We start from the raw sequence: 144,179 nt of genomic DNA on the forward strand, positions 1-144,179 counted from the left end.
CACTAGGTCTCAATTAGAATACATACCCTTCTACCCAGGTGGCCAAGCAGTGACCTTCCCTCTTCATTATTTGCTCCTCTCCTAATTATCATGTCATCTAGATGCTTTATCTGAACAGATTTTATGCTTTCTTCAAGGTCACACAACAATACGAAACAGCATAGGGCCAACAACCAATCCCCATGTGTCCCTGCTAAAAACACACCCGGTTTGATCATGATTCTCTGTTTACAACTATGTTTTGAGACCTGCCAGATTGCCAAATTTTAATCTATTTAATGTGTGCCAGGTTGATCTTGGATAGTCCCAGTTTCTTAATCAAAATGTCATGTTGTACCAAGTTCAATATCTAAAGAGACATGCTGTTAGCTGAAATAGCATTAGGGAAACAATCCACTGGAGGGTAGCATGATCCCAGACACTGACATGTCCATACCAGCTGTGAAAGGGGTGCTGGGACACTGATTACCCTTGAATGTATTTACTTTGCTTTGGTTTTATGTGCATGATCCTGTGGTGTATCTATGAATCACCTATAATCTGGAATAAGGAACTTTAAGCAAGGAGATAAAATACAAGAAGACCTCTCTCTTACCTGATTTTGAGACAATAATTGTTGCACATTCCCACTGTGGGCAATGACAACCTCTGAGCAGTTAGGGAAAGGAAGGACTGAGCTCTAGTATTGTCAGAAAGAATGCATTTTGCAGAAGAAGAATGTCCCATGGTATTAACCCCAATCATCTCTGCTTGAATGATCTAGCAAGAAAACACTATAGCCTAAGTGGATGGGATTGATTTTGATTTAAGTCACATAACAGTGAATCAGAAGCAACCTTACTGACTTCAAGTCCACTGAAGTTGGAGCGGTTACTCCAGGGCAAATGAATGTGAGAGAAGAACTAGATCCAGTGTGGTTTTGTTCCTTGCTTTCTTTAATTGCTGAAAAGACAATACTGTTTGGAAGGTTGGGACTGAAACAACATTTATACAAATATATATTAGGACTGTGTGAAATGGCACTGTTCCATTTGTCCTTGAGTTCTGGGGTTTCGATGGAACAGCATTTCATATCGAATTTCATTTTGATTCAAAACAGCTGTTCCATTTTGCTTTGTCGAAACAGTGAGGCTGTTTTGACTCTGTTTTGATGTTTCGCTAGATCAGCCAGGGATGGGATGTGCTGAGGAGGGGAACTCAGCCCAGCTGGGCTGATTTCCTTTCCCCAGCCCAATCTAGCTGGGGATGGGAACTCTGCCCAGCTGGACTGAGTTCCCATCCCCAGCACTATGGTCAAAATGTTTTGACATTTGAAACGTATCAACTAGCCTCATTTTGTTTTATAGCTATTTCGAAGCCCTTTGTTTCATTTAGATTTTGCTGTTTCAACCTTGAAATGAGTCAAAACAGTGCTGAAACGAAATGGCTGGTGAAATTTCGCATAGCCCTATTATATACTGAAACTGTAATGGACACCTTGGCTCCGAATCAAAGGCCTGGGGGGAAAAAAAAGGAGTAGTGACGAAATAATTGACTTTGAACTTATGGGACAAAAGTCTAAAGAAACCCAAAGACTTTAGGTTGCTAAAGTCTTAAGGGCCTGAAAAGCAGGAATATGGTTAAATTTTTTTTTTGTTATGACTTTACCAATAGATTAGAATAATGGAAAGAGAGGATCGTTTGAGTTGGCTTTGTTTCTGTGCAAATGCATCACATCTGGCTTTGTGCTATTTGTGCTGAACTATATTCCATTTTTAAGGAAGGAATTTAGGAATGAGTTCTGAAACATAAGCAAGTTTGCTTTTCAGCTGGGATTCCTGCAGCATAGGGCAAAAGTTGCAAAGCCACTTGGAAGTTTTGTTTGAGATGCACCTACAGCATGAGCACACAAGGGACATTGTGTTTAGTTTCCATTCCACTTAACAATGTATTTAGTTAGACCTCCTTATTCTAGTGAATTTAATACCTAGCTTTGGGCAATAGAACTCTTGGTTTACCCACAGCCTTGCAAACTTTCTCATTGAGGTTAACATGTTCCAGGGTGAGTTAATGGGCTAAAATATGTTGGTATCTATGCTCTTTCCAAAATCTGACTCTGATGAAACTGTCAATGACTTGATGATGATGATGATTTTTACCTCTAAGGAACAACATTGATGTCACTAACTCAACTGCCATGTGTCATCAAGTGCTTGGAACTCAGTTTTTCATTCTGCATGGTTTAAAGGTGCCAATAGTTGGTGAAATTGATCCCCTGTGTATTCTCCCAGAATAATGTTGTTCCCTGGGTATTGTATAGCCAGCCACTAACCATGTAGGACGCTGGCTGCAGAATAACTTCCTAGTAGACAGATGCATTAACAATATGGGTTAGGGCAGTCTTGAGGCTCCTCTGACTTCTGCTGCCTACTAGATAAAGAATACAGAAACTAAAAAGCTCTATCTCTACCCATCTTTGTACCCTCTCTGAATCAACTCTTCCATTTTTAAAGACAATGGAGAATCAGCACCCTGATATAAATATTAGTATAGCTTTAACCTCTGCTGCTAGAGCCACAGTGAAAAATTTAATTCAATCCTCTATATAATCATACTTCAAGTATCTAAAGACTGTTATCACATTCCTTCTGTCTTCTCTTCTCAGGACTAAATAATCCTCATTCTTTAAACCTTTCCTCACACAATACAGGAGTGAATTCCTTCAGCAAAGAGGAATGGGACACGTTGCAGCAGGACTAGGAGCAATGGTTTCACATGTGCTGCAGAGGAAATTTTGGTTGGAAATTAGGAAGCATTTTCTATGAGGGTGGTTGAGCATTGGGACAGGCTATCTAAAGAAGTTGTGGATCTCCATCCCTGGAAATTTCAAAGAGTAGATTAGACAGGGACTTGACTGGGATAGTTTGGTAAGGGATCATCTTGCTTTGAGCAGGAGGCTGGAATAGATGACCTTATGAGGTCCCTTCCATCCCTATGATTCTACGATTTATTTATGCATCATTACATACAGTGATGACAAAAGGCACTGGTACTTAGTCCCCCCCACCCCAATCCACATTACATTTTGCACAGGATCTAGATATACTTTTTACAGCTCTTGAAAATGATGGGGAGAGGGACTCTCAGTCTTGTGAAAGGATTCAAAATTCTGAAGCTGTGTTCATTTCAGAAGGGTTGAATTTTCCAAATGTTGGAGCCAGAATGACTATTTTGATGAAACATTTTATTCTGGATAAAAATGTACTTTTCACTAGGAAAATCATAGAATCATAGAAGTAGGGTCAGAAGAGACCTTGTAGATCTTCAAGTCCGACCCCCTGCCTGGCCGGGAGAAAAAAACCCAAAACAACAAAAACCAAAAACTGGACTCAAATGAGTCCAGCCAGGTAGGCATCAAGCCTCTTCTTAAAGACCCCCCAGGGTAGGAGCCAGCACCACTTCCTTGAAAGTTAGTTCCAGATCCTAGCTGACCTAACTGTGAAGTAGTTCTTGTGGATGTCTAATCTAAACCTACTCTCCAATAATTTGTGTCCATTATTCCTTGTTATGCCAGGGGGCGCTAGGGGAAACAGTGTCTCCCCTAAACCCTTCTGGTCCCCCCTCGTGGGTTTATAGACAGTCACCAGGTCCCCCCTCAGCCTTCTCTTGTGATGGCTGAACAGGTTTAGGTCCCGCAGTCTTTCATTGTAGGGTCTGCCCTGTTGTCCCCGGATCATGCAAGTGGCCTCCTCTGGACCCTCTCCATGTTGTCCACCTCCCTCCTGAAATGGGGCGCACAGAACTGGACGCAGTACTCCAGCTGCGGCCTGACCAGTGTCACATAGAGGGGGAGGATCACCTCACTGGCTCTACTTGAGATGCACCTGTGGATGCACGACAAGGTGTGGTTAGCCCTGCCAACCGTGACCTCGCATTGTCGGCCCATGTTCACCTTGGAGTCAATAATGACTCCAAGATCCCTTTCTGCCTCCGTGCTCTCAAGAAGGGAGTTTCCCATTCTATAAGTGTGCTTCTGGTTTCTACTGCCTAAGTGCAGCACCCTGCACTTGTCAGTGTTGAAACGCATCCTGTTTATATTAGCCCACTCCTGTAACCTATCCAGATCTTGCTGTAACCTTTCCCTCCCTACTAGCATGCTCACGACACCCCAAATTTTGGTATCATCAGCGAATTTAAACAGGTTGCTTTTCACCCCATCATCCAAATTGCTGATGAAGAAATTGAACAGCGCAGGCCCAAGGACTGAGCCCTGGGGGACTCTGCTGCCCACTTCCCCCCAGGTCAAATATGACCCGTCCACCACCACCCTCTGAATACGACCCTTCAGCCAATCTGCAATCCATCTGACTGTGTAGGCATCAATGCCACAGTCGCCTAGTTTTTTAATGAGCATGGGGTGGGAGACGGTGTCAAAGGCCTTGCTGAAGTCTAGAAAGACTATGTCCACAGCATCACCTGCATCCATTGCCTTTGTGACCTGATCATAAAAGACAATCAGGTTGGTCTGACATGACTTGCCCCTAATGAAACCGTGCTGGTTGCCCTTGAGCATCCTCCCTGAAGCCGGCCTATCACAGATGTGCTCCTTGAGGATCTTCTCAAAGAGTTTCCCAAGGATAGAGGTAAGACTGACACGCCTATAGTTGCCCGGGTCCTCTCTCTTCCCCTTTTTGAAGATGGGGACCACGTTAGCTATCTTCTAGTCATCTGGCTCCTGGCCCGAGCACCACAAGCCCGTAAAAATGTTTTCTTTTTCAGCTGTAAAATTTCAATAGGTTTTTTCTTTAAAAAAATTGTATTTACATAGTAAAAACATGAAAAAAGACTTCTATTGTGGAGTTTTAAGTGATATCATTCTTAATTAGTATTGCAAAATAATACCTCTAGGATCACGGAAAGCCAAACATCTGAACACGAACAAATTACTTCACTTGCTCAGCCCTCCAACTATATTAAGGTTCCTTTGGATTGTGGATAAAAATGAGCTTGATATTTTCCTTTTTTAATTTCCACCCTACACTGTTCTGGGAACATACCCAAATCTCTTCAAAAATGTGATCAAATAAATGGTTTTTGCAGATTGCCTTATTGGCTATGGTATTTGGACAATTTTGGACTACAGAGGTGAGCAAAAGTAGGTGATAATAAATTAAATGTATTATTTATAATTAAAAGAGTATCAGCGAATATACAGAAGGCATTTTCAGCAAGAGACTAGAACACAAGACTCTGAAGGTCCTGGAGTAGCCCGAGGCTTGGCTGTTTGAATTTAGATTAAGTCCAAATTCAAATTGCTTTCCTCCATATTGTACCAAGCTCAGCATAAGCAGGAGGTGTCTAATGCTAGAATATTCTTCACAAGTGCTCTGTCATCATTTCTAGGGCTTTTCATTTCTTCAAAATTACTTTTAATTTCTATGTAATTACTTTTGTGCTTAATGTTAAGCAGCTCCTTATATTCTTTGCCAGAAAGGTGTCTCCATGTCTGGGTGTTTGAACACAGTACGAATCTGTTTGTAGTTGACATGTAGTTTGCTGGTTGACATGGCTGCTTCAAGAAGTGTTAGAGAGTCCTCCACAAAGCCATAACCAAATAACATGTTACTTTTCCTTTGCTGCCATCCTTTCACATCGTATTCATTTGATCCAGATGCTGCTCCCAAGGCTGCTGGTAGAGAAGCTAATATTTCTAACATGAGTGTTGGATGTGAAGTTCATTTTTTGGCAAATTAACATAAGGAAAGAAAAAAAAAGTACATGATGCTTTTGAATTTCTTCCCTCATTAAGTCTGGTTTCTCTTAGTAGGCTGTCTTTTGATTTCATTAATTAAATTATGGCTGGACTGGGGATGAGAGTGATTACAATGGCTTGCAATGTGCATACACAAAAGGGCAGAAACATCCTTTGAATTCCCTACCAGAACTAAAGAAATAGTAAGAGGTTAAGCATAAGTGCGATTTTTGTCTCTTGACTCTGTCATTAAAGGGGGTGGGCTTGGAAATATTTATTCTCAGCATGGAATTCCTGATTCATGTTTAGCAGCTTTAATGAAGCTAGTTTAACTATTTGTTATGTATATTTGTTATATTTAAAATAGCAATTTTTTATATTATATTTGTTATATTTAAATATAAAAATGTTATATTTGCTATAGTTATAGTTGTTATATATGTATATTTGTTATATATATATTTGTGGGGTGTGTGTGTATATATATATGTGTGTATGTGTATATATGTGTGTTTACATCTAAAAGAACTAAATAAAGCAGTTTATATATATTATATTATATAATATATATATACACATACACACACACATATACATATATAAACCGCTTTATTTGGTTCTTTTTGTTAGTGTATCTTTTAGAAATGAATCCTGATTTCTTTTTTGTTAATGTTTCTGTATTCTTCAGCCTATAGATTTTTTGCAGACTCTTTGTTTTATTCCTATGTGTAGTTGAACTAAGAGCTTGTTTTCGCAGTTAGCTTAAGACTCTCACGTGACTCCATTTGCAAAAGCAATGTACAATCGACCCCTACAACCAGCAGTGAATTTGCTGCAAAATGCAGGTATGCAGGTTGGGGGGAGGGGGGGTGGAGCAAAACAAATTGTGAATTCTATGAAGAGTTTTGGCTAAAATCAAAGAGGAGGAGTTTACAAATATTAACTGAGTTGACGATGTTAAATGGCAAAATATTCCATTTCAAAATGGCATTTTTTCTTTCAACATTGATATTTTTGCCTTTCTTTTAAAGGGGTTAAATAACCTTACAACTGATCAAAGTATTTTGATTCAACTTGAAAGAAACATTTGCTTAAACCCTCCTAACCACCCGGCCAAGTTGAAGAGTCTCACTTCAGGGTAAATGCCATGTCAGCAGTTTGGTGGTTGACCCTAAGTTGAATTTTAATAAAAATGGGGCAATAGTACATGAGTTATCTATCATCTGCCAAGCGTATGTACACAAGCATTTTCCCAGGAGCACCTGATCTGCTATAAAGTCCTGTGTTCTTTCACATCTCAGTAGCATCTCAGTGTGATCAATCCCTTTCGAGTCCTTGGATTAGCACAGTGGTTGGGTTGGTAGCTGATGAAGTATCAGAACTCACGCTGATGCATGCAGGACAGTGGTATTCAGCCTCCCATCTAGGGGTCTGTTCTGGCTCAAGTAGCAGTGCTATCCAGCCTGCATGGCTCCCAATGGGTCTGGGAATTTGATGGTGAAGGAGCTGCATTAATTGCCAATCCACTGCTGCCAAATTTCTGGACCTGAGGGGACATGGCCGTAAGCACAACACTAGTCCACGGTGGGTCCAGTGGAGGCCATCACTCTGTGGCTGGATCTGGCCTGCAGGGTGGGGCTGGTGAGTGGGATTGCACTGTGCAGCAACCCTGCATGATTCATCCGGCCTGTGGCACCAGAAAGTTGAGCACCACTGGTCCGAGACATTATTCACTTAAACACTTGAGCTTCAGCACACCTCCCTTGACAAGATGGGCTGACTTGACTTCAAAGAACCATGCAAATTGAGTTGTATTTTTTGGTCTGCTAGAACAGGAGATGAGCTAGAGCTAGGGACATGGCAAAGACAAGCCCTGTGTCACATAGTAGTTTCTGGTTTTTTTGTTTCCTGGCTTTTTGGGGAGTCCAAGCCTCTGAAGTTCATGGACCCTAGGCAGACCTGCCATGGAGGAATGTCCTAAGAGCTGGGGATTTCTGGCCTTTGAGACTTTCTTCCGGGGAGCCAGGAGCCTGACAGCCCTGACGGGCATGGTTCTAGTGTCTAGAATCTCAACTGTGCAACAGAGATTCTGGAAGCCCTTAATTCCAGTTTGTGCTGAGGCCTTCAGGTTTCTATCTCCTTGATGTTCCTGTTGACCAAAAAGATTAGTAGTTACAGGGTGGCACAGGTAAGCTGGGGATCTTGAAGCCAGGGTCAACTTTGTTCCACAAGTTTTAAAATGTAACCTTCTATTTATTTTATAATTCCAGTTTTATTTTTTTTAGATAGCTTCTAGCAAGTTTGAGAATTCTTCGTTTCTTTGGGCAGTAGAACAAACTATTTCAGGAATTTCAAAATTTCCCCAGAAACAGGAATTCCAGTCTTCAGTCAACTCTGCTGCGCTCCAAAGGGGCATGATTGCAAGCACATACATATACTTTCCTAAATCAGAGTCTTTGAATAGAAAAGTTTTGTAGTCAGTACCATAGCAAGGAAGGTTGGCAGCTGAGGCAAAGCCCACAGCAGCAGCCCACACTTGCCCCACGCACAGATGCCCGGGAGTGCACGCAGTGGTGGGAGCCGCCCTCTTCCCATCCCTGGGCCCCCCCAAACGAGCCGCTCACAGCTCCATCCCATGCCCCATCCCAGCTGGGCAGCACCTCTTGGCGCCCCTTCACTTCGGCACCCAGAGAAGTCAGCCCACTTGCCCCCACCCCCTTGCTACAGGACTGTTGGTAGTGTTTGCATGTGATATAGTTCACTATGCAGTTCCACACCTGAGCAAGAAGGGACTTTTATGAGTGAATTTGCAAATTTTGCCTCCCCTCCCCAAGATGAGATTCCTAGCCAGGTCTGTTTTTCAAACTTTTCCATGACTCAAGATTTCCAACTCTTGACCCTACAGTATACATGAAAATATAGGTGAAATGTGGTGATCTGCTGAGGAATACACTATAAAAATGTTATTTGCTATCTCCAAACAATAATTTATGGCCTGGTAGAAAGCTGCACGGGACCCTTTTGTAACAGAATAGTTTGGAGCATGCATTATAAACTGTTTCAATTAAAAGGAGATTTCAATGGCCTAATAAAAAGAGCAAGGATTGTAATGTATTACTGTAAATTGAATGAGAAGATAAAAAAATAATTAAAAATGAAAACATCAAGCTCTTTTTACTCAAGTCTGAAAGGACTTCAAGCCAATTGGTTCCTCCCTTGGAAGGTCTGGTTTCTATCAACCAGGGAAGAAAACCTTTTGTTTTTAGCATTCAAACCAAGACACCAGTAGGAATGGCTTTGGACTGCAATTTGTCTTTATCTGTTTCTAATATGTTATTTATTTGTGTTTACACATTGGCCAGGGCACTTCCACTGAAGTCAGCTCTTTTTGGGATGATTAAGCCAATGATCAAGTCCCTGATTAATCAAAGTCCCTCTTGACAGGGCAGCCCTTCCTTGGAGTCACCTGCTGAGTCTCTCTCTAAAACCAAACAAGCAGATGATTAAACATCAAAAAGCTGCATGTCACACAAATTTGGCCCTTTTTGAGGTACATACCTCAAGGAGAGAGAGTGTTTGGACTGCATTTGTAATGCAAACTGGAACCTTTGGCTACCAAATGCAGGATGTGGTGTATCCTATTCAAAGAGGCACATATTTCACATATTTATCTTGGCTCCTCTCAATCAAAGCATGCTGTGATTCAGCTACACTAAAAATTAACAATCTGGGTTATAGTTGTGTATTACGTTACGCTCCATAGTTTTAAAAATCTCCAGAAAGACAGCCTCTAAAAAGAAGAGGATGAGCACGTAACAGGACTCCTGCAATGCTTTTGTAATAATTATTGAACAGTAATCAAATCATGCCAGCTTGAAAAGAACGACTGAAAGAGCTGTAAATATTTTCTCACTGTTGTCCGTGTGGTATAAGGGCTTGATGAAATGCATCTGCTTCTACATTCAAAAGGAGGCAGGTTCTTCCCTTTCAGCCCTTCTTCAGTTGCATCGCACGTGATAAGGACGGAAAAAGAAGAGTGAGATGGGAGTGAGAGAACCTACAGACACGTAGGATTTCTTTGGTCATTTTTTTAATGGAGATTAGTTGGTCAGAGAAAAACATATGGAATCAGAAATCACGGAGACAAATCTCCAAGTACCAAGCCTAGTAATACAACTGAGGAGGGCACCTAGGGCATGAGCTTTGAGCTCTGATGCAGGAGGGGAGTGCAAAAATAGCAGCCCCTGAACAGCTGGTCTCACTGTTGCCATTGGTAGCCCAGCTGCAGCTGATGTCCTGTGTGCCCCTGTCGCCTGGGCTAGGGACAGACATTACGCACAAACCAGTTTAAGTAATCAGAAATGGGTTTAAACCTGTACCAGAGCAGATGTTCAGTGCACATAAACCAGGTTGAAAATGGCAGAGGGGATATCTGTTTGGTTACAAGCCAGTTTAGCTTAGCCAGGTTAGATTAACCGGTAACGACTGAATCAATTCAATTAGCAATTAGCAATTTTCAATCCATTTTTGAATATCTGTCCCAAGCCCTAGCGTGCAGAGGTGCCCATTTACATCTCTGATCAATCCTGTTGGCCAGCTGCATCTCTTGGGGTTGGCTCATATGTTCTTTTCCCTTTCTGCAGCAGACTCCTTATCCAGTTCCAGGATTTCAGGCTGTTTATTCATAAGAGCTCTTTGCACTTCCCCATTCCCCTTATATAAGGCTCTTAAAGGCTTTTTGCACACCAATGGCTGCACTGTTGCAAGGTCAACCACTTCCCAAAAATAGAGAGCAAGGTTCCTGATACACATGCATGCAGTCTTTTGAAGTGCAAAGAGAGCAATCATAAACACCACCATTGCTGCACGCAGTGCTTAAAGAAGTAGGGTTTACCCTGGTGTGCCTATAGATTTCTTTCATGTAGACCCATCTGCTTGACACATGCTCTTTCAGTCCTGATTAAGGAGCAGCAGCCATCCTGCCATCTTGGTCTCCTCCTCCATTATTATATTGATTTTCACGTCTTCTGCCCCTTGTGCTCTCTTAACATTCGCTGGCTGGGGCTGGTCATCTCATTCAAACCTCCTGCTGCCTTCCCAGAGGGTTTGAGAGGGACAGCAGTGAAGATCCTCAGCTGCTGACGTTAGTGGAATAAAGCAGGGATTTGGCTCAGTGGGTCAAATGGATATGTCTACCTATTTAATTTCCATCAGACTTTTCCAAATGTTTTTTTCCTTCTGCTCCTAGCAGGCCCCCTCATTTTGGAATACCTGGTTTGCTAAGCTTTATGCAACATATACATGACATTCTGCTCGGTTTGGCCTTTGCAATTGGGTCAAACAACGTTCCCAGCTGATCAGCAGTTGCAAGGAAAAAAAAAGGTTTCATGTCTTTGTCTCCTGCTAAACATCAGACCCTTCAGTGCCTAGAAGCTGTTGCTGTTGTTTCAACTGTTCGGCCACTCCAGGCAGTTTTGGAAGACCAAACAACTCTGAAGCAAAAAGAGTGTAAGAGAAATAATCCTCTGGGGAGAAAAGCCTCAGAACAAGTTATTTTGATTGCTTTAGTAAAGAAAACAATTTTATGGACAGGTCAGAGGCAAAGAAAGGGAGCAAAATGCCAAACATATTTTGGAGCCATCTACTCATTAAAAATAATAAGTCCCTGCTGAACTTTGATTATGGATTAAACTTCTGAACTACTGGAAATTTCTGAAAGTTATAATTATTTATGTAATCCATTTAAACTGTTTTAACTATGGCTCTTTTGCACTGGACATCTCAGGCCATAGTTAAGATCCTAAATAAGTGGCCTGATTTTCACAGATGCTGAGAAGTCAGTGGCCAATAACTTCAAGTTTAGGCTTTGTTTTAAAACACTGATCTAAACAGACTGAAACACCAAGTAATTTCCAGGTCCTCTCAGTTTTTTGCATCTGAGTGTGACACGAGGGTATATTTTCAAAGATTGCCTGGCACTTCTGAAGCGTAACTCTCATTGGCTTTAATGTGTCCTTTCAGGGCTTTTGCCTTTGGAGTAGAAATTCAGTCTAAGCTGGTAACACTATATGTTATTTCTAAGACTTTACGTTTATAAAGTACATAATGAAATTTAACTCTTAGACCCAGGTGGATTCATGAATGTTAAATTGTAGCATTTAGTTCTCTGTGAGCTGAGTCTTTTTTCAAGTCTTTGCTTTGTCCCAGATGGACCATAGAGTACATCATAAAACAACCACAAACAGTCATAATTAGGATGGAGGCTGAATCATCTCCTCTCCCAGGAGGGTGCTTCTTCCAGGTCAAGGCAGAGATTGCTGTGCTGGAAGGGTGTGGAGAGAGCTGCCTGTGACCCTACACCTGGAGCTGTTTTCTTAGGCATCTCTCAGATCATACCTATCTTTAAATGAATATGGAAAATGTTTTTGATGCTGTCAGTCCTTAGATAATAGCGATGGCAAACAACTACTCATGGTATTATGAAAAAAAACAGGAAAAAGATGTAAAAGCATCTTGGAATTTATAATAAACTATTATGCGGACATCACTTTATTACAGGAATGGGCCACCTCTGATCCAGATGTCAGTTCTGTATAGTCTAGTTAACTTGTTCCCAAACAACTCCAAATGGTTTCATAATTCAGAGTATTGGACCACAAATGTTGTTTAAAGTGACGTTTCCCCCTTGACTTTTCTACACGGTCACGTACATATTTTGGAGGGTATGTTTCCATGACAACAGTGCACTGTTTACATCAGCTAGAGCTTGTGCTATTAAATGCACAGCTCATTTAGCCCTGTTTGACCTTACCTATCCCTGTTGAATGTAGTAAGTTCAGTCTAACAGTCCACGTCTTTGGTTAAATGAAGATTAGGCCTGTGCGAAGCTTCGGTCTTTGAGTCGATTCGATGGAGATTCGGCCCGATTCGGTGGCCGAACCTCCGAATCCGAATAGACTCAGAGGACCCTTTAATCTCTCCTAATCAATTTGGAAAGATTCGGAGATAGAGACAGCTTTAAATGTTATTTCTACATACCACTCGGTAGCAGGGGCTCGTGAATACTGTGGTGCTGGGGCGCATGGAGCATCCCACAGGAGTGCAGGGGGCTTGGCAGCAGACCCAGAAGTGGACCAGAAGCACTTCCAGTCCACTTCTGGGTCTGCCGGAGAGTGCCTAGGAGGGGCTCCCTGCACCCCCGCCCCCAGCTCAGTGACTGGTGTCTCCTGGGTCTGGGGGTCCCCCCATGGCCAATCGCCAAACCGGGGAGGCACAGTACTTCTAGTCCACTTCTGGGTTCACTGCCAACCACTCTTGTGGGACTCTCCTTAAGCCCCAGCATTGCAGCGATCACAAGCCACACCTGCTACCTCAAGGTATGTAGAAAAAACTTTTAAAGCTATGTCTGTGTCCAAACTGCTGATTCTCTGAATCCGTTTCGAATCTTCGGATTTGGATTCGGCCAGATCGAATCAGGGACAGTGATCCGAATTAACGAATCAAATCACCGCCCCTGATTCAGGCCGAATCCAAATTGAATAGGGCCTGCTTCGCACACCCCTACTGAAGATTAAGTGAAGATTCAGGAATGGGATTGGTAATGCTTGAGGGGCCTCCTCACTCACTAAGTCTGCTCATCTGTCTTTTGTAGCAAAAAATGAATACAGAGAAATACACCTTCTAGGGGATGGGAAGCAGTACAGGTGCTGAAACCACAAGGTGACAGTTTGATTTAGCAAGTATCTTATCTGGGCTCTCTCATTTGCTGTTAAAGTGCATGGGAAAATAGACATCATAAAAGATTATAGCTACACTGCATCTAGCATCTGCAGTAACAGCTATGTAGCTGCCTTTACTTTTCTAATGGGTCTACTTTTCAGCTGGTTTGGCCCCTGTTTTGAGACTGAGTATGTGCAGTATGTTATGAAGGAGATGTGCACTTTGTTCTGTTAGGTAGACACTTGCTTTTAATCCAGTATAAAAGGCACAGAGATTGCAAGAATATGGTCGTTCTTTGAGCATGGGAAAACATAACAGCCTTCTGTCACCTAAGATGCCCAACTGCAGGTAAAAACAGGCACCAAACAGAATGCTATTATACAGTAAGAAAGGGAGTCAGGACTTCAGGCAAGTTTCAACACATGATCAGTATGTGCCCCGAAACGTCATGATTGATGGTGCTTATAATGCCTTGTGATCAAAGATATAAGTTCTGCAGAAGTTAGTCATCAACGCCATCCTTGAATAGCAGTCCTGAAAGCATTTCAATATTCATGTAGGTCTGGGGGCAGATGTGACCTCACCCAAGGCCAATTGCACATGTAAGTTGAGGATATGTTGGTATAAGCAGGGCTCATGCAACACCACCTTGTTAGCTGGTTTTTCCATCTGGAGTGCCACCTTTGTCTGCCCTTGGAGTTCTTGACAACCAGTTTCTATGCAGACCCACCCATGCCTGTGTAACTTGCACCATCTCTGAATATGGTCCATTTATATTTAGTTTTCATGCTAGAAAGAAAGCAAGTGCCAGAATTTTGTAAGCCTAGAGCAAAACTTAAAATAATGGGACTTTTAAGAGCTGTTTCCTTTGGAGATGTACTAGCTTGATTATATCTAACAGCACAGCAGGTGTCCACCTAGCAAACAGCCCAGCAGTCACTGCCTTGCGGCAGCCACATGCAGTCGGAAGAGGGTTTTAATTCCATCCGTCACACACAACTTTCTGCATGGGCTGCAAAAAATCACATAATCTCGTGCCCACTCACATCCCTGGAAGCAAGACCCCTTGTTTATTGTCTCTGGGCTTGGTGTGCATAGCAGCTGTGTTGGTGGCAGGATTCATGGATCAGCCCCTCCATGGGACCTCTTTAAGGGTGGCTGCAGTTAGCCAACATAATATGGCATCTTCTTGCTGCTACTATTCTCTTCCCAGCACAGCGGCGAGAGGATGGAATTGGGCACCTTCTTCCCTCACTCTGAGGATGCATTTATTCCTTCTGCATCCTAAAGGATGCCACTTCCAATCTGGCTGAACTTCAGGAAATGGGGGAGGATTTTACTGCAACCCCGTTCTCGCCTCGAGTCATATCCCACCAGTTGATAGGTACTGATTTAGTTGTGTGATGAAGGGGTGTCCTTTCACCAAATGGCTTAGCTTTGTCACTGTGATCACAGGCAGACAATTCGCTCCTCAGGGTTTTCACACACACCAGCTCTTGGGGCATAAAAGCTAACATCTGGTTTGGAATAAATTCCACAAACCCATTAGAACAATAGGTTCTCATCTCAGTAGGCTTTCTTATTGATCTCATATGGGAGGACAGAGAGCTAAGTATTGTGTGCATGTGTGTGTGTGTAGGGGGGTCTTTTCTGATGAGCAGGACAAGGGTATGGGAAATCGGGGTGATCGCCCTGGACCCTGCCCTGTGTTTTGACATCCCAGCCCTGTGGGCTGCGGCAGGGGTGCTGCCTAGTATCCACCCTGAAGTGCAGCCTGGCCTGGAGCCTCTGCAAGGTTTCTGGGCACCGGGCACTATGGCTCAGCTCAGGGCCCCCCACCGCAAAGGCATCCCCGACCCAGCCTGGCCCACCTGGTGCAGCCCCCCTGCATGGGCTGCACCAGTGGCAGTGCCTTTGGTGCCAGGGCCAGGGCTGCCGCCTCCATCCCACTCTATAGAAATGTTACGGGGGCCATGCACAGGCTGATTTGCATTGGGCCCCTCACCCCACTAGAGTCAGCCCTGCTGACAAGATCCTAAAAATCAAGTCCTTTGACCTTAGCTGACTTCCTGCCCCTGGGGCAGGGGGCTGGACTCGATCTTCCAAGAGACATCAGGGTCCCTTCCAGCCCTGATGTCTATGAAATCTATGAAAGTCCTGCACTGCTGGGGTTGGGGGAGAAGAAGGCGGAGAAATCTCATAGCAATCTGTCAAAGCTTGCTTAATATTTTCCTTCCTGTGTACTATGCTTTGGATGGTGCCTTCTGCACAAAAGGTGGCTGCATTTCACTGTCTGTTGCTCTCTTTGTGGGATGGGATAAATACAGTTCGTTCAGCCGCACCTGATATAACCCACTTACTACTGAAAGAATCCTTAAATGTCGAGTAAATATAATAATTACAATTCATATATGCTTTCGGAATCTCTTTGCTCCATACCACTCATAAGAAAAGAGTGGAGCAAAGAGTTTACGTGACCTCAATGAGCTACGTTAAAAGTAGTGATATTTTAACAGAGCAGAAAGTAAAGCTTGCTTCTTAATTATGTAGCAGAGTTTAATGGTTGCCCAACAACTTAAAGTAACTGGCCTTCAGTGATGGTACATGTAGTGAAATATTTCTGGCATATGGGCCTTTACAGTCTGTATTTTTTTAGCTAGGCGAGCCAGGAGATGTATTTAAGTTTACTGCAACGGCTGAGAGGTCTACCAGTACTAATTATTGAATATTCCTTCTCCACAGCGAAGCCAGTGTTGATATCACCTTTCACCCAAAGCCCTGAGTCACTGTCACATTCCCTGCCCTTTTCCACAGCTGGAAATGAGAGTGCTTTGGTTGGAAATCTGTGGGCACAGATGGTGCCACCTGCTGCACATCCTCCATTCTTCCTGGCTCTGGAGCAGCTGTTGATTTTGATCTTTTGAAGAACTCATCCAAGAAGAGAAGCATGCCAAAAAAACGGTTGGGCACTTATTCATTAGCTTCACTTGTTTCCTCGTGCTGAAAGATACCATTGCGCTGCAGTCGGTTGCTTCAACCTGCTGCTGTCAGGTTATGCTCTTGCAAAGTATTGCACATGTTCTGCAAGTCGCTGAGCAGCTTTCCACTCTTATTCCCCACTCCCGCGGGAAGTGGTTTCTCTTAGCCCCCTATGCAATTAAGCCCCTATTGAAGCTGCCCTATTAATTTAGCCAGCCTTTACAAGATGAATCCTCAGACTAGCTGCACAACAGATAGTCTTATATGGCATCGCATTGAAACAACCTGCCAGTATTAGTGGGTCTGCCTCCGTGGTGGTACTGATGACACTATCCCTGATGGCAAAAGGTTGGTGTCATAGTGTATGAAAAGCCAGAAAAGGTGATGAAATTCAGAATACAGATTGTAATATTTCATGTCTCCTGATTGCTATCAGGCACAGTAAAACAAATTACTTCTTCCTCCCTTTCCCCCACTTTGCTCCAGAGAAAGAAGCATTTAATATTCCATTTTGATTAAGGCTTAGGCTCATGCACCGAAGTATTTGGCTTTCCCCTATGTGTTCTCTGTTGAAATGACTGACTAAAAACATTGTCTGATGATGTCTTATATAAATATTTTGCCTTCGGTGCTGCCCAGTAAAATACAACAATAGAATATAAACCTTCAAAAAGCAGAGCCTAAGTCTCTGCCCACTTTTTTACAGCTGGGCTTATATATATACAGACATTTGAAGAGACTCTCCCACTTTAGCTGGAACAGTCAAGTTTTACCCTCCCCAAATTGATGTGAAACAGCAAGTCAAAGATGTTTTCCATGTGAAACTATAACTTGGCCCCTATTCACTTGAAACAGCTCCAGAACGTGCTTAAAACTTGGCCCACCGTGGGAAATGTGACTTCAATTTGAGTTACAAAATCCAAGAAGAGGCAAACTCTTCTAGTTGCAGGACTGGCTGCAGAAGCTCCACATCGCTCTGTTCACAGTCACACGTGTATTGCATTTTTCCTTGAGCTGAGCTCTTGATGTCAGTCGACCTTCTCAATAACATTCATAATAGCAGTTTCTGAGCCGGAGGCCTTCTTTACTAGCCCAGGACCTTGGAAAACAAGGCACTGACTAGCCTTTTGGGTGCTAAAGCAATATAAATCTGTTAAATAAGAATAGTGGTAAGAAACTTAGTTCTCAATCAAGGTTTTGGTTTCGACGTTATCTTTGCTTCTTGGCACTTTTTAAGGAAGAAAAAGCATGTCTCTATTCCCTAAAGCTTATATAGTTCATTCTTTAGGAACAGGACTTGAGAAAATTCACACCTCCTTGTGTGCTTTTCTTGGCTAAGGATAACAAAGTCATTTCCAGTTTTCAGGAACGTGTTGTTTAATTGTTAATATGTATAACATCGTCATTTCAGTTGCCTGGTTGACATGGTCAGAAATGAGCAGTGTGAATTTTCCTGGAAAAAATAAAAACCTTTGGGGCAAAATTTACTCTTTTACTGAGGGATAAGGATTCTTGTCAAAAACTGAAGATTTTTCTGTAAATAGTCTTCTATTTTGGTGAAAAGAAGCAGGGAAGGGGAAGCAGAGGAGGCACTGGCATTGTTTTCTCTATGAAAAGGCAAACATTTTTACGGGAAGTTCTGAGAAAAAAAATAAAGATTTATTTTCATAAATCCCCATGGAAAAAACCAGCAGTTTTAGATCAGCTGTAATCATTTTAAATTGTATGCCCCAATTCACCAATAACATGCTCAAAATTAAAGACATGATGAAATATTTGGCTGAATTGAGGCATTAGTACCTTAAACCACTTATATGAATATACGGTCATATGCTTCTTACATCCATGTATGCACTCTGCACAGAACGTGGTATCGTTAGGATTAGGGGCAAAAGTTACACATAAACTGGTTTAAGTGATCAGAAACTAGTTGAAACCTGTAACAGAACGTAAGTTCAGTGCACATAAACCTGTTTCAAAGTGGCTGAAGCTGGTTTAAGATAAACCTGGTTGAATGTAGTATCAGACTTAACTGATTTGGGTCAAACCGGTTTATGGTACTTCTGCCCCAGTCTCCTTCCTGGTTGAAGTTAAATCAGAGTCCACCAGCATCCCAGCGTACTTCTCAGCCCTGGGCTGGTTCAGGGTGGGCTGTCTGCTCCAGAGAGCAGGGCTGCCCTCACCCGTCTCCTCCCTAGCCAGAGCTCTGGCAGAGACTGCAGGCACAGCAGCATCTGCCTGGCTTCCCCATGCTTCACCTCTCCCCTCGTTACTCACTCCTCAAGCAGAGATACCCCCTTCCCTGCCTCTCCTCTCCCAAAGCACAGACCCCAACCAGCATCTGGTCATGGTCATGCCACCCCCATGCTAGCTGGTGTTGAGAGGTGGATGTGTCTTCAATTTCACTGGGACAAAGGCAGACACGACAGTGTCCACTTGGGGCTTTTGGAACCAATCAGCAGGTCAGCTGGTAATGTCCCTCAGTTCCTTCCTTGGAAAAAGCTGTTTAAGAGCTTGAACTAATGAGAGAGGCTTTATTATCTTGATGGGCTGATAAGCTTTGTGTTATCAGCTCCCTGCTGGCTTGCTTTTTTCAAAAGTTATAATCTGTCAGTGTTCAAGAGGGGACAGAGAGAGGTGTGAGACATGTCCTGGTTTGCAACGAATGCAGTGTCTGTCAGTTTGCTGCAGACAGTATGGAGAAGCAGGGAGAGGGAGATTGAAAAGCTCAGTATCATCAACAGATACAAGCACTGCACACAAGCAGTCCTCCCCCCGCCCCATCCTTGCCTTTGCCTCAGAAACCTAGCGGGGGAGGAGGGGCTGGGGTATGGCCACACTTCCTGCCCCTTGAGAAGTTTGCTGGGAAAAGCCTGGCAAGGGCTGCTTTCCCCACCCCAACTGGGGACTGTGTAGACCAGGGTGGGGATTTAAACCTGCTGGGGCATGGCTATGCCCCCCCACCCTCCACTCAGTACTGTGGAGGGGAAGGGTGAACTCACTCTAGCACCCCTCAGCTTCTAGCCTGAGCCACTGCAGGCATGTGCCTGCATTTCCTGAATCCAACATGAATGTTTGTCTCCTTGAAAACCAGTTCAAGCTCTGCAGGTTTAGAATAACATGCAAAGATTGAGTCAATTCAGGGTTGGGCTTTTAGAATGTCTGTCCCTATCCTATATGTTTCTTTTACCAACTCGTAGTGAGCAAACCTGCCACACAGTGAGATTTTCCCTCACACCAAGCCCTCTTACAGAGAGCAGTACTATAAAGAGTGTTGCTTTCATTTATTACTATAACATAACTGTTTTCCTCTTGTGTTTCACAACATTGAGCAACTTCCTTCTGGCACAGAACTTCACAGCTGCATTAGAGGATGGCAGGTTTACAGAACAGCATCATTATGCAGGAATTCAAAGTATTCTTATATTAGCATGTGAAAACCTGAAAACTGGGGGTCTTACATGGACAACACCTCTCAGTGTGTTCTTTTTTCCAGGTTTCTGTAGTAAAGCTGGATGGGGACTGATTTTCTCATCTTAAAAATATGTTTGAGGTTTTAAAAATGTTTCCCATTCTGCACTGGGATGAACCCAAAACAGAGAGAGAGGGACCCTTCCAGAAAGTAGCCAACAAACAACCTGCCTGTTAGAGTACTTCTCAGGTCATAAGAACATAGGAAGTGTCATACCACTAGCATAGCTAATGTCAACCTGCCCAGTATCATTTCTCCAATGGTATCAAGTACTAAATGCTTTAGAAGTACAGTATATGTAAAAGGCATGTCTAGTAGAATCCATTCCTCGTCAAACCATTTTTTGGCAACAAACTGTAATTGGTGTTGGGATGTCAGAGGATTGTCATAATAGCTATGAATGGATCGATCACCATGACCTTGTCTAATTTCTTTTCGGACCTAGTTATCCTATCTGCCTCTACAATCTCCTGTGGCAATGAGTTTCACAATTTAACTACAAGTTGTAGGCCTAAGAACAAGGCCTGTAACTTGTGACCTTTCACATCCTAAAGAAATGTCCTAATCTTTTAGCTATTTGCAGCTGGGGGGTATGGTTTATTTTTTCTTCATCTGTGAAATTCCACTGAGAACTGATAAACTCCTCTCAACAAAAGTTTCATCACATCCCTGCAAACAAATTACGTTCATTTATAAATACGGAACCTATCTAAAAATATTTAGCTGAAAACTTTCCAACCACCTCTATTCGGTAACCATTTGGTGAGTTGTAATATTTGTATTTGTTTCAGTAGCTGAGCATGCTGTAAGTGGTTTCAACTCTACTAACTTTGGTGGAACTGAAAGAGAACTGAATTTATGCGAAGGGCTGCTCATGTGCATAGATGTATCGAATGGCTTGGGGAGACATGTCTGCTGTTAATGTAATGAAATCTAGTGGTCTTGTATAATTTTGGTTCTTGGGTAGTAGAGATATGAGAACACCATCTCTCTCCTTATGGAAAGTCCTATAGACTGTAACAAAAACCAACATATATACATATATATATTTGGCGCTGAAGCTTTTTCTACAGAATTAAACAGGCAGCTGCATCGTAGAAATACTAGAATACTCAAAAATCTTTTTAAAAGGTGTTCATTCTCTATCAGTGTCTGCAGAGTTTTATAGTAATCACTACAGATCAGTATATTGCCCAGCAGGTTTCATCCCTATTGAACTCTATAGGGCTTTTCCATAAGATGTATATTGTTTTGGTCATAAAAATGTTTCTTAAGGCAAAAAACTCAGGAAGGAAGAAAGGCACAGGACTGAATTCAGTCCAATAAGGTTGTGTTCACTTGCACCCATGCTGAATTTGAAATACATATATATATATTATCCTATTCATTGTTTCTATTACAATGCCAGCTAGGAGTGCCAGTCATATTTGTAATTTTTAGATGAAGAAATGTGCCAAAACAGTCCACTCCTCAAAGAGCATGTATCAATTTTAATTAATTGCACACAACTCATTTTGGGATATATGGGTCCTGGTAAAGCCTGCTTATTAATGAGCATTGCATTTAAGCAAAATCTCTTGCAAAGGCTAATTGGCATACCCGGAAGATGAAAGATACGGTCTATGAATCCTATGTAATTCTGTTTGGCTTTTGCTAAAAATTCATTTCTTTGTATGTCATTCCTTTAAGCTTCATCTCCTGCCATGAGCCATAGCCAGTAGTGTTTATGATGTGCTATTGAGCCACCAAAAGCTCCCTCCATGGCTCATGCTAGCCAATGCAGCTGTGCTCAGGGTGATGTGTGTGTCTGTTTGAGCTGCCACTTCATCTCCTTTGGGATTAACCCTAGTTCCCACAAATTTCTTCATGCACTTTTTGCGGCTCTGACCTATGATCCAGCTAGTAGTACATTTGGGAAGCAAACAAGGTTGAATTGCTTGACCATTAGCCCTGGCTAATGACTCAATTACTTATTGGAATTGAATCTCCAAAGAGCCATATCAGAAATTAAAGCCAGTGAGCTAATCCCTAGCAGATCATATATCTTTCCTGGATCGCTGGTACACTTCACTATGTCCTGGTCTTCTGTATGCAGTTAGGTAGCTGACTGGGATAGCGTTTTATTTGTACTTCGGATTTATTTTGTCTGCTCTGAACCTGCTCAATTCTAACCCTCTTTGTCCACTGTAAAGTGACCTGGGATATAACCTTACCCCTTAATTAGGTAATCACACTGTAAGTCTCAGCTTATGCCATTTTTGCAATGGTTTATTTTTCTTTTTATGCTCTTCTGAAAGTGGACACTGCTAGTTCGTGCTGGGGTCATGCTTAGCTCCCTCCTTCTTGAGCTTAAGTAAGCTAATGTCCTATACAGAACTTCAACGTGGGGGAGGAGGAGGGAGGAGGCTTTTAGCTTGGTGATTCATAGTTTGGTGCCTTTGGCCCTCATGCCAGCACATTACTGAATGGATGAGCTGCTTGGATTGTCTCGCAGCCAGGGCTCGATCCTATCTACCTTCATGAGCCACAGAGCCATTTAAGTACATAGCTGCAGGTTTTGCATTTATACACCGTTTGGCTTTCCATTTTTACCTGTGGCAGAATAGTACATGTGTATGTGCGGCGGGTGAGGGCAACAGTAGGGGCCCTCAGCCCTTCTAGCCCCAAAGCCTCGGGGCTCAGGTCAGTGAAGTGGGAGATCCAGGTTCAAGGTCCTCCTCCCCGTGGGGTGGTTTCGGCACCTGTCACTCCCTGCCAAAGCGCTCTACTCACAAATCACTCTCCATCCCTCCTCTTGAAACGGGTGTACTGGGCAGCTGTGGGGGCAGGAGAAGCAGAGCAATGCAAAGGAAGTGTGTGGCTCAATCAGGTAGAGATTGCTCTGGAAGGGCTGGGGCCTGGGCTTTGGATCCTGCCTCAAATGGCTTTTTCTGCACTTCGCATTTAATACTCACTGGACAAAGTAGTGAGAGAGCTCCTGCCTCCTTGAGGGCAGGACCAGGACCAGAACCCAGGGCCCCTTCTTTTCCAAGGGAGTATCATTTCCACTGATTCCCTCTGGCTTGCTCCTACCCTACTTCTTCCTGGTCATGGCTTTCCCATGACTAAAACGTCTGGGCTCACCCAGCATTATGCACCTTTCTGAGTTTGCTCAGAAGGGAAGCCCCAGGCCAGTGTAGGTACTTAATGGCAAACACTTGCAGCTTTGGACCTAAGTGCTACAGACAAAGGTGAAATAGGATTTTAGCTCTTATGTTAGTCCCGGGATGGGGAAAGGGGTGTAAACTGGTGTAACTTCACTGACTTTAGTGAATGATTTGAGTTACACCATCCAAGGATCCTGTCCTTAATTAATTTGAAAAACAAAACAACAACGGGTAGTATGTCTCTAGCTATATCACAATGTAACCACTTGGTTACTGTAAGCTCCCAAGCTATTGGTGGACAGGTAGCATTGCCAGTTTCCTTCAAATGAGAATCTGGTCCGCTGCATGGTTCTTTTAAGCACTATTAAAATAAGTATGCACAGGGAGGCATGGCTAGAAATCACTGAACAGTGGGAACCTATTTTTATAACAGTGCGAGTAATTTATGACTAGGACTCTGCTGTTGTTATTGTCTTGCCTTTATTCAACGTATAGCATTATTTTATATCGCATATTTTCCCATGCCCTTTCTCCACTTACGCCGTCTGCCTAAACTCGTTGCTAACAACGTTCGTTGACAAGCTCAGTACATTTCGATAAGTCTTCTGCCAAAGCGCCTCTAATAAAAATACAAGGGATGACAAGAAGGGTAGAGTGAAAAGGAGTCCAACAGCAACAACTGAAGGTTAGAGCAGCATAAAACAGGGGAAAGCATAACAAAAACAGAATGTAAAGAGCTAAATTTGCCTTCACTAAAACCATTTAAAGGTTTTGGGTTTTTTGCTTGCTAGTTTCCTCTGTTCTGCAAACTCCCATTCCAACCACCGAGTGAACTTTCCATTGACTTCAAGAGAAGCGGGGTCAGAACTATGTATATGATGGGGCGTTTTTCAAATTGCTCATGACTTACTGTACTCTTGGTCTTCCATGAGCAGAAGCCAGGTACTGGAAGTTCCTGGCCTGGAAGTCGCACAGCAGAAAGTTGAGCATTTGCTGCCCAAGGCACAATCCTTTCAGTTTTGCAAGAGAGCCAAAAGCAACCAGGCACAGAGAGATGCTTACAGGGAAGAAGCTGTGTCTGGCATTTTTTGAGCTTTGCTGATTTATAACATCTCCCAGGAAGCCTCCACAAAGGGATTGCAATTCAAAGGAAGGTTTTATGGGCCCAGGGCTCAAGGAACAGTGACAGTGACAACACTCTTTAAGGTAAAAGCAAAAACTTCTGTCCTGGATAGTGCGGAGGCCATAAATTGCATCTTTCATCTAACCTGTTCTAGGGGTGAATAAAAACCTTCCATTAAACATAACTCTCTTGACCATTTTTTTTTTTTTTTGCTACCATTGCTACTTTTTACTTGAAGATTTGAGGTTTCCAGGTTAATCCGTTCCCCCTGCTCCAGTCTCTAGGTGAAATTTTGAATTTGTCATTGCACAAGCCCATAATGCCATAAGCACAGGATAGGACCTCCTCTCATAAACCAAATGACAGAAGAAGCCCTGCTGGCCACATAGTCACCTGTCCATCTGGGTGGTGATGCCTGTGTCTGTTCAGAATGGTGATTAAAAATCATCTGAAGATTTTAGGGGAATGGCACTCTGCATACTGAGTTCCCAATCAGCCCTTGAAGGTAGAAGCCAGAACTGTTGCCCTCTTTAGTAGGGCTGTGCAAAGCTTTGGTCCCTGATTCATTTTGGCAGAGATTTGGCCCGATTTGGTGGCTGAATCTCTGAATCCAAGTTGAGTCAGAAGACCCTTTAATCTCTCTGAATCGAATCAGCACCCTTCGAATCGATTCTGCGAGATTTGGGAAGATTCGGCGATTCGGACATAGACACAGCTTTAAATGTTTTTTCTACATACCTCTAGGTACCAGGTGGCTCATGAATCCTGCGATGCTGGAGCAGATGGACCATCCCACAGGAGCCCCTGTATGCTCGGCAGCAGACTCGGAAGTGGAGCAGAAGCACTTCTGGTCTTCTGCTGGGGAGTGCGCTGGGGGGCCCCCCTGCATCCCGCCCTGCTCGGCAACTAGTGCCTCCTGGGTCTGAGGGGGCACCTGGGGTTTCCCCATGGTGGATTGTTGAGCCGGGGGGTTCTGGGGGGCCCCCCAGCATGCTCTTTGGTGGACCCAGAAGTGAAACGGAAGTGCTTCTGGTCCACTTCTGGGTCTGCTGCTGAGTGCATTGGGAAGCCCCCTGTGCTCCCATAAGGATGCTCCATCTGCCCCACCGTCGCAGCATTCATGAGCGGCATGGTACCTAGAGGTATGTTGAAAAAACATTTAAAGCTGTGTCTATGGCTGAATCACTGATTTTCCCAATCCGCATCAAGTCTTTAGATTTGGATTTGGCTGAATTGAATCTGGGACGGTGATCTGAATCAACAGATCAGATCACTGTCCCTGATTGGGGCTGAATCTGAACCCAAATCGAATACGGCTTGTTTCACACATGCTTACCCTTTAGCACATACCTGTTAACTTGGTTCACGCATGTTTTTGCTTTTCCCATTTTATGATAATGAGAAATAGTATTTATGGACTTTATTAATGGAAGCTGTAAGGGGAAATGGGCAGGGGATACATCATTCTGGATATGCCCTGCTTAAATACTGTTCTCTTCAGTGTCCAAGCTACTAGGGTGAGAGACAGGATACTGGGCTAGATGGACCCATTATGGTCTGACTCAGTAGGACGTTCCTCACGTTCTTTGCTCCTATGACTGAGGCCCCAGTCCTTAGAGGTGTTTAGATGCTACTGAAATCACTTGAGGGATTTAGGCACCAATTAATGGGACTTGGATGCCTAAATATCTCTGGGGGTCTGTTCTTGCCCAGACAACTTTATCAGCTTCCTCAAGAGCACAGGAAGCTGCTCAATAACATTTTTGCACTAAGAATTTTAAAGTCCTTATTTTGACATTTCTCTAGCCTGAAAGCCAGTCTTTAAACCAGTCCCCCAGCTTACAGAAGCAGAGCTGAACTAACTGGCATTGGGAGGCCAGGAAGCGTAAGGGGTTTAGCAGCATTCAACAGCAGCTGCTGCAGAGATGGAGGCTCTAGCCTCACATCCATCACATTCCTTCATTTATCTACAGATCTTCATGAATTCCAACCCAATTTGAGCAGCTTGAGTGTGAACCCTCATGTAAAATCAATGTAATGCTTTTTTTTTTGGCTGGGGATGGAGGGCATGCGGAAGAGCCTCTCTGGGTTCCCCTTTCCATGCCATAGGAGATGCATACAGACATATCTGCATGGTGGGCTTACCTGCCAGACACTGGTGCCGTCAGACACACCATCCTGCTCTGAGATGGGTATGTCCCAAATCCAAATTTTCATAGTTCAGTGAAGCAGGGCCGTGGGTGGACTAACTAGCACTGCTAAGAAACAGCGGGCATGTCTATATGAGACGCTATGTCACCGTAGCATATTGCTACGGTGACATAGTGTTGGCGGGCACAAACCATGATGTCACAGCTCTGTTGCCATAGCAACAAACTCCCTCGCTATAGAGTGCTGCTATGGCGACAAAGAGGCTAAAAATAGTGCGACCATTTTAGAGGCACTAAAAATACCATCACTAAATGATGGTGCATGTGTAGACATGCCCAGTGTTAATTAACCTGGGGGCAGCACTGAGCAAATCCAATTACATAGCTTCTGATTCAAGGAAGTAACCCACCCAGGCAGGCGGGTGTGGTAAGTGCGCAATGTTTATGTGCTCTGATTCCTACTGAAATCGAGAGGATTTATTTATATCATGCAAGGAGAGGATATTAGATTTTGTTCTGTCCTGTTTAAATTTGTCTATCATGCCCATCATTAGGGTATATTGAATGCCTTCTGTTACTGCAGTAAGCTGCTGCTAGGGCTTTCAAACTGGCCTCAAGAAGTTTGATTTTGAAGGGTATTTATACATCCATCTCCTATTGTTTTTGCTGGGAGTTGGCATGTAAACACATTTAAAATACTGGCCCGCAGTTACCAATGCTTGTTGAAAGTTGGATGCTAATTCCTGTAGGTTGCTATGAAATTTCCCCAGACGCATGACAAAATTATATGCCACGTGGGTCTTCCTTTCTTTCTCTCCTCCCTTCCACAAGGGAGGTGGGAAGCCCATGTGGAATTTTTTCTTCTGGAAATACAATGCTCTGTGTTCTTCCTTTAGTGAAAGCCAGGTTGAAAATACAAGCTTTGTACTTGGACCAGAGGGCTTGGAAGCTTATAGTGTTTCTTGAAGCTTGTGGGAGTCATTCCAAAGTCTTGGGCCAAACCCTAAAAAGGCTTTGTCTTCTGCCTAGACAGACATTACCATAAAAAGCATCTAATGTTTAATAATAAAAGGATAATATAATAAAAAGGTGTCCACCATTACCTAATAAGATCCTATCCTGTTATAATTTGTAGCATAATTCTACCGTGTTGAACAGCACAAACTTCTTGGCTTCGCAGTGTCCCACAAGGAAATCCCAAGGATCGTGGACACATTTATGTGGGGCTTTTGCACAACCAAGCATTTTTCATTGATTCCACAATTTACAATACAGCCCAATAGAAATATAGTAATTGGCCGCCACTCAGAAACTGGGGTGGGTTTAACATATCTGTCATGAATTAAGGTTAGACACAAGCCAGGGAACAAGGACGTACCTATATAAACAAATTGCAGGGGGAAAGTCTATGCAGATTGAGCAAGCTTTCCTAACATTTATTGCATAAACACTGAGTTCATTTATTTTTGCACTGTGCTGGTGTTGGCTAAAACCTGAAATGGGAAGCCTTAACTATATATATTCTATGTTACCCTTAGCTCGATCTGGGTGCATGCAGGTGCGTCCTTGCCCCTGGATGTTGTGTCCATTCAGATGTGCGATTCCAGCTGGCCCGTAGCACGGGAAGATCCCGACAAACTCAGGAATTGTGTCAGGTGCAGCTTTCAAACACCCTCACCACTTCCATAATTTGGGGATGTAGATTTGGAGGTCTGGCTCAGTCCGTAAGAAGGCCTGAAATTTGCATCCACTTTTTCATCCCGTCTCGCTTCGCCCTAGGTGAGGATCTGAGGGTCCAATTTCTCAGTTTTCCTTTTCAGGATCTCTCAGGATCTTAGTGTTTCTCTTGGCAGAGGACTGATGTACCACCCGCGGGGTGGTCTGTGAAACTGGACGGGATGATCACCAGGGGCAGTTGGAGTCCGCTGAGATGGTGGCTTTGCCTACCGGAGCGTCCCCACTCCTTGTGGCTGTGGATTTAAAAACCCTCCAAGCCTAACATGACTAGACTGTGGCACCTCACAGACAAGACCTGCTTGGGTCTGCTTCAACGAGAGGTTTTGGATTTGATCCTTCTCCTGTTGAAGCCAACGGCCAATCTTTCTTTGACTCAGTCATCGCAAGGATTGCGCAAGGGAGGGAAGACTCTTAATACAAGTCCACATGTCGTGCATCCAGGTGGGGCTAGTGATGATCTCAACCTCCCTCCTGAAAGCTATGTTAAAGACTTTTCCTCTTACCAGTCTCTCTTCTCTCAATCCTTCCATTTACAGAGAATTAGCTCTATATTAGCCATCTGCTGATGTGTAGAAGAAATGAAGACATCCCTCCCAATAACTTGAAAATCCTATTGTGTACTAGGATGCCAACAGTGGAAAGCTATAGCATCTCCCAAACCACACTACAGTAATACCTTTGGAGCTATATGGCCTGGAAGGCTTTTATAGTCTAAATGTCATGCCTGAGACTGTGGAACAGGACAGTAAATATTCAGCTACTTGGCAGGTAACAAATGTTCATGCTTCTGAGGTAGATGTTGTCATAGTTTGGCTTTGTGGCACCGACACCTGGGCTTCTGGAGGGTTTTTATGTCTGGCTTTTTGGAAGGACTTGACAACTGATCTTGATCATTCCCCATCGCAAGCCAGTGGACTGTACGTCATTGTCCACCTGCAGAACTGTATCTGTATTTATTTATACTGTGTCTCAGCCCCTGGAAGCAGTGAGCCAGCCAGTGCAGCACGAAAGTCTCTTTATCCCATTTATTGTCTTTGTGTTCTTCTGATCCCTTGCTGAAATCAGATGCATGCAAGCGGTGAGAGCGGAGATGCCAAGCAAAGAATCAGATGTCTGGTTGTCTGCTAACTAGCTGGAACAATGTCCCAAAGGAGGCAAATGGGAAACGCATATAAAGACAAAATCCTACTTGTCATTAATGCCCAATCTGAGTAAAGGTAGCAGAGCTAGTAAACACAGTCCCTGGAATGAGTAGTTAGATTATTAATCTGTACACCGCTTACTTGAAGTATACTAATGTGCCCACAGCTTTCATATTAGTTAGAAGGAAGGGAATGTATGTACGAGGGTGTTTCAGAAAGTAATGACAGTTCTCAAATGAAACCATTTTGTGTGCAATGAATGGGAGACTACACAGCAGCAGGGAATTTTGATGGAGGCATTGTTGCTCGTGCCCGTCAGCTATGACTCCATACAGAAGTGATGTGGGTCCAGTAAATGATCACTGCATGCAAAATGGTTTTATTTCAAAATTGCTGTTATTTTCTGAAATGCCCTCGTACCTCAGCCTTTGTTAAAGTGCAAATTCCAACATACCACTTCAGCTGTAAGCTCCTTGGGGCAGAGACTGCCATGTAGTTGTGTGACCTCCCAGTGCCTAGAACAATGCTATCAGACCCTGACTAGGACTGCTATGAACTACGGTGGTTTGAGCCAAGTAACATTTTTAGTTACATTTGTCTCTCCCAAGGAGGTGGTCTCAAACTGAGTGAAACATTTAAAAAGTTGCGTCCAGTTCATTGATTCAGTCTAAAAACAAGCAGTGAACAGAAATTCCTGCAATCAGATAAAAACTTGTCATTGGAAACATTTCATTTAGATGTTCAGAGAATAGAATCACTGAGCTTTTCAGTTAAATTGACCTTAAAAAAAGATGGCTTCTATTTTACTGATAAAAGTAAAAATTTTCAGTTCCCTGAAAAAATGGATTGTGCGTCAACATGAAACATTTTTAGCAAAATCCATTATTCTCACAAGTTTAACTACCATAAAACGAATATGCAATAGAAATGTTCAGCTTCTGTGTCTCTCTTTTTTTTGTTTTTTGTTTTGTTTCTTGCTTGGAGGATCAGTAGTCCTAGAACCGATAATCCAAAGACTAATCACCCTTTTCAAAACCTAATTGTCAGTAGGCAGAAACAGGGGCTAGGGGAACATTTTCAGCTGCAAGGTCTGCTGTCTGATTTTTGTGGACTTGTTCTGCACTCAAATTATTTCACATTTTGTGACATTTTCTAGACTGAAATTTGTTCACGTAAACTCTTCTTTTCCATTTCCATCTGGCTATTTATTACCCCTGTAAACCTCCCCAGGTATGTTCCTGGTGGGTTTCTATAGCAATGGCATTGTTTGTATTCCCTTATTGGATACCTAAAAATTTTATGTGGAGGCCTAAGGAAATCAACTGGCTTTCAAATCAGTTAGGCACCAGTCCTCCTGTGAACAGGGATTTGCATGAGCATTCACAAGACTTCCACGTTTCACAAAAGTGCTTTTGGCCTAAAAATATTCGGGAAAAGAAAAAAAAGGGAGTATGTGCTCAGAGTGGATCTGTGGCTTTTGCTCAGACAAACACTGGCCGATACTTTCCTTTGCTATCCACCGCTCTGTAGTCACTTCAGAAAGGATATCGTACTACAGAAGCACTTTAACGCAGTGGTGGTTTGTAGGGGATGGCAACTTTTCACAAGCGATATCAGAAGTAACTAATTATAATGCCACCTTTTATAGTATCACTTACTCAATTCACTGGACTTAGCAAGAAAAGAGCAGAAAACTGGATATTTATTAGCACAAAATGCCAACTATGGGGTGGACTGGCCCTCAAATTAAGGAGGGAACTCATTTGTTTAAAGTTGAACAAACGTTTGAGATTTGTTGAATAATGGCCTACGCACCACGGCAGAGGATGAAGGCCATCAGAAGTTCTTAAGAAAGGGCTTAACTTTCTCCCGTACACACGTAAAGGAGAAACTTATTTGTGGGTTTAACCCCACCTGCAATTGAGTTTAATCTATTTTGCAATATTTTGTTCCTCTTTGCCCAAAACTCTTTTTTTTCGGTGTTAGTTTAATGGGCTTTGATAAAGTGGAACAAACAAACAAAAAAAACAACCCCAGCCCAACATTTTAATTGCTTGCAGCGCTGCAGAATTTTTCTCTGACGTGTCCCACAGCTTCTTCTGTAAAGGAGCAAAAGCCAAGAGCCGTCAGCTGTTTTCACTTTAGAACAATGTAGGAAACTCGGGGCCGATGCATTTGTTATACACTGAGTAACCTGCATGAGGCTGACGGTCCCTCTCGGCATCGCCGTCTAAGTCAGCCGAACTGTGCTCCCCCAGCTAAACGCTCCCTTTTACCAAAGCAGTAAACTTCCTTTCGAAAGGCCGAGAGGGGTATATACACTTCAAGCCACTGATTGTCTTTTGCTACAATTCCTTTATGTTTGTAAGTTTAGCGGGGGGTCCAAAAAGTAAAATGAAAAACACATGGTTTTGTGACTTTAAAACTGAAATGGTAGAAATCCAATATGACAGGGCAAACATGTTTATGGAGCCATGGCTTTCACTGAAGGACATCCTTAGCCAATCATAATTAAACTACCATAATGAGTTCTAAGTTTCATCTGCCCGGCTCAGAAAGGGAAAAATAGGCATTTTCGGTAGGTTCTGCTGAAACTGTTTGTTCAGACCCACAGCTGTTTTTAATGTGCTGATGAGCTTGGAAAACAGTCAAAATTATACCCTAGGCAAATAGCTGCGTAATATCTGAAAGAAGCAGCAGCCCCAAACGCTGACATTTTATTCAGTCTAATAAATTGTGTTTTGCAACTGAAAAACATAATTGTACTGGGTGCACAGTACAGGCACACATCTCTAATAAAAGCTTCAGTGCCACCAGTGGAACAAATGAACACACGTTGTAACCGAGCCTGATTTATTTTACTGTTGAGAGTGGATTTTTTTTTTTAAGGCTTCTTTGGAGCAAAACAAATATCTGGCATGAAGCTATTCAATGACATTCACAGAGGCTACAAAGAGGAAATCTCTGTTCCTTGAAATAAAACCACTATTCTTTGCAGAAAGATGGTTTACAAAAAGAAATCGTCTGTTTTTTACTAGAGCCTCGATTTTGCATTGCCCTCACCTTTGAAGCTCAAGACACAGAAAGGATCAACTTTAAAATTAGCATGTAAAATTAATGATTGCTACAGTTGGCAGGCTTACTGGAAAACCTGGGTGCTTCTGGCATCCTCATTTGGAAAGGCTTCAAAGTGACTGTCTGGGCTCAACATTGGAAATGGGAGCTGAAATGTGAGAGAGAAAAGGGGGGGATTGTCTCTGAATGTCAGGTGCAGACAAGGGCTAGCAGGAAAGAGCTCTCTCTGCTGGATTTGCAGTTCTCATCCAGTGACATGATTCCTAAAAATTCTTCCTGAAAGCCTCTGATTACAAGACTTAGCTGGGGTTTTTTTTTCCCTTTTGTATTTTCTTTTTTCTTTAATGTTGTATTGGAAGTGAAAGTAAAGAGAAGGAGAGAAACCCATCCATATGATCATTGCATAACAAGCTGGTCTGCCAAACTTTAACCTAGCAGAAAAGCAAACGTTTATGCATGCCTAAACTGTGTGAAGAAGAGATGGTTGCCTTTGGCCAAACTTGACTTAAAAACTGAAAGCTGTTACTTCCTTGAAGAGGCACGTATTTTCGTTCTATCCCGAAAGAATAAAACCTTAAAACCTGAGCTTTCCTGATTTCATCCCATCTGCTCTTTGAACTGTACGCTCTATATACAACATCCCCCAGTGTGCAAAAGGAACTAAAATGACCTGATTTTGGCTTTTGTGAGTGAATCATTAACTTTTACTTTTGACACCAGAAACTCTCCTGATGCATGGGGCTCCTATTAAAAAATGGACTTGTGACATGGAGCCGAAAACGAATTTCTCAGGCAGATCAGAGCACGATGCGATGAGGCATTTGATATACAGCCAGGCTAGGCCAGGCCAGTCGCATTGGGGAACAAGGGTATTATGTCATGGGTTTTATAGAAGTCTATAGCTGATTTTTTTAGTTGTGCTGAGCTCAGCTGGGGGGGGTTTCCCACCCAAATGAGGTTTTAAAATACATTAGCTTCCTGTTGCATATTAGGTCAATAATTCCAAACTTCTTGACAACAAATTTAAGTTCACATTAATCCTACCGTTGCACAAACGGGGATAATTTAGATCCAGAATCCCATTTCTGTTTGTAGCTCTGGTCTGGTTGGTCTAGGCCAACAGCAAGTGAAAAATGGTACCTTTCTCTTATGACTTTATGCCACTTGAGTTCCTGATGTACTTGTGGTGACCAAGTTTGCCGAGGTTTTAGCACTGGGAGAAATAGGAGATCGTGGTGTGCCCTGAATTACAGTCAAGTGTCCCCACTCCCTTTGATAAAGTTGTTTGCATGCTCCTGAGGGGAGACCTTGGCCAAACAAATGAGCACGATCTGTTAGTCACTAGTAACGTCTTTCACGTTAGAAAGAAGAACAGGAAATTTAAGTCAATGATGACTTCCTGGATATGTTAATCCCTCCTTAATAACAACCGAATGCTGCATTTGCTAGTGAAGCACTGATAGCTGCCAAAGGTTGCAGTAATTTGTCACTGCAAGTCAAAAATTGGCTGGAAGTATGCTGTAGGTAACCCTACTAATCCACGAGGGGACACGGGACCTAACATCTAGATAAAGGGTGTCTCGAGGCTTGCTGAAAGCCACCCTGTAACAAAGAACATCTTGTTTGTTTGTTTTTAATATTCGTTAAGCCAGGAAGCCATTTTGACCGTGGAGTAAACACCCACAAGTTTTCTTTTTTTACCATATCTAGCTATCTAGGTCAACAGCGTCCTCACAGGATGACTATTCAAGGAGAAAATGATGACAAGGAGCCAAAGAGCTTGACACAAAGTAAAGACAAGTGTGGCTTGCCCATGGTAATTACCCAGAGAGTGCTCTGATGGATTTACATATAAACAGAAAAAGGTTTAAATAAATCTGCCGAGTCTCTTGCTTTCCTTGCTCGAGTGTAAATATCCAGTTGGATATGTAAGTCTTGGTCATTTTATAGTCCAAAAAATTAAAATCTTATAAATAATTAGGCTTCAGAATGGTACTGCTGCTTAGTCAACTCGCAAGCTGCGGTTTAATTTGACACAACCGTCTTTGCTTTAAATAGTACAAACTCTTTCAGTCTGTGGGGGTCACTCATTTGCTGGCTAATTAACAAATGTCTAATGTCAATTTAACGTTCACTTCAACCTACATTCCTTCAACCCAAGCTTCTTTTTGATTCGGGGACTTGCAAGTGGAAGCCAAATATTTTAGTTGGTTGGGCTGAATGGAGGGCATATGAAGCTTGTTTAGATTTCTAATTCCTTTGCATCTTTTAAGGAGTTGAATTTGAGGAGTTAACATTGCTGGATACAAAGTCATTTTTGTATGAAAATTTGCAAACAAACCCCCCAGGAGTGCCTCATATTTCAAAAACTCAGAATTAAGTTTCTTTCATTTTTTTTTTATAAAGAATAGCACCAGAGGTTACACACACACACAGACGCACCAGAGGTTACACACACACACACACACACAAACACACATATGTGTGTGTGCATGTATATATACATATTCCAAGCAATCCAGTAAATAGAAAAACTCTCATTTTGCTTTAAAAGGCTCCTATGTCATTCCTGTGTTGGATGTCTGTCTACTGACCGTTCATGAATTCAAGGGAGCCAAATCTTTTGCTTAATAGCAAGGTATTTTGGCGTGCTGTCACCCTCTGGTTCAAGTACTGTCACTACTCTTCCAGACAGCACTTCTCTCCTGAGGTCTGATAATATTTTACTGGAATTAGGCAAAGTGGAGCATGACATCAGCAGCATGTACTGGTTCTGCAACAGCCTAAGTATGAAGATAAACAACTTAATCCAGCAAACAGACAGCAGGCTCCTCCAGCTGACCAGGAGGAAGCTCACCAGTGGTTACATTGCTGGGAATTGCTAGGTAAACAACATCAGAGATCAAAGGCAAGATGCATTCAAGTGCTTTAAAGTGAGGGAGTGATATCTGTGACTCCCACGACATGACTCGGGAATATTTAGAGCTCAAATGGCTTGTAAAGTTCTCCTGTGCACCATGGTATCAGCGGGGAGTGTAGCAAATCGTGGGGATTGCATTGAGAGCTCTGCATACTATCTGTTTTTAGTGAAGTGGAAACTCTACCGGTCTCACCCATCCCTCCACCCCTGCCATTGCACCCCTCCCATTGCAAAGTCATCTTTTTTAAGCTAAAAGCACATCAGAGTGGAGCAACAAGCACAAGTAATTCATTTATATCATCAATTATTAAAGGACTGTAGCTGTTACAGTCATGCAAGGCCCCTTTACTCCTGCATGAGAACATCCACAATGGGGATTTAACTCAGCTGAAGTTAGGGCCTTGTTATACCTTAAACCTGGGGTGGGCAAAATGCGGCCCACAGGCCACATGTGGCCCGCTGGGCCATTCTACCCGGCCTGGATAATTTTTAGAAAATTAATGTTTATCTCCCCCGGCTGCCCCCCTGGCTGCCTGTTGTGTGGCCCTTGATGGCTTGCCAAAACTCAGTTAGCGGCTCTCCACCCAAAATAATTGCCTACCCTTGCCTTAAACTGTGAGCCGCACAAATGTTGATGGGGTTAGTGCTGGCTGGGAGTTTGGAGCAGTCACACCGTTAGTCTAGAAAACTTCTCTGACTGTCCCCCACCTGCAGACCTGTGCTTTGCTACTACAGGTCTGGTGAGTAGGGGCAGGACTTGGAGCTGCGGCTGTGGATTGTACGAGAGGGCTGGTGAGCCAGGACAGGCATCTATCTCTGCTCAACAGGCGGGAGGGTAAGAGATCTGGGATACTGGAGGACTTCAACTTGGGCAACACATCTCAGTGAATGGCCACATCTTAATGGAACAGGACCTGTGTAGTGCAGAGAAGAGATCATTTTTTCCCTGGAGTGGTGTAACTCTGAGTCACATAACAAGTGCTTAAAACCACTTCACAGTGTTAATGTGTGGACAATTCAGGGATTAAGAGCTCCGGGAGCGGCCCAAAATTACTGTGTAACAAGGCCCTTAGACATCTTTGCATCTTTTACTGATTTACCCTTACTTTCCTGAGTGCTCCAGAGTAGACAGGATACCTCCAGTTCAATGATTATGAATTGAGGGCTGCCCTGGGGTAGATCTGCTGTTCTCAGTCAAGGTGCTGCAACACTGTAGGGGTGCTATGAGATCTTTTTAAGGGTGCCCTTTGGTGCCACGCAATATAAGCACTGCTAGGTATACTAACACCTATACAAGATTCACAGGATCTTAAACCCAGAGATTTTAATTACGAATCCATAGTGCCATAAGCATTCTGATTGTTGTGGGGGGTCTTTCTGCGTTCCTGGCAACAGAAGAATTTCTCTATTGTTTTCCCATAGTCAAAAAACAATTGAAAGCCATTTTCCTAAGAGTGCCTGGTGGCTAATGACAGACAGGTGAATCTGTTATCTTTTATTAGACTGACTAAATATTGGAGAACAATTTTTAAGCAAGCTTTCGGGTTCAAAAACCCTTCGTTAGGCTAAGGAAGGCTAATGAGGCATACCTTGAGTGTAAAAAGGTTGAGAACCATTGGGGTGAATTAACTAAGATGAGTTCAGCTTCATGTCAGCCTCAAGGTGGGTAACGTAGATTTTTCCCTTCCCTCATGTAAAGGAGTCAGGGGTCTTTTGGAGTTTGCTCCTTCTTCTCATGATACAGTCCCTTGGAAATAGGACTGGATCTGAGAATGTAGTCTACAAACAACAGGGAGAGTTTCAAGGACACAGCTAGCAACTGGGTACCACCTCTCATTAGCTTCACCCTAACTGTCTCTTTGGACCTTTGATCATTTGCCTTAGATATTTAGGCTGGATCTGGTGGATGTGGATGAAATTGGTTGGAGTGAGCCTGGACTTCTTGCTAAAATCTTCACCCATTCCTCATTGCAAGTGGTGGCTCTTCACACTGATGACATTGGTAGTAGCTGGGCAGGGTTCCAGTCTTAAAGTTATTCTGTTGTTGGATACCTATGGGAAAAGTCATTTTTTATTAAAAAAAAAAAAAAATCATCCTGTACCTCCTTCCATTCTCTAAGTAGTTTGCAATTTTTTTTGCGGGGAGAGGGGGAAGGAAGGTAAAATGTATGGGTTTTAGTGAAGCACATTTTAAAGGGAAGAGAGCAGAGCAGTCATAGCAAGATATTTCAGTGCATGGGGCAAAGGCAGGGGGTAGAGAGAGTTACGCTGACCACTGGAGTGCATGGTGAATCTTACTGCTCTCTGCACTTAGGTGGCAGCTGCTATGGCTCCTGCTGGCTGAAGTAGACTTCCTCAGAGTTGTTCCTGGTGCCCTGTTCACTCCCTTCCTCCCTCCCCTCCCACCTCCTGATATGCTTCTGGGCCCAGGGCTGTCTCTCAGAGCACAGCTTCCCTGGGGGGTACATTGCACTTACCTTGTTCACCCCTACATATGCTGTGGGGCCTGTGGCTACCTTTGGCTGGGCTTCTCCTGCTATGGAAAAGACCACTGGAGGAGCGAGGGCCATAATGGCACCCCCTCCAAGCCTGCACCTGGGGATGGTGCCTAGGGTGGCCATCGAGGTACCTCAAGAATGTCCCCACCACCATGAACACCGGTGCCGCCTGAGGCTGGGGGGGCATGGCGAGCTCCCGCAGGTGTCGATGGCAGTGTTGGTGTCGGGGGCATGGTGGTGGTGAGCAGGCGGTGTCGGCGGTGGGGGGACGGGACAGACAGTGCCGAGCGGTGAAAAATAGGGGACATAAAGACATCCAGTTTCATATCAATAGAGGACAGAGGACCAGAAAACTGGACTGTCCTCTATGAAACTGGACGAATGGCCACCCTACCGGTGCCTGCTTGCGTGGCCTTTGTTATACTGCTGGAGCAGGTCTAGAAAGCACATGTGCTCCAGTGATCAGGGCGTGGGGGACGTAGCAACCAAGTTCTCGGTATTAGACCTTTCTTTCCTGCTGATTTACACGTATGTTTGGGCAGCACACTTCCACTCTCCACCTCAGTTTCCATTCATTAATAACCAAGGATAATAATACTTAAGCCACTTCATGGACCTGTCAGGAGGCAAAATGAGTTCCTGTTTTTTAAGCCCTTGAAAAATCCTCCAATGAAAGTCAGGTGTCAGTATTGCATGTATTTTAATATAGTTTGGATTTCCACATTATTCTGTAGTGACTTTTTTATTAAGATGGGGGATGGCGACTAGAAATGAGAACGCCTCCAAAGAATCAGTGGCCTCTACACTTATCCAATATAGATATCCAGCTGTATCTAATGTGATTTACTTTAGAAATCAGTCTGGGATCTCACAATAACAGGCCTTCCTATGAGATTTCCAGTGCTTCCTACTTACCGCTGAAATGGAAAGAAATCTAGAGAAGCTATGGGAACAGACTTGCCTGGTATTCAGCAACCTCCTTTCCTGTCCTAGTGATGCACACATAGTTAATGTTGGATTTGCTTTACATCCTGGGGATAGTTTGGTGCAGCCCTGGTATTTAAACTGTCTGGCTGAGATTATGATCTCTATCATGTGCAAGAACCTAGGAAAAGTTTTCCCTACATTTCACCACCCATGGAGAGGCAGAGCAGTCCCTCTAAGCAGTAGTGACTCAATCCTTGATCCCTCTAAGGAGCAAATAATTCCAGGAAGGGGAAGGGAGAAGGTAGGGGTGGGTTTTACCGTTCATCCTCTCATTGGAAAGAAGCAGGCCCCAAGAGAAGAAGGTGGGTGGGGTGAAGACTATCGAATCTTGCACAGAATAGGCACATTGAACCACCCCAAAAACAGCCCAGACACATTTTCTCCTTGTTCTCCCAGCTGATTCCATGTGACTGGATACACAAGACTCTGGGAGAAACCTTTGTTATTTATAATCATTTGCTTAGCCCTAAAGGAGCATTACCCATGGTGCCCCCTCACCAAAAACCTGGATCTCATGCTCTGGGAAAGTCAAGTCATAGCTCTGCACTTTGCAGCTCAGCCCAATTTTTGAACCCTACGAGGAATAATGGCATACACGTTTGTGGCAGATTTCTCTCCCTGTTGGATACCATGGACACGAAACATAAACTTCTGATGACTTCTCCACAAAATACCACTCTATTTTGTTAGCTGGCAATGGGACTTTTGCTCTATCTCAGTCTATTTCTGTTTTCATGCTGCATGTGCTCTGTGTGTGTCTACTATATATAATATAAAATATTTCTGGTACACTTGCCCATATAACTAGTTGGGTAAGACTGTGCTGAGCAAACACAAATAGAGATTCCTTTGCAGGATCCAAACCTTTAGCAAACAGAGTGTCCTTTTAATGTGAAAAATTCAGATCATAGTTTGGACTGAACACTGTCTTACTGCCTCTCTCTCTCTCATGGCACAGGGGAACCTATATAAAGAAACTTGGCAGGCTCTTGAAAAGCATAAATTAGAGGAACTTGCTGAGGGAAGGAGGAGATTTTTGAGTCCCATTAGAGCCTGATAGAAGGAGTTCAAACACTTAGCTCTTCAGCTGTTGGAGATAAAAGTTCTGGTACATTCAATTCCTGCTTTCTGTTGCTGCCAATAAGCAGGGGGGCTTCTTCCTCGGCCTCTTACCACTGAAGAAATAACAAAGATAAAGCAAGCAAAATAAATAAATGCTTTGTGGATGGAATAGATAATATTTTCACCAGTTGAATATTAAAATATCAAAGCTCAAGGAAAGGATATATAATTATGGGCCTTTGAAGTTCAATAAAGGCTTGTTTCATCAACACAGAAGCTAGTATTTCAGTGAAAAGATAAAATGATAATAGTATACCCTCATTTCAGATCCATGGCGGATAACTTTAGGAGGAGAAGAAGCTTCTCTAAGATAGAAGCAGTTTTACCGAGTCCGGTTAATTCTCCATACCATCAAATACTCTTCCACTGATGAGAGAGGGCTTCTCAACATCATCTTCCTTTTATAAAAATCATTCAGTATTAACAGTTGTATTTCGTTTTAAAAGGGAAAGAACAGAGAGTTGCAAGTAGCTATATAACACCTGTCAAATAGAGAGACGCCAGATCCTTAGATTTACTAGAAACTGGCACCTACAAAAATGCGGATCTCAATTCAGGGGTTCGGAAGCCAACTCAGATCACACCAATTATTCACCTGTACCTTATAAAATAAGGCTGTATCATCCCGCGATTCCTTCAGATTTTGATTCTGAGCTTTGGAAACCCAATCGACGGATGGGTTATCAAGAATGTGGGAGAAAACTGAAATGTGCCTCTAATAGACAAAGGTTCATGCTGGAGCTGTTTAAAATTCAGAATTTGTGTCTTGGCGGAAGCTCTGACACTTCAGAATTTGTTTCTGTCTCGTAGCAGGAAAAAAGAAGCCAAATGTTGAAATTTGACATCAAAGTTATTTGGATTCAGTAATGCTGAAACACTTTGTTTTTGCCGACTTCGACATTCACCTGCCATGTCTGAGTGTTACCGCAGGGCCTTCTGGGAGTTACAGGTCTTGTGCCCATGCCCACAACGTCACCTATGGACTGGACTCACTGACCTGAGAATATTTTCCATGATTCTTCACTGTCATTTTATCTTTTCACTGAAACCCTAGCCTGTGTGCTGATGAACCAGGCCTTTATTCAAAGGCCCACAATAATATGGGACTTCCATAACTCAGCAGGAAGGGAAGACAACAGTTTGTCATCAGAGAGGTAGCCAAGTGTCTAGAACAGAACGGGGGGTACAAGTGCCTCCCAGGAAGCATCGTGGCAGCAGGCAGAGGCCAAAATCCCAAGTGGAGATGTAGGACAAATCTGCTGATCTTAGATATGCTGTTAAAGGGAAGATCATTATGGACAGAATGAAAAATGCAGAAGTTTCATTTTTGTGAGGGTATCCAGTGCTGAAAGAAAATCCATTTAAAACCATTTGTGGTTTGAAAGTATCGACTCTATTTGCACGACACGATTATTGTAATTAGAAAGATTATACATTATCATATATCATTACACTTGGAAACATTTCCATTTCACGTTAACCCTGATCAGATTATGTGAGTGAGGAAAGACGAGCAAGACTCCAGGATCACGTGTCCCTGGAAAACAGGAATGTTCATCTGGGGGCAAAGGTATTTAATGACCCCAAAGTTTCCTGTTAGTGTTTTAATAGCAGGACTTTCCCACCTGGTCTTGGCCAGAAAGTCAAACTCATATACTCAAGTGGACCTAGTAAAAGTGTAAGAAGAGTGTACAGTATCTGATTTCATAGTTAAAGAGTGTTATATGGCGTTTGGTTCAAAGAAGGAATCAGCCTATGGGGAAACATTGACTAAATTCTTCTGTGCAGACCTCCCATGCAAGCAATGTTCAGAAAAAGACCCAACTACACTGTGAAATATGAAAGAAAATAAAGATTCAGGGCTGAGTTGTTTATTTTGCTTTTTGCTGTGCGTGTTCTTGATGCTTATATGCTAAATGGAAGAGTTTCGTGGTAATTGAATGGGGTTAATTAAATGTTCATTTTGGTCAACTCCTGTTTGTTTGACTACTTATGGCAGAAAGCTTTATAAATATATACAGCACTCCCTGGCTCATCTAAGCTGAGCTTGCACATGAGCGCAGTGCATATAGCACATTTTATTAAAGACCACACGCAACAAAAAAAGCGGGAGTACCAAGCAGTGTCAAGGTGAAACAACACCGTCGAGTTATGATCAGAGTTAGCAGCATTTAGAGAAGGCCGGTGAAGGCCAACCTGTTTGCCTTGCATTTTATAGGTGTGAAACATAATATTTCATGTTAGTTCAGCTTTTCATTTTGCCTGCTTTTAGATCAACACATGGGAAAAACGTTGTCTCAGCAGGAATAATGAAGTCTGAATAAAGTAGCAAAATCGCTTTCGCTTGACAATTTTCACATTGTATTAGCCTTTTTCATGGTTTTCCTTTTTTTAGCTATGGCATTCTTATACCAGCTCTGTGGTTTATTTTATTTTATTTTTTTCCATGGTGCCTTTTTTCCCCCTTGTGTGCTGACTCTTTTGGGCTATATCTCCAATGCTCTGCAGGGATGCCTAGGCATATTTGTGCTTCTCCCTGTTTTGAATAGTAAACATTTCTGTATTTACTTGCTTGCCTTGTATCAAATAAGATTGAATTAAATGCTACTGGTTTTCAAGTGTAGCTATGGAAGACGCACTGTGAACTATGCAGAATTTCGTACTTGTTTTTGCAACGGCATGCACTTTGCTTATTGAAACACTTTGGACAATATTCACCTGCATCTGCTTTGGAAGAGAGGACAGCAATATCAGCCCAGAGACCCAATTCATGCCATTAGCATCACAATAACTAAACTCACTTTATAGGGAAGACTCAGGCCCATACTTTATATCTGAGAGTCAGTGTAATGATGTGGTTAGAGCGCTAAGCCAGGATTCAGGACACTTAAGCTCTATTGTCAGCTCTGACACTTCTGTATCTGTTCAGCAACTCATACCAAAACCTTAGTGTTGGTTGGGCACTGTAGCTGCCTACGGTGACAAATACTTTATAATTTAAGTAAGTGAACAGTGGGAAAATACTGAGGACAAGTGAAGTGATGGTGGTTAGAAGGTACCTGAGGGAGGTACATATTTCATGTCTGCCTGTGGCAATGTATACCTGAAGTACGAGTGTCATGGAAAAATTGCCATTAGTCAGCTCCCACCTTCCATCCCTCTAAAGCAATGCATTTTTAATAGCCTTAAGCAGCGATGGGAAAACCTGTTATTATTTTGTTGTCTCGTCTGTTCAGAGCATTTGTCCAAACTAGGTACGGGCCAGAAACATTTTGATTTTGCCCACAAAACAGAATAAAAATGCTACACCTGCGTTGTGGCTAGCCTGATTCTGCCCCAGTATTGATGGGTAGGGGATGCATGGGGGTGTATGTGCACCCCCTGAGAGTGCTGGTGCACCCCCTGACAGCAGCGTTTCCAGGTGGGGGAGGGTAGACAAGAGCAATGGTGCCCGCCCTGAGAGCACCGGTCGGGGAGCGCGCCAGGAGAAGCGGTCCCCCCACGGCCGAGCCCGCTGACCTGGAAGTGCCAGCGATGTGCCGCTGCCAGTTGTGGGTCAGCAGGATCAGCTGCTGGGGACCCCCCTTCCCACCCGGCTGGCAGGATCAGCTGCTGACTATCTGCTGGGGGGGGGGCAAGTGTCCCCCCTGACTCAGGAGTCACCAGTGACCCATGTCCTGCCCCATGTCACATTCCTCCCTGGCCCTTTCAAGGACACAAGTGGGCATCCCAGACAAGCACAGTGGAGAAGCGAGGGCAATGCTGCAAGCAATCCAGGAAAGAGATCATTTCATTATATATTTCCTGCCTCTCCCTGGGCCTCATCCATGAAGGGGCCAGCCATGTTCAGAGCTTTGAATAGGAGAGTCTTATAAAGAAAGATGTAATAATCATGTGGGTAGTCCGATAAAGCAAAACCAAAGCCAGAAAACACCAAGCCGCATCCCATACAAACCATCCCCAACTTTGGGGTTCAACAGGGGGCTTGAAATGTAAAATTCCAAGATTTTAGCAATGATTTAAAATGCAACCGAGTGCCTGGTGGCCTTGCTCCTATTGTTATGCTGTGTGAATGTGAATACAGCACTTTACACATTTGCCTTTTTCTTGGCTGATTTTGTTCTTTTTCACTCAGCCACTTCTGCTAAACCAGTTTAAAGTCTAGGCCAGTGAGACCTTTTTTTATAGGGGCCCGTTTATGGTAAAGCAGCAGAATACCTGCCTCAGGATTAGTCAGTTATAGCTATATTCTCAGCTGACTTTGGAAGCCCTGAGCCTCATGCTGAGGACTTTGAATATCACTTGAGAGCTTAAACGACGTTTTTGGAATGAGTTTATGAGAAAAACCCAGAGGGACTCAGCAGTAGGTACTGGCAACTGGATCTCTTCTTCTTTTATTCTAGCTGGGGGGAATTAATTCCTACTGATAATAACTGAAAAGCCTTTTCCAGATAGAATGCCTTGTACTTCAGAGCCAAACTGATATTAGAAAACCAAATATTGTCTCAGGCTCAGATCAAAATAATGGAAGTTGGGGTACAAGGCGAAGAGAACCAGGAGAGGTGCTTTCTTTGTCTTAAATGCCTCTTTAAAACCAAGTTAACTGAGCACCCCTGAAATTAGCTAATAGTTAATTGTCTGGTCCTTTCTTCTGCTGGCTCCCGTTTCCTTTGCGACTCCACCAAGAAGAGCATGCATGCAACTTTGGTTTAGAAATGTCAACGTGGTTTTGCTTAGGGTATGTTTATAACGGTTCTGAATTTTCTTTATGGGTTGTTTGTTTTCCATAGCAATCACCAGAAGACAGCAGCTGACAGCTGTGCACATTTCTAATGCCTGTAAAAATAAATAATTAAAAAAAACCCCCAAGTGAAATCTAGTTAGCATGCATAAACAGCATGGTCTTATTGAATTAATAATAATTATAATGGTTTATCTGCACCTGTACTATGCAACACAATCCCAGGATGCCAAGTGACATGAATTTGTTCAGTGCCATAGTGCACCAGTTCTACAATTGCACCCATTTTACAAATGGGTAAACTGATAAGAAGGGTTAAGTGACTAGTCTGAAGTTATAGAGTTGAGGATGAAATGAATCCCTGTGCAGATGGAAGCACTTACACTCCTATTCCTCCCTTAAAGGGGGGAAACTCATTGTATCTGAATTAGGAAACAGAATGAATGGACCCCTGAGTCTCCTTATCCACTGTGTTCGCCTCTTAATGATCACAGGCTAAAATATGCATAGCAGAGGCTGTTGTGTCACTCTACTATAAAAAGGGAACTTTGTTTGCCAAAGGGTTTTAGTAAGAACCAAAAAGTGTGATACTTACAGACTTATAACATTTTGCAAATAAAGTGAGCACATAACGCCCCCCCGCAAAGATTTCGATGGTTAAATTAGCTACCAGTGAGGTGTCCTATCAAAAATTACTGTAAAGGCATATTAATGTTATTTTTATCACCTAAGTGACAGCCAGGTAAAGAAGTGTATTAAACTGATATGTTACATTAGCTTTGGCTGCTGTTGAGTGATTGTATTCAGTATTTTTTGTGGAAGTGAATATACCAGAAAGAAAACATTTTGGAGTCTAAATTGTATAGTGCCTTTACAAATCTTTACTGTAGCTAAATTTATGCTCCCCCCAAATTTGATTATTTTGGTTACTTTCTTTATATGTTTGGCAGGGCTGACTGAAATCTCTGCTTGGGTTTTTCATAAAACTCTTTGAATGCAAAGGTAATGTTGCACTTTCCCAAAAAAGTATTAAGTATTGTGTTAATTCATTATTTTTAACACAGTTGGACCTCAAGTTTCCAGCCAGGATATGGCCCCATTGAATGAGGTATACGGTACACACATAGAAGAAAGAAGACCCTCCCTCAGAAAAGATTACCAAGTAGTTGAGGTCCAGAGTCAGCAACATGCTTACACATGTGCCTCATTTCGACCATGTACATATGGCTTTTGATGTCCCATAAAGCTATTCCTGATCGCTGCACACGGAAAAAGGCATGGAAATGGACAGAGTTCCTGATTCAGAGACTTCATTTATAATCTCACCTAGACCTGTTCCTGCAGCTCATATTTACAAGGTGTACAAGCTCATTGTAGTCAACGGATTGGGCATGTAGGTACAGATAAGAGCTGCATAATCTGGCTGTTAGACTGCAAACACCATGCAAGCATGTTGTTGTTGCTGTTATTCCTACTAGAGCAGTTCTTCATTATTAGCTACTTAGCAGAGGGAAAGGAAGTTACAGGGTTTCCACTCCCAGACTCCAGGGATTTGTGTGCGTTTCTGTCAGAGATATGACTGCAGCATGGATAGGTGTATCTGAATGAGCTTTAATCTAGATAGCATGAGTGACATGGCAGCAGGGGTTTGAGCCCAGCCTAAGCCCAGTGTGGACTAGGGTTGTGTTCAGGTTGCCGACTCCAAGGGCCCTTCATAGTCACCAGTTTAGAATATATTTTGCTAGATAGGCAAACTGCGCTTCATGCATCTGTCTTGTCCTTGAAGTTTTCCACTCCGGTTTGAAGGCCGTGGATTGCAGATTAGCCATCTGGTATTTCCATGCACTGTATCATATCAGGGCAGACTGAAATATCTTCCCTTTGCTTATCAGGATTTTGCAACTGTCTGAATTTCCTTGCAAGGAAGTTTTGTGCTTAGTTATTGGAAAACAGTGTCGAGGGGTGTATTTCATTTTCATGTGTGTTTTGTAACAAATATCACAGTGCTATTAAATTACTGCTGGATGACAGCGTACTAAGATGTTAGCTGGAATTCATATTACTGCCTCCAGTCTATGTAATGGTACCTGACCATTCTGTAAAGTTAGTTCAAGATATTGGGAAACATCTGGCCATCATTAACTGAACTCTTTGAATCCTTTCTTCCCCTGCTGCCTGTCTCACGAAGATGGGAGAAAAGGATGATTTTATGTGTTAGCTTTTGTAAGTCCTCTTTGAATGAACTGATGCACTTCATTACACAGATAATGAAGTATCGTCTTGCTTCATGTCAATTCTGCAGACAGATGAGTGCATGGGCAAAGAGAGATAAAAGTGTGACACATGTTTCTGGTGTCATCTTGTGCCCTGACTTTGGGGAACCAGGCGCTCACCTGGCCTAAAGGTGTTTACATCCTTTGTCTGCCTATACACGTGCTCCGACGCGTTCTGATCCTGCAGTGTCATGTGTATTAAGCCCCTGCACATTTAAAAATGGCTGCAGGGCACTTTAACTAAACCTCTTTGAACGAGGTTTTTAAATGTGCAGGGGCTTAATACACATGACGCTGTGGCGTTTTAAGTGGAGTGGCTGCCCAGAAACCACTCTAATTAAAACGCCCCTGCCCACCTCCGAGCACGTGTATAGGCAGCCCTTGATTTCTATGCTGCTTTACATCGCTGGGGACACAACTTGAAGGATTTGTGGCTGTTATTTAACTTTGATTTCAGTCACTCATTTGCTTCCTGGTTCTAATGTAATTAAACAGGAGCTAACCACAAATAAATGTAAAAGGTTAATGCCACCAGGAAATGTCAGTGGAACGAATGCAACAAATACCTTAGTAATTCAATGTTCTTTCCACAAATACTTCCATCAGCCAAAATATTGACTTTAACCTTTTCCATTTTCTCCATGTACAGCTTTGTATTCCCTTGTTGCAGAAACAAATACCTAAGAGTGTATGGATAATGCTCTGAACTGCACAAATAATTACAGCATGATGTTCTGGTATTAATTAAGTGGCAGAGTTAGATTTCATGATTGTGAGGCACACCCAGAGATGGAAAATATGGACATACTAAAAAGGAGTTATGTGTTATTGTGGAAATCAAAGAAATTGTTTAGGACAACAGGATGGAGCTGGTCCAGCCAAACTCTAACCCCAAAATGTTTTGCTGTGAATAAAGTTAATTTGCCTACAATAGGACATGGAATAAATCTCCTGGGTCACTAAATTCAGTCCTTTATCACAGCCAGCCACATCACATAATCTCTTTCAAGAAACCAATCAGGGTCCATCCTAAAAGTAGTTAGTTTTTTTTACTCTCAATATGCCATAATGGAAATCTGTTCCAGAACCTCACATTTCTGATGGCTAGGAGCATTCTTCCAATTGCCAGTCCAATTTCTTCATTGCCAGTTTTACATGTACTTGTTCCTGTGCCAGCATTGTCCTTTCATTGAAGTAATTCTTTACCCTTGTTGGCGATTTCTCCCCGATGTGTTTCGAGAGGGCAGTTGTATCCCCTCAGCCTTCACTGTGCTGTGCTAAACCAGCCGGGCACTGTGTTCCCTTGGCTATTTTCATAGCCCTTCTCTGCACTTGTCCCAGTTGGAAAGTACTTTTAGTCATCATGGATGACTGGAATAGTTGAAATTGAATTAAAGGTGAGAGAGCCTGTATGCGGCATTCATTGATGTTGCATTTGTGATGAATGGTTTGTAAAATGCCTAGTGTGACAGCAGGACCTGCAAGTGTTTCAGTGGGAACGTATAAATAAAGTAATTTTCAGCATTTCCAAACCACTGCTGTAATGGTGCCGTGAATCCTCTCTCCTAAGATCTAAAGCCACTAGAACTGCGAGTCACCAATAGATCCCCTGCCAACAGGTCTCCAATTCTTCACGCTCTTTGGAAATGTTTGGAGCATGATTTACTGCAAGTCATTTATTCAGCAGAGGGCACCTCTACACATGCAGGTAAAGGCGTGATGGGATCTAATGTGTGATCCAAGCAATTGCGCATTCTGCCGTGTCACAAGTGCATGACAGGAGGCGTGATTGTGGGATTGCAGATTAGATCCCACGATGCCTTATTGCCAGTACAGGGGGAGCCTGATCTCAGGCAGGCTCCACCTACATTGACAAGAAGCAAGTTCTCATGGGTGAGAGCCCCCTCAGCTGGCTGGGCTTCCAGCTGTGGGGGTACCCTCCACACCCCCACAACTGGGAGACTCCAGCAGCTGTGGTCTCCTGGCCCAGGGGGAGCCTGGGGTCCCCCCCTGCAGCTGGGAACTCAGGGGTGCACATGGGCTCCCCATTTGGGAGCTCCCATCAGCTGACCCAGCCACAGGGGCTCCTAGTGACATGTTCAATTAATGGCATGATAGGAAGCAGCTGCAAAGTTATTATGCATATTTTTATCACGCCATTAATTGATGGAATGTGTGCCTGGGTGACCATTTAAGGCATGGTTAACTGGTTAATCACTCCTTAAATATACCGTAGATGGGGCCAGAGTAGCTGACTGAAATCAAGAGGGCTTGTGCAAGTGCTGATCTGAGTTTGAGGGCTCCATGGAAACCTGCAGACCACAATGAAATGAGAAGAGGTCACCCTTTTGTCCTATGATTGCTGACTTTATGCTTTGTATTATGTTCAGTTACCTGATAAATGTTGCACTCAGCTTTAAGATCAAGGTGCCCACTGATAGCACTGACATTTCCATTTTTTTCATGTGCATACATCTCTTCAGAATGAGTCCATTTGAACATAATGTATAACTGGATACTATTAAGCAAGGCCAAAATGAAATCTATGACTTCTTTTTTTCAAGTGATCAGAGTCCCAGGGAACAGGTCAGCCAGCAGCTAGTATTAAATACTTTGAAAGGAGTTTCCATCAACATGGTACATCGCTTTAATAATCTAGGATTATGGCTGAACCTTCAAATGAAATCTGAGATGTGCACTGACAGAGTGCTAAAAGACTCGGCCTTCTGCAATGATTCTAATTTAGGCACTGGCTGGAAAGAGGCAAAAAAAAAAATCTCTCTCTTTTTTTTTTTTGACTCAGCTGCAGGGGCTCTCAACAAAAATGCTCCATGTAGTGTTATCACAGAGTGCAATCATGGACATTTACAAGCTGGTACGCTGTCTCAAACATTTATTAAATGGTGTAAAATGGGTACCTGCTTCACCAGAGTGATTTATTTGGATGCGTGACTCCAATGTATGTGTATAGGTATTTTACGACGTAGAGTATCCCGTTTGCAACATTTAACTAATAATTGGTTCACGATAGAGCTTAAATTCTTCTTTCAAAAGAAAGTGTTACTTGTAAAAAGGAACCGGGGTGGAACTCTCTAAACACAGACATTTAACTTCGTGTTAGAAAGGTGCCAGGGGCTGCTGTGTCAACCCCCCTGCTAGACCCAATGATACATTTATAGCTGTTATTTGGATGGTTGATTCTCTCTTGTTCTCTCTGTAGTCGGGGATTGTGTATGGAGCACTCAATCTGTTTTGGCAGGGCGTTGTTACAATGGTGATGATGGAGGTGATGATGATGATGATGAACACACTGCTATTTGTTTCGGACAAGAAAGAAATGTACCTTAGACTCGGAGTGAAAGGCACCATGGTATTTAAAATCGGCATGCTTATCATTCTTGGGAGATATTAGCTGGACTATCACACAAAACAAGATTTGCTCATGGATACTATCCTGGCTTTCTAAACTGTCTCTAGCCGAAAGATTCCTGCCCAGCAGAGTATATTTCACTGAAGACCACTGCATTCTTATTAAGAAAGAGAGGGAGAATGGGCTGGGACAGCATGGACTAGTGGGTGGCAATATCATCCTCTCCATACCATTACATTTATGTGTTTTCACCCTGCCTTTGTTGCATGTTCTCAAACGGGTTCTCATTTGAGCTCAGAAAACTGAACTCTGGAGAATTCAGACCTTGAAAAGCACTTTAAAGAACTGCAAAACACTGTTTCTGGATCCTCTACCCCAAAGCCCCCTCGCAAAAGAAAATGCAGGTGGTAGGGTTTGGAATCCAAGGTGGGTCAGATCCAAGATGTTAATTTATTTCTTTCTCTCCTCTGTACCAGGCTGTAGTCCGAGTCCTTCCGCTGAAGCCAATGGCAAAACTCAGCTCAGACCTGGTAATGTGTGTAGGTCCAAACAGGGATGCAGTATGGAAAACGTACGGAAAACTTCCCACACCCAGGCAAGGGCAACCGACCCTGCAGCAAAGGGCTTGCCTTTGCAGCCACGGTCCTCCCTCGGGTTGTTAAATCTCTCTCCTGTGTTCATCTGGTCTGTAGGGCTCCCACACGAGGTCGGGACGGGGTCCCCAAGCTGGCCTCCCTCCCCTGCTGCAGTGACCCGGCGGGGGCCATGGGAGGACATATCCATGATTGCCCCCGCAAATTACTCATGCAGAGGACTTAAATCCTGAATAATCTTTCCTTTATGACCTGCGGGAGAATAGAATTATGCTCCTACCATTTTGGGGTGGGTCAATAAGTATGTGACAAGCAGGTTAGATCATTTGATTGAAATCCTGGCTTTACTTCTCATTTGGTATTTTCTATCAGGTTGAAATCCTGGCTTTACTTCCAGCGACTAATTTGCTTATTTTTTTTTTCCCCCCTTGAAAAACGAACAAACAAACAAACAAAAAAACTTCCCTTAGAAATCAGGTCTGCAGAAAACCAGAAGTGCCAAATCTCTTGTAACTCTTGATTAGTGATAACCTCACTGCATGGCCCCGAAGAACATAGCTCCAGAATCAAGTCAGTAGGGTTACCGTATTTCCTGGTTCAAAAAAGAAGACACTTGTCTGGGGTGGGGCAGTAATATGCTGGTGCCCTGCCCCTGCCCATTCTGTTGCCCCTCACTGACAAGCCACAGCCCTGCTGCAGACCCACTGACCCCAGCCTTGCCACTGCCCCTTATTCTCAAAAAGCAGTGCCCTGCCCCCCACCCCTTGCTGGTGCCCCTCACTCTTCATCCACAGCCCCCTGATGCTGCCACTGCCCTGCACACCCCACCCACAGTCACCTGCCCCATTCCCTGTGCCCCTCACTCCTGATCTGCAGCCCCCTGCACCCCTCCCAGCCCTGCTGGTGCCCCTCACTCCTGCCCCGCAGCCCCATGCCCCCCCAGCCCTGCTGGTGCCCCTCACTCCTGCAGACCCCTGTCCCCTCCAGCCCTGCTGCCCAAGCAGATCCCGTATTACCTGTGCACCCCTGCTGTCCTGCTCTCTCTGTCTGGATGCCGAAGCCCATGCAGGGAGCACGTGACCACTGACAGCCAATCCCCTTGCCCGCTGCTCCCAGGCTGAAGCAGGCAGTCTGGGAGTGCAGAAAACCCAGACCTTTACTTTTATTTTAAAAACCCGCATGGACGCAGAACAGGGGGCCAAAAAAGAGGACATATCTGGGAAAACCTGAACGTATGGTAACTGTAGTAGTGATTGTGTAAAGAAGCCTACCAAGAAGCTCAGAATCCTTGTTTAAATCTATATGTGTGTGTGTGTGTGTGTATGTACATGGGAGGGGAGGGGTATTTATGTGTGTTAATCAAACACAAGTGCCAGGCCCAAAGAATTCATTTAAACAAGCAGGTGTTTAATTTCTTTGAACGCTGCACTCACTGTCCATCACTGTTCAGAAACACAGATATCTTGAATGATTTTGAAGGAATTTCTTCTTGGTAATCATGTTCAGGCTTTGTGATTTGGGTGATAAGTCCTTTCACACTGGAAGGTGTTTCTGATTGTGTTGAATTATCAGGGAGAACCCCCAGTTAGGTACTCTTGTTTGTTTTCTGCGTGAATAATTTGGCATCGATGTTGCTGTTGAGTTGTTTTGCTTGAAATGCTTTTTAAAGTTGAAGTCACTGCAGGCCTCGCTTCAAATATCCCCCTCAGCTGCACTCACTGTAACGTGCTCATTTCTAAGGTATCTCAGGGCAGTTTGACTTTTCTCAGACAAAAAAGGAAAAGGCCCCAGCTGAGCTTGGAAACCGTTTTGCTACTTGGAGCTTGGTTAAGAACAGGTTATTTATTGTTGTTCTTGGCACAGGAGACGCTCCAGGGCTTGCAGATTCAGTTTGGCTGTGCTGCAGCATAACTCTTGGAAACAGCTGAGGATTCTGCCTTTGCAGCATGGGGTGCCTGACAGGCCATGCAAGCTGTAGGCCTCACTTGCCGGGAGAAGCAGATTCCTCTAATCTGAATGCCGATTACATCAAGGAAGGACTGAGTAACCAAAAGCCACTTAGCTGGGCTTAACAAATCACCGAACCATTATGGTTGTTAATTAGGAAACTACTCGCATGTCTTTAATAACATGATAGAAAATCTTCAGCCTCCCATCGATTTCAGTGGCAATGGCTCTGATGGGCCTGTCTCCCATTAAAGCAAATAGATTCAAGATTAGGCCATAAAGAATGCAGGATTTGTCCCAGTAATGGCTAACCACAAGGATGTGGTATAGTGGATAGGAAATTGGCTTGGGTGTCAGGAGATGTTAGTTCTGTCACCCACTGAGCTACCGGCCAGTTGTTTGACGCTGGACAGATAGCTTTCCTTCTGTGTGCTTTGTGGAAACTGGGGATATCACTTCTGAAATGGAGTACTTTCATATCTGTGCATAAAAATTCTTACTAATACTTCCTATCACAAACTTGGAAACAGATATCACTGTCTATGAGTTGAGAACTTTCCATGAGCTACTGGACAACCTCAACTTAGAGATCAAGTTTTTGACACAGTTTCCCTAGGTTCCTCTGACAGTCAGGACTATTTTACCCTTTCTTCTCCATGTCCCTTCTAACCCAGTCTTAAAGCTTGATATATGGAGATGATTTCTCCTTTTTCTCTATTGGAAATTTATCCCATGGAAAAGCAATATGATTTTTGGAGGGTATGATCCTGAGGCCTTCAGAGATCGCAAATTGAAATCCCACAGGACCTTCACTTTACTGTTTCTTGTCACTGAGTCAGGTTTGTGCATCTCTGACCCCTAGGGAGATGGCATTGGCTACATAAGTCCTAATGAAGGCCTCAGAAGGCATAGACAGAAGTGCAGCTCCTGAGTCTAACTCATGCCACTTCTTAGAAAACACCATGAGTTAGACTGATTCTCCTGGTACAACAGATGTTAGCTGTTGGGTCAGGAGCTGTTGGGTCAGGAGGTTCAAGCTCCAATTTGGAGCCAATCTAGGGATGAGGTTGCATCTCTGCACCCTCTTCCTCTAGCTCCACCCCCACCCCCCTCCCCCCAGCTCCCATTCTGTCTCAGGATGGGAGGGAGAGAACGCAGGAGAGGGAGGTCCATTCTGGGGTTTCCCAAGCTGCTCTGGAGTGTGATTGTGCGTGTGTATGTGGGGGGGTCGGGGAGGGAGGGATTAGAGCCCCCCACCTCCCTCTGGTGCTGGCTGGCCAACCCCCGGAACAAACTCCCTCTGCTCTTTTGCCCTCTCCCATTCTGAAAAAGTGCTGGGAGCAGTGCTGCATCAGCCCAGTGCTGCTCCTGGCAAGCACAAACAGAAGTTAATGGAGGTGCTCCTTTTTGAAGCACCTTCATCTGAACCCTTATGTAATGAGGGTTCATTTTTTCAGGATCGGGCCCTTTTCATGCACTCTGCAGCCACGCACCTGTGTTTGGTCACAGATGTGGAGTACTTTCAGGGCCCAGATCAGGTGAAAGTTGTCACTTCTGTCTGTGTCTACAGGCTATTTGGTTATGCCTCCTGGGACAAACCTTGTGGCAACATCAAAAGACTGCTTGCAATGTGGTGTACAATCTTAGCAGATATATCTTCTGTACTTGTTTGTAGTTTCATCAGTTTTCAAAACATGGTGTCCTAGTCAGTTTGTTTGAAGAGCCTGGTCTTGTACAACTGGCATGAGGGCTTTGAGCTTTAAGTGGACTCTGCTTAGGGCATGGACAGACAATGCAATTACACTAAACTGAAGGGGAAGGAATAATCATGTGTCAAGCTGACCTTTGTGACTTTGTTGTATGCCAGTTTTAACCTGAAGCAAACAGAAGCTACTTCTGGGTAATTCAGTAACTATTCCAGTTCCTGATGGCATAGTAGGCTGGATTCTGGAAAACCTGGGGTGGTTATACAGGAAATAGTCCCAATGGATTCAAGCTAACGTGCACTCATGAGGAATCGCCATCAGCATTCATTTTTCAAGCAAGGGCTTTTCCTCTAGCCTCTTAAAATTATCTTCATTCTCAATTTGGGCTTCCTTCATGTTTATTTTTTTCCCTACAATCAGCTTTACCCACTCATTTCAAACAGCTATAGCACTTGCTGTGACATATGTAGAAAAGGCACAATGCTCCCTGAATGCAACACCTTAATAAGCTGCAAGCCCCTTCCTTTCATATGCACACATCTAGGTAAACACAGATCTTTCACATCTGCTTCAGGGTAAAACCTCATGTATGGTGGGTTGTTTCTGGTTATCCTGTCTAACTGTATCACTTCTTCCAGAGTGTAACTTTTATACCAGCAGTGAAGGTGGTTTCCATTAAGCTTCCATTTCAGGAGCTGAGAGTACTTCTTTCTTCTGTTCTAACAGATTACTTTTTAGTATTAGTGTTTCTGACTGAGCCATGTTCTAAAAGCTTACGTATTTGGAGCTTTCTTCCAGACATAACGTGTCAATGACTTCCCCTGGTGTTAAACTCCAGTCTGTTCCCTCTTACTACTTACCCCTTGATGATCATAGTAGCACATTTGTCTAGCCCAGGAGTGCTCAACTTATGGCCCTGTGGGCCAAATGCATAATGTGGGGTTGGTCCACAGGCTGGATCCAGCCACAAGTGCAAGGATCAAGCCACGGAGTGCCAAGCTCGAGGATCAAGCCATGAGGCCTGGCAATGTCCCTTCCCTGCCCCCCATGGTGGGATTGGGCCCCAGGGGCCTGGTGATGCCCCCCCCCAGCTCCTGACACCAGGATTGGGCTTTGGGGCTTGGTGCCACCGCTGCCTGGCCCTGTATGCTGAGATCAGGCATGCATGGGAATCTAGCATGCCCTTGGTTCCAGAAACTTGGCAGCTGGGCAGCCAATCCAGTGCTGGATGACACGATACCACAGGTCCAGGGTTGGACACCCCTAGTCTAGCCCAAACAGGATGCAGATATCATATAATAATGTCTTAATGAAAGCGTTGTTTTCAGGTTGAAAGTCTTCAGGTTTTCATTGTTTTCAGGTTGAAAGCATACATCTGTCTCTGGTTTTGTGCTATTTTGAAAGACAGTTTGAGAATCAGACTCTTTGTTGTTACATTCATCATCAGAAGTGGAATTGTAGTTCACCTATTTTGTCCAAGTACTTCAACTTTCAGGCCTCTTGTATACATGTGGGGGTGTTTAGTTCCCGTAAGTTGAAATGGTGGATTTTTAATTGTGAAGATTTCAATTTAGGGGCTTCCAATGCTGTTACAGTGAGGGGCCTGGTCTTTTTTTTTTTTTTGGTGGAGGCTGCCTATGTCCGGGGGGTGAGTGGCCAGTGGGCCTTGAGCTGCGGGCGGCCCTGGTCCTTCCCTCCATGGTGGCTGCACCCCCTGGGGCCACCTGGGTGTGGTTCCTAGTGGGTTGGGTGCTGGCTCCAAGCTGGAGCAGCATCTGACCCTCTATCACCCACCTGGGCAGCCCCGGGGGGTTCCACCAGCAGGGAAGGACAGACCAGGGTTCCCCATAGCACAGATGCCACTTGCAGCTCACCTCTGGCCAGGGGCAGGCTCCTCTGGGGAAAAAAGGGATCCAGCCCCTCGGTGTCCCCCGCCCTCCTCTGCCCATCCCTGGCTGGGGCTTCTAGCACGCTGTGCACTGTCTCTGCCACCTGGAACCATCTGGGAATGGGCTGGCTTGCCCCTGCGGCAGTGCAGGAAAGTGGCAGGAGGGTGGCTGGGTGTGCTGGTGGCCAGAAAAGGCAGCAGGGATCGTGTACGGGGTTCTGGAAGCCCACCGAGCCAAAGCTGCCCCGAGCCTACCCAGGCTTCTAGCATCCCGTGCACCATCCCCATCACCTTCTCTGGCAACCAGCACACCCAGCTGCTCTTGCCCCAGGGGCAAGCTGGGTGTGTTGGCAACCCGAGAAAGTGGTGGGGGTGCTGCACAGATCACTGGAAGCCCAGGAGGACTTGAGGATGGATGTATCACTGCAAATTTGTTAGGTAGCAAACTAGAATACATCAGGATGTGTTTTAGTTTGCTGTGTAATCAAGTCACGTACATTGCAATATGCTGCCACACACGTACAGTGTGACAAAATTAAATCGTAATAAAAGGACAATTTTGTCAGGTGTGCAAGTGCCCTAATAGCTTACAATTCTTTATTAGTTAAGTAGTTAGACCCTAAAATGACACTCTCAGTTTGCTAACCTTTGCATTGCACCTATATTTTTATGTGGCTACATATCCAGTCATATGGAAGACAGTCTTTGCTGTGCTTATCTTCTGATCCAGTTTTGAAGTACCTGAGACCAACCCTGTTTTCTTTTGTTGCCTAAGATCTTCGTAAGGTAAAACTAGAAACAGTAACAAGTTTTAAATATGTGGGAGCCACCCTGACAGAAGACTTAACATCTGAAGGGGAAGTCAAGACCAGAATAGCCATTGCCACCAGCCAAACAAAGCTAAAGAAAATCTTGACAAACAGGAATATTACACGGAAGATAAAGTTACATCTGTTGCATGCTGTGGTCATCTCTATGGTGCTTTATGGCTGTGAGGCATGGCTGCTTAATACGCAGTTGGAGAACAGAACTGAGGCATTTGTAGTGTGCTGCTTTAGGAGACTGTTGCATGTCTTGTACACTGAGCACCAAACTGGTGAGTCTGTCAAGCAGCAAATCAGTCAAGAAATTGGGACCTATGAACCGTTGTTGGAGGTTGTGTGATGGAAGAAGCTACAATCGTTTGGACACATCACTAGAAGGCTGGACATCCTTGCTAACACTATAATGGAGGGTGCAGTGGAGGGAAAGAGAAAAAGTGGTAGACCCAAGAAGAGCTGGGGAACCAATATTAAGGGCTGGGCAGGGCTTCAATGGACTGAGTGCACAGAGCTAGCCAAACACAGCAGAGTGAAGGAGGGTTGTTACAGCATCTAAGGTACCCCAACAGTCACAGACACCTCGAGACTGACCTGACTTGACCTGAAGAGCTTGTTGGTGGTGCTTTTTGCTCTGCAGCATGGGAAGACATCCCATCTTCCATCTAGCCAGTCATTTATATTGTGCTGGCTATACTACAGTTTGCGCAGGGTCTTATTTTACGCAGTCCAAGATCCTGAATCGTATGTGCAGAACTTGTATTCTTGGGATCTTTAGTCTATATTTCCTTTTTCCTTTTCTTGACGTTTCTACAGGTTTCTTGATGGCAAAAGCCTGCTTGGATTCATTATTTTTTATTGTTATACAACCCATATTTGTACAAATAGCCTCACTAACTGCAAATAACATAATGGTAGCATTACTGTGTTGGATCTTGCCACTAAGTAGCACTTTTCAACCTCAGACTGCTTTACATTAACTTTAGGAACATTAATTTTCTGACAGAACAGCCTCAGAAACCTATATTAAAATTGTGGGCAAACTATCACCTTTCTTCCTTGGTAATACATTTCACTTTCATCCTCATTTTAGATGGATGGCTTTAGTTTACATAAAACTTCTTATAGCATCCTGGAAAAGAATTCCCTTGTGAAATAGTTCATCTTTTACTGTAACATGAAAATTACAAAAGCTTTCTCTTTATTTCAAATGTTAACCTCAACATTTTTGGTTGTCTTATAGACTTCCCTTGGCTCTCATCACAAGAGACATGCTAGTGCTCCTGTCAAACTAGAAACAAGGATTTAAGTACAATTGATTTAGTTCAGAAGTCAGCATAAATCTTTAAGCATTCTTTTTAAAGGGGCTTGAATTCTTGCTAACATTAGAGTTGTAGCCAGTTAATATATCACAGTTCGTACTGCTAGAGACACGGTGCATTCTCTATCACTTGTCTTATATGGGGATTTTATTTTATTTTATTTTTTTAATTTAAATTTTCTGTATTCCAAGCCAAATTAGCTAAATCAAATTCCAAATTCATGAGTTAATCCAGAACCATAAGTGGCCCTACAACCAGCAAACATCTTCCACCCCCATCTGGGGCTTTAGCTGGTTTCCAAATCCTTTGGCAGGCATCCTACCTGCAGGCCCAAGCCCAGAGGCTTGCGGTTTGGATGCCCCTGAGTTTTGCTTGCCCTCAGCCATATGGCCGCAGAAGCAAGTGATGTACCTGATTGAGCCAAAACAAGAGATGTCTTGTGTGCCTCGGTCGAGTTGTTATGTTTTGGCAGCCCTCTAGTGTACTTTGGGTTACCCACTCTTGGTAAATCTCCCTGAAGTCGCCCACTATGTCTTGGTCTCAAAAAAAAAAGAGAGAAGGAAGGTTCCTATGTTGGTAAAGACTGTTGTGAGCATGTTCCAATCCATGGTGCTTCTTGGGGCTCCAACTCCCCTACACCCTGTCCACTTGCCAACCAAGACTTGATGGCTCCAGATGTAACAACTGTGAGCTAGAGGTATCTAAATCTTCCTTTGCCCTTAATTTACTCTTAATCCCTTTTGTCAGGGCAGGGACACGCACATAAATTGATCTGGGGTACCTTGGCACCTAATGGCTTAGTTCAACATATGTCCAAAGTAATTCCAAATTGCCCTGCTCACTCAATTAATTCATAGGCATGTGAATATAAATAAATCAATTCATAGATGATATAATAAATAATAATCCCGAAAGAAAAATAAGTGATCAATTGATCAGCCTTTTTGCTTCGCTCACATCAATTTCATTAATAGATTATTAGAAGAGTTCAGTTCACATCAATTATGCATGTAGCTCAGGGGCTGTCCTTCCTTCTTATCTTTGATTAATTGTATATCCTTCATCTAATATAAAATGCTCCACTTGCCCTTGTAAGTCAGTACCTTTACTCTAAATTTTCCTGTTTTTTCACTTTATCCTGTGGAGTATTCATCCAGTGGACTTTGGCATGAGGCTTTTTCAGTATCTTCTTCCAGGGTTTTCATCTTTGGGCATCTGGACATGGCCTTCCACATACAGCTTTCTACTCCCCTGCCCTGTACTGTCAGATGGCTGGAGACCCCTCTGGGTCTCCAGTCTGGGGAACCAGCATGACTGTTTACCCTGGTTCCCCCTGGAGTCAGCAACATGGGCAGATTGCAATCTTTCCCCCTGATGACTGGCATTCCTGGACTTTACAGCTCCAGCAATGGGTGTGGGTTTGTGATCTCACGACCTGTTTGCTTCTTAGGTTTCAGCGTACAGGTGCTTACAAACCGTGGTGTCTACACTGCACGCTGCTCCACTCCCTCTGGCTCTACACTTGCTGGTAAGAACTGGCTGGGCAAGACAAGCAGTTGGTTGGCATCTCTGCCGAGCTGCCCTGCTCCACCTCACTACAGGGGCGATGTATGTACTTTGTCGCTCGGTGACGGAAGATCAAGTGTTCCCTTGCTGTCAAGACAAAATACCTCTTAAAAGATACACTATCACTTAAATAGAAGTCACAAACTTGATGCAGAAATTATCAAGTGAGGGTCTCTGCGCTGGGATATGCCAGAGGTCAGATTAGATTAATATAGAAGTTTTGCCTGGCTATAAAATCAACAGAATCTACCAATATTCAGAGTGGGGTGGCAGCTAGATTACTTGTTGGGGGAAAAAACCCAGGACTTCATGGTTGTTTATGGCCAGGACAATATAGTGACAACCTGAATGTATCATAATGTATGGAAATATATTGAGACATCAGGTAAGAGACTTGTGTCCGATTCCTGGTTACGTTTATTTTCACGGCAATGAAACAAAACTCTCAAAATATTATGAATCTGGTCACACTTTCCACTGTAAAGACAGTGACATTTTACGCCTAGTGATGGGCTCCCTTCTCTGTATGCCCATCAGAAAAATACAAAGATCTGGACTGAGTAGAAAATTTGAAGTGAAAGTTTTAAAGAGTGGCAGCAGGGTACCTAGGAATAATGTTTTGGAGTGGGACCCGAAGTCCAGAGTATACAATTAATACAATGAAGCTTGCAGAGCCTTGTGGACTGAGTTATATTTTGCATTTATTGCCGCTGCTCTCAGTAGCAATAATATTTATGGAGGGACAGTGAAACGGTCTACCCTGAGCAGCATACAGGAGTGGAGAAGACTTATGGCTCTCAAGACGTTCCAGGTGGTGTTCATCAACTTGCAGGCTACAGTCCTGCTCTAGCACTACATGCAAGTTTACCAGGACAAAGAAATCTATGAGAAACTAACTTTATGAACCATGGGAAAGTATGGATTATTGTCCGCGGCAGTACTTTTTTTGTGCAGCTGGAACGCCTGGCAATTCATGGGAAGGCCTTGTGTGAGTCATGTGGGAGTCACTTGAGGAGCATCACCATTTGCCAGGTGAACCTCCTGAATGACTGGAGCCACGCCATCCATGAGCACTTGCTCCAGTCATTCAGGAGGTAACAGCACAAGCTATAAAGTCACAGAGAAAAAGAAGAATCCTGCATCAGAGGGAAAGGTTCCCATTGACTTCAGCTGAAAGAAATGCAATATATTTACAGACCTTTAAAGGAGGAGGCTTTCAGTTTCATGATGAGTCTGCAGTCTGTATAGGAATACTTTTTACTTTGTGCTGTTCAAGTTGACTGTGCTTTGGAGAACCTTGGATGAGTATTTATAGAAGAGGAATGTGTGAATCCCTCACCATTAAAACATGCGCTCAGCCTTAAAAATCATAATGATTCATATCCTCTCCTAATCACCATTGATTATATGCAGAAAACTTGGAGAACTCTTCTGAGAGTCTTCAAAACCATTGTATATCTATGTTCCAAAACAGCCATATGGGCTGTGACTCACTTCTTAAGATGCTGTACATAAAAACCAATTACATGGTCATCTTGGCTACCAGAAGGAATCTTTTCCATTGGCCATTTATTTCCTTATATCTTGTTTTATAACTTTTAGAAAATCGTAAAACACTTGCAAATTAGATAATATTCCTGGCAGCAGACATCTTCCGCTGAGACTGGCAGTTTATTTAAAACTAGTCTGGAATCATATTCCTAGTACGCTCTGAAACCTCTGAGTTCATAGATGTGCTGAAAAACACCTGGCAGAGAAAAGGGAAATGCAAAGCATCTGCAGAAGAAAGGAAGTGCGGATGAAGAGCTAGAGCAGTGATTCTCAACCAGGGTCCACGGCACCCTGGAGTGACTTGCTTTGTGACCTGCACATCCTTTCAGAAGTGCCACACAGTGCTAGCAATGTTGGGTGTGTAAGCGAGATTACCAAGATAAACAGAGGGATTTCTAATAGGACTCCAGAGTGTTAAAAACTTTCTGACCTCTTACGGTCTTTCTGAGTTCTTTGCAATAGGAAAATTGCTCTAGTATTTTTCCACAATCAAAAAATGAGTGAAAACTCAAAACTTCTGATGGGTGCTTTGTATCTAACAGGGTTGAGAACCACTGTGCTAGAGGAAGGAAATGGTATTCAAGATTTCAGGGCACAGTGGCTTTGCTTTGACTCTTTGTGTGATCCTTATGTAACTCATATGACCAACATTTTTAACTTTCCCAACATTTGGAGCCTCAGTGAATATGCAGGCAAATAAATAAGTTGTCATAGTTTCAGAGGTGCTGAGCATCCAAAGCTTCACTGACTTAGCATTTAACCATTTTGGCCTTAACTCTTTTATTCTTCAGTTTGCAAAATTTCTGAAATAAGTCACACAGCAATCCCTACCTAGGCTGTCTGTGAACCATCTGATGCAAGGTGATTTATAAGTGCTAAGTGCTATGACTTACAGCACAGAGATTTATAGTCTTACTCATGTTGAACAGCACTTTATGAATTTGGTGGGACTCCCCATGGAATAAGATAATATTGGACTGAGGCAACAGAAAGATATGGACCCTGTCTCTGCAATTACCCATGTAATAGGCACCTAGAGCATCCCAAATAGAGTTAGGCACCTCAACATGGGATGCAAAACAGCCAGCATGCTGTGAACAAGGTCACGTAGTCTTAGTACACTCAGCGAGTGGTTGTCTATGTATTTGGCTAACAGGTAGATGTTGAAAACAGGTGTCTTAAATACCACTTCTTTGTCACTTCACTTAGGGCTGTAGAGGATGTTTTCATCCATGTTGAAATCCCTGGGTGCCTATACACATGCTCTGATGCATTCGGATTAGATGAATCTAGATCAGGTTAATTGAGTCTGCTGAAGCGTTCTAATTTAGCATCCCGCATTTCAAAATGGTGACGGGGGTGCTTTGACTAAAGCTCACCCAACAGGCTTTAGTTAAAGTGCCTTTGCTGCCAATTTGAAACATAGGACACTCACTACACGAGATGCTGCAGCATTTGAATTAGAGCGGCTCTTGGGAGACTAAATTACAAGCCCCACCCCATCCACTGTGGAAAATAGGCACCCTGTAACCCTGAATGCCCCCTGAAGGCAGGCATCTCTGCCCTTTCTTTCAAAGAACACGGCCATTGCAGGGTGGGGAGCAGTAGAGTTGTTGGCGCTGGGGCTGGGGCTGGTACCTACCGTTTATATGATAAGATAATGATTAGAGCTGTCATCCAGGAAACACAATACCTGGGCTCACTTCCCTCCAATTAACATCAAGAGGAGGAGTGGAGAGACCTGCACGTTTTGGTTAGCCTGGCTGTTAGGGAATTTTCCTGGAGGTAGGATATATAGGTCCCAGTTCCCCCAGGCTGAGGACGAGACTGAACTCGAGTGCACACTTTAACTATGAGCGATTATTGTGTAGATGGTGGGCCGCACTACAGTCTATACACTACCCAGCCCTGTCAGCATGAATGCCTCCTGGATCAAGACCCTCAGGCACCTTACACAAGCTTGTGGATCACCACTGGGCTAAGGTGGGAATTGCTGAGCAGCTGAGGGCTGTACTCTGCACTGCAGTGGGCCCTGTGCCTCATGTCATGCAGGCTCCCAAGGACTGCTGCTGCACAGCTAGCACAGCTTCCCCCACTGTGTGGGGCAGCATGAGACCCTCCCCTCCCCTTCCCTATCACTGCTGCATGGGTAGTGCTAATGCCCCCTGCTTCTTACTGCCACATGGGCTTCTAGCTCAATGGACCTCGTCCCGCTATGCTGCCCTGCCCAGAGACCTCAACTGCTGCAGCAAAAGGAGTTACTCCTCAAGGGTCACTTCCAGCCAACCGATCACCAGTTGCATAGCCCTGGGGGAAGGTGTGGGCGATGGGCTCAGCTGCTCAGTCCTGTCAAGGCTGGGGGAACTCTGGGCAAGCATGACATACAACTGTAGGTGTCTGCCAAAATTGCAAGTAAAAAAGTGAGCTTCCTGTGGAGCTGAGGCCCCTCTGGGGTTAGGCAGCAACTGAGAAGAGCTTTTCTGGGATTGTATTCTTGGCTTAAACACCCAAATCCCACCTAAATCCTACCTTAGGTGACTCAAGCATTTGTATGGATCTTGTTTGTTATGCAGAAGTAAGCAAGTAACAGTCTATGTCCTGTGATATACATGAGGCCAGATTTGATGATCATAATAGTCCCTACTGGCCTTAAATTCTACCTGTATTTGTCATGCTGTAACCATGGTACCGTGGTAGTTCCCACTGTTATTCAGGAAGACACCAGAGTCGAGAGCAGTAGAGGGTCACGAATGTTGAGGTTGAAGGGTGTCCATTTTATTATATTGTATCATATGAGGAACCTGAATCTTTCACTGTCCTCAAAGGTATTGCATATACTCTGCTTCTGGTCACGTTAGAGTGTTTTGCTTCTAATAGAAGGAGATAGTTACACTACAAAATCAAGTTCTAGCATGTGATGTCATCATCATCATCATCACCGTCACTACCACCACCCCCCATCTCTACTCCAGTCTGCAATGTCTTTATTTTTATGGACAGCTAGGATCTTTCTTGCTGTTGCTGGATGGCTGCTGCTTTTTTGTTGGCAGTCACAAGGCAAGGTGTGGACATTCACTCTCTAAACTCTGAATTTTCACTTTTTTTGTGTTTGACTGTCTGCATCTCTGCCTCTTAGGGTCTGTTTATACAACCAGGATTAGGTCAGACCAAGCTTTGCATAGTAGCTAGTACCGTGGACTCCCATGTCAGCTTTCGGGTCAGCCTGATCCAGAATTTGTGGTCTCTGTTGCCAACAAGGTGAAGTAAAAAACGGGTTTCATCAGTATGCTTATCTTGATGTCCTAGAGGTCTCGTCATTCTATGAGGACAAAGCCATTGGTCCTGAAATGTCACCTTCATCTGTGTATGGCAAAAGGCCCAGCTACATTTGCCAAGAGTAAATCAACCATTGCAAAGGGATGTCATGAAGTCAATTTTGACAAGCCTGCAGAAACCCCGGCATTAGGTATGTTCTTGAAGAAGTTAACAGATCTTCACATAGAGCTGCTTGCCATGTGTCTTCCTTTATTACTACTCTTATGTGCAGTAAGATATTTTTTATCCATTATAGCTCTCCAAAATGTAGTTTTGGGGATGATGGCACCTCTTCAGAGCTTTAGGAGGAACCCTCTGAGCCAAAGCATAAAGATTAGATGTTAATGACTGGTTGCAGCAACCACTAATGATACAAATGGTCTTGTTCGATTCCAAGTCAGTGAGATGCACGTGTTGTTTCAGCCTCAGACCACTACGCAATATTATGCTGAAGTGAATACCAGTGCTTGAAGCAAGGTTCATTAGACTGTGCACCCTTCTGTCAGTATTGTATTAAGGTACTTTTAGAGGCATTACTTTTCTTGAGAAGTTTTAGCTGAGACCATAATGTTAGGCTACAACCCAGTTTTGACTTCTGGATACATGATGACCGGCTGGAAAGGAAGTAAGGATCCCCGCTACCGACTAGCTAGGGCTGTTTAACTAAGTGATTGTTAAAATGGAAAGTGGTGGTAACTCTTAAAACCACTTCATGGAAGTCTCCCTCAGCACAAGTATGTAGCCGGAGTTTCAGGTCCTGGGTGAGTGCTGCTTTGATTTCATTTAATCACTGCCTGCATCAGAAAGGCAAATATCAGCTGCGTGTATGTGTATATATATATATATATATATATATATATATATATATATATATAAAAAATACATACCTAACACTCTTGGTGGTTGGTGGGTTGCGTGTCCATACAATAATAAGAATAGGAGCTAGAATTGTTGGGATCTGTTCTGGAGACGCATCAGCTGGTTAACTTAATGTAATACGAATCTCTGATTGGTTCTTATTTCTATAATGGACCTCTCCATGGGGTTACGTAGTGATCAGCCCCTCCTGCTGGACCACGGCAACAGATGTACCAGAAGAGTCTCTCTTGCTGTTCTTGGGAAGAGCTTTGATTTCTTGTGTTAGGCAAATTATTTTGATTTTGATCATACCACAGGTTCTCCTTAGGTGAATATCTTGCCTGCAGTTTGCAGCTTCATTGTATTTCCTCCCATCGTTTTGTGGAATCAGCCAATGTTGCCCTTTCTATCTTTCTGTCTTTTTTCTTTTCTTTTCTTTTCTTTTCTTTTCTTTTCTTAAGCATTTGACATAATTTATTTCTTGGCCTAGGTAAGCCCTTTGAAATATGGCAAGGCTGCCTACTGATCTTATCTTATTAAAATATTGACCCACATGTGTTCTTTGGAAAGCGTGATTTAAGTTGCATATGCCGTATTGATGAGATAGTGCCTCTCCATGGCAGAGCCCTGCAGTACGGGGGCTGTGCAGAGGCCGTTCTGCACCAGGGGTCCTGAAAAGAAGCCTTGCTCACCCAGCCAGGCACTGCCTGGATGAACAGGCCACTTTCTAAAAGTGAAGCACGTGCTTCTTTCTGGAAGTAGCCTGATGTTGTGGCATGGAGGAGAGTAAAAATGCTCTTATTCTCACTCCATTCTTTCCTGTTTGCTTGGAGGTGGCTGATACAGAACAGTAGATCCATTATCCCGTCACTTTGTGGGAGGCACAGAAGCAGGGTCAAAGGGACTTTTCCCCCCTTCCACACAGAGTCAATCGTAGCCTGGTCCTGTGTGTCACAGACTGTTTATATTACGTGCAAAAGGGCATTTCTGCAGCACCTTTTCCACATAGCAACAAATGCATGTTTAGATTACCCTTGAAAGATATTCAATATATTTCAGAATATCCCCTTTCCAATAGCCGTTTGACGTCGTAACTCAAAGTGGGAGTTTGGGGTTTTATGCGGAAAATGTTGGGTGAAGGTTGGTAGCTTGTGTTACACAGTTGCAGTGAATAATCACACCGGTTCTGTTAGACCGTAGCACACTCTGATTATTTTAGGTGTTCATGTATACGTTGCCTGAAGGGCAAAACACTGTACGTTGAATGAAGTGAATCATCTCGGGGAAGATGTGCTTTCACTGTCTGCATGGCAGTGCATCACTAGTGACATTCAAACAAACACGCGTGGCATTTCTTTTCATATTTAAGGATGCCAAACTTTTAGTTTCTTAACAATTAGATACCCTGGCTGCTTAGCCAACAGCAATAAAGTTGTGGGAATTAGTTTATTTACTCAGTTGGGAATTTTTAAACCATCAACATGTAAAAGAGAAGGGAGAGAGTAATGGGAACTAATTAGGTCCAATTGACGGTAAAAGCAGTTCAAAGCAATACCAGTGATTAGGGGTAGTATTTTAGGAAGGCCAGTAAGGTTTTGTAAGGCCCATTGAACTCAATAGGCATCTTTTTGGGGCTCCCATGGGCTTTGGATCAGGCTCGTCATCATGATTGCACATTGAATACGTTTAATGAAAACTTTACTTTCTGAAACGGTGCCAAATATGACAAAACCAGAAGCAAAGACCCTCCCTTCTTTGCAATCACAGAAAAAAATATCCCAGCTCTTTCAGAAGCCTGTATGTTGCCCAGGCCTGAGGAAGCCAGCCCACATCAACAGCCGAATGAGTTGGCTTCTACGGGGACACGTCATTTAATCACAATGTACTAAGGGTCCTGCATCAGGATTTCTTAATGAAAGTTTGGGATCGACATGAACAAAAGGGTCACCGTGGTGGAAGGGAACGCAGGCTTTGAGGGTTCTTTTCTTTTTTTTTAGGGTTCACGATGTTTCTGTGCAGTGAGTTGCTGGCTGCATGCAATGCTCCCCAGCCCCAACTCTTACTGCATAAATGCTTCTTACAAAAAATAACTTGGAGCCTAGAGGTGATCTGCAACATTCGCAGCCGAGCCCCCGCAAGCAACATGGATCCTTCTTTCTTGCAAGAGCTCGATGACTGCTCAGACCTTTAGAGAGAGCTTTAAAAGATTTTTAGGGGCAGGATGGCAAGGATAATAAGACCATTTAAGCCAGGCCCAGGATGTACACGGTTAGGGATTATTGACCTACAAGTTCAGACCTAAGTTTTGATGACCTCATCCTTGTTCGCAGGAGGGCAGTCCGCAGTGTGAACCATCATGCACTAGAAATGAGCCTGCTGCCTATGGGTTTGAACGTTTCAAATGTATTGGCCCTCTATGGATTGGGAACTATATATACTGGAGCAACAAAAACTCAAACCCTCACAGAAGAAGGGCGTGTGCAAAAGAAAAATGTCCTGGTAATATATTCCACCGCATTGCATGGCCGTTCCACATGGGTCTCCATGGCCGCTCTGTTGCATGTAGCAACGTGGATTTGTTTCTGAATGTGGTGGTAATTTGAACTCTCTGGCTTTTCCACACAGCAAAGTGGTTTTTTCCTGTTTTGTTTGGGAGGCCCAGTTGTCGAGCATCTGTGCTATGTGGTCAAGGAAGGACTGCGTGTGTTATATAGAAGCCCACTAAGCTTCTCACCTACAGAATCCAACAGTCATTGCTTTATTTGGTCACATATCCTCCCAGTATAGACAAGAGGGGATGGAGCAATGGGAATAATGCCTGCTGTTATCCCCCCCTTTTTATGTAGCCCCCCATTTTTCTGAGTATTTTGGCTGCGAGTTCTTCAGGGCAGGGACCATCTGTGATAGTATAGTTTACCAATGAGCAGTTCTGAAGCAGTATTAGTATCGCAGTAGCGTCAAGAGACTCCAGCCAGGTGTGCCAGGTGCTGTACAAATATTAATGCCATACAGACATAAGTTAGTGGAATTGACTTCTTCGTGCTCTAACTCTGACACAGCGTATGTGTTAAATATACTGCTACCAAGATCAAGTGTCCTTCCCCGTCATTTTGCCTACTGGTAAATCAATGATTTTTTCACAATGAAACCAAAACAATTTAAATAGCCCCTGAAAGGCAGCCTGTGAGATTCAGCAGCCAATAAAGTAAATCAATTCTGCCCTTTTCCTTTAAGGAAAAAACCCTCCACCAACCTAAAATAAAAAAAATTAAATGACCATTTTTTTAAAGCACCCGCAGTTCGGAGCTCTCTTGGCTTTGAACTCTCCTCCACAGTGTACTTTATCATCTGTAATAATAAATGCAGAGCTGATGAAACTAAAGCAGTCAGGCTTCTATGACCGGTGCAGTGCCTTTTCTGTTATGTTAACAATAGGAGAAGTCTGCTATCTCCATACTCCAAAAACAAGAATGGTTAAAAAGTCATTGGAGCATGCCAGGCAAAGAACGCTCTCAGCTTCTCACTGAAGTTTTTAAAGCAAACAACGGTAAATAAAACCAAATTATTTCTAGTACTGGTGGTCACTTTTACATGCGGGCTCTAAAATACGGATTTTTTTCCAACCCTCCAGCTGCTTTGAAATGGGAAAAAAAAAGAGAGAGAGAAAGGGGAAAAGAGAGAGATTGTTAATACGTAATTTATTATTATTTTCTGGACGTAATAGCTTACAGCTCCAAAAACATTATGTATATGTTGTACAGATCATCAAATAGCACATAATCTAATAATGAGAAACGGACAAACACCAGATGCCTGGTATTTGGCAGCATTGCCGATATTGCGAGGTGTCAGGTAACAGACTTTATATTTTGCATTTACCAGCCACCAATAAAATCCATTGTAATGGAGATTTCTGCCCCTTCCTCCCCCAATCTTTCAAAATCTTCCTTTTCAGCTATAGCTGTGTTTGTTACCTTTTGGCCACCCAGAGGCAGGCTATTATAGTCCTAGTTACTTTCTATGTTAATAAATGTTGCTAAAACAAAATTGAAGAAGAATGGTCTGAGAAACTAATTTAAAAAAAAAGCAGAAGTGGAGTAGAAATCTCTCCATGGCTATAGTTAACTAATCACTGTAGCTTTAAGATGGTTTCTTAAAGGAATCTTCCTAAACATTGACTTGTTCCCCTGGCACTGGGAAGTCTCCAATTTTCTCATGCTTCAAATGACCTTGCACACCTTTTCCAAAGTCCATGCTGCTTTTGTGAAGCTTTTCTTCTGTAAGACTTCAACAGCCCCCCAAGGACAGTGGCTTAGATTTACACAAGTAATTCAGAGCTGCCAGTTTTGAAGGTTCTTGAGTTGAGAAGCTTAAATGTTCCCTGCGAGGGAACTTTCTGAAAATCATGTCCTTTCAAAAGGACTAAGATGTAGGGGGATGTGGGCACGCTAGAAGGGAGGAATAGGCTGCAATCGGACCTAGACAGGTTACAGAGGTGGGCGGATGAGAATAAGATGGGATTCAACACTGACAAGTGCAAGGTGCTGCACCTGGGGAGTAACAACCGGCACCATACCTACAGGCTGGGGAACTCCCTTCTTGTCAGTGCAGAGGCAGAAAAGGATCTTGGAGTCATCATTGATGCTGGGATGAACATGGGCCGGCAGTGTGGGGACATGGTCAGGAAGGCCAACCGCACCTTGTCATGCATCCACAGATGCATCTCAAGCAGGTCCAAAGAGGTGATCCTCCCCCTCTGTGCAGCGCTGGTCAGGCTGCAGCTGGAGTACTGCGTCCAGTTCTGGGCGCCGCACTTCAAGAGGGATGTGGACAGCATGGAGAGGGTCCAGAGGCCACTCGCATGATCCGGGGGCAGCAGGGCAGGCCCTACGAGGAGAGGCTATGGGACCTGAACCTGTTCAGCCTCCACAAGAGAAGGCCGAGGGGGGATCTAGTGGCCTGTTACAAACTAGTCAGAGGGGACCAGCAGGCACTGGGGGAGTCACTGTTCCCCCGAGTACTGCCAGGAGTGACCAGGAATAATGGTCACAAGCTGGCAGAGGGTAAATTCAGGCTAGACATCAGGAGGCGCTACTTCACGGTCAGGGCGGCTAGGATCTGGAACCAACTTCCAAGCGAAGTGGTGCTGGCTCCTGCCCTGGGGGTCTTTAAGAGGAGGCTGGATGAACACCTTGCTGGGGTCGTTTGACCCCAGTACTCTTTCCTGCTATGACAGGGGGTCAGACTCGATGATCTGCTCAGGTCCCTTCTGACCTGACCAACTATGAAACTATGAATCTTCTTGTGTTGGGGGGATAGTCAGAGACAATATTTTGGAGGGAAACAATAAGATACCATTATCAAGATAACTACATTTAGGCTGAGCACAGTGATTCTACTAGTCAGTGGGGAAAACCCACTGCTAACACAATTGCTACTAGCAAACAGGTAGTGTTTCAATAATAGCTTATACTTGAAAAAGAGTGGGACTTCCAGCATTAGTGCTATGAAGGAATAAAGTACAGAAAGTGCGATCAATGGGAAAATGAATGACAGACATTCTTATCAGGATCAAGTCAATTTTACAATTATTTTTTGCAATTTGAACAAAATACATGCATAGATAATGTTAAGAGGCTGAATAAGGATACATGGGTCTTTTAAGTGTTGCACACAGGTCAATATTAATAACAATAAAAAAGGTAAAAAATAAAGAAAAATAAGAGTAGTAGTAATACAATAATTTAGTAAAAGACCGCTGATCTTCCTCCAGTTCCCATTTAATGGAGTGGCATTCCTCTGCCCCTGTTAGGCCAAGTCTCTCTTGATCTGATATCTAGTACCACGTATACCAGTAAAGCCTGTTCTGTGGTTGGGTTGTTGGTGACTAAACTGACACCCCCACCTGGGCTAGCCTGGGGAGGAGGGTGTGTGGACACCCAGCAGGACTAAAAACAAGATCTATCAAAGGGCAGATGAGCTCCCTGTGAGCCAACAGCCATTTGTAGCTGGAGAGGAGATGGGCACCACCAGGTCACTTTGCCCAAAGATTCACCAGTGATGCACAGCAGGGCTGTGCAAATCTTCAGTTGCTCATTTGATTTGGAGGCAATTCAGCCAGATTCGGTGGCCGAATCTCTGAATCTGAATTGAATCAGGAGACCAATAAAAGGTCCAAATTAATTTGAAGCCTCCAAATTGATTCAGAAAAGATTCAGAGAGATTTGGACATTCAGGCTTGCTGCCACAGGGAGCTGGACCCAAACTCCATGCCGATAAGTAGATGGTGGAGAGGGGGATGCTGGAGAAGGGGGGAAGGGACCATTGGGGGACCCCTACCAGATCCCATCCCCTGCTTGCTCCCCCAGCTCCCCGATTTCCCCCTGACCCCGCCTGCTCTCCCAGCCCTGGCGTCCTGGCACTTAAAAAAAAAAAAAGAAAAAAAGTCCCGTACTGACCAGCTGCTGCAGCAGCCATCAGGGCCCCGGGGTGCTCATGGCAGAGCTCATCACACACCACGGGGCAGTGGGGATTGCCCTGCTGCCCTCCTGCCTGGCAGAAGCCAGTGAGTGCAGGGCTTTTTTTTTTTTAAAGTGGCAGGACGCTGGGATGGGTGGGGCAGCCACTGATGGGGCTGGGAGAGCAGATGGGGGATGGGGCCTTTTCAATTCAGAGATCTCCAAATCAGATTTAGCCAAATTGATTCAGGACAGTGATTCGAATCACCGAATTGAATCACTGTCCCAGCCGAATCTGAATACACAGACCTAATGCACAGAGTCTAATGCACAGAGTCTAAAGTTCCCCAATGGTCGCAGCGGCCTTGGGACTGACTTGACTTAACTTGATGCCTCTGGAGTGAAACTAACCCTGAAACCCATGAAACCAATAGGAGATGTTTTCTCCCAATTATGCTGGGAGTGCAGCTGATCAAGACTAGTTTGGAAGTCAAGCAGTGTGACATCTACATTCCAGTCTAGTAGCTATACTGAGTATTGCTTTTAGCAAGAAAACTGCAGGTGGGGCCTGATGCCATGCTAACTTTGCAGCAGGGCCCCTCCTCTTGAGGCTCCTGTTTCAGCACCTACTAAAATCATGAATACATCTATGGACTTCAAGGTGCTTTGGCACATGTTCTCCAGGAGCTCCATATGGGAAGAAAACTATTCCAGGACTAGGAGTACGCAGAGCATGCCCTGCATGGAAGTCTGTAAGAGCTGTGCTATCTAGGAGTCAGATGGAGATGGGGGACTCCAGAATCTATGTAGGAGCTTAGATAACCCTCAGGAGATCCTTTCAACATTTCCCATAAGCCATGATTTCTGAGTTCTCAGTGCTACTTGCAGAGATGTAATAGGGCAGCTCCAGGCCCAGTGCAGCTGTGGTGCACAGGACAGCTGTTATTTTTTTGCCCCTCCAAAGCTGGCACCCAGGGTCGTTACCCTCATAGTCCTTCCCTCAGTAACTACTGCCCACTTGTATTATGAATGAAAGGAGACTGAACTCCTTCTTTACTGGTACAGGGGAAACCTCCTAGGATTCCTCAATTCCAGACTGTTCCTTCCAAATCCTGTTTTAAAGTGAAGCCAGCTATGTTTGCACAAAGCTTACTTACCTTTTACCCTTAGCAAACCAACCTGCATGCTCACACAAGCCATAAATAGCAGTACTTATTGCTCAACAGGTGGAAAAAAATGCAGAAAGCATGCCAATGCCAAGACCAGGAAGGGTTGTTTTTCATTTATTGTTGAGATCATCAAAGATAGGGAAACACAGAAGCCATTCTGGAAGAACACAGAGGAAAGCTTGACACCGTAGGAAGGGTTAGTCAAATAAAAGTGGAGGATGTTTATGGTGTGAAATCAGGAAGGGCTTTCAGGAAGTTGGTAGAAAAATTCAGATGAGCCAGGAGCACAGTGAAACCTGAATACACACATGCATGCACATGCACACCCACACACTCGTACACTCTCATTATATTGTTTAGTCATATTTAGAGAACTGGACCATCATCAAATCTTCTTAAGGTTTGGCAGGATCTTCCACTGGCCTTGTTGCCTGCCCCCACTGGCCTTCACCATCCAGTTCATGCTCAGGAAGTAGCTTTTTGCTGCACGTGCAGGACTATTTTGGTCTATAATGAGTCTATTTTGAGAGGTGAGTTCAGTTCATCCACAAAATCACTGATAGACTTAAGCTGGAATGATTTTTGTCTACAGTATTAACAATTAATTCAGGGGTATTTTAATGAGTGAATTCAGGATTTTTTATGAGAGAATTTGCAATTTTTAAATAGGGAACACCAGGGTCCCTGCTGGTAAGGCAATGGTGGGACCCAGGCGGAGGAACCCGCCCAGGGCTGGCACTAGGGACCCAGCTGGAGGGCAAATGAAGTGACTGACCTCCTCGCCATTTGGGGCCAGGAGGACATGCTTTGACAATTCAAAGCAGGCCACCACAACGAGCATATCTTCCAGGCAGTAGCTAAATAAATGAATAACCTCTTCCCTAACAGTCTCTGTAGACCTGTAAGTACTTTGTATAAGTGGTCAGCATAGTTATCCTCATTGTCTAGAGGGGGAACCGGAGGGACTGAGAGGTAGAAAGACAAGCTGTGTGGTAGGCCAGTGCAGAGCATGGGGTTGCATGCAGTTCCAGTTGTGTGCTCTACCTCCCTTTGAAGAAAATGAAAGCACATGCAGTATCCCTCTGTAGCCTGAAGATGAAATAAAAAGACCCCCCTCCCTCTTCCTCATCTTGCTCTTGGGCTTGTCGTTGTAGGATTGCTAATAAACACTGGGCTGTTGGTACATGTCTATTATTACAAAGAAAGAAAAGATCATTGAAATAGCTACAAACATGGCTTTGTGCCTTCGACGAGGATGTTGAATGATGAGGACATCAGAAGATATCATTTAAAGACCAAATTTAAGAGCCCAATTCTGCAAACTCTCTCCAGGAGTATGAGTAGTTACCTTGGTACTTAGTTTACTTTTCTTTATGATTCACCAAGTATGATTTGGCATGGATTAATGATAACTAACTTCTCTCCTTTTTTTTTCCCTCCATGTCCTGTAATGTGAGAACTTAGCTGATTAAATACTAAGTACAAATAAAAAGGAAACCATCCTTCATGCGGTCCATAGTTGCTTTCTGGAATTCATTGCTGTAAGAGATCAGCCAGTCAAATATCAAGGCTGGATATTGTTTTTCGAAGGGGCTCTTTGTAGCTCACAGTTACTGAAGATGTACATAGGTTTATCAATACAATACAATACGATGCAAACAATACAATACAATACAGTTCACTTTGAAAACATAGCATGCTTGCTTATATGAGCTGAGAAAAAGGATTATCCCTTATTTGCAGTGCTGTAATAACTGATGAGGCACACTGTTAAATAACCTTACCTTCTTTGAAACAGCTCAGATTTACCACAAATGGGGAAAGGATGTGGGAGTACGTAGACTTACAGTTTGATCCTGTATGGCAAATGTGATGCCTTGCCATAGTTGATTTAACTTTTAATCAAAGCAAATTGTTTTTAAAATGGTGATAAGGCTGTAATGGCTCCACAAATAAAACCCGAGCTTGCACTCTATCAGGCACATCTGTCGACAAAACAGACGCCATCTCATAAAACTGCCAAAACAATCCCTTGCTCAAAACAATAAAAACTGGGAAGAATAAAAAGTCTTGGTCTTAAAAATCACTCTCTTTGGATGTCCTGTAGAAAAAGAAACTCTGAGCTCTAAATCAGTGTAATTTGGACTTGGCTAATGTAGAAATGAAAACCATTCAATAAATCTTTTAGTTGGAGATCAAAAGCTGTGAGTTAAGGAAACTGGAAAATTGATGGTATGACATTTTACCACACTCTATAACATTCATATTATTCAGGAAGCTGCCAACTGCAATTGTTAGGATGGTTTTTTTATTTTTTAAATGAATGCTGTGATTTAAACTCAGAATCTGGTCACCGATCTCTTAAAACAAAGCAAAATGGGAAGACCATAACAAAATTAAAAGTGATGTGTTATGCAGCTCCTGGTACTTAGCATTCAGTTGAGCCCCCCGTACAGGAAAGCAGGCCTTTAATTTTAAGTATATACTGAACTTCCATTGACTTCAGTGCAACCTCCTTATGCGATCTTCAAAGACGGTCCTACTACAATCTTCAAAGATAGTATGGACAGATGTACGTTTGGAGCCATTTCTAAAGTTGTTACATTCTCATTTTTACAGGTGGAAAATATAAATATGGCAAAACCGCTTCAACTTTTCACACTCCTTCAGGGTTCAAGTTGGAGGGCTTTTTCCTACATTTGTATCACTCCAAACGTACATGTGTCCATACCCTATGAATACCTTTCTCCTAAGCCTTGGCCTGCGTGGATATCTCAGGGCACTTTATGTTACTAAAAGAAGTTGCTTTCTGTGTCCAAATCCATCCTGACCATAGTCTCTGAAACAGGCTGTTGTTGTGAAAATTGATCTTATAAAACCTTGTGCCTGTTTGGTTTTGTTTTTTTATCACCGGGATTTGCCTTGCCAGTTATTGAGCAACATCTTTTGACTAACGGCATTAGTCACAGGACTCATTCACGGGGCAGGTACCTCTGTACTTTTGAATGAAGGCGTTTGACTGACTGCTTTGGGACAGCGTGGTGAGGGATTTCAGAAAGCGGATGGCTTCAACAGCTGTCATCTGTTCCATGCTCTGGCATTGATTTCCACATGCAGAGGCTCTCGGTCTTTTTCTTCTTTACGTACAGATGTGTATGGGCGGTCTTTCTTACTTTGATGCTCTTCTTGATGAAGAGAACTCCTATAGTCCGGACTGAAAGGACACATCTAGAAGATGCAACATCACTTTCAATTCCTTCTCTGTGCTGATGAATTAAGCAAATATTTGCTTGCGTCCCTCCATATTCCCCTCAGATGTCTGAACTGTTCGTCATCCAAACGGATGTTACTCATTTTAGTCTCCGGTGCTCCCTGTCAAGTTGGCAGCTGCTCACTTTCGTTGTTGAAAATTAAGGACATCTGAAAAAAAAAATCCATCCTCATACTGAAACGAGGTAAAGAGCCATATGCAGAGAGAATCGATGTGCAATGGGAGCCCTTTATTTCTGTGTGGATGATGTTAGGTGTCCTTTGCCAGGCGCTGTTTATGTGCTTGAACTCTAGCAGGAAGGCTGTGAACTATGGGAACCCCCTATGTTGTGCTAATTAGCATCTGCTCCTCATTGCTGCTTCCTTTGGGTGGATTGATACAGTTAAATTTAACAACTAGGGATGGTGTGTGGAATTGGGCTTAGAAGTATGTTTATTTTATTTTCCATTTTCTTTTCCCTTCTCTTTGATAAGAGAACTGGGGGAGCAACAGACCCAGAATGGGCAGTACCCAGTGAAAGTTAACGCCAGTCTTTGTTTTTCATGGCCTTTTTTTTTTTTTTTTTAAAGCACTCATTAATCCTTTTGATTTTAGCTTCTTTGAAGCCTGGAGTTTGGATGCGTTTCAGCACACGCAGGAATCAGACATGCAAGCCCTTCAACCAGTGCAGAAGTTTAAAACCCTTATTCATATTCCAGGGGAAAACTTCCATTGGATACACTGGCAATGCCTGACTTCAGTATGTTTATCTTTTGGCAATATCTCACTTTGTATTTGATACAGCCTTGCGTTTTCCTGGTGCCAGATTCAATTTCCAGTTTTAGTAAATGAGACAGTCTCTCACATTTCTTTGCCATGCTGTGGCATGCTTTGTGCAATGTATGATTTTGATGGTAAATATACAGAAGAGTAAAATAAACACACAAAAAAGAACAGGGTGTGCATATATGTGTGTACACACACACACGCATACATGCGCGCACACAAATGTAACAAAAAGTCTGGCCTTTCACCTAATTTAAACCAGAAAATTGGCATCTGATTTTATTGTGCAAATTGACTCCAAGAACACAAACAGCAGTTTTCTTTTAAATTTGGACTGCCAAAATATGGAGCCTGATATTTGCTGTTATTAACTAATTGAGATTAACTGTTTCACTGCTCTTTAATGCTGAACACATGCTGGAGCAAAAAAAAAAAAAAAAAAAAAATCTTTTAAATTTACCATACTAGGCTAAAGGAACGGGTGTAATCTCCTTTACGTCCATGGTGTGCTCAGCTGCACAGGCATGAATCTTGACCCTTTGTTGCTATTTCCGTGCAATACCAGAATGTCAAGTATGTTCTAGATATGATGGACTAGAAAATCAGCACCGAAGCAGTATTGTAAATTAAAGAAATACAAAATAAAATACTTTATTCAGGTTCATCAGCAATGGCGTTTATAAAGAAAAATGCAACATCTATTGCTTATTTGATGGAAAGTTGGGTTTGATGGACTCCTTTGCTAAATTAAAAAAAAAAATGCTGTGATCTAGCATGTGAGTATTAATTTCTAGAATTCTGTGTATTCGGTACCAGCAGCAGTATGCCCAGGGATTTACAGAGAGACATGATTACATGGCTTCTACTCTGAAAAATTTGCAATCTGTGGCCGTAACCCCTTGGTCAAATCCTTATAGATATAGGGCATGGCTTTTGCTTTTCCAGGAAATTGTATTGAAAACTTTGGAAGGGCTCTACTCAGGCACATGGTTCTGTCCGTATGGATCTGATTGCAGGACTGAGGCCTAAACTCCCCAGGTATGTTTAAGGATAAGTCATGGGAGCCACCATAAATAGAGACAGAGAATTAGGGGAGTCATATTTATGATCACTTGCATATTGCTTAGGTATTTTAGAAGTGTTTGAAAGCTTGTCCTAGACTACTCCAACCATGCAGTTGGTGCATCTGAAAAATCACCCACAAAAAACATTGCTTCTGGTAAACTATTTGACTTATTTATTAATTTTTTTATTTAATTTATTATCACTTTTTCTATTCACACTTCACTTACAGATAGGCTAGCACTTATTGTTATAGACTTTGTGGGGAAAATGGTGAGATTCTGGCAGGGAGTGACATATAGTTAGCCCCACACATTTAGAAGTTAAGAATCGTTTCCACAGATCAAGAGATTGTCTTAAAATTCATGAGATTTGATAATAATACACGTGAGATCCAGACGAGGCTTATGATTGGGATTCAGATATGAGGGCCACATGGAAAAGCTAGCAGAGCCTGTTAAAAGCCGATATGAGTGACTGCATAGAAGAAGGTATTTGGTGTGCACAAATTTATTGGTCCAAATGGCACCCTGGAGTAAACTTGTATATTGGTGCCCCACTCCTGCACCTCCCTGCCCTGGCACTCACACAAGTCACTGGCACTGTGTGCACATGGGATGTGTGTCGGGGGGTGAGATGAGTATGTGTTTGTGTGTGTGTGTGTGTGTGTGTGTGTGTGAGGGGCATGTGTACCTCAGTGCCTGTGGGTGGGATCCCATGGGCTATTGCAGGGCAGTGTGTGTCCATTCACCCAAGATGTTGGCCTGATGCCAGGTGATGGGGCTGAGGGGCAGCAGGGGCTTGGCATGGGGTGGCAGGAAGGGCATGCAGGTGGGCAGCAGGCAGGGTTGCCCACACGGGAAGTCCAGCCATTGCAGCAGGGTACCACTACCCAGCACCACCTGACCACCTGCACCCTTGGCAGTGGTTGCGGTAGCCAAGGGAGCTGCAGCTTGGCCTCCAGCCCCAGCACATCGGTGATGGCAAAGCTCTTGGTGTGCAAGCCGGGGCTGACCAGCCACACTGCCTTCACTGGGCACCACCACCTTGCCATTGGCCCAGCCCTCTGCACCATCTTCCTGGCCCATCATGCTGCCAACCACTGCTGCCACCTGGGGACTTTTTATCTTGCTGCCTCAGCCAGCCAGCTCCAATCAGCTCTGGGTGCAGAACCCTTTGCTTATCCCCCAGGATAATTGCCGCTGAAGTCTGCCAGCGAATGTGAGCAATGGGTCAGGACAGGGCATGTGTGTGCGTGTGCATGTGCAGACATGCATGTGTGTGGCACCCCCTGACCAGGGCACCCTAGGTGGTTGCCCATGACATGCACCCTTAAGGCCAGCTCTGATTGGTTCTACAAAACTCAGGAGCAGTGTTGCATGTTTCTGAGCACTACTAACTAGGGCTGTGCGAAATGGTACTGTTCCATTTCGACTTCAGGATCAAGGTTTGGACTGAACAGTGTTGTTTCAAATTTCATTTTGAGTCAAAACAGGTGTTCCATTTTGCTTCGTCGAAACGGTGAGGATGTTTTGACACTGTTTTGATGTTTCACCTGACAATCGGGCTGGGAAAACAAACTCAGCCCGGCTGGGCTGACTTCTCATCCCCAGCTCGATCTAGCATGGGGGAGGATGAGAACTCAGCCCAGCTGGGCTGACTTCCCATCCCCAGCCTGATTGTAGGCCTGGGGAGGGGAACTGAGCAATCATGCTCAGTTCCTTTCCCCAGCCTGATCACAGTGCTCTGCTCTGTGATTGGCTTCCTGCTGCCTGGCTGCAGGAGATGTGGGGAGAGCCAGGGCTGTGCTCCTGGCTGCTGCTGGGAGCACAGCCCCGGTTCTCCTCTGTCTCCCCCCACCTTGCTGCTGGCTGTTTCAAAAGGCGAAACATTTCAAAACTTTTGAAATGTTTTGACTAGCCTCGTTTTGTTTTGAGGCTGTTTCAAAGCCCTTTGTTTTGATTTGATTTCGCTGTTTCGAGCTTGATATGAGTCGAAACAGTGTTGAATCAAAACAGCCTGCAAAATTTTACACAGCCCTACTATTAACTGTTAAGTGTTTCATATATACAGCGGTTGGCATGGCAGGAGCTGATGTGAGTTAAGAGGTGGGGCATATATATGCAATGGGGTAGCAGATCTTATAATTAAGACAACATTAGAACCAGGCAGGGAAACAAATATTTAGATGTAGCTGACAAGAAACCCCATCAGAGTATGGTAAGTGAGCACATTGCAGCGTCCACGGGTCCCCTGATGCCTGGCAGTATGCTGGGTATACCATGAGCTGAGGCAAGTCCTTTGGTGCTGTATACACAAAGTGCTATGGGGTCCACCCCTAAAATGGTTCCCACTGGTACTCAGAAACTTTGCATGAGAGAAACTGTCAGAAACAAAAGGGCAGACACTCTATGCAGTCTCTGTTTATGGACTACAATGTACAATAAAACTAGAAGAGGTCAGCCATCCCCAGCTATCTTTGGCAATCTAGTCCAGAGGCCTAATGGTGACAGAACTGGTGTAACCACTCCCCCACAAGCACAATGGTGACAGGACTAGTATAGCTATAGTTTCATAGTTTCATAGTTGGTAGGGTCAGAAGGGACCTGAGCAGATCATTAAGTCCGACCCCCTGCCATGGCAGGAAAGAGTACTGGGGTCAAACGACCCCAGCAAGGTGACTGTCAAACCTTGTCTTAAAGACCCCCAGGGTAGGAGCCAGCACCACTTCGCTTGGAAGTTTGTTCCAGATCCTAGCCGCCCTGACAGTGAAGTAGCGCCTCCGGATGTCTAGCCTAAATCTACCCTCTGCCAGCTGGTATCCATTACTTCTTGTCATTCCTGGTAGTGCTCAGGGGAACAGGGACTCCCCCAGTGACTGCTGGTCCCCTCTGACTAGTTTGTAACAGGCCACTAGATCCCCCCTCGGCCTTCTCTTGTGGAGGCTGAACAGATTCAGGTCCCATAGCCTCTCCTTGTAGGACCTGCCCTGCTGCCCCCGATCATGCAAGTGGCCTCCTCTGGACCCTCTCCATGTTGTCCACATCCCTCCTGAAGTGCGGTGCCCAGAACTGGACGCAGTACTCCAGCTGTGTCCTGACCAGTGTCACATAAACGGGGAGGATCACCTCCTTGGACCTGCTCGAGATGCATCTGTGGATGCAGGACAAGGTGCAGTTGGCCTTCCTGACCACATCCCCACACTGCCGGCCCATGTTCATCTTGACATCAATGATGACTCCAAGATCCTTTCTGCCTCTGCCCTGACGAGAAGGGAGTCCCCAGCCTGTAGGTATGGTGCTGGTTCTTGCTGCCCAGGTGCATCACTTTGCACTTGTCAGTGTTGAATCCCCCCCAACACTCACATGCACACATGCACAAGCACACAAATGCACACATGCATGCACGCACAGACACAGTCTTGCTGCTTGCAGCTCACTGGTCTGTAGCTGCTTGCCTCAGCTACAAATAGTCCCCTGCCAGCAGCCACGTGTCTTCATCCAGGTCTTGGCCCTCTGTCTGCCTGCAGTCTGGTTTCCAATCTTCAGCCAGCTCCCAAGCTGCTGCGTCTGGCCTGCTGCTTCTGCTCTCATGGTGCTTCTTGTTTCCTCTTGGGCCTTGTCCCCAATTACCTCAAGCTGTACTTCAGTTTTCCTTCCTGTGCTGGAAATTTATGGAGTCTTCTCCTGGCTGGGTGTGCTCTGGGAATTAACCCAGAGCTTAGTAATGAGCCAGCCAGGTCCTTCCAATATTCATTCTGTTTGTTGTTGTTACCTCTGGGTTAAGTGCCACGTACTTTCTCTTACAAAGTTCAGAATATAACTGCCAATCTGAAAATGGCTTCCAGTTTGGGAAGAAAACCTCCTTTCCTCTGGCTCCTTCAACATCTGAGTGCGAGCTGCCCAGTTTCTGTTAGGAGAATCCATCCTCTTAATTGTGTCCTTGGAGTTGTACCTTACTTCATTTAGGTGGGACATCATTTAAGGTCAGCTGGAGATGATCCAGGAGGAACGCAGTTCACTCTTTGTACAGATTGAAGCTGATACATTTGCAGTCTAAGGCAGCTGAGGTCCATAACCCCAGCTTCTTATAGGGCAGGCTGAAACTGCACCCATACTATGTGGCCAGTGAAATTACTTCCTATAAACTCTTGGATCCAGAGTTGCCAACTCTTGCAATTTTTTTTCAGGAGTCAGGATGTCAGTCGGGGTAGAGGTAGTTTCCTTGAAGAATCCCAGGGCCCTCATAAAAGTTCAGCCCTGCTCTAGGGCAAACCCAGTGATTGACTACTGGCTCTACTACCTCTCTCCTGGGGAAGTGCAACCCATTAGAGTTGCTGAAGGAGGCAGGCTGAATGCTTCCCCCTCTCAGGAGCAGGGATCATTCTCCCAGGAGAGGAAGGAGCAAAAAGATCCCAGCAGCATTTCCCCTTTGCAGGACCATGCCTCCCCCTCTTGCCTATTTCAGCTGAAATCGAATTGCTCCCTTGTGCATATAAACTCCATGTGAAAGTCAAGCTCGTGCTCAGATGTGTGACTACTTCCAATCATACAATCAAGGTAGAGACTGTCCTGTGGGAACGTTAGCCAGGGGTTGCAATGGAGAGGACAAGGTGTCAAACTCCTAATGAGGAATAAGGTTCATGCTGGTTAACTTGAAATAAAAGCAATGCCTCCTTTAGAGATTTTTGCAAATACCTTGAGGTCACTCTTAAGTGTAGAAGAGGAGCGGGTAGGAGAACACAGCTTCCCTTTCTCTGCTTAAAATAAAGGAGTGCTCCTTCCCTCTCTCTGGCTTAGTTAAGTAATGCTTTCTAAGCCTCCCCCACTATCTCAGGGTGCGTGTAGATGAAACGGGGGTCCTAAATTGAAGTGATGGGTTTTCAAAAACACCACTTCAATTTAGGGCTCTTTAAACCTCCGTGTCATGCACCCACCTGAACTTACCTGCCTCTCCAGCGGCAGGGAGGGAAGGGTGAGCTGCCAGCGAGTGGAGTGGTCCCTGGGCTGCGGGGGGCATAGGGGAAGGGAGGCTGGTGCTTCCCTCCATGGCAGCGGTGGCCCCGCCTGCAGGCATCCAGCTTGGGGGTTTTTGGGGGGCACTGCAGCTGCAGAGAGAGGCACCAGGCCCCCGCACAGCTCAGGCAGGCTCCAGGGAAAAAAAAAGATCAGGCTAGCCATTTTTCTTGGGTGGAGCCTGCCCTCCTGGGCTGCTGCCAGGCTGCCTGCAGGGCTTCCTGGAGAGCCCCTGAGCAGCAGGGAGCCTGGTGCTTAGTTCCGTGGCTGGGGTGCAGCAAACTAAAACTCGGAGGAGGAGGAGGAGTTTTAGTTTGGTGCGCGTTATGCCACTGCATTTGCTACAGCGGCTGGAATTACTACACAATACGCCAGTGATGCGTGCAAACACCAACACTATTAAAGCGGTGCAAAAGCTTTTAACCCTCTTTAAAGTGTTGTGCACACGTGCCCCTCGTTTTGTCTATGCATGACCACAGGTGGTGCAATTAGAACGCCTTATTCTGTTTTAATCTATTTTACCCAGTAGGTTGCTCAAAAACATGTTAGCCCTGATGAGAGAATTTGGTGTTCATTTTATTGTTTCAATTGGATTTTCCAAGCATGTTCCAGGATTAGTGGGAAAACCTCAGGGATTTTAAATAATAAAATAAAGAGTTTCACAATTAAACTGAGAGCTGGAGAGTCAGCTCCGTAGGCCACTTTACAGGCTGCATCTAGAAGATGACATATGGTGTAGAAGGGCCAGTAGCATGCTTACCAATACTATGGAATGGGTCGTGCTGTTTTTAACCACTGTTTTCCCTTGACTTGTGTTGGAGATATGGGTGTTGTAAAAGCTTACACATTGAATCAGCAGTTCTCAAAATGGTTTCCAACCTTACTGCAGACACTGATAAATGCCTCTGACTACAATAGCCTCACACCTGGGTTAAATTCTTCGTTCACACAGAAGAATTGATTATGTGCCTAGACTTCCAACTGCATGTATTTCATTTGGGGATCAGATGGTTGGAGGTGGCTGGTGATGATATTCAGCCCTGGACTGCAACTCAGCTGCCAGATTATAGGCAGCTAAATCATGTACAAGCAGTAGGTTTTAAAATGAAAACATGTAGAGGAATGGAAGGGAGAAGCATGTTTACTTGAGGCAGTGGGAGCTAATGGAAGAAGAGAAGTGGGCTGATCCAGGATGATAGCCTCAGACTGGGAAGGAAAGCCTGACTTTTCCCTTCTGGCAAGGACTTCTTGGATAATCTGTACATCACAACAGCAAAGAGCTCTGGGTCACCAAAGAAAAAAGCCATGCCTCCCCACTCCTGCGGTACTTATTAATCCTGGAAATAAAGTGAGGAGTTTGCCATGGGAGTAACCCAAGGTACTTTTAATGGCCACACTGGAAACCCAGCCCTTTATCATGGTGGGCGTTTGTACACATCACATTTTTTGCCCTTTCTTTGATGCCAATGATGTGACTGTTTGCACAAATGGGTTTTATGGACACTTTAAAAATCTTTCTGGTGCATTAAAATAAAACTCCTCAGATGTAGTTTAATTTGGCTCGCCGCAAATTAAACTATTATGTCCATGAATTTGTTACACATAAACTCAAAGACACGTAATAAGCCTCTTTGTCCACCAGATGGTGCAGCGACTTTTTTGTAGTTCACCCCTTTTTCCACCAGATGTCCCTTCGAATTGCAGCTGCCCCGTTTCATTACATGGGTGTAATGCGTTTCCTTGAATGCCAGGTGTAGCATGGCAGATGCAGTGGTCTACCCAGCCCAACATGCATTAGCGTTCATTCTCCTGTATGGATACCCGCAGACAGACACCCCACCACTTACACCCTGACTAGGGTGACAACGGTGCCGTCACCTCATTACCTGCCCCTGCCCCTGACTGAACATAGCCTGTAGCGTCCACTTTTTTTTCTTGTGCTGTGTGCCAGCTCCCTGCTGTACCATTCACAATTGCACAAGACGTCACCCCCACAGTCAGACAGACCCATGGCACCTGGCAGCCCTTAACTGAGGATGGCACCATTACCACATAGCCTATCCCAGGTTCACTCCAGGATAACAGAGGAAGGGCACTCTGAAGTGCTTTGGGTTAGAGTACAAGGCAGTCGAGGGGAAAGAGACTTAATGGTGGGGGTCTACTACAGACCTCCCAACCAGGAGGAAGAGCTTGACCAGGAATTCTTAGGTCAGCTCACAGAGGTAGTGAAGTCTAAGGATGTGGTAGTCATGGGGGACCTGAATTTCCCGGACATCTGCTGGGAAGAGCAGTCAGCCAGGTCTGACCGCTCACGAAGGTTCCTAGCCCAAATGCAGGACCTCCATCTAACCCAGGAGGTGCACAGCCCCACCAGGGGAGATGCCTTGTTGGACCTGGTGCTGGCCACAGGAGATGACCTGGTGAGGGAGCTGCGGGTGCTCGACCACCTGGGCGACAGCGATCATCGCCTGCTGGAATTCACCATCCAGCGTAAGATGGCAAAGGCCTGCAGTAAGGCAGCGGCCCTAGATTTCAGGAGGGCAAACTTCAACGAGCTAAGGAGGATAGTTGGGGAAGCACTGAGGTCCCAGAGGGGAGGGGACCCAGGTGTCCAAGGTGAGTGGTCGCTCCTTAAGGAGATGATCCTCCAAGCCCAAAGGAAGGTAATCCCAACACGGATCAAAGGGAGCAGGAGGGCACGCGAGCCTCCATGGGTCACCAAAAGCATCCGGGAATGCTAAAAGGGAGGCGCACACCCAATGGAAAGAAGGGGACATCACCAGGGATGACTATACTGCAGTCGCTCGGGGATGTAGGGGAGCAGTCAGGAAGGCCAAGGCAGAGATGGAATTAGGTCTAGCTTGCCAGATTAAGTACAATAAGAAGTCCTTCTTTAAATACACAGCAGGTAAAAAGAAGGTCCCGGGTAATGTGGGGCCCCTGCAGGACACGTTGGGAAATTTGGTGGTCACACCAAATGACAAAGCCAACATGTTTAACGATTTCTTTGCCTCCATCTTCCTAAGTAGGGACCAGAACAGTTGCCTCCCTGCAGGGCCCCCCTTGGACCCCAAGGGAGGCACACCTGGGCCAAGGGTTAGTGAGGAACTAGTTAGGGAGCTTCTGGATGTATTCAAGTCAGCCGGTCCGGATGATCTCCAACCTAGAGTTCTAAAGGAATTGGCCGAGGTCATTGCAGGACCCCTGGCACGGCTTTATGAGCACGCGTGCTGCTCTGGTGTGGTGCCGGAGGACTGGAAGAGAGCCAATGTGGTTCCCATCTTCAAAAAGGGGAAGAAGGAGGACCCAGGAAACTATAGGCCAGTTAGTCTTACCTCGATCCTAGGCAAGCTGTTTGAAAAAATTATTCTGGTACACATCCAGGAGGGGCCAGCAGGGGACTACATGCTTAGGGGCAACCAACAGGGGTTCATCAGTGGCAGGTCCTGTCAGACCAACCTGGTGGCCTTTTATGATCAGATCACTAAATCATTAGATGCAGGGGTAGCAGTGGATATAGTCTTCCTGGACTTCTGGAAGGCCTTCAACACTGTCTCTCACCCCGTTCTCATTAAGAAACAGGGGGGCTGTGGTGTCGACACCTACAGTCAAATGTGTCGCCAACTGGCTGGAGGGCCGCACCCAGAGGGTGGTAGTGGATGGGTCCTTCTCAACCTGGAAGGACGTGGGCAGTGGGGGTCCGCAGGGCTCGGTCCTCGGGCCCGCACTGTTCAACATCTTCATCGGTGACTTGGACAAGGGGGTAAAAAGCACCTGTTCAAATTTGCTGATGACACTGAGATGTTGGGGGACGTGAGCACACTGGAAGGATGCAACAGGCTACAATTGGACCTAGACAGGTTACAGGGGTGGGCGGATGAGAATAGGATGGGATTCAACACAGACATGTGCAAAGTGATGCACCTGGGGAAGAACAATCGGCACCATACCTACAAGTTGGGGAACTCCCCTCTGGTCAGCACAGAGGCGGAAAAGGATCTAGGGGTCATCATTGACTCCAAGATGAACATGGGCCGGCAGTGTGCGGATGCAGTCAGGAAGGCCAACCACACCTTGGCATGCATCCACAGATGCATCTCGAGCAGGTCCAAGCAGGTGATCCTCCCCCTCTGTGCGGCACTGGTCAGGCCGCAGCTGGAGTACTGCATCCAGTTCTGGGTGCCACACTTCAGGAGGGATGTGGACAACATGGAGAGGGTCCAGAGGAGGCCACTCGCATGATCCGGGGGCAGCAGGGCAGGCCCTACGAGGAGAGGCGACGGGACCTGAACCTGTTCAGCCTCCACAAGAGAAGGCCGAGCGGGGATCTAGTGGCCTGTTACAAACTTGTCGGGGGGGATCAGCAGGCACTGGGGGAGTCCCTGTTCCCCCGAGCACCGCCAGGAGTGACCAGGAATAACGGTCACAATCTGGCAGAGGGGAGATTTAGGCTAGACATCAGGAGGTGTGACTTCACGGTCAGGGTGGCTAGGGTCTGGAACCAGCTTCCAAGAGAAGTGGTGCAGGCTCCTACCCTGGGTGGGTGGGGGTTTAAGAGGAGGTTAGATGAGCACCTTGCTGGGGTCATTTGACCCCAGTACTCTTTCCTGCCATGGCTGGGGGTCGGACTGGATGATCTGCTCAGGTCCCTTCCGACCCTAACAGCTACGTATATATATTCACTCCAGGAATGAACCACTTGCATGCCTACGGGGTGAGTGTAGGGGGTGCCATGGACTGCTTTAATTTCCCTTTCAGTCAGACACAGCTAAATGGCGCATGCAGTCTGTAGCTGAGCTCCCTTTTCTTTTTGTGTGCTGGCTGCCTCACCATTTGTGAGTGCACAATGGCCCCCCCCATTTGGACTCGTGGCATCACACGAAATAGCACATCCCGCTCTGGCTGCTGCTCCTGTGGTGTCGGCCAGGGCCAGACCCACACTTGCAGGGAGGGCAAGGGGTAGGGGGCCTTAAGCCATAGGAGGGGGGGCACAGGACCCCAAGGAATCTTAATCCACTCCCCCCCTGCAATGTGCCATGCTGCTGCCGCTTGGGGATTCACTGCGTTCTCCAGTATTAGTTAAACAACCTTCCCTGCTGTTTCAAACAAATTGCAAGTGTGGATAGCAGACACATTGAAAGAAAAGGAGACAGATAATTCTCTTCGACATAATTAACTTTTAATAATTTATTCGCCCTAACTTCCGTAAAAAACAACCCGAGCATTACAGGATTTTCAGGGTAAACAATTTGCAGGAAGCAGTAAGCACTCTTCAGCTAAGTAAACCCATGGGACCGAGCCATGGCTCTCTCCCAAGGTGTCCTCATGGCTTCTGCCGAGGCAATGTGGATTTATCCCTGGTCTTCCTGCATGCATATCCTTCCGCATCACAGTTCTGTATGATTTGTAGAGAGACAGGAACAGGGATGCTGGGAGGATAAACACAATACAGCCTGTGAAGGGCGCAGATGCAGTGGAAACAGGAGCCAGGGAAGCCCCTAAGATAAGGAGTTGGAGCATAGGCTTGGGTGTCTGGCATTCTGTTCCTGCTTTTGATTTGCTGTTTGGCCTTGGGCAAATCACTTAACCTCTGCTTCAGTGTCATTTACGGAGATGTTGCGCTTTGTGATTTTGAGATGCAATCAAAGTGCGCGCAGTATCAGAATGACTGATCACATGTTGAAGGCTGGAATACCATGGGAGCATAGGCCAGCTAGTGAACAACAGGGTATGATAGTCTCCCTCTTGGGCAGAAGTAGTTCCCTGGTTTATTTTACGTGTGCATATATCAGATTTATTCTTTCTGGATATCAAGCTGTTGAAACCTTATAAAGACTCTGAGGCCAAAACCACAGAAATCTGACTGTACTGCTATAATAAAGACATTCATTATTTCAACAAAAATCAATCAAGTGGACGTAAATTAGGGTGTTTTCCCTTGAGACGTCAATAAGTCACGGAGTCAAACGATTTGCAGTATCTCAAGTTTTAGAAAGAAATATGCTTTGTTTGACATTTTCTCTGAAAAAACAACCCTAAGCCCTTCAAAACAAGCCGGCATGAGCTAGCCTGTATTTATTTCTGAAGTGGTAACAGGAAGAGCACTTGAAAAAAGGAGAAAATCTACTAAACTTTACACAGCTGTCTACAGGATGGGCCAAAAGGGCACAGTTCTCCACTCTCATAAGCTTTTACACCAGTGCAGCTTCATGTATTTAGTGTGATCCCTCCTCATTTATGCCTATATAGATAGAATGATGAGAATGAGGCCTGGGCGATGCACGAAAGACATGCCATGTTAAACAATTTCTGTGATCAACTTCTGAGTCCAGCAGGCTTTACCTAAGATAGTGACATGGATAGAGTGAAAAGACTCCTGGATTGTACTGTATTTCTCAGATTTGCTTTTGAATACAGAAAAGAGTTATCCATGGAGTCAATGAATAGAAGGAATGCAGAGGATAGTGGCAAATGCAAACAAGGGTGATTTCAGACATTTTTGGGAGGCCGGTTGGCTGGGTATAAATCAATGTTGTTTTGCGGACCAGTCAGTTCATTACATTTTTCCTGGGGGAACACACAGCATCCATAAGCAGTGGAGGGCAGCCGTACCCCCTGCTTTCACCTCAATGTGCTGATCAGTGGAAACAGACTTTTATTCTTCCAAGGACCTAAAGGGAGCCAGCCAAGACCAGAGATTATCATCACTAAGGAATCCCTCCTGGGGAGATTCCACCAACCAGGAGACCTGTAAGTCTGAGATTTTAAAGCACTTTTCCAAAGAACCTTGCCTTTTTTTTTTTGAAGGCATTGCACTTTTAGTGGAGCTGAACGCAGCTTAGTGCAGTGGGGAATTCAACATGCACATGTTTAAAGAATCTTTTAAGATTGGATATTTTAACTCCAGCAAATAATCAAGTCCCAGGAACAATATAGATGAGTAATATATTAAAAACAGGCCTGTGCAGATCCAAGAAAAATGTTGGAGGATCCATAGGGGTCATTGTTATGCGCTGCAGGCTTAAATATATTGACTTTTACAACTGTGAATGGATGGTTGTATAGCGACTTCCATTGAAGAGTGGCTTTAGTTGTGATAACTCATACAAGGTGAAATTCAGCCAGCATGAAGCCTAAGAATCATATGAATTTCACCCATTTGGCATCCTATAAAAGGATTCTGTATAACTCATGGACTAAAATAGGGCAGGAACCAGGTTTTTATTCTGAAGAAAAATAAGCAATTTCACAATTCTTTTGTTTAACCAACAGAAAACAACCTTTTTCCAATGAAATAGAGTATCTGAAAAAAAAAAATTGTCCTTGGAAATGTTTCTTTAAAACCTGAGGTTGTTTGTTGTGATTTTTACTTTTTTTTATTTCCTAATGTTTTAAAAAATGGAAACATCCTTCCCCGTAAGCGTTGAAATGCTTTATTTGTATTTTCAACATTGTAAAAATGGACATGTTTTAGTGTCATATTTTGCTTTTGCTGAATCAGCATTTAACACCAGAGAAAAGTTATGTTGGAAAGTGTCTCTAATGAATACCCCAGATTCCTGTAGATGGTCATGGGAGCTTTTACACGGCACAGAAATATAGGATGGCATCATAAATTGGTCAAGCTTCACCATGGGGCATAATTAAGAATGGACATGAAAACTGAACATAAAACATCATCATGCCACTGTATAAATCCATGGTGTGCCCACATTTTGGTTACTATATGATGTAGTGGAATTCAAAATGGAGGCAGTGGAATTAGAAAAGGTACAGAGATGGGCATCAAAGATGATCGGGGGCCTGAACAATTGCCAGACCAGGAGACACCCAAAAAACCACAAATCAAAGGACTCTTCACTACAGAAAGGAGAGGGCTATAAAAACTTGAAAGTTGTAGACAAAGTGGATAGGGAGCTGTTATTCATCATAATACAAGAGCTACTGCAGCCACTGAAATGAGCAGGGGGCAGGTTTAAAACAAATAAGTACATTTTTATGCAGCACATTGTTAATTTGTGGAACATATTGCCACAAGACGTTTCAGAGGCAGATAATATAACCACGTTCGAAAAAGGGACTAGGCTGATTCATGAAGAAACAGGTCCATTCAGAGCTACTAAACAGAACAGACAGATATTTCATAGTTTCATAGTTGATAGGGGCTGGAAGGGACCTTACAAATCATTGGGTCCAGCCCCGCATCCACTTGGGCAGGAAAGACCACTGGGATCAGATGACCCCAGCAAATTGTCCTCTGATATCCTTGCACCAATGATGGTGGATGCTAGGGATGTTCAGATAGCGGGTAGGTACTGTTGGTATAGTTTCCCTCTAAAGCATCTACTTTGTGCCACTATTTGAGACAGAGTAGTGGGCTATGTGGACCATTTGCCTGCTGCAGTATGGCATTTCCTATGTTTTTTATGTTCACAGGACTTAGTGTTTTCTATTCTAATACAGGCAAGACCACAGCTAAGCCAAACAGCACACAGTACTGTAGTTAAGTGCTGTTCTCACCTTGCCAAGTTCCATATAAAGGCTGCTATATTTTGTGAAGCAAGATAGATAGGAGGAAAGAGGCAACTGCTTTCTAGGGCAGCACAAAATTTTGCCGGCTGTTTTGTTTTGCTGGTGTTTCAACTTGTTTCGAGCTGGAAACAGTGAAATCAAAATGAAGTGAAAGCTTCAAAACAAACTTGAAATGAAATGAGGGCAGTCAAAACATTTCAAAACTTTTGAGTTTCAAAGCCTGGCTTGCTTGCATCTAAAAAGAAACTGAGGAGAGGGAGGGGAAGGAGTGGGGAAGGATTGCTCCCATATTGACTGTGTAGCTGGCCAGTGACTGTGATCCTTCCCTGAGGTCCGTTTCAATCCCAGTGCTCTGGGGGAGGGATGGCGAAACAGCATAAAAAAGTGACACAAGTTGTGCTCTGAACGGTTTGAGGTGCAGTTTCCCAGAAACCCCTGCACCTATCTTCTTAAAGCTTGGCAGGCTTCACGGTCTCAGCAGGGGCTACCATCCCTGCAGTTTTCATCCCACTGTGCCTTAACACACACACAAAGTCACACATGTTATGAGTTTTGCTTGTCAGCAGCCTGAGGTGCAGTTTCCCAGGAACCCCTGCACCTGTCTCCTTGAAACCTGGCTGGCTTCATGGTCTCAGCAGGGGCTACCATACCTGTAGTTTTCACTCTTCTGTGCCTTAACATACCACACATGACTTGAGTTTTGTTTGTCAGTGGCTTAAGGTAGAGTTTCCCAGAAACCTCAGCACCTAACTCCTTGAAGAATGGCAGACTTCATGGCCTCAGAAGGGGATACCATCCCTGCAAGTTTCATCCAAATCAGGCAAGAAATTATGAAGTTATAGGCAGTTTTGTGCTTCATTATAGCCTATGGGTGCAACGTCGAAACAGCATCAAAACAGCGAAACAGTTTCGACGAAACCAAATGGAACAGCGCTTTCAAAATGAAATGAAACTTGAAATGAAACACTGTCCCATTGAAATGGCAAACTGGAAGTTGAAATGTAACAGTACTGTTTCGCACGGCCATCTACCTGATGCTCATTCCTGTAGATCACTTTCTAGCCTTGATTTTTCAAGGGGTCTGAGCTACTACAAACTCCAGTAGAAATCGCTAAGAATGCTGAAGTATGGGTTTATGAGTTGAACTTTAGTCCCACTGAAGATGAAAAAAATTCCAGTTGACTTCAATTGGACCTTAGATGTGGTCTGAGAAGCATAATCTTCAATGATACCTTTGCTTTGTTGTCCCTTGGACAAGTCATTTAGGCCATAATATTCAAAAGCTGTTTTGTGTGTCTGCTTTGGGTGCCTAACTTTAAGTGGCTGAGCACCCAAAGGTTCCCAAAGGCAGCAGTTGTGGGTGGCACCTGGACCTAGGATTTTCCAGCTGAGATCCCAAAAAACAGAAGTACCCAATATCCCTAGCTCTGAGTCAAGTTAATCTCTCCTTGCTTTTGCTTCTCCATCTCTTTGAAAAGAACAAGATCATCTACCTACGTGTCTTTGCAGGGGTATGGAAAGAATTAAAATTTGTTAAGTGCTGACTGAGTATGGTTAGATTACAGACAGATGATGCCTTATAGTGATCTGGGTTTCCCTTCTCAGCAGGAATAATTGCACTGTGTTGAGGATGATGCAAAACACTTTCACACAGCACATGCGAAAGACATCAGAAAAGTGACAATTTCCAGTTGTTAGAACTGTATATTGTTTTTACTGATATGGTTTTAATTATTTTTTAATCAAGTCTGGGAGTAGGGAAGGCTCTGTTATGTAGCTGGCAGCCTGACAAGTGGACTCAGTTGTTTATATTTTCATGCCAGAAAGAATATCCGCGGAACCAATATTTCATCTGTACAGAGACCTAGTAAAAGCAATGGCATACAGCAGTGCTCAGCAAATATCGCCATGTTTTAGAACTGTAAACAGTATATCAAGAGCAGCCAGTAAAATCCAACAATATAACAAAGGTAGTCAGACCAAAAAAAAAAATCATCCAATAGTTCAATTCATTCTACTTTCCTACAGGTAAGAGTGAATTTGAAATCAGTGTGGGGCATAGGAAGACTCTGCTTAAAAATGTGGGATTATATATGGCTCATCCAGTCTACTCTCTTAAGACTGAAACATTTTTATAATACCTCTCCCAAAGACAGACTCTGACAGGCGGTACTTGCTTCCCTCACTATTATCTGGGTACTTTAAACAAACTTACCAAGTGATAGCATCTGAAAAACAGCTTGCACTCATCATCAGTAATAAGATACAGCAAAGCAATTGTGAATTAGTAGGAATTTTGCATCGATGCAAACCTACAGTTTTGACATATTTCCAGAGGCTGTTTACTGGGTAGTCAGTGATCTGTTAGCCAGAAGTTCCTGAGGTCCAATCAGTGAACGGATATGAAAACTTGCTACTCAGCTTCTCCTCAGCTAGGGATAGACATTCAAAAAGCCCAAGCCTGAACTGATTTAATTTTTGCAGGTTAGTCTAACTTGGCTAGGCTGAATCAGTTTATAATCACACAGACATCCCAGAAATGCAGGCACATGCCTGCAATGGCTCAGGATAGAAGCTGAGGGGTGCTATAGCAGCCGTCCGTTCTTTTCGATAGTGCTGAGCTGAGGGGGGCATGGCCAGACCCTGGTAGGATGTTCTGATTAGGGAGGGGTTCCCCATCACTGCTGACCAGGGCAGCAAGGAATTGATAACACAGTGCTTATCATCCCTAACTCAGTGTTTAATACCCCATTAAGAAAACAACAGAGGGACATTACCAGCTACCCGTTGATTCTGCCTTCATCCCGTCTGCCACAGCATGCACTGTAGCCAGCATGTGGTCTGCTAGCTAATGTTGAAAGGTGTTTGTGTAAGGCAGAGGGGACAGGGAAATACCTGCTTAGCAAGGAGTGGGCAGGGGATTGAGGAGCAGGGGGAAGCCAGGCAGATGCCTGCAGTCTCTGCTAAGCTCCAGCCCAGACAGCATGCTGGGATTCTGGGGGAGTCTGATTTAACTTAAGTCAGGAATGGGTCTGGGACAGACATTGCATAAACCAATTTGACCCAAATTAGTTAAGTCTGATACTACATTCAACCAGGCTTATCTCAAACTGGTTTCAGGCATTTTCAAACTGGTTTATGTGCACTGAACATCTGTTCTGTTACAGGTTTAAACCAGTTTCTGCTCATTTAAATCAGTTTATGTGTAATGTGGTCTCCCTAGCCACCACATTAGTTTTCATATGTGTAAATGAAGTTAATACTCGTCTAAATACCTAAGGTATTTGGCAGGTTATTAGTTAATATCTGCATAGCACTTTGTAACTTTAATTGTCTGTATGTACTAAGTACAGCTGGAAAGGAAAAAAAAAACCTCTTGCAGAAAAGGCTGATTTTTCTTAAAAGAATTGAACACCAACGGTGTCACTCATCAACAACTACAATCAAAAAAAATTCAGCTGAGCACTGCCAAAAGATGAAAAAAATGGAGAAAAAATGGAATGTTGTTCAAGGAAAGCATACAGTTTTCTTGGAAAGATAATTTGTTGTTCACTCTAACTACAATTTCTGTTGGAAAAAAGTTTCAGTGGGATATTTTTGAACAGCCATCGTACCAAGCGACAGAATCGTACAGAACTTCACAGAACTCCGGTTCCAAAAGTGACACTGAACAAAATCTGCTCCTTTACCCCTGGTGAAACAGTCCAGAGAAATTGGGTATGCTTAAAAAAAAAAAAAGCAGGATCTGTTTGTTCTTTAACCTATTAAATTTATGCGTTGATTTTTTTTTGTTGGGATTAAAATTGCAAACAAAACATAACCCGACTGACAGTGTGTGCCGTGTACTGCAAAGCTGAATCGCTGTTCCCAATGGTCTTCCCAATTCCCATCACTGAGCAGGCCAGTTTAACTATTTATTTACTCAGAATCCCTTCCAGCCTCCAAGATTCACCCAGAAGGGAACCAACCTGATGTATAGCCTCTGACCTTTCAACTCTGAATGGCCACCAGCCAGACTTCCACTTGGGTGTCTTCAGTGCACTGAGATACAAATCTCCCGTCTGGCAAAACTCCAGCCTATTTTTATTCTATACCATAGTAAGAAACATTACACCTCTCTGAAGGGATGACCTAAAAGTCACACACAAGTTAAATAGAAGCATAAGTTATACGGACTTGGAGCCATGAAGCCATACTTTGGGAGGAAAGGGTAAATAAACAAATCATTTATTAGCAAGTAGAATGGTTTTTTTCTTTGAAATGCAAAAATGTGTGTTCCCCGGTGAATGATGTATTTATCCTCACCCTTCCCTCTCACCAGGCAGAGTCCAGGAATGTCATGAGCAAGGGTCCTTTCAACTTACCCATCCAGCTGGTCCTCTGTAGGGCTGCATTTGTCTGGTTAATCACTTAAGGCAACACTCAGCTCAAGATGAGTTTTGCCATTGACTTCAGTAGGAAGAGGAGTGAGCCTTAATTGCAGGTATGGGACCTCATCCAAGGGGGCTATTCCAGTTCATACCGACTGCAGGTCTGGCCCATGGGAGACAAAATGTGTTGTTGTAAGCCTAGCAGAGTTCAAAGGTCGGTGGATTACTGCACAGAGCGAACATGTGCAGGTTAGTCTGTGTGTGTGAGTGCTTAGAGTAGATAAGGAATAGCATATTTTTAGGCATGCAGTGGGAATGGACAGATGGTTTCCCTGTAAGGACCTGAGCCGTTGAAGTAAATGGGAGTCATTCCTTTGACCTCAGTGGATCTGGATGCAGACCCTGTGACATCGGTTATGGCCACCATGCAATAGCCTTTTTGCTACTGTAAACTTATAGGCTCAGGATAGAAGCTGAGGGGTGTTATAGCACATCTGTTAAAACATCTGTTATTTCCCCCTTCCCTTCCCCACAAGGGTGACAGGCAAGATTGCCAGGCCTCAGTTTAACATGGTGCTGCAATGCTGTCAAGGGGCTCAGCCTGAGGCCAGCCCATGAGGCTAAAGTTAGAGTAGGAACACTTTCCTAGCCTCTGCCCTCTTTTCTATCAACGTCATTTGGGTTTGACCTCTCTCAAGGGTGAGACCCAAATGAAAAACCTTGAACTCCAGTAGGACCTCCAGTACCTGGCCTTTCCCTCAGTCTAGGGTTGACTAGTTTTTCATCCCTTTCCTTTCCTTCCAGCATATCCCCTCCTGTAGGGAAGGCAGGCAGGGAGCTCTACCTCACCTGGACTTCAAGTGGGGAGGAGTGGGGAACCTGCATTAAGCAACTAAGGGTTGTTCCTTCCCCACTCCCCTGGAGTGACTGTGATCCTTCCTGCTCATCAGCATCTCTCACTACAACTCCTTCTGCAGTTTTTCTCAGCCTGCAGCAGTGGCACAGTGAAGTGGCAGCTCCCAGCTTTTCTACTTGGGCTTCAGTCTTTTATACCAGCTATTTCTGTCCAGCTCCTGAGTCACTGCAAGGGATGCAATTAGCCCATTCATCACCTGCTGCTGTGTGGACCCCTGTACTTCATTGCATGCGTATAACCAACTTAGGCTTTAAGACCATGTGTCTCTGACTACTTGAAATTGGATGTGTGCCTACATACCTTGCTGAAATCGGGCCACAATTTGGACAATAGCCTCTGAGACATAATTGATTTCTAGGCCAGAAGCATTCAAACCTGTGGTAAAGTTGGCCTTTATGACTCTGTGCTGTCAGTTAAAACATGGGAAGGTGGAGAGCGTTTTGCAGCTATCTTTCTTCATCTTTTCTATGAGAAATCACGTGGTACCTGAGATGAAACGTGCTATTATTGCAGCCCCAAATTTCAGCCAGGTACTTGTCAATACATCCAATTTTGTTGTATTGGTGTGCATTAACTATCTTTTGTTCACAGGCATGGAAAATTGCTCAGACTGAAAACAAAGGGCAAACTTCACTTCTCTGCTCATCCAAACTGCCAGTCAAAAACAGAAACTGTCAGCAGGGAATGCAGAAAGCTAAAGCAAGTTCTGCATCTTGCCCTCAAGCCCTAAGCCTGAAACACATGGGCTTTTACGTATTGTCCATTTTTTGGCCACTGACAGATGAAATCTTCCTAATTACTCATTAAGAAAGTAATTCTAATGCTTTTGCTGTGGTGGACAGAGCCGCTTTCCCTATGGAAAGTGCTGAGCTGGTTAGCAGAAGCAGTCGTTCCTGGAGAGAGAAATGAAGCTAGGGGAGGGTTATAAAGCAAGACACGCTGAGGAATCCTAAATGACCCACAGCTATGGGCTGAAGCCAGATTGGTGGATCAAAGCCCTTTTCACTTTTTGGGAGGTGCAGGGCTGGATGTGGATAGAAACTGTCATATAATTAACAAGTGTTAGAAAGAAGAGGTACCTAACCTAATGCAATGTTTCCTATGGGGCTCTTTTGTAGGCATATTAGGTACACTAGGTTTGATATACACGACGACTTTCAAGATTCATATCACTGCCCATGTGTGTTAAGGACTGTTCTCCCCAACAAACCCTAGACACTAGAAATCAAATTCCTGAAATTCCTTGTATTGTCCAGCTGAGGTCTGTGGTACAAACAGCATTTTTTTGAAAAAGAGGTTGAATGACTATAAAACGTGAACTGTGTTTGTTATTGAATCTTTTTTCTCTTGTTCTGGGCCCTTTCTACATCGTCTTTATTTATGAGCGTGAAACTGATGCCTCTGTTCAGAGACTGATTGCTTCATGAGTGAAATCATGGGTCTCAGTGGGCCTGCTATTTCCTGAATAAATACTTTAAAGTAAATACATGTGCTACCACAATTTCATAACTTGTTCACTGGAGGATTAAAATAAGCTGAGCTTGAGAAAAACAACAAAACGAATTGGTACAGTTTCGCCAGCACTGGTGGCAGCTTCAAGGGCAGAAAGAGAGGGGAAAAAAATTAATCTCGCTATCTAATTTCAATTGCTCTAATTTATTATTAGCTGTGTGGTTATTGCGGTGCCTGTGGGTGAAGTGGAGATGGGCAGATCTGGACCATTGGGTTGTAGTCTTGGTTCTGCCATGGATATCTTGCCATCCTCCTTCTCTTGTAGAGCCCAGTTCTGCTCTCTTTTCCCCTTGGAAACTCTCTTGTGCAGCACTGCCACCGGGTGCTTGTTGCAAAGGGACGCTGAGATGAGAAGAGCTAGAGTACACCATGGGGTACTGGAAAGCCAAAGAAATATGAATAAGGGTAGCAGGATTTGGCTGCCTCTTAAATCAAGGTCAGCTTTTGTTCCTGCTCATGGGACTTGCATTGATAGCTGAGGACCAGAATCACATGCAAAACTTTGTCAACTAGAGCCGCACAAGTGAGGACTGTGGCTTTAGATGGGAAAGGGAGCTTTCACGTGGAGCCTAAGCAAACTTTTTACATGGGAGATTTTATTTGATTGATCTTAACCTCAGAAGACATCTCTCAGAGTTGGTGCAAGTTAGGACTTTTTGTTCTTCCTGCCATGCCTGTGAATGCCATGCTGGTAAACATGGTCTTTCAACTGAGACTGACACATGTTTGATCTTTGGACGAATCTTTGCCCTCTTTGAACAGTCTTGTCTTTCCATGGGAGAAAACTCCATGCTTTCCAATGCTTGGGATTAGAGACAGTCAGCAATTTATTTGTACAGTATGTAGCATGAAAGGAAATTAGCCTAATAAAGGATTCACGGTGCTTGCATAATATAATGTTAAATAACAATAATACTGTCATTTTCAAGAGGGGATTCTTTTTTCTTGCCCATGACAAAAGGGTTGTGAATGTTGTACTTGTGTGTGTATGTGCCGGGAAGGGGCGTATTCATGGATTTTTTTCAATTAGGGCACTCTGAAGTATACACATTTTTCTGTAAAGATGCAGAGAGACACTAGGCACATCTACTCATGTACTTTAATAAACAATAGCCTATTTTACTATGCATTAGAGCGTCACATCAAAAACAGCGTTAATACGCTAATGCTCAGTAAAATTTATCTATTGCTCATTAAGCATCACACTGTAAAAGCATGCGCTTTCACTACTGTGCATTAGGGGAACCTAATGCACATTTATTTAGTACCTCACATTACATGTGCTCTGGGGGTGGGAGTGGGGAGCAGCGCTTTAATTAGAGTGGTTCTGAGAGCCGCTCCAATTAAAGCGCTGCAGCGTGTTGTATGTCAGCACCCCCATGTGTAAAAATGACGGTGGGGGCACTTGAACTAATGCTCACCCAATGGTAGTAAATTTAATGTGCAGTAGCAAAAGTGCCTTAATGAATGTGTAGATGCATCCGCCGAGTAGGATTTTCAAAAGCACAAAAGTGGGGTGTGTCAAAGTGTCCTTGAAAGTCAGTGGGATTTTAATGCCTTCAGCTTCTAAATTGCTTGGATGCTTTTGGCTAAATACAGATGTTCAAAAAGCCCCTCGTGGAAGCACCCTAATAATAGCACACTTTACTTGAAGTGCTGTAAGTTAGAGAAGGAGTCAACCAAACAGACATTTATTATTTAGTGGGGGAAGCTTGGACCAAGGTGGGGGTGCTCCTGCACACTCCCAGGAGGCTGCCAGAGTGGCCCATCTCCCCATCCTTTCTCCCCACCATCAGGTGACTGTCAGCAGCGGCTGGAGGGGAAGGAAGCCCCCATGCTGTGTGCCCCCCTCCCCCAAGATTGCTGAGTCAGGTCTTGGGGGCACCAGGCTGGGCCCATGTGGCAGGGTGGCTGCCTCTCATTCCCCTCCCCACCCCAGCCTCTTGACAGCTGCAGCCAGGAGCTTCCCAACTTGGCTTTTTGCTGCATTGGGAACTGGGGATGGGAGAAGGTCCTTATGCTGTGTGGACCTGGCCCAGGCCTCTCCCCTCCTCCTGCAAGACTTGACCCAGCAATCTAGGGGGGCCCTTGCAGCATGGGGGCTCCATTCCCCCCCCTTGCCCACCTGGCCATGCGGATAGGAGACAGGGCCTTTTCTGTCGCCCCTCTGTGATAGCCCAGAGGTGGAAGTAGGCTAGGCTGGTGCTTACTCAGAGCAGACATGCAGTGGTTGAGGCTAGCAATCTGCCCAGCGAGAGGACCCTGGGATGCTGGGGGAATGCAGCCTACCTTGACTTGCAATGGGATATAGTACAGATGTTTGATAAAGTGCTCTAACCTAAAGTGCTTTAGTCTGATATCACATCCATCCAGGGTTAATTTAGAGCAGGATCTGCCATTTTTAAAGTGCTTTACATGCCGTGTGTGGCGGGCCAGTAGGGGGCGCTCCTGCGTTGAGCCGCCCACCTCCCTGCGCCCGCCCACCTTCCCGGCTCCGAATGCCTTCCTAGGGGCGCCTTATGCTCGGCCGACCCCTCTCCCGGAGCACACTCACTAGTCTGGGGGTAACGTGCCGCCACCACCCTGAGAAGGGACTGTCTCAGTCCTGTGTCCTCGGGGAAACACAGGCCTAATAGTCCGACGGGTACTCGACCCGGTACAGGCACTTGGGGCACTTCCCCAAGTCAAGGGGGCAAAAAGCAAAGTCTCCCTTAGTCCACAGACCTAAGGGGTCTCTCTGGCGTAATTTAGACCCACCCCTCAATAAGTCTCCCACACCAGTCACAAAGGAGAACTTTATTGATTACAGGGGTAGGGTAAACTAGGGTACAGGATTGAGTAATATCTTAGAAATCCTGGAGAGCAAACAGTGTGGCTGAGGTAGCCTTCTGATCACGCATCTGTGTTACTGCCAGCTAGATATCTAATCCGATTGAGTAGCTTACCCACAAGCATCTTCCAGAGTTCTCCCGTTTCCCCTCTGGAGTCTGGGGGTGAGAGAGAGAGCTTGGTCCCAGTGGCAAGGCTCCTCTGTCTCCCCTGCTTGGCTGCTGCTTCCCCCTATGGCCGAAGAGAGAAGAGCCAAGAGCCGCCTCCTCCCCCCACAACCTATACAGCCCCTGTGACCTCATTCACCTGGGCCAGTGGAGGTCAGCCCCAGTTGGCTGTCAGCCGACCAATTTGAAATGCATCACCTGTTACCGGGCAGATTCCAGCTCCCCAGGTAGAAACCCCCCACCCAGGTCATTGATGCAAGACAAGGTAGGCAGAGGGAGCAGGTTTCCCCCCTCCCTCAGGACTGCAGTCAGTTCAAGTTACCTAAAGAGACCGGCCAGGGTGGGGTCCCCTCCGTGCTGGCCCACCCTAATCAAATGGTTGCTGCTCAGAGATTTTAGTCACAGTGTCACAGGGCAGAGATTTTGGGGAGAAACAAGGTGGCTTTCCGCCACACTGTGCACCTCTGTTTTGTTGCAACTGTAAAGTGCTTTCTGTGTGTTTAATGTGTGGTAAGTGTAACATTACCTAACTTTTTAAAGTTCATTTTACCTAGCCTTTGAAAATTTTACCTAAAGGCATTTTGCCATCTAAATACAACACACCCACAGCTGAGAGAACCAAGTGTTTTCTATTTCTCTGTCTGTCACTAGGTTGCAAAGTCCACGCTCTTGTACTGTAATGATTATAAGATGCTCAACATGTTATAAAACAAATAAAATTGGAGCCTCTCTCCCAAGAACTGACAATCCAATATCCAATTGGATCCGGCAGTGTGGACTTTCCCTATGTACTGGCCATGTGTAAGGTATCTATATAGCCTGCTGTGAATTGAACTTGCCTCAAACAAGCAAATTCATTTTCAAGTTTATCTTTTCAACATCCAGGGGTGTTGGGATATAAGCAGGGGTGGATTTTGATGGTGTGCAGTGATGCAGTTGCACCTCCCCTTTAGTTTTTGTTCCACCCAGATTTTAAAGCCAGATCCTGGGAAGTAGAGCTGCATTTCTGGCAGTAGTGAGAGAGACGATTGACTTCATAGCTCGTTGTCACATCCCTGATTCAGCCTAACCTCTCCCCCCTCTATAGGTGTTGCACGCCATCTGTCCTTTTTAATGGTCTTGATGTTCCCCTGTTCAGACTACCTTTTCTCTTGAAATTTGGCTGTCAGCCATTTCTGGTAATGTCTGTTTTCTGTTTCACAGCCCTAAAGACCATTTTTAGCTTGAGCTAAGAAACGTAACTCAAGAGTAGTAATATAAAATCAGGTGTAGAAATGACGGACAATGAAGTATTGGAGGCACTCGCAAGACACTCAAGAAGACTTGAAGTTGTATTATGAATCTGAAGAAGAAACACACATTTAACCATAATGACTACAGGACTGATGGTGCAATATCTTTTGACCATTTTGATTATTTCTGGCTTAATTATGTGGGTTTTTTTTAACTCTATATATAATCTAGCAATTTTGTGCACATTCCAATAGTTTTTGCTTTAATCATCAGCTGAATAATGTCGTTCTATCCTCCTAGCATATTAGTAAAGCATCTAGCTTCTCTTCAGCTGAAGAAAAATGTGTTGTGTGATAATGTGCCAACTACCTGCGCTCCCCTTTTCGAAATTCTGGATCTGCCCATGGATATAAAGTTTGGTTTTGACCTGTGAGGAGAAAAATCATACGTGAAACTCAGATCTGTACTGATCTGAAGTAGAAGAGCATTATGATCTGGTGGGTTTGGCTAGGGTTATCTCTAGATCTGCCCAATATCTTTATAGCGTGCCATCCTGAGTAGGTGCCAGAATCACATCTTACCCCTTAAAGTGAGAAGGATAATTACTTCATAGTCCAATTCCCCAAACACAACTATTTCTAATGGACAGAAACAAGTACTTTTATTTGAGAAAGCAAATGTTAACAGCATTGATCTAAAAAGTTGATTTATTTATAATAAAACCGATTTAACTTAAGGTTAATTTCTCTTTTACAGAAAGTGCCTTCAAATTACCAGCCCTCCCCAAAAATATGTTTTCTATTAAGAAACATCTGACTTCACAAAAGCAAAGTCAAAGCTCTTGGATTCAGTTAATATGTGCACAGTTTCTCATTAGGCTTCATTTAACTTTGGAGCAAAATTCTAATGATTACAGTAAATTTGTTCACTTATGAAATAAAGAGGACATGTGATACATAGGAGAGACTAGGGGCAAGAAAAACAATCATTTTATCAGAACCGTTACAGACAAAGTAGTTTTACTGCCATGTCCCTCCACACTGCGACAGACTAGGGCCTCTGCCGGGTTCTTCTCAAAAACTCTGATTTTCAAGGATGCAGAACTCCTAGTTGTTAATAAGAAGGGGTTTACAGGGTGGAAAAATGGAGTTGGGAACTTTGTGAAGGAGAGTGAATTTAACTGAGAAGCGGAAGATCCAACATTTTAAGTTTCTAAAGTTGGGAACAAAAGTCAGCAAAAAACAATAGATTTGCGCAGACTTTGAGATAAGTTGGCCCTCCCCATGTCCACTTTGTAGCTCTGCCATGCTGGCTAGTCAGTGTTCAATCCCATCAGTCCTGTCCTTGGGAATCAGTCTCTCTCTCTTTCATGCTACTGTATCTACCAGCACGTTATCACATACACATCAGCAGCCACTCAGAAAAGGCATTTTTTATTTCCTGCTCTGTACCAGACCGATAATTTTAGCTATGAATATAATGCACCTCGACTTGCTGTCTTTGGGTTGGATTCTGTCCATCGTTCAGCCATACGGTTGGGAAAAGAGGAAGGAAAGGAACAATGAGCCCCTTTCTCTTGATCTGGGTTCTCTGTCCAGCTCATGTAGCCGCCAGTCTAGATTTCAGCCCAGGTCCTTATCAAAGCACAAAAGCTGCTACCAAAATTCGCTTCCAGGGAATGCCTAGTTTTATGGCAGGGTACATCTCTCCTCTAGAGACCAACTCAGAAACATTGGGAAGGAAATTCGTTGTGCTGTTGGTACATAATATTGCTTAGACCCTGGGCTTACTCCACTTTTCCTGGGACTGAGGTTCAGCAGGGGTTGGCAGACATGATGGAGCCGCACCTTCTAGGTGTGCAGCGATATCTCAGACCAGCAATGATTTTAAGAACGGCAATTCTCCATCTCTTTAAACATGTCTTTGCTCGATGAATCAAAGTTTGAGTATTGCTCCTTTTTTTTTTTCCAAGCAGGGTTTGTCTTGCAGGCAGGAGGGAGCATTTGGATTCACAACAGTGAGAAAATCGCTGCGTTTAGTTGCATTTGGGAAACAATTGTTTCTTCTGAGCTCTGATAAGCCGCGTGATGGCTTTGAAGGCAGAAAGGGAGGGTCAGAGGGCATTCCTCTGCTGTTTGAGAACGGTGCCCCTCTGAATGGATGATAGCCCAGTCAAGGATCTCATAATGTGCTCCCCTTAGGTTATCTAAATAGCATATAAATCATTGTCAGTGCTGCCATTTCCTCTGAAGGGGACCCGTGTAAGTGATTAATAACACACAAGCAGCGTTACTCTCTGGAACTGCAGTAAATTTTATTATAACTTCCTTCCACTTGATAAGCACTTCCATGGAGACGGGCTGACATCAAGTCAGAAGTGCCAGCACCCTGACCTCATCATATCTGCTGTCCACTGAAGGCATGAGAAGCCTAAGGGTTAGTGAGAGGTTTTAATGCTCAAACCTTTTAGTGGCCAGCTGCAACCCATCAAAGCAAGCATTTTTCTGTTTTGTTTGACTGGACAGAGCCTCTTCTAGCCAAGTGATTGACACTGGGTTATATCTTGCACACCTGCTGTTTTAAACGTCCTATAAAGTGTCAGCCCGAGTGCAAATGAAATACTGCAGTGTAGCTGCCCAGCTTCAGAATGCAAAGTGCCACTTTAATGAGATGAACATGCCTGAGCCGGGCTACTGGAAAAAGAAACAATCGTTTGTAAGGCAAATGGAGCAGCCCCATAAATCTGATGTATTTAATTTAAAAAAAATGATAGTAAGAATGTTATTAATACTCTATCTTTACGTGGCCCCTTTTAAAGGGCTTCAGATGCGTATATTTAAAGAATATAGCACTGACAGCTTTTTAAATGAGCAGTCTGTCCAGGGTAAGGATCAGCATGGAGCTGCAGTAAGATCAGACCAAGAGGCTGGTTGTATGCTCACTAAGTTGGAGTCCAGGCCTTTCTACAGTAGGGAAGTAATAGCTTTTTGTTCTCAATGTTTTCTGTGCCTGGTGCATTGGAAGTGCATGGAGCCCAATCCTTGCCCTGCCTATCTAGTGGAGGGCAACAATAATGGTTAGGGAGTTGGGGCACATGACTTCTGAGCAGTGGTGGCCTTAGGGTCGTTGGGGCCCCGGGCAAGAGAATCCTTTGGGGCCTCCTAGAGGCTTAATTTTGATGACCTATAAGCAAGTTGGACAATTTCAATTTCAATTTCACTTTCACTTTGCCCTATCCATGCAACTGCAACGAAAGTATCTTAATACAATATTGGTAATACAAATAATACAGAAGCTCTGAGGAGAGGCTGAGGGCACTGGGCTTATTTAGTTTTGAGAGAAGAAGAATGAGGGAGGATTTAATAGCAGCCTTCAGCTCCCTGAAGGGTGGTTCAAAAAAGGATGGGGGTGGACTGTTCTCAGTGGTGACAGGTGACAGAACAGGAGCAATGGGCTCAAATTGCAGCAGGGGAAGGTTAAGTTGGATATTAGAAACAACTTTCTCACTAGGAGTGTGGTGAAGCACTGGACCGGGTTATTCAGAAAGGTGGTGGAAGCTCCAACCTTGGAGGATTTTAAGGCCTGGTTCGAAAGCCTTGGCTGGGTTGATTTTCATAGATTTCATAGATTTCATAGACATTAGGGCTGGAAGGGACCTCGGGAGATCATCGAGTCCAGCCCCCTGCCCAAAGAGCAGGAAGTCAGCTGGGGTCATAGGATCCCAGCAAGATAAGCATCCAATTTACTCTTGAAGGTGTTCAATGTAGGTGCTTGAACCACCTCCGATGGCAGGCTGCTCCAGACCTTGGGGGCTCGGACAGTAAAGAAATTCTTCCTTGTGTCCAGCCTGAAACGGTCTTGCAGGAGTTTATGACCCTTGGACCTCGTCATCCCTTGGGGCGCTCTGGTGAACAAACGTTCCCCCAGATCCTGGTGGTCACCCCTGATAAACTTATAGGTGGCCATCAGATCACCCCTGAGCCTGCGCTTTTCCAGGCTAAAGAGTCCCGTGGCTCTCAGCCTGTCATCGTAAGATCTGTTTTCCTGACCTCTGATCATGCGCGTGGCTCTCCTCTGGACTCTCTCCAGCTTCTCCACATCCTTTTTGAATTGTGGAGCCCAAAACTGGATGCAGTACTCCAACTGCAGCCTCACCAAGGCCGAGTACAGGGGGAGAATGACGTCCCGGGATTTGCTTGAGAAGCATCTATGGATGCACACCAGCATTTTGGTCACTTTACTAGCCGCAGCATCGCATTGCAGGCTCATGTTCGTCTTGTGGTCAATGATGACCCCCAAGTCTCTTTTTTCTGTAGTGCTATCCAACGTAGCACTGCCGAGCCTATAAGGGTGCTGCAGGTTTTTCCTCTCGAGGTGGAGAACCTTGCATTTATCGGTGTTAAACACCATGAGGTTCTCGTCTGCCCATTTGCTGAGCTTGTCCAGGTCAGCCTGGATCACGCGCCTATCTTCTGGCGTGGATGCTTTGCCCCAAAGTTTGGTGTCATCGGCGAACTTGGCCAGTCCACTCCTAACTCCAATGTCCACATCGTTAATGAAGATGTTGAACAGGATGGGTCCCAGGACAGAGCCTTGAGGGACTCCACTGGTCACAGGGCACCACGATGAGTGACTGCCATCAATTACAACCCTCTGGGTCCGACCACGAAGCCAATTTCGCAGCCAGCGGATCGTGGTGGAGCCAAGGCCACAACTGGGCAGTTTGGCCAAGAGGTGATCATGGCATACCAGATCAAAAGCTTTTTTGAAGTCAAGATATATGACATCAATCTCTTCTCCCTTGTCCAGGTGATGGGTCACCTGGTCGTAGAAGGAAATGAGATTGGTCAAACAAGACCTACCCGCAACAAACCCGTGCTGGCTATCCCTTAGGATGTTAGCCTGGGCCAGTCCCTCAAGGATGGCCTCCTTAATAAACTTTTCTAAGATCTTCCCCAGGATAGAAGTCAGGCTAATGGGCCTGTAGTTAGCCAGATCCACTCTCCTCCCTTTCTTGAAGATCGGCACCACATTGGCCTTCTTCCAGTCTTTGGGCACTACACCAGAGCGCCAGGAGTTTTCAAAGATCCGTGCCAGGGGCTGGGCTATGACGCTCGCCAGCTCCTTGAGTACCCTGGGGTACAGATTGTCAGGGCCAGCTGACTTGAAGGTATCCAGCTTCTCAAGGTGTTCCTTCACGAGGTCAGCATTGATGGAGGGTAGGGGATCCCCCTCACCCAGATTTCCCTGTCCCATAGCAGGCATGGGCATCCTGGGGAAGGTCCTGCTTTGAGCAGGAGGTTGGACTAGATGACCTCCTGAGGTCCCTTCCAACCCTAATAGTCTATGATCTACTTCCAGGTTATCCATACTGAAGGGCAACTAGCCTCTTTACAGAGCGCATGCCATAGCTCTGATACACTGTGCATTGTGTGACCATATCCTAGATAGGTAGGTCATAGCCCTGTGGAGGGGGAAGCGTGTAAGCAAAGTGGCCAGGGTGAGTGTGGATAACAAATATTGTGTTAGCTCTGTGGGGTTTTTTAAATGATGGTTCTGCTTAAAAATAGCATGGTAAAGGCAATGATGTCAGCTCATGGACTGAGGTGGGAACACATTATGCGCTCACTGCAGTGGGGTAAGGAGGTGGAGGAGGAACACTGGGGAATTTGGGAGGGCAGAAAGGCTTGAGAGGTGACTGGAGCATGAGGAGTGTGAGGCTACAACAGAGGCCCTTTGAGAGAGAGAGAAACAGACTTTGAGCCTCCAATCAATTGCCCCGGGAATTCCTCAGTGCCTGTAGACAAAGTCTTTGTAAGAACTGGGCCTGCTCATGGGACAAAAAACCCAAATGCTGTGGTTGGGTTTTTGCTTCTCTCCCTTCCTACCCACACAGTTGCATTCTGAATAACTATCGAATGCCATTCAAATGAAGTAAAAGCAAAAAGTGACATAACATTTAAAACGCTCATTAAAGACATGGGGTTAACGTTACCAATGTAGGAGTAAGAAGTCAGACACTTAAACTGGTGTGTAGGCGCTGAGCTACCAGTGGGCTGATTCCCAGACATGCTGAGAGCTTGTGGAGCCCGCTAGCTTTAATGGGGGCCACTGGCCCTCTTCAAGTACTCAAACCTCAGGCTGTACCTGGACCTAATCCACTGTTTTTACATGGATCATACCCCATTGACTTCAGTGCAGCTAGTCGTGATTTTCACTCATGTAGCTTAGAGCAGAATCTGGTTGCTGATGCAGGATAATTATTTATGTTAATGACCTCATTTTACCAAGGTCATAGGTACTAGGAAGGTCTCAGCTGCTGTAAACCATCATGGTTTCATTACATTCAATGGGTAGATTAAGGCCAAGATCCTCCTCACAGTAGGACTGGTGGCAAAACCTCCATGTTCCAAGGGGACAGGAATCTGGCTACCCCAGTTCCTTTATACCCGTTTTCTCATCACCATTCCTATTACTGAAACGATGCACCAGGGTAACAGGGTGATTAACTCTATTTTTTTTGCTTACAGGAGATGTATTACTAGCAGTGAGGCAGGTACACAAGGCTAGAAGATGCAAAATCCAGCCTTGGTCTTGTGTTTTAGGAATCTGTGGTTCACAGATTGGACATGTTTTTGGCTTATCTGAGGCCAGTTGCTGGCTTTGGTGGGTACAGATGGCTGCTGTCTGCTGGTAGGATGCCATCTTTATGCATCAAAGGAAACAGCCCCGCAGAAACAGGTTTGGATCATGTAGAGTTGTAATAGCTGTAACACCGGATGCAGAGGCTTTAAATGAATGCTTGGTGGATGCTTCACTAGCTAGTGAATGTCCATGATTTCCCTTATCTTTTTTTCTTTGTAGGCACCAACTTTATGTTGAATTTCAGTTTGGGAGCCAAGCGCCCTGAAGACAGATGGCTGAGAAATGGGTTCTGTGGTTTTTATTTCTTAAAAAATCCTAGATATAAGAGTAAAGAGTAAGCCAATCAGCCATCCAGGTTGCACTTCACTAGTTAACATGATGCTTACATGATGCAGCACAGAAGACAAATTTAAGTGTAGTTTGATTTAGAATCCAATGAGAAAATATGATAAATCGACTTAACTGTTTGCACCATAGACCATGGTGGGAAACTGGATGGTGTGAAGAATTCTCTACTCTATGGTAAGTAGATGAGTAAGAGTGGTACCAGCCTAGCGTTTTGAAGAATATGGATCTGAGTTCTATATCTGCTATTGCCGTAGGGTTCCAGATGGGCATATTATATGGGCTTTTATGACAACGATAAAGACATAATAGGAAGACATTTCAGAGCATTTCAAAGCAGTGTGGCTGACATTTTCTAACTTGAAGATCCTTAGGAATGTGGTTTTTCCCGAAAGTACTTGGATATGAAAGAAAATATTGGAATAAAGCATCTTCTACTCCCACTTAGATTGAAGCAAAAAGGAGCTGAGTAGAGAAGTGTGGGGAGATTACTGTGTACAGAAGCAGTGATGGCACTGGGAATGCCATATAGAGACTGGGTTGCAATGGTCAAACCATTTACTGCATCCAGAGTAAATTTTAAGTTTTGGACATAGACAACAGCTTGAACTAGAGGACAAAAGAGGAGGGTCTCTACAAATAACAGTTGTGGTGGAGTTTGTAATGTGCTGATTTTGTGTGTGTTTTTCCATGTCTTCCTTTGTGGGCTGACCTGTAAAGAGATTGTTGGCTATTATTAGCACTTTTTAAGGGCAGACCCATTTAACTCAGGTAGCAGAAGCCTGCGCTTTGGATATCAATGTTTTAATCCTACCTCTCCATGAGCAGACTTCATGTATGCATACGTGCGCAGATGATTTACCCAGTTCTACGTTTGTGTCTGTTGTCTACAATGTAAATGGACTGGCTTCCCGTCCAAACTGAGAAGGATTGGCCAGAAAGTGTGAAAGTGTTTTTATTGCATTCCAAACCACAAGCATTTTTTTAAAGAAAGGGAGTGAAGGGTGGAAAATCCTTAAATTGTCCTTTAGAATATTGAGGTTTTACCACAATGTTTCTAAAGGTTTTCACAAAGCCCCTCAATTCTTCTTGGTTCTGCCCCTCCTGAATAATCTATGTAATTTAATACCAAACCTAGTATTCTGGTGTTAAGTTATATATAAATTTGTGCACAGAAATTTTATACAGTGAAGCTACTACAAATACAAGGTCCTTAAAAGACTTTGTGTTCTGAAGCAGCTTATCATCTACGGTACCAACATTCTGAAAATTGCTAAAATTAAAAATAAATGGTCTTGTGGAAAAAATGGTTTCCCCTCCCCAGTGTCTTAATGCATCTTCAGTATTAAAAAAAAAAAATTGTGTCTATAACATGATCTGACACAAACCAAAAAAAAAAAACCCACATGAAAGCTAAATCATCTCAAATTCCCATTCCTCTAGTCATCATTCTCTTTGGCTTATTTTCATTCATTCCTCCAAAGGCCCCGATCAGCACTATACATACATATAATGACAAGGTTGTCCTGACTTTGAAGATTCTTGCATTCTATTTCTGAGTGTCCTAATCCTCTCTGACCCAGACACCTAAATTTGATTCCCAAACTTTTCTACATATGCGGAGTGTATAAGCTTTGACCAACTTTTGATTAATACATGCACTACATGTTGGGATTTAAAATGAACTCAGCTGCATGTTCACCATTAATGTGGGTTTGCTTTGAACACTTCTTTACACTCCATGGCATCCGTGACGAGCCAGTAGGGGGTGCTCCTGTGCTGAGCCACCCACCTCACTGCGCCCAACCACCTTCCAGGCTCTGAGTGCCTCCCTGGGGGTTCCTCACGTCTAGCTGACCCTCTTCCTGGAGCACACCCGCTAGCCTGGGGGTAGAGCTGCCACCACCCAAGGGATGGGCTTGATCCTGGCATGGTGTCCCCTGGGTAACACAGGCCTAGTAGCCCTCGAGGGTACTTGACTCACTTCAAGAACTTGGGATGCTTCTCTCAGTCGGAAGCACAAGTAGGGTCTCTCTTAGTCAGCTGAACCAAGGGGACCCCGAGGCACAATCTAGACCCACTCCCAATAAGTCTTCCACACTAGGTACAAAGGAGAACTCTATTGGTTACAAGGAGTAGGGTTGAAATAGGGTACAGAGTTGAGTTGTCTCAGAGGAATCCCATAGGGAAAACAGGGTGGCCGGGGTAGTCTTTGATCACGCATCTCAGTTACTGCAAGCTATGTATCTAGATTTCATAGATTTCATAGACATCAGGGCTGGAAGGGACCTCGGGAGATCATCGAGTCCAGCCCCCTGCCCAAAGGGCAGGAAGTCAGCTGGGGTCATAGGATCCCAGCAAGATAAGCATCCAATTTACTCTTGAAGGTGTTCAATGTAGGTGCTTGAACCACCTCCGCTGGCAGACTGTTCCAGACCTTGGGGGCTCGGACAGTAAAGAAATTCTTCCTTATGTCCAGCCTGAAACGGTCTTGCAGGAGTTTGTGACCGTTCGACCTCATCATCCCTTGGGGCGCTCTGGTGAACAAACGTTCCCCCAGATCCTGGTGGTCACCCCTGATAAACTTATAGGTGGCCATCAGATCACCCCTGAGCCTGCGCTTTTCCAGGCTAAAGAGTCCCATGGCTCTCAGCCTGTCATCGTGAGATCTGTTTTCCTGACCTCTGATCATGCGCGTGCCTCTCCTCTGGACTCTCTCAAGCTTCTCCACATCCTTTTTGAATTGTGGAGCCCAAAACTGGACGCAATACTCCAGCTGCGGCCTCACCAAGGCCGAGTACAGGGGGAGAATGACGTCCCGGGATTTGCTCGAGAAGCATCTATGGATGCACACCAGCATTTTGGTCACTTTACTAGCTGCAGCATCGCATTGCAGGCTCATGTTCATCTTGTGGTCCATGATGACCCCCAAGTCTCTTTCTTCTGTAGTGCTATCCAACGTAGCACTGCCGAGCCTATAAGGATGCTGCAGGTTTTTCCTCCCAAGGTGGAGAACCTTGCATTTATCGGTGTTAAACACCATGAGGTTCTCGTCTGCCCATTTGCTGAGCTTGTCCAGGTCAGCCTGGATCACCCGCCTGTCCTCTGGCGTGGATGCTTTGCCCCAAAGTTTGGTGTCATCGGCGAACTTGGCCAGTCCACTCCTGACTCCAATGTCCACATTGTTAATGAAGATGTTGAACAGTATGGGTCCCAGGACAGAGCCTTGAGGGACCCCACTGGTCACAGGGCACCACGATGAGTGACTGCCATCAATCACAACCCTCTGGGTCCGACCACGAAGCCAATTTCGCAGCCAGCGGATCGTGGTGGAGCCAAGGCCACAACTGGGCAGTTTGGCCAAGAGGTGATCATGGCATACCAGATCAAAAGCTTTTTTGAAGTCAAGATATATGACATCAATCTCTTCTCCCTTGTCCAGGTGATAGGTCAGCTGGTCATAGAAGGAAATGAGATTGGTCAAACAAGATCTACCCACAACAAACCCGTGCTGGCTATCCCTTAGGATGTTAGCCTGGGCCAGTCCCTCAAGGATGGCCTCCTTAATAAACTTTTCTAAGATCATCCCCAGGATAGAAGTCAGGCTAATGGGCCTGTAGTTAGCCGGATCCACTCTCCTCCCTTTCTTGAAGATCGGCACCACATTGGCCTTCTTCCAGTCTTCGGGCACTACACCAGAGCGCCAGGAGTTTTCAAAGACCCATGCCAAGGGCTGGGCTATGACGCTCACCAGCTCCTTGAGTACCCTGGAGTTCAGGTTGTCAGGGCCGGCTGACTTGAAGGTATCCAGCTTCTCAAGGTGTTCCTTCATGAGGTCAACATTTATGCAGGGTAGGGGATCCCCAACACCCGGATCTCCCTGTCCCATAGCAGGCATGGGCGTCCCATGGGACTGATGAAAGACTGACGCAAAGTACCTATTTAATAGGTTGGCTTTTTCCTGGGCGTCAGTTGTCAGTTGCCCCATCTGGTTCAGCAGGGGTCCAACATTGCCCTTGCTTTTCCTCCGGCTCCCCACATATCTGAAAAAGGACTTTTTGTTGTCCTTCATGCCTGAAGCTAGTTGGAGTTCAGTTGCAGCCTTGGCTTTCCTGGTTTGGTCCCTGCAGGACCGGACCAGCGCGGAGTAATCCTCCTTGGAGGTGAATCCCGTCCTCCATCCTTTGTAGGCTTTCCTTTTTAGCCACAGTAGGTCCTCTAGGTCTCTGGAGAGCCAGGGGGGCTGCTGTGCCTTCTTTCTGCCTTTCCTCCATGTTGGAATAGATTTAGCTTGATCTAGTTAGATCTCAGGTAGCTTACTCACAAGTATCATCCAGAGGCAGGTGGAGATTCCCTCTGGAAGCAGGCAGTTCCTTGATCATGAGTTTTGAGAGAGAGAGCAAGTTTCAGATGGTCCAGCTCTTCTCTCTTTCTGAGTTTTCATGGCTACTGCCCCCCTCCTGGGCAGTCCTTAATTTATATAGCCCTTATAACCTCATTTACCTGGTCCAATGGAGGCCAGCACCTGTTGGCTGCCAGCCAACAAATTTGAAGTGCATCACTGGTTGCTGGGCAGACTGGCAGAGTCTCTAGCCCACTCCCAATCAGGTTGGCATCGGTTAACAATAGGAAGCATAAGCCCCTCGCCCAGGTATGTGATGCCAGTCATGTAAGCAGAAGGAGCAGGTTTTCCTGCTCCCTCGGTAATGTATCCAATTCAGGTTACAACTCAGGGTTGCCTAAAAAGCCAATATTAACCAAATTGTCACAGAGCAGAGTTTCTGGGGAGAGACAGAGGTGGCATCGCTAATATTAAAGCTGGAACAGAAAATATTCTTTTTGGGTCTTTGATGCCTATTTATGCATTTCAAAGCACCACAGGGTTATGCACGTCAGAGAGAGAGGTTCAGCTTCTATCTAAAATGGATCCATTCCGATCATCAAACTGCTTTAAAATGGTGATACATACAAAGTTAAGTAACTTCAAGACAGGTGGGAGTGCATGATCATTTGTCTTTGGACTACACTGTCCATCATATCCTTCTAAAGCTGAGTCAGTGGAATGCATTTTAATGGATAAAATAAATGCTCAAGGCATATGATCATTTGCGAATTTCTCAGTAATTCCCCCATATAGTTTCATTCGCATCTCATTAAATGAATGAATCATGCACAAGATAAAATGCTCACAGATCAAACCATGCCTTGATGAGATATCGTGAAGAAATGATGACTGCATCTATGCGAGGATAAGAAACACAGGGGACACTCACTGTTAGGTCTGACATGAAGTAGGCTGCAGGGTAACTAGGATGTGAGAGTGAAGAGCACAGAGGGAGTGTCTTTTCCTAAGCTTCACCCTCCCTCCCTATGGGAGATGTCACTGGTTTGAGGGGAGATGTCACTGTCAAAACAACCAGGTTAACCCTTTCTTGGCCCTGCAGCCACCACTGAATTGGGTGCTTTGCATAGTTATTCGCCATGTAAAACTGGTGATTACAGGGCCAGGAGAGGGTCAGCTTGGCTGCTGCTGATGGCCACACATATTTCTGCAGCAGTCCTGGCATGGCCAGAGCCTCACGCCCTCTTGCCTGCATTCTGGTACTACAGTGCACAAATGCTATCAGGTTGCCTCTGCTGCCCAGGGTGTAAATCCTCCCCATACTCCAGATATTCTGAAATGGAATTAACCTGTTTTATGGGAGATCCTACGGGAACATTTTGGAAATGTGGGTGTGAGTTAGTATGTTATAACCCATTTCCATTAGCACCCAACTGCTCTAAATGAAAGTCATTGGGTGCCTATACACATGCTTGCAGGGGGGCGAGGGCCTTTTAATTAAAGCAGCTCTCAGAAGCTGTTTTAATTAAAATGCTGCAGCATCTTTGGTATTCAGCATCCCAAGCTTTAGTTAAAATGCCCTCACCACCATTTTGAAACATGGGATGCTGTATACATGAGATGCTGTGGTATGCTGAAGCATTCGAACTAGAACACTCCAGCAGACTCGATTCACCTAATCAGAATTTGTCGGAGCACATGTATAGGCACCCAATGAGATTTAACCTCCTAAATCATTTTGAGACATCTGCATAGGTGTATCTTTGACAACCACGTGAGGCCTCTTGCTATTTGCACCTCTTCCATTAAGACCTTGCTGTTGATCAATAAAAGGTTTCTGTGCATAGTAATGGTCTTGTTAGACACATGGATAGACAGGGGAGTTTTTTTCAAAATTGCCTTTCCCTGATTTCAGTAACTACACATCTGCAGTTCTTAGAAGTTTGCTGATTTAAAAATGTTGCAGTTGAATGTCACTGAAAGAGAAATGCTCTCCTCTGCTTTGCTATGCAGATCTCAGATCTGCACTATAGATATTCAGGTATTGCAATATGTGATGCTTGGAAACTTTGGTTTCCTGCTTGAATTCATTTCACCACCAGTGCTGCCGGTAGCTGTCAAGTGCTGCTCTGGGGATTATTTTGCATGTGTCCACTGCTAGGTCTTGGCTGATAATTGCTTCTTGTTAAGACTATTGAGTCATTTCTGGCTTTTTCAGCTGCTGTCAAACTGCTGGTGGAGATGGATTATGGGGTCAAATCACTCTTCTTGCCCTTTTTTGTGGTGTTTTTTCCCCTTAATTTTCTTTTGGTGAAAATGTGCTGCTTGACACATGTACGAGAGACTGAATTCTGGGCAGAATCCACTCTTGTTTTTTAGTCTATAATAGGATGAAACAGAGCCAGGGCAGGTTGGGAAGACTGAATCACCACCTCGGGGCATGTACAGATCTTACATTTAGATTGATCTAACCTCAGTTGGGTCAATCTAAATGCCTAATTGTGCACGGGTTTAGAGGGGTTAGTTCAAGCAAAAAATGGCATGTCTGATCTAAGTTAGTTCACCTTAGGTGAACCTTAGGTGCAGTATCTTAGATCGAGATTGGATTAACCTGATCTCAGAAAGAGTTAACTCAATCTTGTGAATACCTTCATGCATTTGCATTGTAGCCCCAGGGCTGGGAAAGCCAGCTGCTTGTCCCAGTCCCTGGGCTATGCTCTTCCCTTGATTGGTCCCCCCAATACTACCAGCCCCCCTGATGGACTCCCTAGCCCTCTCCGATCCCACCTGCCCCTCTTCCCCCCTCCAACGTACTTGCAGCAGTTTCCTGTGTGGCTCCCAGAAGTGGCAAACACATGTACACACCACTTCCAGGAGCAGCTAACTGTTGCACATGCCAGCTCTCAGTCTAGGTGTAGGCCCCCACATTTCCTGGGCCTCCCTGCTGACACAGAACAACTGGAAATACCAACAGGACAGGAAATCTTAATTTTTTTTCCAGGTAGAAGAAGGGGGTAATAGCTGCACTTTTGTCATTATAGGACAGTGAACAACTCTTGCTTCCAGAATAAGTTCTGGCTGGGTGCTTCTATTGGGAATAGGCCAATAGTATTGGGAGAAACAACTTTCCACCAAACAAAAGGGGCAGGATGAAGCCTTTGGATTCCCTGTCCACAGATAGGTTGGTAGAAAAAGGTGTGTGTTTGTGTGTGTACATGAGTCTGTGTGTAGTAAGGAAAACACCCGCAGAATTCATCTGTATCCCCAATCCCGTACCTCATATAGGGAGCAGTTGGAAATTAAAAATCTTAGCAAGTCATATAAATTTGCATAGGTTGTCTTCTAAACTCTTCTGTCCTACCTTGAAGTGCTGGATGCTTGTGTATTTGGACTAAATAGATTGAATTTTGAATCAAATCTCCTCCATCTTTTATCACTATTGAACTACACCACAATAGCAAAAACAGGGCCCTTGAAAACTAAGAGAAAAATGAATGCTAAAATAAATACGGAATCCAAGATCTGCGTAAGGTCACCTCTTTCATGGGTATAAGTCAGGGTTGTACCAGCAAAATCAGTGCAGCCTTACCAATGCACACTGGCAAAGAAGTCGGGCCATCCAACTCACATTTTGCTTACACTGTTCTGTCCTTTTGCTACAGTAAAACCATTTGCCAGCCTGAACATCTGCCACTACCATTCAATGTGATCTGTCAGTGAATGTTAAAGGGAAAAAAGTTGCTGCGATGAGAGTTTACCAACACCGTTTATGTGAACATTGATGTTGTTACTGGCTTTCATTTTGCGGAGAATTAACAGTTGTTTACACAACATCACAGGAGTAAGATGTCACGCTACAATATTCACCTACTCATGTGGAAAGTGCAGTCAGCCCCTTTGTCACCCATGGGCCGGTCAGTTTTAAAGGCTGTTTTCAAGACGGTCTACTGCCAGCGGTAACCGTTCTAATGAGGAAATTCAGGTGCTTGACGAGAACAATGGTTCTGAGCTGCCTGGACTATTTGGACAGGCCTAGTGGTATGGATAGCTCAACAATATCCATATGCAACAATTTTCTTGATTCACAATGTTGAAACTAAAAACCTCTTGGCTTTAAACTTTAAGCCTCTGCATACATTCCCTTGGGAATGAGAGTTTCTGGCAAACTAGAAGTTCTTAAATATCACTTCTCCAATTACATTCTCACAGGTTAGTATTTATGCAGGCCCGGCTTTTCAAATCCTTATAGCTGGTACTGGGCTGAGACTTAATGCATTACAGGTGGCTCTTGGCGCTTTGGGCTCTCTGACCAAACTGATTCCAGATGGCCACACAGTATGAGTAATAACATCAGCTCATTAAGTTGCAAAGTTTCAACTACAATCACAGAATTATCAATGAAATAAAAGCTAACGGGATATCAGCTGTACCCTAAGCCATAAATAGGATTTAAAAAAAAACGGTGAACCCAGGTCTTCTCATCATTTCAATATAGGGTGCTCACATAATGGGAGTATTGACTTGGAAAAGAAAAAAGTTCCAAAAAGTACTCTCAGAGGCTACTGTATTGTGGTCCTGTGAACTTCTGATTTTGAAAGAGCCGTCGAGTTGGGTCATTGAACACACACAATGGTATCAGCTGTGCTGATTTAGAAAACATTATGAGTGAGCCAGAGTCTCACAGCAAAGAGAAATGTGGTCTTACAGCCTTTGTAATTTCTGTTTCATGTTACTCTTGCAAATGTCCGATGAAATTATTCTTTGTGCAAATTGTTACCAAAAGGGCTTTTAATCCCTCATTAGACTCTGGGTATATCCCCTGAGCTAAGGAGGGTAGTTTCTCTGATGCTGCATGCAGGTACACTCTGCTGCTTTGCAGCATTTTTAGAATATATTTGGTCAGTTTGAGTGTTGCTTTTGTTCGGGATCAATGGAGAGAAGACTTGTCTCCAAATTCCCAAGCTACTTTGGGAGATTAAAATCATATGACCTTGGATACCATGGGGATGAGTTTAGTATGAAGGACCTAAATAGAATAAAAAATAATCCTTAAATTTAAGAAACACCCTTTATGTTTATGGTACTTCTTAACCAAGAAGCAGGGTTAGCTCATAGGTTCAACGAGGGTTGAACAGTAGCACGATATAGATCCTACTTAAATCTGCCTTAAAAAAATCATTGAAAACGGTTATTCTCTTGTCCTTTATAGCCTTCAGTTTTATTGCCTTTGTAAACCCTTCCTAGTAACTATTAAGGCTTTTGTCCTGCAAACACTTGTGCACATCAAGCACGTAACTACTCCCACAGACTTCAGTGGGATTCTTCACATGAATAAAGTGAAAGATGCATGCAAATGTTTGTATGACTTGGGCCACAACTGATAGCTCACCACAGGAAAATCGTGGCTTTATCTTAGGTAAGAGATGCAAATATCACGTCTGCCAAGAGTTGGGTATGACCAGAGATCTAGTCAAGTATAGGTTACATGATAGTGCAAGCACTATAGTGTTAGGAAAGGTGAGTACATCTCGTGTTATGTTATTTGGGATTTAATTATCAACATTGGTAATCCGGTAGGTAGCTCTTCATCCATCCTGTAATTCTGAAAGACTCACAGATGTGCAGTATCACCGGTTCCAGATGTTGCAGGCTTTTTCTGAGTGCTGGGCTCCGACCCAAGGAGGAATTTTGTGTCAGAGATTTCTGGCAGTTCCAGCAATGTGTGCACTGAGGCAATTACTGTGTGTGAGTATAACGAGAAGACACAAATGCGGGTTGAGCTTCAGTGTGGACCAAAGCATGATACAGTTCAGAAGTCGGGACCAAGGGAAAGTATGGGCAGTGTCACTCAGTAAGACTGCAGATCTTTTCCACTTTGGCCTGCTATGATCCTTGCAGCTTGTTGTCTTAGTGCCTCTCATACCACCCCACCACGCAGGGTGAGGTCTGAGTGAAATACTTGGCACAAATGTAGGTATTTGCAGCTTCTAGTGCCATTTGCGCCATTGTTTTTCATTCATCTATTTCATAGTCTGGTCAGCGTCTGCAGCTTTCAAACAGCGTGGTACCACGTTCTAATGCACATGTAAGTAGGTCAGCAAATAGCCATTACAAAGTATAAACCCTATTATTCATCACTTTGGGATTTTCTTCTGACTTTGGCTTTTTTAAATCAGCTGCTAGAAATAACAAGCAATATATACTAGAAGTATGATAATTATTACTTATGGCAAAAACAAATCTTTTCTTCTTTGTCCAGGCCTTTTAAAGTCAAATTGGGGATTTGTATTAGTGGGTATGTTATAGGCATATATAGGAATTATTCATCTTCAGAGTGAGTAGGACTAGAGACCCGGGAGCAAATTCCTTCCCTGGTTTCTCCCCAGCAGAGCAAAAGTGCCAGCACGTACTTGGAACTGCTACACTGAAATCTCTTCAATGAGGAAAACCTCAACTAGATTTGGGATCCAAGGAGGTTAAGATGTAATGAAGGTAGACAAGAAGATGAGCCAAGGGTGGTTCAGCTATCTAAAGTCATAGCAAAATATTGTCCCTTGTAGACCGTAACCAGCTCTTATACATTAAGAGACACTTCTAGGCTTCTGTTTCATAGTCCCACCACTTTTTTCCTTATGCTGACCCTAACAGAGGACAGAAGCTGAATCCCAGTGTTTCTGAGATCCTCTCCATTACTAGACGAGAAAGGATTGTCCTGTGTTTAGGGCATTTGGTAGATCTGGGATCAACTCGTTCTCCAGCACAGACTCCTTTGCAAGTTTATTTGTTTTTCTATGACTTCCCATCTGTAAAAAAAAAAAAAAAATATATATATAGTGATGACAGCACTTTGTCTCTCTAGGGTGTTGTGAGGATAAGTAAAATTTATGATTGTAAGAGGCATAGACCTGCACACGGTGGGATGTTGTATCCATATCTAAAACAGGTAGGTGAGGGCTGGGGTCAAATTCTCAGAACAGTCCAGTCTCATTGCCTTAGACTCCTAAGTCACTTTTGAAAATGGACCTGAGGTCCCTAAGTCACTTAGGTACTTTTGAAAACTTGACGCTGGTCAAATAAATAATAAACAAATACCATGAATATTTGTTTAAAATGTATTTTTTTTCCATTTGAAGGCCTGGACTAATTATTCAACACTTCTATTTGTTAATAATATATCCCACAGCTGTACTGATACATATTCAGTTATAAATAATCAGGTGCAGTTTTTAAACTGGATCCCTGGCTCCTGCTGTCATGAGAGCCCTGAGCCGATCTGAGCAAAACAAATGCAGTTTGCTTCTTGAGGACTCCAGATTTCCCCACCCACCCTAAATCTCAGTGTCCCCCGGTAGACTTCTGGGTTATATTTTTACTTGGAGAGATTTACAAGGCATTCCTTTAATTGAGGGATCCTGCAATGTTTTGACACAGAAACATGGGGAATCATGAAACCTAACAGAGAGGCTACTCAAAACAACTGCCTGGAGGAAAACAGAGGGCTGGGAAGGCCAGTGGTGTATGCTGTAAAGAACTGGTGGCAATAAAATACACTAATAAAAGTGCTGTGTGCCTTCATAGCCCCCTCTATGATGAGAGAACAACAGCAGAGCCTTTCTCCGGGCAAACAAGAAGAAAAACAACTCTACATGTGTAAGCAATTAGAGCAAACACATGGGAGAGGTGGACAGCGCAGATCAAATGTTACAGCCGTATGATATCACACAGAAAAGTGAGGTTTGTACAAAGCCTGGGAGTTCATATAATTCACAGCTAGCAATGTATACTTTGTCATACACCAAAAAAACAGCAACTGGAAAGGCTGTTATCATTCCTGTTGATAGCACACAGCTGACTAAAGCTGAGGAAGGATGGTCCTGTGTTTAAGGCACTGGACTGTGACTTTGGAGAGCTGAAATCAATTCCTGGCTCTGCTGTAGACCTCCTGTGTGACCCTCAATAAATCACCTAGTTTCTGCATCTCTGAGGACTTGTCTATGCCACTTCCATGCTGAGGCCAGGAGAGTTGGCGTGAAGCATGTTCCAGTCAATGGCTCCCACGCCATACGCACCAAGTCCTGGAAAGGAAGCACCTGAGTGATGCCAAGCACATTCCCAGGACCATCCTTCTGCTCTCTGCTTATGGGTGTGCCCTCAGGTCTGGGGTGGAAACATTGCCTCGCATCCAGGACTTGGCTCGTTAGTTCCTGACATGCAAAATGGGGACAATGATGACATGTTTCTTCCACAGGGAGGTATTGGGAACAGCATATTTATGAGTTTTTGTGCATTACAATAATAGGATCCTTCAAAGCATTATACAGGGCATCCTTCACCCTTGCTCAAAGATGAATTAAAATATCAGGTTACATCTACTTTCCATGTAGACATATCCATGCTGGCTTTAAACTAGCTAATGTTGGTAGCAGGGTAACGGTGGTAGCAGGGATCTCAGGCGCAGCTAACCTCCTGAATATCTACCTAGTTTCTTGGGTGGTTTTTGCAGGTTCCACTTGCATCTGTGCCACTGAGGCTACCTTGTTAGTGCTACCCAAATATAGATCTTCCTACAGCTTTAAACTTTGATATATTTATCCTGCAGTGACTATAGTATATATGCCACTTGTCATAGGCTCCCAAAGGGATGAACTGTAAATGCCAAACCTTTTCAGAGCAACTGGGTGTGCCTACACATGTGCTTTACTATGTAGTAGACTAATTTGCTGTGTAGTACAGCATCACCATCTACACATATGCAGCAATTAGGTCAGTGTAGATTAATTTGCTGCACTGTCAGATAGTCAAACACAAGTACGATTTGATAGCGGAGTAAATTACTGTTCTTAAATGCATATGTAGACAATAATGTCTGGATTAGTTTACTCTGGTTCAAATGCGCTGGAATTTATTCAGTCACATTACTTGCATGTGTAGACACACCCATTGGGTATGACAAGCTGTATAGATACATGCTCAGATAAGGTATTATCTAACTAGGGGATAAAAACTGTGACACTGAGGGTGTCTACATGAGATGCTGTAATACACATTAGCCTAATATATATTCTGGGCATATGTCTACATGTTTACACTCCTACTGTGCATTAAAAATGGCAAAATGAGGCTAATGACACCTACATTTGACACCTGCATTTGCAATATCACATTTAGGCATGATTAGTTGAAGTGCATTAATGCATATGTAGACACGACCCAGGACTAACTTTAGTGCTGGGTCTGTCTGTCCACTAGGGGCACATGGCAGTGCTGCAGGGACCTGGCACTAACTTTGGCTTAATGCACATTAAATTTAGTGGTGATTAAATGCATATGTAGACACACCCTTATTTCACTTTTCAATTATACTGTGTTTTGCCACTCTCACACTGTTGCTTCCTTGTTACCATTTGCCTATGCATAAGGTAGTGGGCAGAGACCTTGTCTACATACAGTCTCTCTCCCAGTATATTATGGATTCTGTACAAATACTAGGCCTATGGGAAGTGGCTAGTATTTGCTTTGGATTCGGATTTGGCCGATTCGGAGGACAGTGATTCAATCTGGTGATTTGAATCACTGTCCCAAATTGATTTGTCTGAATCTGATTTGGAGATTCGGCTGCTGCCAAATCTCCGAATCTCCAAGTCACCCAGGCCAGGCCCATGCCCCACCCACTCTCCCAGCCCAGCAATGGCTGTCCTGCCCTCCCCAGCTCCCGGCACTCACTCACTGCCCCTACTCACTGTTAGGCAGGGTGATCCCTGTTGCCCCCCGCTGTCCCACACTGGGTGGGGGGCTCTGCATGAGCCCCTAACCCCCCTGCTGTCTCAGCCCCTGCATGGCTTCTCTGCCCGCCCCAGCTCTGGCCTTTTAACAAAAAACCCCCTGCACTCACCATTCCTGCCCACTGGGGGCAATCCCTGCTGCCTCCCACTGCCTTGCACTGCATGGGGGGCTCTGCACAAGCCCCCTGAAGCCCCAAGGCCACTGCAGGAGCTGTGAGTCCCCGGGCTTTTCTTGTATTTTTTTTTTTCTTAAAGGGCGGGAGGTGGCTTGGGCTGGGCACGCGAGGGGGGGGCTGGGGGAGCGAGGGGGAGGTCCCATGCAGCGTGCGGCTGTGGGAGGCAGCAGGGTTTACCCCCCCCCACCCGGCAGCACCTGTTTGAGTTGGGGCATTTTTTTAAAACACCAGGAGCTGGGGCAGGCTTGGGGGAGTGGACGGGGGTCATGGTGGCTAGGGGAGCAGGCGAGGGATGGGGGCTGGCAGGGCTGATTTGCTGTGATTTTGAAGAAGATGACACAACAGTGAATACGTTTCTATTTAGCAGGCACAGAGGGTCTATAAGCAGTGGGGCATTTTATTTTTCTTGACATTCACTTTTTTTCCTGTAAAGATGTCCAAACGGTGAGACCTCTCAAAACAAAAGATTTTGTTCTGGTAAAAGAAAATCAGGTTGGTTTTCTTTTAGTCAGCTGAATGAAAGTAACAGGCAAGCTTGATTCTCCCATTATACTTCATACAACAGAGGCAGGAGAAATACAAAGCCCACTGAAAATTCACACACCTCCCACACACAGAGACTATCAAGTTTCGCGGCAGTGTATATTTTCCAGACCGAGTAAGAAAAAAGTTTGGATATGTTCAGAGCACGTGTATGTACTCTTGTGTGTCGATGTACACATGTGTGTGCATGTATATACATAGGTGCATATCTATCCAGAGATACAGTATTATTTATATACATACATAAGTGTTTATAAAAGCATCCCATTGTAGCATATAAGTGCTTTGGGCCAGAGATTATCTTTTTGTGCTGGGTTTGCATAGGTCCCGTATGAAGTGGTCCTGCCTCATGGCTGTGGCTCCTAGCCATGTGCAGTCTGCCAGCAAAAACAAGGACAATAACATCTCAAAGGGATGTTGACGTTAAAACGTCAAGCTCACAAAAAAGTAGGAAGTGCCAGAATTGAGGCCTCCATGCAACCTTAATTTATCCCTGTTGGGCACATTCATGATTCTACATTCTTCCTCTCTTCCATGCTCCAGTGCCTATACGGGCTACTTGCATCTTGTACTCCCCTGCCCTGGGCTCCAGCTTGCATTCTGGTATTCAGCAACTTGCCATCCTTGCCACCGTATTATCCTGGATAGCTGCTTCCTGCACGGGCTCTTCCTCAGCCTGCTGCTGTCTACCAAACTGAAGTACACGGTCTTTAGCAGGGAGTTAGCCTTCCTCCACAGTGTTCAATTACATAGTCACATACTATTTATTCCACAGGCATCCAATTATCCCATATATTTTTATCTTTCATATTCATAATGCCAAGCCTTACTTGATAGCCAGCATCTATACCATGTGGTTTAAATCTGTACAAATGCCTTGAATTAGTCCCTAAACCCTTCTGCCATGCTACAAACTATTTCAATACTAAAAAAAAAATCTCTTTGCCCTTTACAGAAATATGGTTAATATTTTTAACTTTTTTTGTAAACATGTCAAGAACCAATAAGCAGGAATGTTAGTGTTGTGACGCGTGCCATCAATATAATGGGCGATGCCTATCCCCATTATGGGTGTGTGGCTGACAGAAGGTTTAGACTTGAAAAACATCGGTTCTGCTAGATCTCTTTGCAGCCCCATTGAAAGCAGGAGCTGCTCCTGGCTTTCGCAGCACTCAGCGCAGTCTCGCCGATACAAAGAGCAGCTTGTTCAGAGGTTGCTTTCATCGCAGAATGTTATCAGTGCTATTAAAATGAGGAAAGGGCACGCCAAGCCTCACTGGACAATGCAACCAAAAAACACCTACCAACAATCCCACAACAAAAGCCAACACTTTAAGTCCAGGTCCCTAAAAGCCCCAGGGTCTCCATCACTGTCATCCGTAATCACAGTTATAAATACAAATGAAGTCTGCAAACTGCCAGCTCTGCAGACAGATTTGGTGGTGATATGAGCAAAGTCAAAGTTTAGAAACGACTGAATTCTCATTATAAAGATACATGATCCTTCTTCTCAATCCGAACAGTTGGGTTTTACTTCCAGTGGCAAGCCAGGCCATTTATTTTATACCTCTTAGCATAGGCTGCCCTAAGACCTGCTCCTTTGGATATGGGCTGCTAGCATTATGCTATGTCCCGCGTGTGCTATGCCCTATGCACACACCAAGGGCTCTTACATGAAAAACACTTTGCCTAATTTGCTTGGAATGATTTCATGCTTTTGGACCCTATAAATTGGCTTGGTGGGGTATTTATTTTGGTAATCAACCAGTTCTTTGTTAATCTGTATACTTATTCCTCCAAGAGGATAAATAAAAACTTGGAGTCTTCCCCCTGACTATGAAAATAAATAGCGATATTGTCATATCTTTAGGGCATTTCATTTTCATGGCACCAGGCCGCATCCCTGACGTCTTTAATTTGTGCGTTATTCACTATGTCCTCAGACAGGAGAATGCAGAAGTCATTAAATGCAGAATGAAGCTGCTTGGGCAAGGGAAAGTCCTGAGAGAAGGAGGATGGTCTTGTGGGTAAGCCACTAAGCTAGGTTCAGTTCCTGGTTCTGCCACAGATTTCCTGTGTGACCTTGCCTGAATGACTCCTCTCTCCATACCTCAGCTTGCCATCCATAAAATGGGAACACTAAGCCTTCTTTTCTCTCACCGTTGTCATCTAGATCATATCATCATCAGTGCAGGGACTGTCTCTTATGGGATTTGTAGAGCACCTAGCTCAATCCTGGGTAGGGCCCTTAGATGTTGCTGTAATACAAATAAGATGAATTGCTATAAAACATTGTCTTACCCTTGTGAAGTGCCTGGAGGGACATAGGGGAGGCAAAGATGGCACTTTTAGGAACTCACTAACTCTTAGGAGAGACCCCCTCCCTAGGCTGAATCTGAATCTATCACAATCAAAGATTAGTTGTAGATGAAACAAAACATTCAAGGTTAATGCCTTAACAGGACAAGATGTCCTGCTAGGACCTCATCAGCACAACATCCTAAAAAGCCTGAGAGCGTAAAAAACCATAAAAGAGAATCAGAGGGGCCACTGAGGAAAGATTTGCTTTTTCTATTATGGGGAGCACAAATTAGAGAGCTGACTTACAAAGGGTTGTCTGAAGAGGCAAACAAAGGCTCGGTCCATGGTCTTCGTGAGACAGCGCTATAATGTCACACATGCGGTGTGATTGACCGCAGCCTGATAAGAATCGATTTGTGCTTCCAGCTTCCTTCCAGTTTTCCCACAGTTGGAAGGAAATTTTCACAGTGGTGGCCTGCAAGAGGGTGGGGAACAATGCGGTCCTGGTCCATTGCCATCTGGGACCGAAACTTGCTTCAGAGAAAAACGTACGTGATTACTGTTTGGCAAAGTTCCCCCCACACATGCTCCTCTCTCCCACACAAAACAACATTTGTTATTATAATATAGCTTCATGTTTGGAGTGAAACCCTGCAAACCCTTACTTACACACAATCCTAATGCATGAACAGAGCCCATTAACTCCAGAAGCAGCACTCACATGAATAACAGTCTTGCAGGGCTGGGGTTTTAGCACCCAATCCACTGGCCAGGGAGGTCTTTCTGTAAGGTTCTGGATCAGGCACAAAATGCTTCCTGTTACCCAAGTGTCTTGCTCTTCCTTTCCCTTGAGTGGGATTTCCCACCAGCCCACCAGGATTTCACCCAAAGGGCCAGAAGATGACCTCTGGTTTCATCAGGAGAATGCAGAACCATTGTCCCTTCTGTGATGATAGGAGTTATGGTGCAGAGATGCTCCCTTTCTTAGAAGACTATATGAGTTAGGAACCATGAGATGGTTCCTTGTTAGGGGGCTAGTTAGGCTATAAGGAGATGCCATCTAGGGGTGTGCAAAGTGGACCCTATTTGATTCGGATTTGGATATGGCCCAAATCAGGAACAGTGATTAGATTCATGGATTCGTATCACTGTCCCTGATTCGATTCAGCCAAATCTGAATCTGAAGATTCGATGCTGATTTGAAGAATCAGCGATTCGGACAGACACACAACTTTAAATGTTTTTTCTACATACCGCAAAATACCAGCGTGGCTCATGATCCCTGCGATGCTGGGGAGTGTGGAGCGTCCCACAGGAGTGCAGAGGGGCCCTCCACGTGCTTAGTGGTGAATGAGGAAATGGATGGAAGTATTTCCACTCCACTTCCAGGTCCACCAGGGAGCATGCTGGGGGGGGTCCCCGTGCCTCCCTGGCTTGCTGATCAGCCTCAGGAGGACCCCAGGTGCCCTCCAGACCCAGGAGGCACCAGTTACCGAGCCAGCAGGGGTGCTGGGGGGCCTCCCAGCACGATCCCTAGCAGACCCAGAAGTAGACCGGAAGTGCTTCTGGCCCACTTACGGATCTGCTGCCGAGCATGGCGGGGAGCTCCCCACGCTTTTGTGGGACCCATGTGCCCCAACATCACAGTGATCACGAGCTGCCTAGTACTTAGAGGTATGTAGAAAAAACCTTTAAAGCTGGGCCTATGTCCAAATCCCCAAATCTTTCTGAGTCTCTCCGAATTGATTTGGAGCATTCCGATTCAATTTGGAGAGATTAAAGGGTCCTTTGATTCGATTTGGATTCAGAGATTTGGCCACCAAATCAGGCTGAATCTCCATTGAATTGAATCAGAGACCGAAGCTTCGCACAGCCCGAATGTCATCCTTAGAGCAGGACTGGCTGTGCTGAATGCATCCCAGCACGTCAAATCCACTTCACTGGGTGACACAGATGTTACCCATTGTTCCAAATCAGGGTGTGCATGTCTGGGGAGTCCTCTACTAGATTCCCAGGCTGCACCTGTGCAAGACGGGAAACATGGGCAGGTGCTCCCAGGGCTTCAGGGACCCAGTCCTGCCGAGGAACTCCCGGGGTGTGTAGGATCAGGCCCCTAAGGCCCTGGGAGCTCCTGCCAGGTGTTGCTGGAGAAGTCAGGTGGCCTGGAGCTGGCTGTGCTTTCCTGCCATAAAGCAAGCAGATGTCACCACAAGAAAGCAGCATACATTTTTTATCACCTATTGACATTCCCACAGTTTGGGGCATTGGGGGTGCATCAAGGAACATGGACATCTGTTTGTTTGGTCTTTGTGCCACTATAAACATTTTATGGCAGCACAAAGGCAAAGTTTGTTTCCGTTTTAGAGAGAGAGACAAGGAGTCTGTAGAGGTTGCCCACTGCTCCCCAATTAAGTTTTTTGTTTAAACCTTCTCATTCATTGTATGCCTGGATTTATTGAACTCGATGATCATTACACCTTCCTTCTCAGTTTGACATGTTGACATGACCTCCTTTTAGCAGTAGCAAGCAGTTCTGTTTTCCTTTGTAAAGCCCTCGCCCTACCTTTCCTTAAACTAATGACAACACTTCCTTGGGACCTCTTAAAAATGGCCTAGACCTATTCCATTACTGCTTATTTTTAGTAGCGAATGAAGTGTTTTCATATAAAAATGGTAGGAAAATGAGGGATTAACAAGTCATTCTCTTTCCATAGACAAAAGTTTCCTTTGTAGCAAGAGATGCTTCCCTTTTATTTTGTTGGTCTTTAAAGTGAAACCCAGCAGTGCGTGCTGTAAATCTTAAGCCCTGCACATTCCTATAAAATTCTGTCAGTGGTATCAAATGATTTTACAGCCCTGTGTCAAGCTAATGGCTGGTGTCATCTGGCATCACTGTACATCTGAAAAATATACAGCAGGCTGTGGAAGTAAGATGGTTTTATTTAGGCTGCTTAATGATCAAAATGGTATTACTCACACTAGTAATGTTACATAGGGTATTACATTTGCTGAATAGCATGAATGTCACACCTTTTTTAGGGATTGAACGTTGCTTGGAAAATATTTGACTACTGAAGTTGTAGGCATGGGAAGAACAAAGTGGGAAGAGCATTGCAGCCAACTGGCGCTTGGGTTTAGTCTCATAAGACATGGTTCAGTTTAGTCAGGTGACATATGCAGCTGTCCTTGCCCTTATGCCATGGGTCCAAGCCAATGTGTCATGGAAAAGGGAGGAATCAGGGGCTGTATAAGTTTCTGAGGTTGGGGAGCACTAGGAAGAAGTGGCATTTGTAGGTTTTGGGTGCTAGATGGAATCTGTCAGCTCTTCTTTCTGTGGGAAGAGTGACGAAAAACTGCACTTATTTATTGCTTCCGTGATAGTGGAGCCTCTGAACGTTCCCCAAATGGGGAAACTAAGGTGACACTGTCCCTGCTCAGAGCAACTCAAGTTCTAAGCGGGAAAGATTTCTTGCTCTTCCATATTTCTAAATGTAATGATAGGAAGTCTCACCTGATTCTCATAGCTTTGCTACTTATATGTGTTTTGAGTGATGCAGGCAAAGGAGGAGAAGAGACAAGAGCAGAAACGGTTTCTTCCACTTTTCTTCCATCTGCACAATTCCTTCTAAGCAAAGACCATGTATACAGGAAGAGTACCACATGCCAGAAGCAATCCCATTCTCTTATACAAGAGGCCAGTGATCAGCACCGTTTATGCTCTCTGGAGCTTTGCTTATAGATTTCATAGAGATTGGGACTGGAAGAGACCTCGGAAGATCATCAGGTCCAGCCCCCTGCCCAAGGGGCAGGAAGTTAGTTGGGGTCAAGTGATCCCAGCAAGATGGGCATCCAAGCGTCACTTAGAAGTGCCCAGAGTAGGTGCTTGCACCACTTTTGAGAAGGGGAGTCTATTCCAGGCTCTGAGGACTCAGACGGTAAAGAAGTTTTTTCTTATGTCCAGCCTAGCCAGAATCTGTCCACAGAAGCATAGAGAGGTTTCATAGTTGGTCGGGTCAAAAGGGACCTGAGCAGATCATTGAGTCCGACCCTCTGCCCTGGCAGGAAAGAGTACTGGGGTCAAAAGACCCCGGCAAGGTGTTCATCCAGTCTCCTCTTAAAGACCCCCAGGGCAGGAGCCAGCACCACTTCTCTTGGAAGTTGGTTCCAGATCCTAGCCGCCCTGACCGTGAAGTTGCGCCTCCTGATACCTAGTCTGAATCTGCCCTCTGCCAGCTTGTGACCATTATTTATAGTCACTCCTGGTCATGCTTGGAGGAACAGGGACTTCTCCAATGCCTGCTGATCCCCTCTGACTAGTTTGTAAATGGCCACCAGGTCCTCCCTCGGCCTTCTGTTGTGGAGGCTGAACAGGTTCAGGGCCCGTAGCCTCTCCGCGTAGGGCCTGCCCTGCTGCCCCCGGATCATGCGGGTGGCCTCCTCTGGACCCTCTCCATGCTGTCTACATCCCTCCTGCAGTGCGGCGCCCAGAACTGGACGCAGTACTCCAGCTGCGGCCTGACCAGCGCCACATAGAGGGGGAGGATCGCCTCCCTGGACCTGCTCGAGATGGATCTGTGGATGCAGGACAAGGTGCGGTTGTCCTTCCTGACCGCGTCCCCACACTGCCGGCCCATGTTCATCTTGGCATCAGTGATGACTCCAAGATCCTTTTCTGCCTCTGCCCTGACGAGAAGGGAGTCCCCAGCCTGTAGGTATGGAGCCGGTTGTTCCTCCCCAGGTGCAGCACCTTGCACTTGTCAGGTGTTTTGGAACAGGTGGATAGTGGTGGATTTGCAACTGCATCTGACTTGCCAGCTGCTGTGAAGACTACTGCATCTCTAAGCCTGCAAGTCAGTGCTATCCTTCTGTTTCTTTTCTCCCTTTTATTTTAGGCTTTTGTACAAAAGAGGTTGGAGTGGGGGAAGTGTTCATTGCTCCATCGCTGCTGTTTCTAGACAGATACAGAATTCTGTCCCACACTGATGACCCTGGCATCAAGCCTGGTTTGGCCCAGGGTTGAGGATTTGGCTTTTAGTCGATGAGTGAAGCACAGGCAGGTGCATTCCACTCAATAGCTGTTTGTGTTAGGGATGGGTGGATTGACTTTATATTCCAATTTGGAAAGCAGGAAGGAACACATTCAAGTTATTTGTATACAGCATAGTAGTCTTGATCCAATAATCCAGCTGACCCAATGATCAGGCAATGGTGTTACAAACACACTACCCAGTGTTCACCCCTCCTCCAGTCTATGACACATTCAGCCACTGGGTGTTGCCGATCTGTCTCCACAACATAGCAAGAGCAAATAGTGTCGTACTAGAGTAGTCCGAAGCATTCGAATCCAATGGATAGAGTCCTCACCTGTGCAATCTCTCCTGCCTCCACTCTGCTTCAACATTTAAACAAGATTATTTGGGGCTGGATCTACAATTGACCCAGCTCAGGTGAATCACAAGCAGTCAGTTGAGTGAGATACTACAGATTCCTCATCCTTGTGCTCCTCTCCCACCTCTTGCCCCCCCCCCGTTCAGGGTCTTTATTCTCATTCTCAAAATCCTCAAGGATTCAAGATCTAACTGCATCAATGATCTTGTCACAGCCCATACTCACCATGATCCACTTGGGCAGTGAATTTCAGTGTTGGGTACTAAGTGCGACAACAGTCGGTGACAACATACGCCGCAGTTTCATTTGTGGAATGAAATTCTGGAGGAGAAAAGGCTAATGCAGAGTCTGCTTATTGGGATATTGGGAGGCTCTTTGGTAAAAGCTTCCCAGAAGGGTACATGTGCGCGTGCGTGCGCGCGCGCGCACACACACACACACACACTTTAACCAATAAAACAAAGAAGCTATACTAGAGGTGATTAAAATTCCTAACACTCTCAGCTGCAAATGAGCATCTTGACATGGCTGAGAGCCGCAGAACATGAAACTATCACAATGTGTGCGCTGCGGAGTTGAATTGCACACAGTGCCCGAATTAAAATAATACATTGCTGTTGAATAACTTTCTTCAGGTGCCTCACTTAAACTGCCCCGAAGCAGGGTGTAACATGAGTCACAGAATGGCCATCATCCAGCTACACCATCCGCGCATCCCGCCTGCAATGATCAAGGAGGGGAGAGCAGTCGATTCTCCAAGATTGCCCCAGAACTGCTGTTTGCAGATTGAATTTATTTGAAAATACTTTACCCAGATTATCAAAGACATTTAATCCCTGTTGATGTCAATGGGTGCTAGGCCCCCAAATAGCTTGAAAGATCTGGACCTAAGATCTTGCTGATAGAAAACTCGTGAACTTGCTACGGCAGCTGCGGAATAAGAGCATCTGAAAACTGTGGATGTTTTAATTTTACAAAGAGAGCTAGTTCAGTGCATGACCCCAGGAACAGCATCTTATCACAAAATCTTAATGCTGTCCACTCTGATAAAGAGCTCATTTAGTCCCTGCGTGAACTGAAATGGAACCTATCTGCTTAGAGCTACTGTATCTTCCTACACAGGGGTTTATTTTGTCACCGAGCCAAATACAAAGTCATGTCGTTCGGAGCCCTTGGCACCTGCCTGCACGCTTGCATCCGTGAAGAAAATATTTTTGTCCCCTATAACATATTTTTGTCCATATATAACATATTTTATAGAGCAAAAGCTACCCCTAGGGCTCACATCTCAAACGCACTCCCAGAACAGATTGATTTCGGTTCAGGAGGTGCAGAGAAAGAGGGAGCGTTGATCATGTGTTTTAGTTGATACTAAAATGAGATGTAGGAAGGAGGAAACATTAGGAGAAACCATAACTGTTTTACAGTATGGAAGGAAACTTGACCTACATCTTGGGGACTGCATTTGGGGGGAGTTATTTTTAACTCATGCTTTTCAAAATATAAAGTTGGGTTTTATAGCACCACTTAGCTGAACCCATTGAGGCCTCGGCCTTTTATGCGCGCTACAATTCTGCGTATTTATTTTCAGGTTTATTGAACGCACTTGCCAGAATTCTTCAGGAGTGAAAAGCGCCCATGTGCTAAGGGCTAGCTCAAGAGACATATACTTATTTAACCCCTCTTAAATCAAAAATGAAATTAAAATAGGACGTAAGTGCTATATAACTATTGTTCTGCCTTGCACATAGTAGGGGTTTTCCTCAAGGTTCCTATAATAATCATAACAACAAAAATCAGTATTATTATCATCGTCCAGCTCTTCCGTAGTCTTTTCCCTCTGTAGGTCTCAAAGTTTTTTACAAAGGAAATCACACAGCTGAAAAGTAAATCATTGGTAACTACCCTGTTTACCAATGATAACTCGAAGCAGGGGATGTTAATTTTCCAGGTCATGAGATAAAGGCAGACAGAAGTAAATCAAATAACCATCAGCTGCAAGTTGGCCTTCTCCACAATTCAGTGTGTGGAAGGATTTAGAGAGAAAGATTAGTCAGGGAAAGGGGCTGTGCATCATGAGGTCCCAGTATAGAAGATGAGGTCTTCAAATGGTGTAAATTAGTGTAGCTCTAGTCATTTGGCGCCAATGGAAGATTTGGCCCACATCCTTTACCCTGGCTTCTCTATCACTTCAATGTAATAATTTACTAGATCAAACAGGATCTTTTTGCATGTCCTCCCATGCACCCACCCAAGAACTGGAAAGTCAAATTTGCCTCTTCGCTGATAAAGATTTCACAGTGGGCATTTTCATTTCTGAGTGTGGACAGGTGGCATGCTGCTCCCTTTCTCTTGCTTTGTCTGAATCGTAACTTGGTGACACACACTGTGCAGTTACGTTGAATAAGAAGGAAGCCTTTGTGCACAGTCAGTTTTCTTACCAAAGCAAGCACTGAGAGAGACAACTGGAAGGCTCTCAGGGGTGCATTAACGTGACAGGGCCCCTGCAGCACAGTGGCACGGTGCATTTTTATAACTGTGCTGCCTTATTTAACGCTCATGGAAAGATAATCAGATCACAAATGCACAAGCCAAAAAAGCCAATGATGTCAAACAGCCCTTCCCTTGGAAAGGTCTCCAGTACAGAGCAGTGGAATCGGATACCTGCACAGTGGTTACACAGGAAAAGAGCCACAACTAGGAAGGCTGCACTGTGCAACAGTGGCCATGTGGATTATTTAAGCAATCAGCAAACAGGAGCAATACCATACAACGCCTGTATTCAGTCAAAAGTCAAAATGGTCTGGTTTATGTAGGGTGGACTAAGTTGAGCACAAAGGTCCCTTCTGGCATGAAGGTGTATGAATGACTCGAAGCAGACCGCCCCTGGCCACATGGGTCTGCAGCTGGTGAGCACCAATCTGAGGGGAAAGAGCAGTCTCCATAGGCCACTACTCCCTTTTCCAGGGGGGACGAACAGGCATATTTGGGGCTTCACCTCCAGCGGGTTATTGAGAGCACCAGAGCACAGACTGGGACAGGGCTGTGTTACCAAGGTTTGCTGTAGGTTAAACATATCTTCCGGAGAACTTATTTTTGACAGTAAAACTCCTGATTTGAATACAGCACAGAACAGAGCATTTGTCCTCTTAGCTTGTATCATTCAAGGAGGTGGTGTAACTTTGCCGGCAGAAAAAAACACCTTTTGTCAGCATACACTTTACCCATGCTAAGGGGCTCCAACAACTGTCTTATTTGTAGCAACAAAGGTCCCGGGGCATAGAAAAGCTATAAATTAGGACACTTAGTCCCAATTATACTTAGGACTACTCGTAATAACTTAGTACGTATTAAATTAGATCCGTGTAGTAGGAAAGTTAAAGTTGCATAATATTGTTCACTATGAACTCTAATAGGCACAGCTTGCTGATAGCTGATCCCAGCCCTGGCACTGCACAAGAGTCTTAAACCAGCTCCGGTGTGGTGCCAGGCTGGGGCTGATAATCAGCTGACTAGCAGTTGCAGCCCTTGTACGCTGCGGGCCTGCGGGCACCTGGCTTTCAGTTTGATCCTGGAAGGATCCAACAAATGAAAGATCCAGGATCCATCCTCCTGGTGTGCGGCTTTCCCCTTTCCACCTGGAGGCTGGGCAGAGCAAAGGGGTCCCTGGCTGATGTCACGGCTCAGCAAGGACCACAAATGGCTTGCATTATCTGCATGGAGCAGTCAACAAGAGCTGAACGTGTGTTACTTAATATGACCTGGAGGCACTACGTGCATGAAAAGTCTTAACTTTGCTATGATATGATGCAGGCAAGGTTCTTTGAGTAGATGTGATATCTTTTATTAGACCAGCGGAGTAGTTGGAAAAAAGGTCTTAGCAAGTTTTCAGGCACCTTTCAGGCATAGGGAGTCTCCCTATGATGTGATCCCACTTAGCTCATCTAACTGCTTGAATGCATAGTCAGCCATGTTTAAAGTAAATTTAACACATGCTAAGTATAACACGTGACATGGCCTTTAGCTTACCTCTCCCTTGCAGAGCAACCAGGCAGAGCGCTGCGTTTCTCTGCGTACCTTGTGGTGTGACCATTCAGCCTTGTGCTTGGGATATTGGTTCCCATGACGTGCTGTAAAGTACAGGTCAATAGCTACCTGGAAATTATTAGGCAAGAAGTTTGAACTGAGAACAAACTCCAGAAAACAATCACTTTAGGGAGACTTCCTAAAGAGAGAGAGGCACATTTTTGGAGTATCAAGAACTCATTATACATTATTAATCCAGCTCTGCGGCTTTCCCCCACCCCCTACCCCCATCGCAGCTCTTATCTGCTTGCTCTTTTACGCTTCCTGGTTCAAAGTCTGATAAAACCATACTCGCCAAATTGATTATTTTTCCTTCCCGATTTCTAACATCAATAAATACTTCAAAGGTAGAAAGAACTCACATGCCAACTTTTAGCCCAGAGCTCAGTTTTACAGCTCTGTAATAAACCCCTTTAAAAAAAAATGTTTATAATGGCCATGACTGTGGGTACTTAACTATTGCTGTGCTCTCCATTGCCCTTATGATGTTAAGTGCCAATAAATCATCAGAATTGTAATTGTATCCCGTAGCTATTTGCAAAGGTTTTAGAGGGGTGGTTTTTTCCCCCCTGCTTTTCTCCTACTTACTCAACAAAGGGTTGTCTTTTAAGATGTGGTGATTGATCTAATGTCATCCAAAGTGCAATCTGGACTATAATATCCAAAGGTATATTAGGGAATGCTACTATATCTGGGCATATTTCAGAAGCAACCGAGTCCAAGTCAAATCCAAGTCAGAGTAGTGGCTACTTCATGGCCGCAAGTAATGTGTGTTTGCTAACCTGAAGATGGCATGATGAGTCTGGCAAATAGAGCACAGTTTACAGCACATCGGGATTTGTTTGACCCCCATATTGAAATTCAAATTATTAAAAAAGGTCCTTCCTCTGATCCTAGACAAAACTCTGTAATGGGAAGTGATTCTGATCCAGTGTGTTTGAAATGAGCACGATCTTCTCCAAGTATCTTTGGGGTCTTGCATCCCATTTCATCTTTTGCAGCCATTGCTTGATGCTGTGTACGATGCTGTATCTCACCCAATAGTCCTTGGAACGTTTTATTATTATGAGTGGTGGTCCAACAGCGGGTGAAATCCCTGTTAAACCGCGTCAAAAATTGAAGCATTCTGATATTTAACTGCAAGTGACAGAACAGCTGAGAAATTTTATGAAAATATTCAAGGTTTCCCTCATCTGTAAGAAAGAACATTTCAATTCAAAATGTCTTATGCCTGGCCTCAGAGTTGGAGGCTGCTGGAAGCCAATTGTAGTTCAGCGACATCTAGCCCCAAACCATGCTAGGACGGCACAAAGGCAGTTCTCATACAGTGACACCTCCTTTCCTACTTGCCCCCTTCTCCCTTGGTGATCTCTGCCAGCTTTTTAAAAGCAGCCACCTATTCACCTGCATAGCCCATGAACTCAAGCTGCTTGAAGCCACTTTGCTTATGTATTTAAACCAAGTCCAGCACCAAGTAAACTGCAGCAGTTGCTGATATCCTTTCCTGGCTATTTTATCTTTTGCAGTGCATGCAAGGCTGGAATCTATCTCCATCCTTCTTCCCCTTGCCTCCCTTTTAAAACACGAGAATTGTCATTCACTGGGTCAGACCATAGATCCCTCTTCCTTTCGCTAGTTTTAAACTTACTACCTACTCGTTTCATTTTGAGACCTCTAGTTCGTGTGTTGTGTGAGAGAGTCAACAATCAATCCCTATTTACTTTCTCTTTGCCATTTGGTACAGTGGTTCCCAAAGTTTTTTTTTTTTCACGGACCACTTGAAAATTGCTGAGGGTCTCTTAATAAACTTTTGTTTGCATCATCGTCAAAATGGTCTTGATATCCGTCGCCAGAAAAAATAAATCAAGTGCAGGGCCAAGTACAGATATCCTGGATTGTTCTCAACCTTTCTGCGATCCACCTAAATGAAGCTCGTGGACCAGTGGTGGCCTGCGGACCGCAGTCTGAGAACCTCCGATTTAGTATTTTGTAAACCCTTATCATGTTCCCCCTCATGCATCTCTTTTCTAAACTGAATAGGCCCAGCATCTTTAGTCTTTCCTCATATGAAATCCCCTCCATACCACTAATCATACTTATTGACCTTCTCTGTACTTCCTCTAGTTGTCCTATATCCTTTTTGTAGTGCGGGGACCAGAACTGAGCACAATATTCAAAGTGTGGATGCACCATGTATTTATGAAGGGGAATAATGATACTTTTCATTTTGTTTACAATTCCCTTTTAATAATCCCTGACATTTTTTTTTTACCTTTTTGATGGCTGCTGAGCTGATGTCTATAGTGATCTGTCCACAGTGACTCCCAGATCTCTTTCCTGTGTGGTAGCAGCTAATGTAGATCCCATTATAGTGTAGGTATAGTCTGAGTTATTTTTGCCCAGGTGTATCACTTTACATTTTGTCTACGTTGTATTGCACCTTCCCATTATTTTCCCATTCACTCAATTATGCCAGATCCTTTTGTAGCTCCTCACTGCCAGGGATCCAGTCCAGAGCTCTGGACTGGGTTTTTGCTTCGATCTGGCCAAAATGGCTCTGAAGCTTCAGAGCCGCCTTGGAGATCTGGCCATAGGGCATAATGGGGAATCAATGAAATAGCTATAACTTTGTTGTTTTTTGTCTGATGTGGTTGAAACTTGCAGAAATCATAGCCCCTGCTCCAAGCATGACGTCTGCCAAGTTTCAACAAGATCAGTGCATGGGTTTGGGGGGGGGGGAACTGCACCCCAAATTTCTGAAAGCAAAACTCATGTCACGTGTATGTGTTAAGCCACAGTGGGGTGAAACCTGCAAGGGTGGTAGCCTCTGGTGAGGCCACAAATCCTACCAAGTTTCAAGTTGAAAGTGCAGGGGTTTGGGGGGAACTGCACCTCAAGCTGCTGACAGGCAAAACTCATGACACAGATGACCCCTTGACAGCTGGCAGGCTTTGTGGCCTGAGCAGGGGCCACCACCGCTGCAGTTTTCAGTCCACTGCACCTTAACACACAGGGTGATCTGTGTCATGAGGTCTGCCTGTCAGCAGCTTGAGGTGCAGTTCCCCCCAAACCCCTGCACCTTTCAGCTTGAAACTTGGCAGGCTTTGTGGCCTCAGCCAGGGGCCACCACCCCCGCAGCTTTCGCCCCCCTGTGTTGTAACACGTACGTGTGACGTGAGTTTTGCTTTCAGACATTTGGGGTGCAGTTCCTCCCGAACCCCTGCGCCTATCTTCTTGAAGCATGGTAGACTTCATACTGTCAGCAGAGGCTAAAATCCCTGCAAATGTCATCCAAATCAGACAGAAAACTACAAAGTTATAGATATTTCATTGTTTCCCCATTATACCCTATTGTTGGATCTCCAAAGAGGCTCCAAAGCTTTTCCAAAGCTCTTTGGGAGCTCTGCACCATTTTGGAAAGCCTCAGGAAGGCAAAGCTTCGATCTGGACATGCTGCTTCAGATGCCAAAGTGTTCAAAGCTTCTCCGGATCCAAAGCATGGTCAGAAGCCTCGCACAGCCCTACCAAATATACCATGTCAACTCGATCTCCCCGATCCAACTTGCTTGATGAGAGCTTGCTGACTCTCTCAAAGAACTCTAGTAGGTTGGTGAGGCATGATTTCCCTTTGACAAAGCAATGTTGTTTCTCCCCGACAAGTCCCATTCATCCATGTGCTGAATAATTCCTTTTGCTTATGATTGTTTCTATCAGTTTACCAGGAACAGAAGTTAGGCTCACTGGCCTGTAGTTCCCGGCATCCCCTGTAGAGCCTTATTTAAACAGGGGAATCACAGTGGCAACCCTCTAGTCCTCTGGTGCTAAGTGTTTTTTTTAGTGATAGGTTGTGTACTATGGTTTAGGAGTTCATGTATAGGCACCCAAAGATGACATTGTCACTGCAAAGTAGTGTAGAAACACCCAAGCTAGCATTAAATGAACTGGCCTTAATATCTCTGCACTCTGCTTCAATGCAGACACCCTAAGACCTCAATGGCAACAGGGAGTTTTGCTACCATGTTGCTGCAACAATGAAACCCCCAATACAGGCATTTTACATCAGTGCAGTGCCTCTCTGCTGCTGCTTTACATAGGTGTTTTTGCTGCAGAGCAAAGAAATGCTAATGTAGACAAGGTTTAATATGGAGAATATTAATCTCTTCAGGCAGGACCATGATCACATGGCTGGAAAAGGCTGAAGAGCCATAAACAAAGGGTAGGCATTTCAAATACTGGAATCAGTCCAAGTCTTATTAACCATCTTTCTTAATGATCTGCAAGACCATTTTCCTTTTAGGAGATACTAATCTAGAATCTCCTTGGAACAGCTGGGAGGCAGAGGAACCGTACGAAAGAAATTGAAGGACAAATTAAGGCAGGTACGTGCGGAGCTAACCCACAGGGCATCACAGCGGCAGGTGAATCACTTGGTTGATCAATGCAGGGTAGTGCACATTGGAAAGACTATTCTGAACTGTTCTTACATATCCCTGGGTCCTCAATTAACGATAGCTACCCTGGGGAAGGACCTGACCATCACCAAAGACAAAACAGTTAATACTTTTGCTCTGGGCTCAAGAAGCAAATAAAACAGGATGTATAAAGGATGGCAGAGAAAACTGGAATGATTCTGAACTGAATCCAGAGGAGTTAGGGGATGGCTCCTCAGGTGGATTAAAGTGACGTTGTGTCACTGCAAACACGGGAGCTCTGCCAATTTACACCAAACCCCAAATACGCATGCTGTGACCACCAGATGATTCAGGGGACTAAAACAACTCCCTCTCAGTTCTTGATCCTGGACCAGATTTCTTAACAGAAGGCAACATTTTCAGAAGTCCTAAGAACTCTATTTTCAAAGGACTGAGCTACCTAAACACCTTTAAAAATATCGCTTTTCAGGACTTCTGATCCCAAGTCCAATTTTCAAACGGGAGGCCACTGAAAAAAGCGAGGCTTCTAAGTTTTTAAATTACTTTTGAAACTGAGACTTTGGCTGCTTAACTGCTTTGAAAAACAATTTTAGCGCTGAGATGGAAAGGGGAAAAAATGCATGTTGGAACCCAACACTTGTTTTCTAAACCTAGCAGCACATAATGCCAGAATCTGTTTTTATGCTCACATTGCACTGAAGGGGGTGGAAAAAAAGGTCCCACAAACAGAGAAAAGCAGGGTTCGCACTTACTGTACACGAGCTGATACAATCTCAGTTTGAGAGTAATGTATGAAAAATAAACTGTTTTGAAGAAAGCAAACATGGCGAGGTTTCCAACTGTGTCAATAACCCCAGGGCAAAATGGATTTTGAGGCAGAAATAGGTCATATAGAAAAACAAGGTTTAACTGTTCATAATTAAAAGTCAATATTAGAAGTAAAAGGCCAAACACCCTGGGAAGCCACCTGCCTCCTCTTAGAGCATGTTTGGAAGATCCTTACCCATACATTGCATTAAGAGCCGCTGCCTATGAGTAAATCACCTGGTTGGAATTTTTCATGGGGCTCAATTTTATTAGAAAACAGCCCCAGTCAAGCAGAACTGTGCAAATTAAATTTGATTTATATTATAAAGTAGGTACCGAGCACAGGCATCTAGGAAATACCTGAGAAAGAAGTGGAGGCAGGGAGGAGACCGTCTCTGTGTAAACAATGTAAAAATGTGTGTTGGACTAAAAGAGCAGCAAAACTACAACTTCCACTTCAAGTGTCCATGGTGGTGGGGTGAGGGAAGGGGTGGATCTCAACATGACACACTAGAGTAACAGTTAGATGTTACTGGCAATGAACTATTTTCGGTTTACAGTGAGCATGAGGATGACGCGTTCTGAGATGCAGCAATCAGACCCCAAAATACATTCATTTTGGGGAGGGAAGTAAGAGCTTGCTCCAAACTCCTCTGAGGTCCAACGGAAGCAGTTTGTTGGCCACAGAGGGCTCTGGCTCACCTCCTGGCTTCATAGTAAAGGCTAAGAGCTTACTGGTTTAGGAGCAGGTAAATCTGCTTTGTTTTGCTGCCTGTTCTCTTATCAAAATGTGGTTCCTGCAGCTGCAGTCTGTAGGTATGTATTGAAATCTGTAAATACTGAATCGCTTCCACATGTTAGATGTTTCATTTGAAATGGCACTTTGGGAATGCCATTACTGGGCAACATCATTTTCTGAGAGTCACAATGTAAACTCAAACTTACTGTGGTTTATTAGCAGTCACAATTCACTGAGAAAATGCAACGCAGGATAAAAAGCAAAAGTAATACAGTTCTGAGATGAATATTCAGGACCTTTTCTAAGCCTTCTGGTAGAGATGCTGAGAATCAAAAACCCCATTTGCTTTTCTGCTCCTCTTTTCTGCTGCTCTAAAGCCTGGTGCACGATGCTGGAATAACAGTGTTTTCTTTTGCATGCAAATGCTGAATTTTATTGGATCCAGGGAAAGGAATCAATTTTCTCGTTTGCTATTTCAAGCTGATCCTCAATGTAAATATTCATGATGGGTAAAGCCCAAAAAGTATCCTTTAAAGACCAACACACGATACTACTGAAATCAGTGGAGTTACTCTGGAATGACACTGGCCTGGTATCTGACCACTGTGCCTAAAGCCACCTACCCAAGATCCAACAAGCTCAAGCGTCTAGGTTCTCAGTTACATCTGCAAGACCATCTATTGACCAGTCAGTGGATTGGCATTTCTTTGCGATCACATAACCAGCTTGCTGAGATAATGTAATGCCATGGCAGTCAGGCAAAGCTCAGGAGAGAGGTGAAAAGGAACATGTGGTGAAAAGAATGAAAATAAAGTCATAAAACGAGTATTAAATGTGTCATTTCCTGCTAGAATAGTTCAGCTTACGGGTAATGCCTGCTCTTGCATCCTACTGTTTTGAATTTGGATCTGGAAGGGTGAGGAATGGTCCACTTTATTGGTAATGCTCTGAATCCCTTGATTCCAGTGGGCTAGGTGGTCAGGATTTCCTCTGGCTAAATGCTGATGCATTACACATGAACAGATGCTAAGCCTTTTCGTAGAGTAATAACCTCTGTGCTCTAAACCTGCTGCTCTGCCCTGCTGGGTAGGGAGATATTGGATTTAACTTTTCAGACTCATGGCCCTTTACCTAGAATAAGAAATCTGAGGCACCTCTTCTGTTATAGTGCTGGCACATTACAGGTTCTGGTGGATATATCTTTGTGTAGCCTTGCTCCTTGGGTGTTCAGTAAAGGTATCTTAAGAGCTGTTCCCCGGGAATTCAAAGTGGAAGCCTGGGCCTTCACCCAGGGGCGAGCAGGTTGAGTTTGCCTCTGAGCTACTGTATCAAGTGCTAGGTCCAAATGGTAATTAGACATTAGAAACCCACAGAAGACCAAGAGCTTGGGTTCATTTCTGAGAAAAACGCTGAACCATTCAGTCCTGTTCAGCCTGAGCAATGAGTCTAGGAAGCTGAACAGAATAGGCTGTCATGTTGGCCTTTTAGCATTTCTTCGAGCTTTCGTGGGCAAAAAGACCTAGTTATTCAACTGATCTAACTGG

This window comes from Crocodylus siamensis, chromosome 5, assembly GCF_052110815.1.
Source record: "Crocodylus siamensis isolate JL-2025a chromosome 5, ASM5211081v1, whole genome shotgun sequence".
Classification (NCBI taxonomy): domain Eukaryota; kingdom Metazoa; phylum Chordata; order Crocodylia; family Crocodylidae; genus Crocodylus; species Crocodylus siamensis.